The sequence below is a fragment of the Cheilinus undulatus genome, linkage group 3 (genome assembly GCF_018320785.1).
Source record: "Cheilinus undulatus linkage group 3, ASM1832078v1, whole genome shotgun sequence".
NCBI classification, from domain to species: Eukaryota; Metazoa; Chordata; class Actinopteri; order Labriformes; family Labridae; genus Cheilinus; species Cheilinus undulatus.
The window spans coordinates 23,833,815-23,977,993 of record NC_054867.1 but is presented as its reverse complement, the minus strand read 5'-3'; the positions used below and the strand labels follow the sequence as shown (position 1 = coordinate 23,977,993).

Sequence of the window (144,179 nt, the reverse complement as noted above, 5' to 3'; positions counted from 1 at the left end):
TACCTTTCAACGAAGAAAAAATGAGTCATTATGGAAATGAGGGCGACGAGGGACACCTTTCCTTCACCTGTCGTCTTCAAGACACCAACAACTTCTTCAATGGCTCACAAAATAAACGTCCGCCCAAACTCGGGCAAATAGGCAGGAGCAAACGGGGTAATTATCGAATTAACCCCTCTTTTTGTTTGCATGCTGATGTGAATGCGCACATAGGTTACCACCTTAATTAAGGCTGCGTGCAGCCAGAGAGGCTGCACCTTTGCTCAGACATGCTCCTCTGCAGGGTCTATAATCTGCTTGCATGCATGTGTATGGGGATGTATTAGTTTCTTAAATATTCTATTCGCATTGCAACACAACTTGGATGCGCAGTGCGTGCTGCTAAATTGCCTTCTGAATGCTGCTCAACAGTGTCATCTCCTCTTTGAATGATTGAGATTTCTGTGCAGGGATATTGTCATTTTTGTGTTTGCATGATGATTTGAGTCGTTTAAAATTGCATTCATTTGAAATTGAAGGCTCCTTTGTGGTTGCACATACATGATGCACACACATTAGAGCACAGACACAACATGTACAAACATGGCACACAGGCAGACATGTAAGCACTGCATCATTAGAGGAAGGCTTGCAGAAATTCACATATGCATATTCTATAATGTGCAGCACAGACACAGGATCCCACTCATGTTTGTCTGTCTCTCTCTGCATGCTCTTACTCTCTCATGCATGCACACATCGCCTCAGCTCAGACAGCGCAGTGCTAATGGTTCTGGGCTTTCATGCCCTGCTGTCAGTCGATGGTGAATTTTCAAGACGCCACACCAAGATGAGCCCCCCCCCCATCATTAACTCTCTCTCCCCCTGTCATCCACAGTTGTGATTGAGGATGAGAATGGCGACGACGAAGCACTGAAAAATGGGACAGAGAAGACCCCAGCAGAGGCTTAAGCGCCCGGCTCTCAGACAACCCCCCAAAAGACTCTCTTGAAAAAAATTTTGTATGGCGATATTTACCAGTTTTAATCCAAAGACACTGTATATAAGCACTTTCTCTCATGTGGCAGCAAGCAGCACTTCCACGCCCTCCTCTCCAAGTCAGTCATGGCCATCCGGGTGTCACACACTGGCAGGGGGTGGGAGATGGCAGCAAAAAGGAGACCCCCAAGGTGGACCCCCCTGACACACTCAGATACACACAGACACACTCACACAAACAAACTCTGATTCCAGGGTTTTTCGCCATAAATCCAAACGCAGGAGACGACGACAAAAAAAAGGGGGGGGGCGATGCTGTCGAAATGCAGAAATCAGGGACAGGAAACAGAGATAAATCTGATTTAAAACTAAAGCACACACTTCTCTCTCTTCTATATCTTATCAATCAAACCTTCGGTACCATTCTTTCTGCTCTTTACTTTGATCGAGGGCAAATGAATAACAGAGTTTGTAAATATGGAAAGCGTAGCCCATATTTTCTTGCACAAAGTGGGAGGCTGTAAACTGGTTGTTCTCTGTGTTGATGACTTTATTTATTGATCCTTTTGGAACATGTTTTTGCCGTGACTAAAGGCCCGAGGGAGTGTTTTTTTGTATGTCAAGAAAACTGGAGTGAATGACAGTGACATTATTTTTTCACTTAATGATTCTCGATGTTGCCTGAGTGTTTTTTGTTACCATACTTTGCAGCTAATGAGTCATTTATATACTGTGTACCTTCCACCTGTTTGTAAGCTTCCCAGGCTTTCCACCTGGATTGGTTGATACTGTAACTTGACTGTACACACCCTATTGATAAACTATTTATATTGCATTGTGCATTATCGTGTGTGCCAAATCTCATGAGGGGGATATACTGTAACCGGACTACTTGTTCTTTTTATTTTTGTGCTTTCTACATTTCCTCATACGATTCAGTTGTTTCGTTGGGTTGCCATTTTTTAGGGCTCTTTCTTAAAAACACTGAAATACCAACTCATGCATGGCGAAACTATTGAAATCATGCATGCACGGCAGAAGTTCTGAAACTCTTGTGTATTCTTGAAGCACCTCGTATACAGCTTTGAATGACGAACCTCGAGAAACAGTCTTAACTCTGCATTGTACTGTACGATTCACTGATTTGTACAGTGGCCTAATATCTTGTAATAAAGATTATGACAAAGTACTATTTACTGTTTAGTATTGATTGTGGTTTACAGTAAGGAATGCTGTACTTGATGTTGCTTTTTTTGTTCTGAAATTGTTTTAAAAACTGTAGCAAAAACTCAAAAGTATAGTTTTGTATGAGATAGATGAAGAAAACGGCATAAAGCAGGCTGACTTTTGGATATGTTCCTTGTACATTTTTTTCCTCTTGTTATTGGATTAACTATCTGGCTGCCCAAGGAAGGTCAAGTCAGCATTTTCCACTGTGAGAAAAGTAGCATCCCATTCCTTGGAAATGGAAGGAGATAGAAATGAAGAGAATCCTTTCAAGAATTTGAAACCCATATTTTGTCCCGTGCTCGGACAAGCTGCACAACAGACTGGTGAAGTGCTTCAGTATTGCAAATGATTCTGTGGGGGGAAAATGTACACCACTGCTTCCCAATGCAATAAATGTCTGTTTGCATCTAAAAAGAATCTCAGCTCCTCTCTTTAATCAAGTCCTCTTTTTTATTCCCAGAGATGTAAACGTTGCAGGGCCATCCAGGCATGAGGAACACTGATGAGACCTGACATTTCCAACTCTGCTGTGGTGACTAAATGATTCATGTCGTGTGACGAGCCTCTGTCAGCGTACAGCGTCTTAAACTCCCGGACTGCTGGGAACACATACATGCAGCAAATGCACATGCAAAGAGGCGCACACGTCCGTTTGAGCTCCAACTGCAGGCGAGACTAACATATTGCTCGTCTCTCTACCTCCCCTAGTCTTGACAGACATGAAAGGAGGCTGCCTAGGCTGGGTACCATGGTAACAGATGCACCTTGCACTGGATGGGTGCTGCGGTGTGTTCTTTTTATTTCTGTGCAGAATAGTCTTCCCCAAGCTTTAACTTGATAGCATCGCTATCTTTAATGGAATGTTCTCCATTCTCTTATCTGTGCCTTCTTCTCTCAAGACCCTCTATTCACTCAGCGTGTGACCGCATTATCCCAACAAATAGTCCCTTCTTCCAAGACGGCAGTCAACCATGACGATGGGCCCGCTGCAGTAACAGTGTTTCCCCTCACACAGAGAGAGGATTTTACATTTAGGGAGTAATGGCCTATGATCTTCTGCAGGGAGGATGCCTTCATACAAAATGCTGCACTGAAATTCCACCCATCATTTGTCTGACCAAAACATGATCAAATAATATTTCCATACAGTCAGACATCCAAACTCAACAAGTGACTAACTGAAGAAATCAGAAAGGATGGACAAAGTCACAGAAACAGTAAACTGGCAGAAATATCCCATTTAAAATTATAATTAGTGTTGTACTTTGGAGGTGTTATGCTTGGTGTTATGTCCCCATCATTGTTTAGACTTTTCTCCTCACTACGTTACATAATTTGGCTGTCATAGTAAATCACAACTACTCCACAACTGCAACTACAAATGTGACTCATACTAAGTGGAATATCAATTACAGGTATGTGTCACCTTTTGCAGAGCTTTGAAAGGAAGAGTGGGTTTTATTTCCAATGCAGGACAAGTAACAGGTTAAATGCTTGGTCTAAATGGCTAAATTACAGGAGCATCAGTAACAAACTGTGACTATAAAGTACACTTAGTCTCAATAATCATAAGTGCCAAACACAAAAACACTGTAAAAGCAAAGAGGAAAAGGTGTCACATTTGCCAAGAACCCACTGTGTGGAGTAATTTTTCTTAACAGTGACACAAAAAGCAACTAGGTACAACACAAATGTTGATTGCTATTAATGCCAACAGACAGGAGAATAGCATGATGTCATCAGACACCACAACATTTTATCCATGGCAGATTGGTAAGATAATATCAAACTGACAGCAACTGTCAGTCAATGCAATTCACCCAAGAGTAGCAGTTTAAACACACACAAACAGAAAGACCTAAGGAGCCCTAAAATACATTCATTTCAATGCCACAGTTTGATTAGGATGCCAATTAGTGTCCAAGATGTTACTGATGATGCCTGCACATCACTACCATCATCAGATGATAAAGAGGTGACAGCAAACAAAAGCCCACTTTCACATGGATTGTTTGCTAACTCCACACAGGCTTTCATGTGTTTTGCACTGAGGAGAGGCTTCTGTCTAGCCACTCTGCCATAGAGCCCAGATTGGTGGAGGGCTGCAGTGATGGTTGTCCTTCTGTAACTTTGTCCCATCTCCACACAGGATCTCTGGTGCTCAGAGTGACCACCAGGTTCTTGGTCGCCTCTCTTACTAAGGCTGGTTTTGCTGAAAATCCTTACTTTTGAGAACAGTGGAGGTCTCTATGCTCTTGGAAAACATTTTGTAGCCTTCCCCAGATCTGTGCCTGGTCTGTCTCTGAGCTCTGCAGGCAGTTCCTTTGACCTCATGGCTTGGTTTTAGCTGAAATGCATTGTCAGCTGTGAGGCTTTCTATAGAGAGGTGTGTGCCTTTCCCAATCATGTCATATCAATTAAAATTACCACAGGTGGACTCCAATCAAGGTGTAAAAACATCACAGCAAACACTGGGAGAAATGGGAGGCACCTGCAAATATGCCAATATTTCCGTTTTTCATTTTTAATAAATTTGCAACAAATTCTAAAATTCTGTTTTCACTTTGTCATTATAGGGTACTGAGTGTAGATTGATGAGAGTAACCTGACTGTAGCATCAGGCTACAACATAAGACAACTGAAAAAAAGTTGAGGAGGTCTGAATACTTTCTTAATGTACAGTACATTGGATAAAGCATTGAGGTGAAATGATGGCTCTAAGAGAAAACACTTGTCACTATATAATAGAGTTTGAATGATTTGACTAATTCCAAAATAATTGGCCTTGGAGAAGAAAGCACTGACCATCCTTTATCACATTGATCTCAGGTGTGTGTGTGAAGCTTTTTCTACTATGTAGCACCAGCTCGACTCGTCTCAACTCAATCCTGTATTTGTGGTTTTCCATTAGGGGTTTTCACTGCTATTTGATACTTTTCTTTGTGTAACCTCTGGCTGAGTTCCAAGCTGATAATAAAATCTGACGTCAGGACACTGCAAACCTCTGAGTATCATCACTAGGAACGTCACAAGGATTTCCAGAACGGGAATGAAAACCCTCATGTCGTCACTTTCACACTGCAGTATAATCTCCCAAACTCTCCTGTGCCATTCAGCTGTATTTTATGTCGTTCAGTTTGCAACAGCCCCAGCAAAAACGGCCTCCTTGCTGTGAGAAAAAACAGCAGAGTGAGAACAAGGTACACTTGTCCTCCAATGTCCTCCACTGTTTTCATGTATTGCAGTTTTGTGCAGTCACACTATAACAACCCCACATTTGTTGAGGAGGTGCGTTCAAATTACTGAAATGAAAAAAGAAGTGGCTGGTACCAAAATCCAATAAGAGGTGAGCTGAGTCAGGCTGATACCACATAAGAAAGGAACCATCTGTCTGCTCTGAGGTTGTCAAAATTACATTTGAAGTAAAATTAAGAGAACATACTTTAAGGACAGGTGATACAAAAAGTCTTATGGTAGGAACAAGTATGTATAGGCCTATTCTGTTGGGACTTGGGCAACAAAAACAATTCAAACTGATGTTTAGTTTATCACTTTTCTGTGTTGGTTTAAGGTGGCCAAGGAAACAAGCTTGGGGACTTCTAATTTATTTAATTGCATATACACAAAACTCTGAAAACATCCCAACATTTTAAGGGTGAACAGAATTTGTGAATGCAAACACCTTGACTTCACACGCTCATCTTTTCTGCCAGCCTCTTATTAAAATCCAGCTTGAAGTTAGGGTGTGAAGGCAGCGGGAAATATTAAGGGGTAAAGTTCCTGTGAGTGGGTAAGCGCTATTATGTAAGCAGCTTCATGCTCTTTACTGTTCACTGTGTTGTTCTTCACCTCTTATTCCTTTATATTGCTAATACATCCAATTACATAAGGAATAAAGGCAACAAAAATTGACTGCGTTGGATGTGTTGATTCGTCCGCCTTCTCCACACTATTCTTTTTGCTTTATTCTGCCTTCCAAGACCCCCCACTCCTGTCCATCAGTGAAAGTCTCCCACCACCCACTGTGAGTTGCATGTGTGAACAACTGACTCAGGAAGATTTCAGGGGCATTCTGCCTGAATCTCTCTCAACATTCTCAAGAGTGCATTTGAGAGAATGGCTATCGACTCAGCCTCATTTTATGGGTTACTAGACAACTCCCCAAGCTCCTGAGCTGCTCAAAAATATTTTTTCATAAAAAATTAACTTATAAAAAGAGAAAGAGTAAGAAAGTTCTGAGCATTTGTATGATCATCTGCCATTGAATCATAGGTTGTTGAGAAGAACTGGGGCTTAAGTTAAGGTTTTACATGAATAAGAGGCCATGATTTAGGTTCCAAGGTCACCTCACAGGCAGCCTTAAGACCAGTTCTCGACTAAGCCACAGTCTCCTATTTCCTGTATGATTACCATTCAGGTTTACTAAGTGCATTTGTGTATTCATATGACAATGAGAAAGCTGGAATCAAAATATTTACTCAACTTCAGGGAGATTTTTTTCTTACAAGCTCCTTACTAACACCGTTTTTAATTTTTAGTATGATATGCATAATTGCAAACTCTGCAAGCTAGCTACATAGCGTGCCTATAGATAGCATTCACCCCCTTTGGTGTTTTAACTTTTATTGATTTTATCAAACATAGTCAATATAATTTGGCTCCTTGAAAAAAACTTTTAAATTTTTAAAGTGAAAACAGATTGTGACAAAGTCATGCCAATTAAATAATAACATGTAATGAATAAAAGTGATTGCATAAATACTCACCACCTTCAGGTTGGTATTTAGTAGATGCACCTTTGGCTCTGTGTGGATTAGTCTCCATCAGGCTTGCACATCTGGACACTGCAATTTTACTCTACTCTTCTTTGCAAAACTGCTCAAGCTCTGTCAGGTTGCACAAGGATCGAATAAGAACAGCCCTTTTCAAGTCAGCCACAAATTCTCTATTGGACGGAGATCTGTGCTTTGACCCAGCCAGAACATTCACCTTGTTGTCTTTAAACCATTTCTGTTTGTTTTTCACAGTATGCTTTAGGTCATTGTCTTACTGGAAAATTAGTCTCCTCCCTAGCCGTAGTTCTCTTGTGGAATGATTAAGATTGTCCTCCAGGATTTTTCCTCTGTTTTGTGGTATTCATTTACCCTCTACCTCTACAAGCCTTCCAGGGCTGGCTGTTGAGAAGCATCCCCGCAGCATGATGCTGCCACCTCTGTGCCTCACATGGGGGATGGTGTGTTTGTAGCGATGTGGTCTCATCAGACAAAATAACTTTCTTCTACTTGACCATGGAGTCTCCCACATGCCTTTTGGTGAACTCTAGTCAAGATTTATAATAAGTTTATTACCAGTGGCTTTTTCTTTGCCACGCTCCCATAAAGCTTTGACTTGTGAAGAACCCGGGCAACAGCTGTTGCATGCAAAGTCTCTCCTCAGCTGCTGAAGCTTGTAACTCCTTCAGAGCAGGTGAAAGTCATAGGTGTAAGTCATAGGTGTCTCAGTGGCCTCTCTCACTAGTCTTCTTGCATGGTCACTTAGTTTGTGAGGACAGCCTGATCTAGGCAGATTTACACGTGACATGATGCTTCCATTTCTTGTTGATAGATTTAACTGGGATGTTCAGTGCCTTTGACATTTTTTGTATCCATCCCCTGACTTAAACTTTTCAATAACCTTTTCTCTAAGTTGCTCTGAGTGTTCTTTTGTCTTCATGGTGTAATGGCAGTCAGGAATACTGGTTAACCAGAGACTGGACCTTCCAGACACAGGTGTCTTTATATTGCAGTCACGTGAGACTCATTTACTCTTTCACTGCACTTAGGTGATCCCAATTTCAGTAATTGTGAGACTATTAGCACCAGCTGGCTAGACCTCTGTTGAGTTAGGTCAGTCACTTTAAACAGGCTGAATATTTAGGCAGCAACTTATTTTACCATATATATTTTTGTTTAACTGATGTTACTTTGTAGAATCTGTTTTCACTTTGACATTAAAGAGGTTTTTGTAATTTTTGAGGTCAAAAAAGTCAAATTATATTGACCATGATTGATTTATAAAATCAGTTAAAGGGTAAAACATCTAAGGGTTGAATACTTTTGATAGACACTGCACATGGAGTAGATGTTATACTACAAAGATGCAGTGGATGTATCTCACCTCAGGCTAAATGGATAAGTTCAAGTCCAGCACTGGATGACCATTGCTGCTTAAAGAGGCGTAAAATGGCACTTGACAGTGAAGCAGGCCTCTAGTATTGACATTAATACAACGAGAAGCTCTTTCACATGTAATAGGATGATACTGCTGCAAATAGGTATTATGGTAAGGACTGGTATGAGGCTAATCAGTAGAGCTGTGAAAGGAGCATACAAGATTAAGTTGTGAATTTTTAAATCCTCTGAGAAGTGCAGAAAAGAGAGAAAAGGAGAAGTTAAAAAAAAACCTGTAAAGTACCATGGATTGGATACTGCCATAAGGAGTAAAACACACCTTGCAAGCTGGCTAGTAGCTGCACATAAGCTAACACAAATACTAAGGCCTGTCTGACTCTCACCCCGCATTAGCTTCCTCTTCGGAGGACTCCTGAATCTGACCTTTGTGTCATCTCAGGGAAATACCCGCAATGACCTCACACGCTGAGTCGCTCAGTGGGAAAATCTCCTCCTTTCTGCCTTGGCATGAATCAATGGGCTTTATATGATGCAGTCATAGCATGTGTACTGAATGCAAATGGCCGAGGAGACATTTGCATGTCATTCCCCTGAATGAGTGCATGTCTATGAGGGCATGTGCAGATGTTGGCTTATTTATTCGTATTTTTGCTTTGTCTGTGCTTGCATAGATGTATACCCATGAGTGTGTGAGGTGTGTGGAAGGCTGGCTCAATTGGCATTAGGATCAGGTATTCTCTTGCTGATTGAGACTCAGCTGGGAATTCACAAGGACAAACAGTGATAAGAGGGAAAAGGGGAAAGCAGTCCTTGTTGGGGTCCTGAATGCAAAAAGGAATAAGTATCTATTTCAATATCTCACCAAACATTCTTTCCCCTCGTGAATGGGGTTTAAGATCAAGTATTTTTAAGGGGTAGAGCTTATTCACCGTGTTTAACCAGAAATAAAGAAACTGTGTCCATGATGTGATTGTTAAACCCACTTTGGTTGCAGCTAAATCGTGATTTCAGATGACGTCAATCTTTCAAGCAAGTTCCCCCTCAGATATTGGTCCACCTTTACCTCCTGTCCAGAAAATGTGAAAGGCATGTATTGTTCTTGTCTGTAAAAAAGGCTGAGGGTCCAGATTTAACAGATGGGACTCTCACAGCAGAACGATAAAAATGGAAATAACAGCAAACAAAGACACAAAATTAACATTAAACACTCGCTGTTTTCCAAGGAAAGTGAAGAGAGCTGAGAGGAAGGGAGGGAGGGAAGAGGGGTGGCAGGCGAGCAGATCGGAAGAGAGAGTGGGAGAGAGAGCGAACGGCACGAGAGGGAGATGAGGAGATAAGAGAGGTGGAGAGTCAGGAGAGAAGGAGGAGGAAAAGAGAGGGATAAACAAAAGTGAGAGCAGAGAGGAGAAGAGAGGGAGAGAGAGACGGAGGCTCGATATGATGAAACGAAAGCCAGGGAGAAACTGTTCAGACCTACCAGATGGTTACTATAGCAACCACATCCCCAGTCTCACTCCCTCCTCTCTCTCTCTCTCTCCTTCTCTCTCGCTCTGCTTAGTTGCTTTGTTGCTGCTTTAAGTCTGTGGAGGGAAACCAACGGCACAGAGAGAAAGAGAGAGAGAGAGAGAGAGAGAGTTTTTTGCATTTTGGTGCAGTAGCATCGTAAAATCCTCATGACCAACTTTACATACTTGTGTGCACACTTGTTTAGATTCAGCATTTGGCACATTTGATTGCCTCCTGGTTGTGTGTTCGACTGCGGATTTCTGTCACAGAAAACCAGCAACCTGATGCCGCCCAAACAGGAAAAACTCCCAGCAACACAGTATGTTTGAGTTCATGCATTACAGCACAGAGCACAGGTGCAGGGTCACGAAGAGTTCAGAGAGAAGGCATCAGGAGGAGTCTCCTGTGACCTCAATGAATGTCGTGTCGAGTTTTACCTTTGACACACAGGCGCCCGCTGCATGTGCAGGACTTGAATAGTAAAGCATGCATTTCTATGAGCATTTTCAGCTACATTGCACAATAGTGTGATTTGAATGCAACATGTAAAACTATCCATTAGACACACATAAGTTTTATACATGCACACTCACCCTGCACACGCTTACACACCATGCAGGGAAATATCCAAACTGGGATACACAACAAAGGGAAGAGCTTGCAGGCCCCCCAGCTAATCTCATGCATGGAGATCATTTTCAAAACAGAACAAAATGGTGGGCCATCTCGCGGTGGCAGAGTGGGTCTCGGCAGGGCCCCCGGGGCGGGATGGCATGTAACTGTGTACGCGTGCCTGCTGAATAAAAGATGCTGACCCAGATGGAAATCCGCCATTGGTCACTTAATTTGTCCTACATGCGTGATTGGCCTGTGCCCAGAAACACAACATAGCTGTTCAATGGACAGGGAGCAGAGATGGTGCATGTGTGCAAAATGTTGCAAAATACTCTCCACAGGTTTGAACAGAATTATTGTCTTAAAGATAGCAGCTACTCAAGTGGGTTAAAGATTTAAGAATGCATTTTTTTTAATGTACAAGGCTTGATGTCCTTACTCATCAGTGTATCTGCAGCATGTATGTTCTCATCTCCAGAGCCTCCCGATAAAAACTCCCTCTGTGACTCCGTTCTGCATACATTTTCAAACACAGACTCATAAAAGCAAACATGAGAAGCATTTTCTGTTGCTCCCTCATCAACTAACATTACACAGCTCAATGATGCAGATTGAATTCATGCAGTGTGCCAGCGCTGGACCACGTGGGACTAAACATAGCACGTACTGTATGTCTGCAGGTCTGTGAGCATGAATGAGCCCGACTGAAAGGGTGTTTTGTATCAACATTGTACTGAGCCCTTCTACATTATTGATATGCAATTTGACTGCCCGCCATTAATAAATTATTAAGGAATTGAAAATTGTTGAGCTGGGGCTTGACAGCCTCAGAGCTCTTTGGCCCCAGTGGATGAATGTTCACGGCCGCATGATCGTCAGTGACTGTTGAACTTCAAACTGAACGAGCACATGAAAAGTCTTTTTTATGCTTTTTTTCAGGTTTTTCATAGGACTTAAGGCTATTCAGCCCCCACCTCACGTTATGTAATATTCCAGCTGTTTATTGGGTGAAATGGTTGGATTTAGTGAGTGCAGGGTTTCCCCTGGAGAAAGAAGGCAGTCTGGGTCCAGCTGCTTGTGGTTGTCTGGTCAGTCAGGGGACTGAAGCTGTGCTTAGTCCTGGAGGCTAAGGCTGTTGTCTGTCTGAATCCCAACAAACAGTTCTTACCTGGTACCTCTCTAACAGCCAGGTGGTTAATATAACCAAACTGTAAAAATACACAAATAAATACATCTAATCAAATGTCTTAAAGCTGGTCAAAATATCTATACACCATTATTTTAAGGTATATTCACCTGAAAAATCCAGACAACATCTTATTTCAGGATTTAAAGAATAGCACTCTGTCATCTTACCACACCTGTGTTATGCTAAAATAACTTTATGGTATATAAAGTTTATTGTGTTAGAAATAATTAGATTTGGACATTTATGACCAAACAATGTCTTTGTTTTGTATCATTTTGACATTGCATAAACTTTGCACTATATCAGAAAAATCAGCCCTGGTCCAAAGAAATCTTAACCTGACACACCAGATGGAAAGCTTCAATAGGAAACGTTTGAAAAAAGGCAGAGGCTTTGAAAAAAACTTGGAGTGTGATTGGATGAACGTTCTGTCTGTCACATCTCTACGGGCCAATAAGAGCAACAAAACACATGACGTAGCAGCTATCGAGCTGCACGTGCGCAGCTACGGGGAATAACGCGAAACATGGCGACTAGAGACATGTAAGTACTCGACTTTTGTCATTTTTGAAAAGAAAACAACTCACTGCTGTTCTACGTTCTTCTTTTAACAAAGAATTGTTGTCAAGTTCTGATAAAACGTACACTTTAGCAGCATCCACGCTAAGCTCTTCCGCCATATTTGCACCTGCCTCTTGCTGCTGCTTGTTTACGTCACGACTCTGCCGTGCCTTAAAGTACTGCCCCACGTCGCTGATTGGTCCTGTCACTTTCTAACCAGGTCCAAACGGTTCAGATGTGCGGTTAAGATGGATTCGCCAATGAAAAACAAGGAAATGGGTGTATCCATCTGCTTTGCAAGGTTAGAGAAATCTCACATGGAACAGAAACCCTGTTTAGAAGCAGGTATGTAACCAACCAGAAAGTCAATTATCCATAGTTGAAGACTTTAGGAAAATCCAAAATGACACAGAAACAGTTTTAAATGCAAAATAGAGTAATTTTAGAATATGGCAAGATTTATCCAATTGAAATTTTTAGCCTTTCGTCAGCTCTAATTTTTAGTTTCTCCCACTTATTTAGGATAAGTGGAACATGATATGCATAAAACAGAAGCTCTGTCTTTGAACAGGAAGCAGTTTTACTGCATTTGAGGACAACAGGACTATCTTACCCTACAACACACAACATTATCTTTTAAAATACATTTTGAGTGTGTTTTGGTCAGTTAATAGGGGGCCGTTCAGTCAGTAAGGCCAGGAATTTCCACATAAAGTTTTGGAGGTCCTAGAAAATCTCCTTTAAAATTATCAGAGATTTCCAACACATAAAAAATCTCCATAAATTTTCCAAGACGTTAGCAAAAATGTCTGTTGCATTCCAAAAATTCCTTTAAAAAACAACCCTAAAATGTCCTCAAATATTCCCCAAATGTTTCAGTAAACTTTTGTGAAAAAAAACCTAGAGATAAACATAAAGTTTATACCAAATATTTTATGAGAGATCCTGAAAAAATGTCAGGCCTATTTCCCAAAATGTCCGAACAGTTTCCCTGTAACATCCCAATAAAGTCTCTAAATATTCCATGAAAGCTTAAGAAAATTTGGAAGGAAATTCCCCAACCAAATTTCAAATCAAATTCCCAAATCTTTAAAATAAATTAACCAAATTCCAATGAATGTACCAGAAAAAAAAAATCAAATCACACTGCTCCTCCTTCCTAAATAAAAAGACAAACAAAAAGGAAATGAAATTCTGCACTGTTATCTCATGTGTCGTTGGGAAACCAAAATGTAACAGTGTCCTCATGAACATGCAGGGTCTCAGGAGGATATAACACAAACTGGTAATAAATTAACACTTCATGCCCACCAAATTTGTGTATTAAATCATTTGCAGAATTTTGACCTCCCAAAAGAGGCAATGTAGTTTTGCAAACAATCATAAAATTCCTTTCTTTTTTTTCTTTCAGATTTGAACACTAAAATTATTTTATTGAGGCTATATGATGTTGACATGGTGAAATAAAAAAATCAGAGATCCAGCATATGAAAAAAAAGCGTGTGTGTGTGTGTGTGTGTTGTACATCAGAGAAAAATCTGTAAAATTCTGTATCTTTGTGAGTAATGTGTGATTCAAATGGAATATGAAATAATTACAAAGTTCCCTTATGATTTAAAACTGAGATATTTACATTACAGAAGCCATTTAAGTTCACAATAAAGGATTATACATGTTTTTCTATCTGCCCAGCTGTCTTATATAACACAAACAGAAAGTTTAACTGCTAAATGAATATTAATCAAATAAATGTAACTCTCAGATGTACATTGCTTTTGATCATAGCCTCTGACGAATGAGATTGTAACTCTGTTCATATTTATCAAAAATAATGAATTTGCAGTGTAATACAAAGCAGATATTGGTGATATGTAACTCTACATTAGTCTAGGCCAATATAATAAAAAAAAAACATCTGAATCTATGCATCAGTTTTTATCATGACCATAATTCACGTCTGAACTGCTTGACTTAATTGAATTAGAAGTGTTTTGTAAAATCCTCTGCCCTGTAATAGAAAGGCTGGACTCTGACAACAGCAGGCTGTTCTATCCACATTGAAATTCCTTGGTGATGTCCACTCTGCACCATCAGCCTCTCTGGCTAAGCCTCAGGAATACCAACCAGCTGTCAGACCTGTACTCTCCCTCTCTTTCTTTTCTCCTTATTTCCATCTCTAACCCTATCTTCCACTCCTTGCCTTTGTGTGCTCTCTGTTGTTGACGGAAAACAAGTGCTGCATCACAGTTTTAATTCTGGTGAGGGCATGCAGGGTTGTTTTTTGCCTGCTCGAGATGCATGGAGGGGAAGAAGAAGCAGGTACATTGTGAAGGATCCGGAGTTTGAATCTTAATGACTTCTTGCAAAGCAAAGAAGGGAGATGGGGTTTGGGCAGAGTCTGCCCTTAATCTCTCCCTCTCCCCTACGGCTTGTCTGTCTCTCACCTAAAGACCTGTGCATACAGCTGTCTGTGTTTACAGGATTTGTCTCCCTTTGTTTTAGATCAATAAGGGTAAGGTGGACAACCAAGGACCTGAACACTCAACATGTTAAAGACAGAAGGAAGAGAATGACAGGGACAGACTGCTGCTAATAATAACATGGTGATGTTGGGGCTCCACAGCTGTATCACTGTCTAAAAAGATGACAGAACCGTGTCGGTAGCCATTCTGAGTAGGATAGCTGTATTAGGTGGGAGGTAACATTTGTATAACCTTTTAGAAACACTATTCAGTCAATGAACAGCATTAGACTGTATGCTATTTGACCATACAATGTTATTTTTTGATGGTATTGTGATTCAAACCTGGCATCAGCCCTGTGAGGGTCCTACCTTGTTTCAAAGTAGAACTTTACTGGTCTGCACAGATCCCTGAAAGCATCTGAGCTGAGGACCACCTCTTGTCAGCCTCCATCAATAATGTTATTGCTGTTGATCTGAAAGAGTCCACAGTCTTGCAGTCAGCCTTCAAAATGTGGAAGAAAATCTTAAGGGTATTTTTTAAGCCTTTCAGAGGTGGCCTTCTTGGTGTGTTTTCAATTATTGTCCTGCTGCATAAGTCCACATCTTATGCACATATTCTGTGGACTGCATCATCAGTCCAATATTTTCCCAAAAGTCTTGGGGATCATCAAGGTGTTTCTTGGGAAATGTGAGACGAGCCTTTGTGTTCTTTTTTTGTCAGTAGTGGTTTTCACCTTGGAGCTCTTCCATGGATGCCATTGTTGCCCAGTCTCTTTCTTGTTGTTGAATCATAAACACTGACCTTAACTGAGTCAAGTGAGGCATGCAGGTCTTTAGATATTGTTCTGGTTTCTTTTGTGACCTCCTGAATCAGTCATTTAAATGCTCTAGGAGACATTTTGTTACATCACCCACTCCTGGGAATGTTCACCAATGCTTCAAGTTTTCTGCATTTGTGGATAATGGCTCTCATCGTGGTTTGCTGGAGTCCCAAAGCCTTAGAAATGGCTTTGTAACCCTTTCCAGACAGATAGATGTTAATAACTTTGTTTCTTATCTGTTCTTAAATTGCATTAGATGGCACCATAATGTGTTGCTTTTTAAAATCTTTAAGCCTACTTCACTCTATCAGACAAGTTCTATTTAAGTGATTTCGTCATTCAGCAGGTCTGGCAGTAATCAGGCCTGAGTGCGGCTAGTGAAATTGAACTCAGCTTTCCAAAGATGTAGTTGATTACAGTCCTGGAAAGTTGCCACAAGTCAGGGTGGATATGCAAACAATTCATAGATGGCTCAAAGCATTCAGTTGATGCAGGACTGTATTATTTGCCAAGAGAGCTGGCTTGAGAAAGACGAACAGGGAATTGGCCAAGTCCAGATAAGAAGGAAGCTGGCTCCCAAACCAGAGTCTAACCAACTTAAGAGCTGTCCTTGCATACAGGCGGTCCTTGCAGACTGGAAGATAGTATGCTACTTAGTACCAAGACAGTACCCCCTTTCTTAACATATTGAGGGTATTCCTCCAGAAATGTGGAATACAAGCTTGGTTCAAATCAGATTGTAAACTTCATCAAAAGATTGATGCACTGGGTCTAGGACATGGGCTCAAGTCAGAAACTACTATCCAGGAATAAACAGGGAAGCAGCAAGACCGGGCTTATGGAAAACAAGTCAATGTAAAAATGAGAAGACAAAGACCAGGAAAAAACACTACTAGGGTGGCTTGACCAGCTGATACAGGGGACCAGGTTGAACTGATACAAAAACCTATATACCAGGTAATGGAGACAGATGAAACTTATCAGGGGCAGCATAGACAGCCACTGTGTGACGACAATCATACTCTCCACAAAACACACAATAGGAACCAAGGCTAAAAAAATAAAGGGTAGATTTTCTAAAAATAAAACAGGAAGCAACGTCTACTTCAAAATGAGCCTTTATCAGACAATACACCATCCCACCTGTCCCAGCCACCAGGACAACTAAAACTCACTTTCTGAAAGATTTTCTGCTGCTGTGTTGACTAAGCCCACCAGCTTTTGTTCAGTTCTGCCTGTCTGTGCTTGTCATGCCACTGTCTGCTATCTGTGTGGTTGTCTGTAATAAAAATGTAAGGGATTTTCTTCCCTTCATCGACTGCAAGCACGCCAAGCAACGTAGAAAAATTGCCTTTGCCACATCTTACCTTTGTCTACAGTCATCATTAAGGCAATGTGTAGTCATTAGGTGGGCAGATTGTTATACAGTAGCTAAAAATTTTTTTTTTAATACAAAAAAACCCATCTTTACTGGCAAAGTAAAAACAGATCTACTACAGACTACAAAGTAATGCTAGTTAAACAAAAATGCGTAAAATATGATGCGTAAAGTTAAACTAACGTTAACTTCTGGAGCTTAGCTTCCTTAACTTATCTGTAATAGCTGAGATAACAAGGTTGGCAAACGTTATGACACTCTTGGTAAAGATGGTAAAAAGGCCGTTATATTTTTTCATATTCTGAGCAAAAAACCTTAACTTCAGTGGCACTTTGATTCTGATCCTCTATCTTGTGGTCTGAGATTGTGATGGCAATGAGATGCGGGTTATCATGTTTGCACTGGGACCTGTAAATTTTGGCTTGTAACTGAAGCTTTTCATCGACCTTCTCGACAATAAAATGATTAATATATCCCTCCAATGCGTAGTTTAGACCCTGTTGGTGACTTCTAGATGATATGTGATCTTTCTGTCTCCAAAAATCATCAATGGCCTCCTGTGAAATGTCTCCTACTGTGAAAACTGCAATAGCATCTGCCACTGAATGTTCATTGTTTGTCCGAGTGAGTGGAGGGGGCATGGCTTAGCCATAGGTCAATTGGTGCTAGTAGTCTGACAGTTTGTGAAACAGGGATCACAGTGCAGTGAGTGTGCCTCAAGTGACTGTATTATAAAGACACCTGTGTCTGGCAAGTCCAGTTACTGGTTAATTAGTATTCCTGGCTACCATTACACCATGAAGACAAAAGAACACTCCAAGCAACTCAGAGAAAAGGTTATTGAAAAGTATAAGCCAAGGCACTTAACATCCCTGGAGTTCAGTTAAATCCATCATCACTAAATGGAAGCATTATAGCACATGTGTAAACCTACCTATCAGGCTGTCCTCGCAAACTGACTGACCACGCAAGAGGGAGACTAGTCAGAGAAGCCACCAAGACACCTACAGTATGACTACTCTGAGGGAGTTGCAAGCTTCAGCAGCTGAGATGGGAGAGATTCTGCAAACAACAACTGTTGCCCGGGTTCTTCACATGTCAAAGTTTTATGGGAGTGTTGCAAAGAGAAATTCACTGTTGAAACTCAGTAAATCATGACAGAAATTCACCAATCAGCATGTGGAAGACTCCACGGTCAGGTGGAAGAAAGTTCTTTGGTCTGATGAGACCAAAATGGTGCTTTCTGGCCATCTCACAAGATGCTTTGTTTGGCGAACACCAAACACTACACATCACAACAAACACACCATCCCCACTGTGAAGCACAGAGGTGGTAGTATCATGCTGTGGGGATGCTTCTCAGCAGCAGGTCCCTGAAGGCTTATAGAGGTAGAGGGTAAAATTAATGATGCAAAATATATGAAAATCCTGGAGGACAATCTTATTCAGTCTGCAAGAGAAGTACTGCTTGGGAGACGATTTATTTTCCAGCAAGACAATGACCCGAAGCAAGCAGCAAAATCTATAGTTTAAAGACAACAAGGTGAATGTTTTGAAGTGGCTGTGTCAAATCCCAGACCTCAATCCAATAGAGATTTTGTAAATTAAAATAGCAATCAGCTATTAACTAACTCACATAATTAAATAGTTTTACATTTGCCTCCAAGCTCATACACCTGACCTGTGTGTTCACCCTTTCACAGTTCCAACCCGCCTTGGGGCAACATATGAAATATTGAATGAAAGACTGAATTAATTTTTAATTTTTGTGTTGTACCATTGAAATGGACCATCCCACATGAGATTACATGACACACTGTCATACCACATTCACACACAGATTTCCATATGACGTTCATGTTCCAAACAAATGATGAAGAATATCTTCATATTACTACTACATAAAAACTTGTAGCAGATTTCTTTTTAAAGAAACAAAAGAAAGTAAATGCCTTACCAGGTAAGAAAACAAGAACATACAGTATGACTGCCACCCATTAAACACATTTTTTTCACTGTTTATACATTCAAACTTGACAATCAGAGTCTGTTTATTATATTGTATTGCCATGATAACACTAAAATGTACATAATATCTGGTTTTTGCATGAAGTGATACATATCAAAACACCATCATTTTTTGATGCAAAATGTCAAACATTTTCTTAGTCTAAGTTAGAACTTAGGACCTAAGTCTATATTTTATTTAATAAACCCACAAAGATAAAGCATTCAACTCCGACTTGCCTCTTATTCCATCTACACTCTGATCCAACTCTATTACTTTTCTATTCATATCTTTTCATTTCCAACCTGATGTACCAGTAGATCATCTTCTAACTGGAGGACATTGGTTCAGACTCCTATGTTAAGAAAAAATGATAAAGAGTATAAGAGACTATTATAGACTGCCTACTTAAACTGTTACATCCTGTATATTTATAAGCTTGAAGTAGTGTTTGAGTGATCTGACATTATGCATACGTAGGTCGAGTGTTTACCTTTTCTCACACAGAAAACCAATTTTCCCTGCCCTCCACACTACTTTGATATCCTTTCTGTCATGTTCAGCGTTTGAAATGAGTCCTTATGTGGCAATACAAAGTCCTCCTCTCTGTCTCTTCCAAATTCTCCTGAGACCTCAAGCCTTACTTTTACTCTTTCAGTTGCCATGGATACCTCCAGCAAGGCAGCTGATTGGAGGAAACAATAAACTTTGCTCGTTCAAGCCTTTGACAAATTTCTCTCCAAAACTGACGATCTTGTAGACTCTCTCACATGCTGACACACACCCACTGGCGTATGTACATACTTATAAGTGGATAAACTTGGACTGACGCACACATGCGCAGCAGCGATGACCATTGGATGACAGCGGAACAGAGATCAATGTAATCTCTTATAACACAATTCAAAGCCACTGTCATCATCTATCTATCTATCCCAGTGGAGCATGGGGGAAATGTGTGAAATCAATTTTACATTCATTTGAGGAGCAGCCAGCCACAGCGTCCCAGCTCCAGGAGTGACCCCGAGTAATCCTGCATGGCCCTTCATGGAAGAGGCCAGGTCTGGTTAATGGTCAGGTTCTCACTGAGATAATTATGACTAGTCCTAACAATGCCAAGAGAGTTGTAGTGGAAACAAGGCCTACGTCTGCTAGAAACTCTTGCCTGTGGTTAATATCTGCAGCTTTGAGAATTCCTGCAGGATTTCTAAAAAGAGGGAAGGATCCCCCCCGTGTCTACCAACCACCAATTCTGTGTCTTAATAGTCTACTTAGTTTAAATGTTTAGATGGTCAGCTATGTGCATGTTCATTTTTAACTCTGTGGCAGTTTAATTGATGTTATATTATTCTAGAATTTTAAAACCATTTACACTAATACTGCGTGCTCTTGTTGAATTACTAATTTGATGAAGAGTGTTGATCCCAAGGGGGGAAAACTCAGATGAAGACCCCTCCCTCTTTCATTTTAAGACAGTGGGTATCAGAACTCACAGTCAGAGTTGTTTAGTCTTCTTCGGTTTTCATCTTCTTCTTCAAGTTCTTTGCCTTTTCTTCATCTTTCTTCTTAAGTTATCGAAGAAATTTTTTTAGACTTCTCCGTGAAACACGTTTCCTTTCTTTGTTTCTTACAAGTCAGAGTCAGGTTCAATAATTTAATTGAACCTCAAAATTTATTTTGATCCAGCACAAACTCTTTAATCTTTTATAGCCTTTGCGCTAATTTTTGCAGCAGACTGAGTTTTTTTTTCTTTTCCTTGCACGTCCAGACTTCATCACTGTGATCCAATAATCAAAGTGATGTCAACCGTCCTGAGACATTAATTTTGATATCAATTGGACAAATTAAGAACTGTTTTTTTTTGTAACGAGACAAACCCATCAGAGTCAGTGAAAAGGACCCATCTTGGCATGTTCATCAGACTGTCTTCTTTGAGAGACCCACCTTGACGCTGTTGCAGAACCCACTAGCTCAACCGATCAAAGGGGCTGACCCAGCTGGTACCAATGGTAGCTCCAGGCTCTTAACACCTCATCTAGACAGTTCATCTCCTCATCCTTCTTCTACAGCAAACAGCAGGATTCTGACCCAACCCATCAGGGTTGATGGTGTCTGGAACAGTTCCATTAAAATAATGAATTAATCCAGATCTATTTTTCAAAATTTGTATCCCAAATTCTACGCCGATAATTATCTTTTTCTTTATTTTCAAATCATCCACTCTCTATCAAACTAGATTAGCATCATTCCTTTATTATCACATTGAGTCATTCCAATCACCCATCCCATCACGTCAAAAGAATTACAAGACAAACTCAAAGCCATTAAAAAAATGGTAAGGCTTGTGGTATAGACAGTATAAGCTCGGAAATGTTAAAACACAGTAATGCCAAGCTTCAGTTTGCTTTGCTGAAGCTCTTTACAAGGTGCTTGCTAGTGGACATTTCCCTGTGACTTGGAATGAAGGTCTTGTTTGTCCTATTTATAAAAATGGGGACAAACACGACCCCAATAATTACAGAGGAATCTGTGTTAACAGTAACCTCAGCAAACTATTCTGTGTAGCATTTTGAACTCCAGGATACTGTCATACCTTATTGAGCATAATGTCCTGTCTAAAAGCCAAATTGGCTTCTTACCCAAACCATCAGACCTCTGACCATATCTATACCTTACACACCCTCATCCAAAATTACATCCATAAACAAAAAAGGGAAAATATTTGCCTGTTTTGTAGATCTCAAAAAGGCATTTGGCACAATTTGGCGCAATGGTCTGTTCTATCAACTTATTCAGTGTGGGATTGGAGGCAAAGTATGTGATCTAATCAAATCTAAATACTCCAACAACAAATGCTGTGTAAAACTGGGAAATAAACATACATTCACAGGCACATCCCCCATTAGGGACACAAGCTTGATGGTATAACAGTAATGTTTTGTATCAGGTGTTTCATACAGCCCAATCAGTGAGCAGATTTCATTTGGCCTGCAAGTTGTTGTTATTATATTTTCTTGAATTCAACAAACTGAGCACAGTTGGACTAACATACCAGTACAAATATTCACATCATATATCATGACATTGCCAAATCTGACAGTTTGAATGAATATAACTGGTGCCCTAATAAAGAGCCGTTTGTGAGCCAAAACAGCCGTCTCATTTTGCTGAGCCAAACCAAACGATCCAGATAACTGAGACCCGAAATTACGATCACTAATCCTAAAATCAAAATAATGTTAAAAAGTCTGTAAATGATTATTCCTAAATTTGCACAGCTGTGCGCAACAGAGGGTCATGGCCTGAAAAGTTTGAGAACCCTGTCTTAGCAGATTTTGTCCTGTACATTCCTCAGTAGTGTTTTCTGACAAATAAATCTCACACTGCTTTAAAAAGGTCAGTGTTAACGCTTATTGGGGTATTTTTTATATAAAATGAGAAAAGAAACCCTATTTTCAAAGCAAGCTGAGAGTACTGTCTCTGCTGACATCTATTTGTGACAATGGTTTCGCATCATTATACAATATAAGAACAGTCAATCTTTAAGCTGAGGTCCTTATTTTCTTGTAGAGATAATAAAAAAGCACCACTGATTTCATCCTGGTTCATAAGCAACTGAAATAAATGCTTAAATGCTTTAAGAATGAAGAATACGACACTCAATTTTGTTTTTGTCAAAACTGCTAAAACATTTTTGATTATACCTAACTTGAAATAAATGACTGGAAAATCACTCTGCACTGACGGCCATCAGCAGCAGCTAACTCATTAGTTAGCAAAGTCCAGAGGTTGGTAAGCCAATGAATGGGTGGAGGTAGTAGGCTTAAATCGACTAGACAAGACATTCTTGTGGAAGTAACCCTTAAATGAGGAATTTTGTAAATATGAGCTGTCTGTTACCACCTGTTTAAAAAAGATGAATGTCCCAGTGATGAACAACGTACTTGTTAAAATACAAATATTCACAGCGACGACGCTTTTATCCTGACAACGCACACTTGCCTCTTAGATGAGAGGAGGATGCAACTGACACAATAATGTTGGGCATGATTTCTGACAATAAAGAAAAGTACTTGGAGGTGAACACCTAATAATGATATGATCGGGTTATTTACAAAGGTAATACTACTTATAACCACACTACACAGAGCTGAAGTGAAAACAGCTCCTCGGGGAAAGGTACACTTGCTAATACTGGCTCTTGTGATCTTTTTGTTGTTAATGTTGCGTAAAACTAACCTTGCACAGCAGATGGAGACGCCCGTTTCATTGTTTCCCACATTTACAACCATCCAAATTTCTCCAAACTAAAGGAGGGAACACTTAGTGTCTTAATTATCTGGACCTCTCAAATGAGTGTGCCATACCTATCCTATGTGTTAGACAGGTTGAGCGCCTGGCCCTTTATCAGGATGAGGCTACAGTTGTCAGCTTTTTTCTGTCCTTTAATGTGTGTGTGTGTTTGTGTTTGTGTGTGAGTTAAGAGCTGTCGGCAGGTTGAATTTATGAAGAAAGTATTGACGCCACCTACAGGCATGGTATGGTAGTGTTTTATGAGAATTGGGAAACTTGCATGTGAGGGGAGAGACCAAAAGGGGCCAAAACAGTAAAAAACAAACAAACAAACCAAAAAACATCCTACAGTTTTAAAAACACTGGTTATTCTTCAATTTTCATTTATCTATTCAAAATTGATATTTATATACATCTCAAAATCTAAAATTAACCATTGTGATAAGTCTTCTTCAATCAAATAAGGCCATTTTATACTCCCACAGCCTGGGTGTACGTTTCAGTGAGCAGGATGCTAGCAAAGCCACGGGTATTTGGTCCCTTAATTTGTTTTATTACATAATAGTTAGTTTAATAAAAACACAATTAACTTTAAATCGGATTTCGTTTCTTTGAAGCGTATGTTTTTAAATTTACTATCAGTTATTTAGTTCGTTTTTGTTAACTATAATGTCCTTTGTATGTATGCAGATGCAATTTTTTTGCTCTAAGGGCAAACATCTACGCACATTCAATATGCTAGGAACTATTAATGCTGGTACTTGTGTTCTTTCCGGGCATCTATACGGGTTGCACAGGTGCCCAGAATCTGTTTCGGCACGCCATTGTGGAAAATAGCCTCACTCACAGTTACTGTTCTTGACTGCTCACTCTTGGCTTACAGTTTAAGTTTAGTTTTTAATCTTTTAAATAACAAAAGTTAAACTGTCCCATAATGGCGACGGACTCCTGGGCCCAGGCAGTGGACGAGCAAGAAGCCGCGGCGGAATCGGTAAACCTCAACTTACGCAACACGGGCTAGCGTGTTGTTAGCTTGTTTATTGGTTGCTTTGGCCTTTTTGGATTCAATACAAAGAATAATAATGACTGCGCCGCACGTTTTAATTGTTGAAATTGTCTATTTGTGGCATCACCGGCGGCCACGGTGGCTCCGTTGACATTATGTCATGGTGTCGTTTGCATTTTGTAGAAAACGAAACTAGCCGGTGGCTTCAGATAAGTCGTGAAAGCTAAGTTAAGTAGCCTGAGTTAAGGTGCTGCGTGCTCAATGAATTACTAGCTTTAGCAGCTAGCTGGCTTAAAATGGAAGGGTGGAAGAAGTCTTAACAGAGCTTCAGATATATATATATATATATATATATATATATATATATATAAAGTAATCGCAATTAAGACCCAGTTCTAACCAGTACTTTTAAATTGTCAGCTACTTACATCGAATATCAAGTAGCTACAGGCAGACGGGTTATCAAAGTCAATTACTGTATATTGTTTTGAAAAATACGTTTACACTCTCCATATTTCTATACAGGTTTAACTGTAATGCGAGGTGTACTTACATACTTAACAATGGCCACTTTATCAGGTTTCACTCTGGTCAACTTTTTTTACATCATATAAACAGCTTAATCAAACACTTTAAACTTTGAGTTTCGTTTCACAGATTGGCAATCTTCAAATAAAAGAGAAACCAGAAGAAAATGGTAAGTTTGCTCAGCATTACTTCGAAATCACCCAGAAAAAATGAACTGCAGACGGAAATATATGATCAAATGAATATAATTTTACAGGTACGACCTCGAACGCGACAGACTCTGGGACTGCAGCGGCAAAATCAGAAGGCGAGGGAGACAAGCCTGCAGATGACGATGATAAAGGTTGATAATTTAAATGCATTTAATAAAATGAGGATTTTTACTGTCTGTAATCCATGGTTGTCCTTTATAATATTTTTGCACATCTTCTGGATTTTTTTTAAGCTTTTGCCATTTCTTGTTTTCGTTTTTCAGAGGACAAAGCGGCTCAGTCGTTGTTGAACAAGCTCATTCGAAATAATCTTGTCAATAACTCTAATCAAGTTGAAGTTCTTCAAAAGGATCCTAATTCCCCGCTGTACTCTGTCAAGTCCTTTGAGGAGTTGCGACTGTAAGTGAGGCATTTGTCATCTCTTTCCATTATAATGCATCTGATATAATTCAGCTAACTTAACACCTACACTCATTATATGTACAGAAATTATGTTTTAGGAGCCAAAATGTTTACAGTTAACATGTGATTTTTCTGTAGTGCAAAAAAAGTGAAGGAATGCTTCACAGACACTTGACCAAAGACAACATTTTATCATTTGTGCAGCAAACCACAGCTACTTCAGGGTGTTTATGGCATGGGTTTCAACCGGCCATCCAAAATCCAGGAGACTGCCTTACCTATGATGCTGGCTGGACCGTGAGTAGACATTGCACTAAACACGAAATGTAGAGAATCCTCTCCCTTAGAGTGCATTTTATTTTCTTGCTCTACATTGTTACTATGGAAATGAACTTACTTGCACCTTTTGAAATACTGTATCATACTAAAGAATATGATTATAACCATACTAGTACCTTTGACTTTAAATTAATTCCTTGTTGCTTCTAGTCCACAGAATCTGATTGCTCAGTCACAGTCAGGAACAGGGAAAACGGCTGCCTTTGTTCTGGCCATGCTCAGTCATGTAGATCCTGAAAAGAAATATCCCCAGGTACGTTTCTGGAAGATCTGGTGTGAAATCTTAAAAAAAAAAAAAAAAAAAAAAGTTTGAACCTTGTGGCATGCTGTTTGATGTACCTCTGAAAAAAATGAAATTGTTTTCTCTGTTTAAAAGTAATAAGAATGTCAATATATTAATATTAATGTATCTTCCCTAAATCTGATTTCTTTTCATCAGTGCCTCTGTGTGTCACCTACCTATGAACTGGCACTCCAGACTGGCAAGGTTATTGAGCAGATGGGCAAGCACTATTCCGAAGTCAGTCTGGTCTACGCAATCAGAGGGAATAAATGTAAGGCTTCTCTTCACATCCTGTGCTACATTTGAGCTGTATTTGAAACATTTTGTTGATATAAGACCCCCTCGTGCTCTGATTGTGAAGGATATGTTGGTTTAGCATGTTAATACATTTTTTTTGTGAATTCTCTAGTGCCCAAGAACACAAAGCTGCAGGAACAGATAGTTATCGGCACTCCTGGTACTATGCTGGACTGGTGTGGTAAATTCAGGTTCATAGACCCCAAGAAGATCAAGGTGTTTGTACTGGACGAGGCTGACGTCATGATCGCAACACAGGGTCACCAGGACCAAAGCATCCGCATTCAGAGGTCAGAATAAACATCTAGACGGAGAACTCGAAACTAGATTGAATCGCCACTCTCAGGTTTTGACATTTTCCTTTTCTCCTTTGTCCCTGCCTTACAGGATGCTGCCTCAAACCTGCCAGATGTTGCTATTTTCAGCCACGTTTGAAGAGTCAGTGTGGAACTTTGCCCAGCGCATTGTGCCTTCTCCAAACATCATCAAATTGAAGAGAGAGGAGGAGACTCTGGATACCATTAAACAGTATTATGTACTGTGCAACAGTAAAGAGGAGAAGTTTCAGGCCCTTTGCAACATCTATGGAGCCATCACTATCGCTCAGGCCATGATCTTCTGCCATGTGAGTTCTCACAGTTTGTACATGTCTGATCTTTATGAAAGATGAACTAATATGATCTGTAATTTTAGAAATTAGCACATTTGATACAGCAGTATGTTGCGGTCCAAACCAAGGTTATAATTGTTTGAGAATTTGTTTTTTGTTTGTTTTTTTTGTTTGTTTTTTTTTAGTATTAGGCTACTTTTTGTTTTAAAATTCAGATTAGTTTTAACTGCTGTGTTGTTAGTTTAGCTTAATTTTTATTTTTTTGAAATGCTTTATTTTTGTTTAGTTTTTACTGTTTTAGTTCTTTTTCTATTAAGGGATACTTGTTATGGGTGAGACTCATAAGGGCCAGAAAATGTAAGCATCATACTTTTTTTAATACTTCAGGCAGACTAACTCTTCACCTAATATATTATTTAATCAACTTTGACATTTTAATACAACTCATGATCTCAAATTAACCACTGTGAAGTCTGTGAAGTTAAGTTGGACAGAGTGGAAAAGAAATTAAAGGATGGCGCATGTTATTATGGTATCTTACACAAGATTGAGTGAATAAATACAGAAATCTTACACTTTATGGAGAATTTTATGACATAAATGTTTTCCAATACTGTATACAATTAGTACTGAATCACTGTATCATTTTGTAATGTAGGCCATGTACATTGCTGGAGTTACTATTCAACTCCAACCTCCAACAGGAATGTGGAGTAAAGAAAAAAATCACTTATGTGCATCTTTTGTCACCTTGTCAGAAAGTGAAGCAAACCTGCTGCCCTCCAAACTTTTCTTCCTAAATGTCTGTATGTGTTGTCCTGTCATAATAATTATTCTGCTTTGTATGCACTGACGCTATCAGCGACCTGAGTTGGTGAAGGCGTAACAGTTCTCTCTCTCTCTTATCAGACCAGGAAGACAGCTGGCTGGCTTGCAGGGGAACTGTCCAGAGAAGGCCACCAGGTGGCGCTGCTTAGTGGAGAGATGCAAGTGGAGCAGAGGGCTGCTGTCATCGAACGCTTCAGAGACGGCAAGGAGAAGGTTCTGGTCACCACAAATGTTTGTGCTCGAGGTGAGTATGCAGTAATGTCACAGCAGGGGGGGTTATATTTCATAAAATCCAGAAGTAAAAGAATTACAGTCATGTTTGAATCTGAAAAACACAATTTACTATTAGTTCATTGACTTAACAGAAAAAAACAATTTGTATTTAATAATTCAATGGTGCAGTGTGTAAAATTGGGAATATCAGCAACATTAAACAGTCAGATTCTAGATTGGGATGGTTGCTTCTGGTGATAACAGTGGCAAACATCCACGATGGCATAGTCTGTCATGTATATCTAGGGGGTTAGACACTAATTTAGATAGGTCTTCTCTTCTATGTTTAATTTTTGCCAAGTTTGTTCCACTTAATGTGGCTAGGCTAAATATTACGTACTGGTTCTTTAAGTGCTGAAGGATGACAAGAGATATCATCACCTACACTTAAAGTACATTGAGATGTGAACTAAATTCATTAGAATTTACAAAATAAATTATGACCTTATGTGTAAAATTGTAGAATTAGCACCATACACATTTTTATTTTGTTTAATCTCAAGTCATTTGGCATACAAATGAGTTGTGATTATAGTGCCTGCATAACAACCATATAAAAATAATTCTGTACTGCCCTTGTACACTGTTTTCTCTCTCCTCACAGGTATTGATGTTGAGCAGGTTTCTGTGGTGATCAACTTTGACCTGCCCGTAGACAAGGATGGTAACCCAGACAATGAGACATACCTGCACAGGATTGGCCGCACAGGTCGATTTGGCAAAAGGGGACTGGCCATCAACATGGTGGACAGCAAGATGAGCATGAACATCCTCAATAGGATCCAGGAGCATTTCAGTAAGTCTGCCAATGCTTGTCTAAGGCCTTCAAACCTTTTCCCTGGACTGCTAAAAAAATCCTAAAGTTGTCTGGGTGGACTGCACGTAAAAATGCAACAGCCACATTTTATCACCCCGAATTTATCGCAGATTTCCTGTCAGTTTAGTAAAAAAGGAAAAAATCAGCAATAAGTCTGGCTGAGCAAACATGTAAGGAAAAATAGCTGTGAAGGAGTGGATTGGTAGATGATGTTTATATTTTTTGTGAATGTCACCCAGAGTCAGTCTGTTGTTTGCAAACGTTACAATGTCACTTATGTAACATTCTTTTATGTGATGCTCTGCTTCCCAATACCCCCTGTCTGACTAGAAAAATCTTTCTATGAGCATAAATATCAGTCTTTATTTGTAAAGCACGAATTCACAATTAATTTAATGACACCTTACAAAAATACTTCAAATAAAATATGTAGGGCAAAATCTAGTTGTGATGGTGTTTGACAGAATAAGATATCTTGGATACTCTGTCTCCTTAAACCTGGCCTAGACCAAGGGAAGGGGGCAAATCATTTCAAATCATAATTGCATTAAGTAGACAGGTCCAAGGCAAAAAACACTTAGTAAACAGTAAAAAATCAAGAATTTTTGGCTTGAGACAGAATTACATTAGCATTGGGTAAACAATACAAAGTTTAAAAAAGCACCTTCTTTAATCTTTCTATTAATTGTTAGGTATGCATGTGTGAAAAGAGTTTAATTTAAAACTGCTTTATTTAATCACACCTATACTTGTTCACATGAAGTGCTCAGTTATGGAGAAAATTACTTTCAGGGATAGCTGTATGTCAACACATCAAATAAACTTAACCATGTTTCTCCCTCTACAGGCAAGAAGATCGAAAGACTAGACACAGATGATCTGGATGAAATTGAGAAAATCGCCAGCTAAAGAGAGCGCCGTTTATCGCATGAAGGACGCCGGCCTGACTTCCCTCCTCCCTCTTCGCTCCACAAGGACTGTACGCTCCTACAGTGTTTTATGCTTTTATTTTTTTTAGCTGTCGGAGAAAAGAGCAAAACCACAAACACAGTATATGTTTACACGTGGATATGTCTCCTCTCAGACAAGTGTTTTTGTAAGTCTCGGGAACATACCCCATTCACTCTTCGTACCTCTTTGAATAAAGTGTCTGAGTTTATCGCTGTGTATCGTGATGCTGTCCAAGCAGCCATAGTGGACTCTGTTCACAGAACTGGATTTAACACTTTTTGGTGTTGGATGTAGTGGTGGCATGGTACTAGCTATTCTACTGAGAGATTCACACCAAAAAACCTATAGAAAACTATTTTATGTGCCACAAAGTTTAGAATTTTTAAAGAAACATAATTGAATGTAACTATCATGCTGATCAAAACAGCATTTATTTTACTCTTGACAAAGTACAAAGGGTGAATTTGGGTATGGTGCTCTGAGCTGTAGTTTAATCATAAAGATTATGTTGTTGAGATGGTGATGGTTGGGTTTTCAAGGGTCTATGCAAACTTATCAACCTGTGATAGCTATTCTCAAATACTATCAACCTGTATACACATTACATAAATTAATCCTGAATTAACCTCAGCTTTAGCGTCAGGGCGTGGAGTCAAATGCCAAAAAAAGGCTGCCTAGGGTGATACACTACTATCTCTGTCGTGGACATAGAAATATTTGTATAATCAGACAGCGATCATCAGCCACCCACACATCTCATGTTTTATATTTTTTCATTCAAAAGAATTATGGCCATTATCAAGACAAGCTCCTCGCCTCTGTTGACCTTTCATCAATAGTCTTTTTCCTTTGTCTGTCTCATAAAACCATATTTTTACTTAAAAATGTGGCCATTGTGGCCTGATGTGATCATTTCCCCTTTGTGTTTCACTGTCCCCACACACTTTTCAATCAGGGTCTCCAGTTCAACTTCAGCTCAGCCACATTCTTCACTCAGACTGTGCTGTTATTAAGGATTGTGAGTTTAAAAAACAAAACAATGCCTTCCTCAAGTGCATTATATATATTCATATGATTTTGTTACTGATATTCTAAGACATCGGGCTTAATATTCTGGCTAACACTTGAAATTTTGAGTATATATTGAATTATGGACGTCTTGTGTGAATTATCTTGTTGAAACCAAATGCTGAATTGACAAGAGGACCTATGCCAATCAGATTCACTGTGTTGCTCCAACATGGTCGCATGGACAGAAAACATGTACTTGTGTACATATTTAAAATTTTAGGTTTAAAAAATAGTGTGAATGAATTATTAATAACTAGTCACTTCTAAGAAGTGCAAAAAACATTCCTCATGAGGTTCAATTCTGACAGATGCAGCACTTGGAACGCGGTGAGTATAAATCAGTAAACCTTTCCATCAGTGGGTCGTCTGTACAAAATAACGGAAACATTAAAGGCAGTGATCCGTCGGTCTGAACCTTGACAAACCTCATCTGGCCCCAGCTGGCACTAAGAAGACTGCCGGGGGTCAGCCTGTTTTCATAGACTGTTTATGGACAACTTGATGAAAATCTCTCAACTCGACGAGCAGCCAAATAAGCAAGTGAGCGTGTGCTGAAAATCCATGAAAACAGTCTGTTAAGACTTTTGGGTAAAGAAGCAGTGTATGCAGTTTTATTTGGACATTTGGATGTATACATTATCATTGAGAGTGTGTGCACTTTGTAAATCCATAATGTAATACCACTGTATGAGATCCATGAACACACAAAGCAGTTTTGGTTATAGAAGTTAACACTCCACATGTTGTAAACCGTGTTTGATAAATGTCAGAACCTACCAGAACCTGTTTCATACATGTATACTTAGGAGTAATGCTACCTTACAAGGCCTGAAGCAAGTCGTCTGTTGTAACCTGAAGGTCATGTAGACAATACTCGGTTCAAGATGTGTGGTATTCTGTAGCTGAGCTGCGTACATGGACAGTTATGTATTTGTAATATGTTGATTAAAGAACATGTAGATGTTCATCTGTATGAAGTAAGGCTCATTGAACAAGTGTGTGAAAACATTTCTTTAACACCAGACAAACTACACAGTGACAGTGATGCTGTCATGAGCTTTATTACAGTTCTTTTCAAAGAAGTTGGAATACAGCTTATAAACAGTTGAATGTTGAAATAATCCTGAGTTTCCACTGGAGATAATTTATCCCTCTGATGTTTGTTGGTGAAAATGAATATCTGAGGAGGCAAAGAAGATGTGATGAAACCAGATCTTTGTTGTTTGAATAACATGTTAATCTAAGTCTAATGATGTAAGAAAGCTGTTTCAATAGACAATTATTCTTATCTTAGCAAACAGGCTAAATTAATTTGATAGGCTAAATTAAGTATTTTTCAAACAGAATACCAGATGGGTAAATTTTACATATCAGATTATATCTACAAGCAACTGTTGTGGGGGAAAAGAAGTAATTCTAAGGAAACGTCGTCCAACTGACCATCTTTCAGACTCATCCTGAAACTTCTTGATGGCTTTACATACATTTCAGTTGGAAAAAGGTGTCACAAGGGTAGACAACCACAGGGTAACTCATGATTCAAATGCACATGCTGTACAATATTTAATATGATACTACATGATTCATGATACATGGCCCTTGGTAACAATAACAACTATATAGGAGATATGGAAAAAAACAGGATATTTTCATGGCCAGATCACAATCTCTATCAGAATGTTATCCTTTAAATTTTATGAGAAATTTAAAGTGACCAGAAAGAAACAGGTAATCCCCACATAGTTTCTTAAATGCACAAATACTGTGTTCTAAAGTCAAGCTTTTTTTTTTTCTTTTTTTTCTTGCTGGCAAAAACCTGTTGATTAATGCATGATAATGTGGCTTTTTTATAGTTGGCCCCATCAGGTAAGGGGATTCTGGAGAATATTTAAGCAACAGACATTTATCTCCCTGCACTCTGATCTATTTTATGGAACCAATTTCTTCATTTTCTGCACCGCTTCAAAATTATGATTTGTGTCCTCTTTAGTAATTTTAAATCTCTTTAGGTGTTTTTCAGGCATACTTTAACACAGTAGTTTTCATTTGAAAGCATGTAGATTATAAACAGAATTCCCTACAGCTGTAGTTTTGCTGATCATATGCAAGTTTGTATCACAATTACTTCAGCCTTGTTATAGACTGCCAAAACAAGCAAATATAAACACAACCCAGAATACGACAGCTCCATGTAGGTTAGTTAGAAAACTTCTTACATACTAAAACTTAAGATTCAGTTTCATTTGCAGCCATGAATAACTGCTGCGTCTAGAAGCAGAGGGGGGGAAGCAAGAAGTAATAGAGCCAATTTTAGGATAAAACAGCTTTAACAGACCGCCGATGCATTCTATTTCCTCACTGCGGTTGTCCCTTCATGCAACCCTACAACTGTAATTCATTCCTTGATGGCATGACTATCATATCTGATATTAAGAGCAAAAATTCCCCTTCAAAAGGTAAAGGGCAGGAAGAATGAACAATGATTGTGTCACACAAGTCATGTCGCAATCAAAATTTGTCCCATCCCTCAGGCCCACTTGGTTTACAAAAATAATCAAAGACTTTTGTCATTTGAACTTCTCTTCTTCCTCAAACACACTTCAACCATTTGAGTTGCTTACTATCAAAATTGCTTCAGCCATTTATTTGAAATGCTAGTTTGACATATTTACAAGAAAAAAGAAAAAAAAGTTAAACCTCCTCACCTGTTGCTTTGTAGTTGACCCTGGTGAGAAAGAGGCCATGGGCTGGAGCAACAAGTCCTTGTGGGTAAGCTAGAGTGTCCCGGGCCTCCAGTATTTCCTTCAGCTGGGACAGTGAGAGTCGTCTCTGACCTACCGCCACCAGGGCTCCTGCCATCCTTCGCACCTGGATGACCAAGCCAAAGCAACTTTAAGACCTGATATATCCCAAAAACTCTCCTATAATGCAGACTGTTAATCATCATCCATGTTCTTTTAGTTTCTACCAGCAGATGGCCCCAATTACAAACCCAGAACAATGCACACTCATATAGATATTAAAAGTGAAATTTAAGAGATCAAACCTGCTTGTAGAGAAAAGATCTGCTTGTAAAAGTAAGCTCCCAGAATTCTATTTCCCTGAAGGAAAAAAATGTATAAAAATGTTACATTAGCAGTTTTATTAAGACATCAATATACAGTCTCCAAATGTCAGCCTTTTTTATCTACAGATTTGGTAAAAGTGACCTTGAGGCACATTCCAAACATTTCTCATGAAATATTACAATAACTTTAGTCCTGAAGACTTAAATGTGCCATACTAAAAAAAAGGTTAAATATCCCTACAGGGTCTGAAGTGTCACATCTGAAGCAAAATAATACCTCAGAAAGCAGTCCGATGAAACACTGCCATACTCTTCACATAAGGATTACTACATAGGAAGAATGTAAATCTGAAAACCTACAAAAAATCCCTCCATGTTTGGAGAGTTATTTAGTAATATCGCCTAATAAAGTCCCTATTTAATATTTATTATACTCAGACACATTTGTCTTTTATCTTTTTCTTGTTGGGTGTTTTTATGCTTCCCCTGCTGTGCGCAGAGTTTGGGGCTGATGTGACATTCATGCGTGTGCCAGACATCAGATAACGACTGGGACTCTCCTCATGCACAGATTTGTTTAAATGTCACATGCTGAATAGGCAACTGCAGCTTGGGCCCAACAGGATTATGGGGAATGCCATAAAAATATGAATCTGTTTCTTTTGCTAGCTGACATTCAATTTTTACTCTCTCTGATGTTTTTTGTTTCCACATTTAAGTCACAGCAGCTTTTTTCTCTCTTTAAATCTGACTGTATATTTTGGGGAAGAAAGAATGAAAAGAGCAAACAGGCACATGGGAAGAATTGGGTCAAATGCAAATTTGACTCAGCGCTTGATGTCTGATTACATTTGACGTGTAAGGAGCGTGGAGGCAGATTTAGACAGCGGGGCTGTTAGCTCATAGACTCTGGTGAGGGATGGTATCTTTACATGAAGAGACCAAGGCTGTGTCTCATGTTGCCAAGTCACACATGTGCATCTGCTGTGTGCTATAATAGCGGAGAAGATGAGGACCAAAGCCAGCTCAAAGGTGACAGGTTTGTATCTCAGTTTCTCCTGTCTAGATGCACAAAACTATTTTAGGGAGCTGACAGACTGACTGAACAAAGCTAAAAGGGTTCAAAGATTCATCATTTGGTTTGTGAATAAATAAAAGCTCTAAGTATGTCCAAGTCTTCTTCAGAGCTAGAATGCTACGAAACTAGAGCCAAGCTAAACTCTATTTTTAAGTACATGTGGGCCAAAATGCTAACATGCTAATGTGATCGGTAACAATTTTAATAAGTCAATCGATTCATAATTACAGAAGAGTATAAGGGCACTGAAAAAAAAACTGAGATTAATTTTTTTTGTCACTAGTGAGAAAAAGTCAGAATTCTGAGTTTAAAGTCAGAATTCTGAATTTTTCCTAACAAAAAAAAACTTCTCAAAATGTTTTTTTCAGTTGCCCTAATACTCTTCCGTACATAATTAATTATATTATCTATGAGAAAAACCTATGCTAAAAGCAAACATAAGACTGCTAGCATCCTGATTGGGCTGTTATTGATTTTTTTATAAGCTATCTGGCAATGCAATTCTCTTCCTGACAAATTTCCCCTTTGACTAATATGATAAATATTCTTGTTACTGACAACAGTGGTGTGATATCTCAGCCAATTCTACTAACAATGTCAAAGCTTAAATGCTAACACCATCACAAAGAGTTACTGAAAGAACCATTAACATAGTTTAGGACAGTAATGCCCAAAGTGGGACCCCATGCAATAACAAAGGGGCCTCTGCATGAATAAATAAGAACATGTGCCAATCACATGGCTACCAAAGCACAGCAAATTTTGTGTGATGTGTTCTAGGACCAGAAGCTTACACCTGTTTCAAGGTATAAGGACTATGAGCATGTAGAGTCGAGACAGCCTGGCCCTGGGTATGAGAAATTTGAAAAAACAAGAAACCAAGTCCTGGAGACTGGAAGAAGAGGGACAAAGTTTAAGGTTTGTAAACAAAGGCTGGACCACAGCAACTAATGATCTGGCAGAAGGTCATCCCTGTTGGACAGAAGGGCCAGTGGAGAGCCAGAAACTGAGCATATACAGTGATGTGAAAAAGTATTTGCCCCTTCACTGATTTCTTACTTTTTGCAGAGTTGTCACACTTGCATGATTCAGACTATCAAACAATTTTTGATATCAGACAAATATAACCTAAGTAAATACAAAATGCAGTTTAAAAAGTTTCTTTCATTTCATAGCCCTCCGTGAAAAAGTAATTACCCCCTTAACCTAATAATTGGTTTTATAACCCATGGCAGCAATAACTGCAACCAAGCATTTTGTATCAGCTCTGGTTATCTTTGTCTCATGTTAAAATTTGTTTGACTATCAAAACATTTAAGTGTGACAAATATGCAAAAACATAAGAAATCAGTAAGGTGGGAAATACTTCCTCACAGATCTGTTAAAGGGCTTTGTGCTAAATGCTAAAACACTGCAGCTTCTATGCATGGGGCATTTGTGGCATCTGGTCTACCAAATGCGCTAATCTGGTGCTCAAACCATGGACTTCAAATGCCAAATGTAGCCTTCGTTACAGATCTCTAACCCTGATGATTACAGCTATTTTATGCACCATGTACACAGTGGTGAATGCAACATTGACTCTGACTAATGTTATCAGTCTGTCTGTATTCATATTGTGCACCATATTTTCAAGGTGAACAACTAATGCCAATTACAGAACCATTTGGCACACTGAGTGACCCCTGTGGGCCCATGCCTCAGCTTAAAATATATAATGTGCTCTGTGAATATTAACAGCAGAATTCAATTGATCCACAATAACAGGCTACTCTTTAGGGAATCAGAACTTTAATGATTGAAAAGCCTCTTTTACAAGGATGTTTAGCACTGGAATAATTATTTGAGGGGCAGAGTTTCTCAGATGGACACAATTCTCAAGAAACAAAGGATGAACATATTTACAGGTAATTTGAATACAGTTATATCTGGGTTCAGATCTTGGTCTGTTTGAGTTTTGGTCATTAAATATCTCCCTAATCACATCACTGAGTCTGTCTGACTGGAGCTTGGTAGTACGGGCAGAGTTTGCTGACTGAATGTAAATGATCCAAACTTTCAACATCTTCTTGAGCATCAGTTGATGCAAGACTAAGAAACACAGCTTTATCGTTACAGCCTGCGTACTTTGTTTATTCCCTCTGCTTTCAAATAATCTGCTCTCCTGTCATTTCTGTGTTACTGCCAACTCCTCTGTTGGCCTGCGGGGAAAGAAAACAATAATGCAACAGCCTGTCACTCTTGTCACCAACTTGTCAGATCTGTGTTTCACTCTGTGCATGTTTGTGTGTGTTCACGTTCAAGGGCAATGAGTTCAGAGGATCATGCTTGACTGAGCACTGAGGTCTTACAAAATTTGCACACTCATGAACAGTGGGATGAAAAAATGGAAAACCCAATTGTACCTGCAGATTCATTTAATAAAAATAATTTAATAAAAAGCAACAGCGGGCAGTGAGCTTATCGTGGGACAAAGAAATGTATTAGATCAGAGATTTTTTTATACATGCGCTTTAAAGTTTTGGTAGGTATATTTAATTAGAGCCGGAAATATCCAAGCTATTCATGCTGTTCCTCACTGTTTTCAGTGTAACTGGTTGGCCAAGCCAGCAGTTTCAGCTAAGGAGACATAAGTATTTATTTTCTATCATGGAACTGTTGGCAAAAATAAAATTAATTTCCCAAAATTTAAAACACTGAGGGACTAATGCACAACATTCTGGATATAAATGAAACAAAAATTAAGTATATCTTATGTAAACATATTCCACATTAATGACTTCCTAAACACAGAGGTTGGGTCTGACACCACATATGCAAGAAATCCTCAGATGTATACTAGATTACCCAGGATTTTTAAATTGGAAACGGCAATGCATTGATTTCAGAAGATCACCGTATTGCAGCTTTCATCCGAGCTCACCAGCCAGTAAACAAGCAGGGTAACCATACTGAGACAAACTGTGAATGCTATATGATTTTGGAATAACTATGTAGCCATTAAAAAAAATAATGTTTATTTTTGTTGAATTCTATTATAATGCAATATTCATGCTAGCTTGTTGCTAGCAAATTGGCAAATTGTTATGTCAAGTGATGCGGAGATGATGGGCTTTTAACTGTAGTGGTGCCTACTTACTGTTAGCATAGTGTGCAGTTATAAGTTAATGTATACTGTATGTTTGAGTATGTAATGGTAATCGTGTGCAGTTTCTGACACAGCAAGAGTGAAGTCAAATGTTATCTAGGGCTTACTGTTCTCAGCTCTGTGTTCACACTGACCTGATGATGCTTCCTTCAGCTTATTTATGCATCACTCAGAGAACTAAAAAAAAATTTCAGATGAATTAATCATTTTAGAGTCTTTGAATCACTGGTTTGTTTGATACCATTTACACCATCACATTTTTTGCCAACTCTTCCACTCTTAAGTGCATTATTCCCAGATGAGGCGTGCAGTTTGAAGTCACGAGGCAAAGTTATTGTCCTCCTAACTAACTAAAGTTAGCACAAAAGGTACGTTAATTTGTGTTTGGTAGATAATTTCTTTGTTGTAACAATGCTTCTTGGCAATAAACGTAACACCAGGTATACACTTTAGGTATATACTTTTGTTTTGAAGATTATATATATATACACATACAGACTGCCGGTCATATGATTGGTCCATCTGAGAACCTACCTGTGGTAGTGTGCTTGAGCGAAGGAGCCTCCTGGCTGAATGCTGACCACATCCAGTGTCTTCACAGGGTTTTTATAGGGCAGATCAGAGTTAACTGCTCTGAAGCTGCTGAAGTCATGAACCCCAACCAGCAGGGCTGCAGCTTCTCTAATAGCTCCAACATCCAGTTCCCTGATAAGAGACATTCTACTTTAATAAAGATAATCATCAACAATTTACTCTCTTTTAGCTCTGAGTATAAACAGATATCTTGATCTGAAGGCTTATTTTGATACTGTGACATGAACTTAAAGTGACCTCCCTCTCCAACAAGGTCAAACAGCTTGGATGTGGTGCACACATTAGCAGGAGATTTCAGGCATCCGTGTTCCCACTTTCAAAGTAGAATAATTTATTGGCTGCCTTATAATGTGAAATTATCTGATGCACAACGCCACGTGAGGGAGCAGAGCATGTCGCCGACCGGCTCATTTGAGGGAGAGAGTCTGAGTGTGAGTCTCATGCCTCTGTCACTGCTCAAATACGATCTGACAGAGAGCGCAGGAGAGGCAGGGATACAGCGAGCTGAGGACCTGAGGAGTGTGCTGCTTGACTCACTAAATTAAATGTTGAACATGAGAGACCTGAATGAAGATGTGGTAGAGCGCTGAAGGAATCTTAAAAGCTAATTCACTCTTGAGTTAACGTTTGTCATGTGTAAATTTTCATGCAAAACTGTCTCTTTATTAATGGAGACCGTTCCTGCTATCATTCTTTTATGGTTTTTGATGGGCATAGGTACCTAGAACATTCATTATCTTGGACATCCTCTCTGCCTTCACAAAACCTTTTTGTGTCTCGAACTCATGTGCACATGACATGCAGTGCTCTACATACACCTCGTTTAATGTACAAAACGATTCAGCTGCTGTTTTGTTCAATTTTAAAGTTAATGTGTTGCAGAACTTTTGAGTTAATCATTTTCCATCACCATAGCAAAAACTGTGCATTTCGGTCAGTAACTAGCAGAGAACTAAAGACGTCACTTACTGGAAACTTACAGCAGTTGTGCATTAATACCCAATCTTTCATATATAACATTCAGTGTGACTGTGAACCACATGGTTTTATCCTCATAAGCACAGTCTCATTATTCAACAGCCATACCTCGCAGCTCAGAGTAGCACTAATACATCATCACTAAGCTAAAAGTCAGTGAATTAATTCACCAGGGTCTATCTTAAAGTTGTGTTTTTTACTTATAATCATCGAAACTTCATCTCTTGATTAGGCATTGCTTAACAGAAAAACTCCTCTCAAACATCCATCCATCTTCTATACCACGTATCCTGATAGGGGTCATAGGGAGCTGGAGCCTATCCCAGCTGTCATTGGACGACAGGCAGGGTACACCCTGGACTGGTCACCAGTCAATCGCAGGGCTGACATATAGAGACAAACAAGCAGGAACACTCACACTCACAACTATGGGCAATTAAAAGTGATCATTTAACCTAATGAGCATGTCTTTGGAGGTGGGAGGAAGCTGGAGTACCTGGAGAGCATGCATGGGGAGAACACGCAAACTCTGCACAGAAAGGCCCTGACCAGGAAGCGAGCCAGGGATCATCTTGCTGTGAGGCAGCAGCGCTAACCACTGCACCGCCATGCAAAGCGTTCTTTTTCCTGTTGAAGCACCTCTAAACATCTTAAGGACTTTCCTTGAGTAAGAATTCATTCTTTTTTGTAAGATACTTTTATGGGTGTTTTACCTTTAGTTTGATAGGACAGATGAAGAGAAAAATGGTAGAGAGACTGGGGTAAGACTTGCACCAAACAATGAAAGAATCAGGATTCAACCCTAAAACCAATGCACTGAATACTCTAGCCTCTGTGTACAGGCTCACCCTCTACCAGCTCAGCTGAACTGGTTAAAAGGTTAACCAACAGCAACACCAGTGTATATTTTCAGCATTATAATGCTCTAAAGTTGTCAGGATACATGAATTCAAACTTTTATATGATACTAGTAACAATTAAACAATAATGATACTTTTTAATTCAGTGGTAACAATAGTAAAAGCCCAAGGCATCCAGAATTATTATCAGAAATTATTCCAACCTTATAATGCTCAAAGAAATATTTCATTCTATATTTTTTAAAAAGTGTGGTAACCTGAGATCAAATGTGTTTTGAGATCTTTCAATAATTTCTAAAACTCCTCTGTGAAACGATCAACATATTTCAAAACTTTCTTAAATATATCAGGCAGGGAGATTACCTTGCATAAATGCAAACTTGAGTTCAATATTAAAACGAACAGTCGCTGAGGTTCATATTTTTTGCAGTGGGAGAGACTGGGGGAGGGTGTGTGATGACGAGGGAGAGGCAGATCAAAGAGAGAGAGAGGCTGCTGAGGCAGAGACGCTCAGGGTTGGAGGGACGATATGGAGACTGGAAATGAGAGAGGGATAACCAAGCAGCAACATCAGATGGATACTAAAGAGAAGGAAGGAGAAATAGAAAGACGTGGAAAGAGGAGAGAAGTGTGGGAGTGGGAAAGAGAAGGAGATGGAGGAAAATAAATAAACACAGTCAGGTTAATGTGCGTGGGTGTTGTTCTGCTTGTGTATAAGCCCGCAGCTTATCTTGCCCTACTTTCTCCCAAAAAAAAACTAAAGCGCAGATGAATGCTCATATGAACACTCCCTGAAATGTGCTTCTTCACACTTCCTCCTTCCAATCACAGCAAAAGGCTAATCGCCATTTCATCAGTCTCTTCGTGTCCTCTCTCTCCCCTTTCTTTGTTTGTTGTTGGGATGTCAGCTCAAATAAAACACTTTTTGTCTGACTGGCCCTAATTTGCAGTTCCGGCATGGCACGTGTGGATTATTCATGTGTTTAACGTACCATTGTTTCTGCCAGGCTTGACGTGAGCTAACTGAGGGTGTGTCTGCATGTGTGTGCCTACTTGTTAGACTGAGCTCAGGTTTCATTCATCATGCACAAAACAAGATAGATATGGAGGATGAGGACAGATGGGTGAATGAAGGGTGTTTGAGATAGGAGCTCTCACAGGTTGTGCAGGTTCCAGCAGAGACTACGGTCTGTGAGGGGTAGCAGGGACTTGTGGGGGGCTCCAAGCGCTATCCGATAGACGTAGGTCCGAGACTGGGCATGGTAACGGGCGTGGAAATCACCAGGCACACGGTAGGCAAGGGTGACCCTGGCAAAGAGAGACAGATTAGATTATTTGTACTTTATTATCTCTAAGGAGAAATGGGCCTCAGATTTTTAAACTCAAATACTACTAGTACAAATTAAAAGATATTGATACCTTTTCCTATACCACAGCAACAAAAACACAAGTGCTACAAATATTGGGTAATTTCATGATTTTAATTTACAGAAATCCCAAGCCGCTAGAGTTTTACTAACATTTAGACATTTCTCTCTCTGTCACTCTCGTGGTGGCTTTTTGCAAAAAGTATAACAGTTTTTTTTTTTTTTTTAAGTTTTGTTAATTTTTCAATTAAGGATGTGCGAGGTTAAATCTGTTCATCAAAATAGCTGGCGCAAGCTTCGGTTAAACTATAACTACTCAACAGAACTGAAAAGAAGCCACGTATCAAAGCACGATATTAATCTGCAAAGAGGAACGAAGGCTGGCGGAGCTAGCTGCTGATGTTAGCCACACTGCACAGAGTAGATCAGGCTAATATGAAATCCGCTGGCACAATGAACGTGAGCAATTTGACAGTTTTGTAAGTATTTCTCCTCTTTAGACTTGTTGGTGAAACAAAGATTGTAAAGTTTTAAAACGTGGTGCCAAAAATTATCAAAGAATCTAAAATTCTAACAACCTTATTTGGCAATAATGCAAGACAAACAAATCTCAAACCATTTCATATAAACATAAAAACACAATGCAAAGGACTGACAACCATGAATACAATCAAGGAGAGCCCAGCACAAGTAGTTATAGAGCATATCAGAAAGAATACTTGTAGCTACTCAAGTCTGAAAAGCTAGAAATTGTAGCTTCGCTGAATATTTGCCACTACAAGTGTGCATTAATTTCTTCAAATAAGATATGATGAAAGCACATGTATTGAACACTTGTACTCAGACTGAATAAGTCCTGGTGTAAATCCTCTCTCTGTTTGCTAGAAGGAAAAGCTGTGTACAAGTCATTGTCCAAATCACCAACACTGTATTTTTTTCACATCCATTGCCCTTAGAAGGCTGCCAACCCCCCTGCTGGTAGAGTTTAAGAGGCTGAACTCTGAAGTGACTCCAGGCTAACACTGGGCACTGTGAGCACACTGAGACTGAGACAGCCGGGGATAGATCATACGGTGAACCTTATGCCATCAGACACAACTTTCTTTCATGATGAAATCAATGAGTGTGGGTTGATTTTCTGAGTGTGTATCGCCTCTTAAAGTTGACTGAAGAAGAGATCAAAATCCTTCACATGTAACTGAGTTTATTTATTGCGAAGCCTCAAGCGTGCTGTTCTGGGAAGTAATAATCAAAGACACACAGAGACAAAGAAATTATTGTGCATTTAAAACCCAAAAATGCTTAAGCTTAACCTGACATGCCAGATGGATTTGTTTCACACATCCATCTGGGAAAGCTTCAATAGGAAACGTTTGAGAAAAGGCAGAGGCTTTGAAAAAAACTTGGAGTGTGACTGGATGAATGTTCTGTCTGTCACATCTCTACAGGCCAATCAGAGCAACTAAACACATGAGGTGGCCGCTATCAAGCTGCACGTGTGCAGCTACTGAGGAATAACGTGAAACACGGCAACTATAGACATGTAAGTACTCGACTTTTGTCGTTTTTGAAAAGAAAACAACTCACCAATGTTCTTTGTTTTTCTTTTAACGAAAAAATGTCATCAAGTTCTGATAAAACTGGCGCTTTAGCAGCATCCAAGCTAATCTCTTCCCCCATAACTGCAACAGCTCTTGCTGTTGCCTGTTCATGTCACGACTCTGCTGCGCCTGAAAGTACTGCCCCTCGTTGCTGATTGGTCCTGTCACTTTCTAACCGGGCCCAAATGGTTCAGATGGGAGTTTTGCAAGATGGATTCGCCAGTGAAAAACAAGGAAACTGGCGTGTCCATCTGCTTTGGAAGGCTAGCTTAATCTCCTATTATCATTAATAAGTGATAAAGTGTGAATTGTGCAGCAATTAACCTTTTTTTTAAAAAATCTGGATGTGTGAAATAATTTAATCTTAACTTTTTTGGAAATATAATCTCATACTTGTTCAAACAAAAGCAAAATTATTTAACAGAAGATTCTGAAGCCTCCAAAATCAGTGCATGTAAGTATAAAAATGCAATGGATACAGTGCCGGGTTGGGTTTATATTTCAAAATAATAACAACCACTTAACATTTAAATTCAAATATAAAAGCATACATGTAGTTAAACACTACAATTTAAAGCATCAAACATGATGAAGTACTTGTTGGTAGAGGCACAGTAGTGTTTTGTCTATTGGTAAACACAAAAGGGTCAGCTTCTAGCATGATGTGTGTTTGTGAGCAAAATATTTTATAGGCTGTGATATACGAAATTTGAAATTGCAATTAATGGCCGTTTTTATTGCATGTTTAGATTTTTATCATATTTTGCATTTCAAAATTAATTCCTTTGAGTCCATATTGAATAAGTGAAGCAAATCACAGACCCTTGTTTTTAAGCAGACCAGAGTTTGAATGAGCTTTCATACCACTCCAAAGAATCGGACAGTTGGGGGAAATGGATGGGGGGTGAAGCGGACCAAACACCTCTGGTGTAAAACCTAAGAACACAGTGTTAAATGTAAACATTGACTGGGTGACTTAATTCTAAAGTGGCAGATGATATCAGATGGCACCTGCTCAGCCAATAGAAAAAGTCAGATGTAGTAGCCTGGTTTAACCTGCAGAGGGCAGACAATGCCATTTCTTACAAAAATGTAAGATTTAAAACTTTGTACTTAAATATTGAGAGTCAGATGTGAATTGCTGTTCTTTTAATGCGTTTATTGTTTAATTTGTACCGTCTTAAGTTAAGAGTACTTCACTTCCTGTTTGGAGAAAAACCTGCTTCATTTTGAAATAAATTAAGGAACTTCTACTGGGTAGCAACATTAGATTTACCATGGAAAAAAAGGAACTTCCAATGGATATCCAAAAAAAAAACATTTCAAGAAAATAGTACAGTTTACATCTTAGGGGTCAAAATAACATGCAAAAGGTGTTATAAATTTTTAATGCATTTATGCCCTAAATGTGTACAAATTTAAATTAGTAGAGGTATAAAGGTAAAATATGAGATTGCTGGTGAAGAGGGGAGACTATAAGGTTGCTGGTGCAGCATTTTCGTCCAAACTACAGTACATCTAAAAATCATCACACTTCACTTGGATCTTTAATTGGTTGGTTTCAAAATCATTCTTTACAAATTAAGAATTAATACATAGAGTAGAAATCAAGTCCATATGAACGCAAAAACAGATAAATCTGTTTAAAGCAATCTCTCATGCTAACGTCTGAGATGAGAGAACAAAGAGCTGCAGCCAACTGTGCCAGAGTGATTGTGATTGTGACCACAATAAACCATGAAAACACCTATTATATACACCCTATGCCTTCACTGGTTATTTATGTGTACATTATTAAAGCAGGATGAAGTGTGGTAGGGCGATAACAATAAAAACAAAAATGATAATTAAATCCAACATTGCTTTTATGTGCACCCTTCTTTCTTACACAGCTGTGCATGAACAGTCTATCCGTGTTTATGTGTGTGTCAGTGCACAGTCAGAGAAACTAGGTTATGTTTCCAGGGGAGGAGATTGGGTGTGACACGTGGCAGAGGAAACCCTTGCGTCTGCCTTCAGCGCCTGCTACAATGTGAAGTGACAGTCTTTGCTTGGCTCCCAAAACACACACACACACACACACACACACACACACACACACACACATAAAATTTTCATAAGCAGAGTACAAAGCTTGGCCTCACACATTTGGGAACTGGGGCATTGTTTAGCATGGCACCATTTTGCTACTCAGCACTTTCCCCTTATGGGAAAAGGTCCATTCAGTTTTAGCTAATTGAGGCCCTTGTCTATGGCAGCACTGACCCTCCAACTAAAGAGATACTCATACACTGCACAGTCTGTCTTCTTTTAGCAAAATAATTTAGGAGGCAGCAGACCAGAGAGGAGAGCCAGGATTCATCTCCTGTTTTGCCTCCACCCCCCCTTTATTTACAATTTGAAAAGATTGTCATTTCTACCAAAGTGTCCACCTAATGAACAAATGTAAAAGTATTATTTATGGTCAAATCTGACCATGGAAAGTTTGTGTGAACATTGAAATGGCTGCATATTTTGGCAGTGCAATTAAAAGGAAGGCTTTATAACTTTTAACACTGCTGAGAACAAAAATTCTGTTTATACCACCCATTTCCTGTTTGGTTTAGCATACTAATCAAGGTGGTAATTTCCATTTAGCTAGATGAATGTATCAGCCTGTGTGTGTATGTGTAGTAATGGGTGCTATAGACCTGAAAACGGAGCAAGGATAATCCTTTCTAACCTTCCCTCTGCAGGTTTGGGGATTAGCAGGATGCTGGGAGCTTCCCATTCCTCTCCCTGCTTTTTTTCTGTGCGTCTCCCTCACGGCTCGCTCTGTTTCTCACTCTCACACCTCCAGCTTCATTCAGATGGGCTATATCTGTATCGGCCTCTCTGCAACCTTTCTCATGGACTGGTTTTCCCTTGCTCTGAGTTCCCTCTGTCCTCAGTTTACTCATTCTCTGTTTAATTTGAAACAAGTAAAAATCTCAACAAATCTCATGCTAGTTGCATTTAACTGCTCATCACGTGACATTTCCTGATAGTTGCAAATGTAAACAATTAAAGCAGATGTAAGTTTAAGTTATAGCAACACAGATTGAATGTATTGCAATATTTATTAAAGCCGCCATATCCTAATACAATGCTTGCATTGTCAAAAATTCACATATGTTTTGGATTATTATTCATTTATTTTGTTTTTTTGTGTCGTGTCTAAGCCTGCTATGCACTGTGCTGTTTTGGGCTGTCCCAGATGAAAAATGACCAATATCTTTGTTCGTGGCTCTAAAAGGTAGTCCTACATCACACTGTGAAACAGGTTGAAAAACAGCAGTTGTCATGGTCTTTTGAAAAAAGAAAGCCAAGGATAAAATTCTGACAGTCAGAAATTCAGAATGACCATCTCACAATGTGACTGATGCTACGACCTGTGTCAATGAACCAACCTATTAACCTTGCAAAGCTGGATTTGCCCGTTTCCGTGTTTCTCTATGGTTTCTCACTGGCGAATCCATCTTGCAAAGCTCCCATATGAACCGTTTGGGCCATGTTAGAAAGTGACAGGACTAATCAGCGTCGAGGGGCAGTACTTTCGGGCACAGCAGAGTTGTGACGTATGCAAACAGCGAGAAGAGGCCGGTGCAATTATGGTGGAAGACATTAGCGTGGATGCTGCTAAAGCGTAAGTTTTATCAGAACTTGATAACATTTCTTTGTTAAAAGAAGAAAAAAGAAAAGCATTGAGTTGTTTTCTTTTCAAAAATGACAAAAGTCGTGAACTGACATGTCTACAGTTGCCATGGTTCCCGTTATGCAGCTCTATGGAGTTTACTCCTCAGTTTGGGGCTGCAACGTGGGGGATTTGAGCAAATTTGCTACACTTTTCTTCTCCCTCTTGTATACATTCTGAATGAAAAGCTGTTTTATTTAGCTATCAAAATGGTGTAAAATACTCTTCTTTTTTTACATTATACTAAAATAAATCTAGCGGATTGAAACATGGTTGGTAGATGAGTTCATTGTGGTTATTGTCATGATTAATAAACATAGCAAACACAGCAGACTGAACTCAAAGATGCCTCCTGGCATTGTTTTGTGTAAAGTTAGATGCCATGTGCTGCTGAGCATCAAATCTTCAGACAAATGGTTATGATTGTGCATATGAAAACTTGTTTATTATATAAACCCAGTGTAATTGCTATACCACAACAAAAAAAAAGCCAAGAGTTCACTGCTAATGTATTTTTACTTGAAATCTTATCAGAAGTTTTTAGAGATTTCACACAGACTTACTTGATGTCCTCTGACCCTAGGTGGAAATTAAGAGCCTCAACAAGAATATCTTCGGAAAATGGTGGTTTATCATTCTTGCGCTGGAGGTCGAAGTGAGCTGAGTTACAGAGAGCATGGACGCCTGTGTCAGTGCGGCTGGAGATTGTCAGAGCCACTGGGTTGAACGGGTTCAGTCTCCTTATTGCACCCTGGACACAAACACAGAGAAAACAGAAGCCCAAAGGCAATGGGTTGTAAAAAAAATTGGAAAACAACTTCTAAAGACAAATTGGCTATAACAAAACAGAAAGCAAACGGATATCAGATAGAGCTGTACGTGTGATAAATGAAGTGAGGCATTCCCTCTTTTACAGCAGAGTATGCTCTGACCCTCCCGCCGAAACAGTTCTCTCTTTAATTTAAAAGAGGAGCAAAGAGAGCCATAGCATGTGCTCACCCAAATTCAGGTTAGTTTAAAATGAGAGAGCTAAAGACAATGATAAAAAAGGCTAACAAAAAAACGTAAAACTACCTCAGTCATATCAAAACTCTTTGGTTTTAGGAGTCAGGTCAAAGATAATAAAGAATAACTAACAGAATTTGTTAACACAGTTATGGCTGCCCCTCAGGCAATTGGGCAGAGTTTTTAGATGTGTTTTATATGTGTTTAGTTGTGTGCTGGGGTTCTTTTGCTCATGTTTCTAGTGGATCGTTGTTGTATGTGGTGTGAGACACATTTTGCACCATGGGTGAGGTTATCCACTGGGTAAGAATTGCCACCTGTGGGGCACAGTTGGCCTAGTGGTTTAAGGCGCAGCCCATGTACACGGGCGGGCCATGTCCACGTCTCGTCCCTGTTTCTGACTCTATCCACTGTCCTCTTCTGTCAAATAAATGCATAAAAAGCTCAAAATAAATCTTTGAAAAAAAGAAAAAAAGAATTGCCACCCGTGACTCTAGGTGTTCGCATAATGCATCAACATGCATTGTCTTACTATGACGTTGATTCCCTACTTTGTTCTTGAAAGAGGAGACACTTTGCCACACTTTTTTTTAAGAGTCACTACAGCTGGCATACTGTAAAATATTTCACAGTTTCAAAATGTACAGCTGAACTTTATGAAGTGTGGAACAATATGGGCAGTTTTAAGTGACATGAAACACCTGGTTGAAGCTATATTCTGTTGTTGTTCTTGCCAGTAAGGAAAGATGGTATTTTACTGCACAACGCCTTGCCTACTCAGTACTTAAAATATACTTTGGATCAAATACTTTTTACTTTTACTTGATAGACCAGTATCTTTACTTCACTTAAGTACATTTTAGCCAAAATAACTGTACTTTTACTTGAGCACAATAGTCGTGTACCCTTTCCATCTCTGTTGATAACAGAAGTATACAACAATTTTAGCACTTAAAGAAACACATCAGTGACACTTACCTCTAAGTAGTCCTGGACTCCTTTTCCAAGCAGCTGATGTGGAGGTACTTTTGCAGCGCCGCTGCATAAAATAACATAAAAACAACACCTTAGTGATGCTGTCAGTAACACTTCCTCAAATGCATCAGGGTGTCTTGGAGTTTCGACTCACCAGTATTTTGTTCCAATGTACTGAAAAAAGATGAGATAACGTGCCGTGTTTTGCATGGTCCCTCTGATGGCATTTGACTCTTCGCGATCATGTTTTTGTCTATAAGAGGACAGGTTTGCAAAATAATAAACCCTCTGAATGCATCATTTTGACGCGCAAAAGGAATCCTGGGACAGTAAAGTATTCTTGATTTATAAGGACTCAAACAGAGACAGACTGGATGACACGGACCGGATTTCTAAGCACGCTCGTGACTCTTACTTGTAGTCCGGAAGTACAGAGATGCTGTTGAAGCGTGCTAGTAAATTGGTTTCGCTCGAATCGGTATTTTATTCTTAATATTAACTCCGTAGAAGAAACTACAAGGCGGCCCCGTGACAAAATACTTAATATTGTGTTAGAAGCCAGGTGACACATGGACTTCTCTTAAACATCTTCGGCAACAAGCCTTTTTAACATGCCTTCTAAATAAGTTATTTTCGTTAAACCCATGACAACAAACTACTCACATAGTAATTCATGTCTATGAGAAACGGTTTCTTTGTGAAGCTCTGAACAAGGATTTTCCGTAGGTTGTAGAAGTGTTGCTCCGTCGGTCGCTAGCTGATGATGTCATGAATCATAGGGGGGGTGTGTGTCGTCGTCCTCTGACCAGCCGCAGAGCCGCTCAGTTGAAAGTCATTGAAAACAGAGAGCATAGAGAAAGAGGAGATGGGTCAGGGACAAGGGCGTTAAAGGTGTTCAACAGTGGCAACTGACCTGCATGAGAAAGGGAAACACAAACGTTAATAGTTGTCGATAACTATCTTATTGTTTTTGCGCAGGGCTTGTTACCTCGATTAAAGAAAAAAAAACTGATTGGTGCCATACAGATTTCTCAAATGCATTTTCAAGGCTCAAAATTACAGGGTTGTATGTTTTATCATTTCAACTATTTTTTTCCAAATTGACTTTTGAGATACCAACTTTTTTTTATAGGTGGAGGGGGTAGCTCACAATTAAAATCATTTTAAGCAATCAGCTTGGATTACTTTTTTTTCAACTGTGACTGAACAATTTCATAGATAATGTGAATAATGTGGTGAAGGTTAAAGTTAAATACATTCTATGAATGGTTGGTTGTCGTTAAGAAAATAAAAAATGCATTTTAGGAGAGGAACATAGTAACTGGAACTGCACTACTTTCTTGTTAGCTTATGTGGTCAAACTTGAGTTTGGCTCTTCTGTCCTCCTGCAGTGTTACCGCAGGTTGTAACTAGTGGACGCTCTTCTCTCTTGTTACTGTCTCCACAGTGCAGCTACGCCTCTTGCCTGTGTCGGCAGCAGTGGCAGCAGCGTAGTAGTAATCCGCCTGCCGCGCACTCAGCTTGCATTTTGTGTCACGGTGCCACCGGGAGAGGGGCGACAGACTGCTGCGCGTCAGGGGATACCAGTCACCATCCACACGGTTCGAGCGACATCCCATCGCGGGCAATGACATCAACAGACTGAAGTGGGAATACACGAGAAAACGCAAAAATGACGGTGGACTTTGAAGAATGTATAAAGGATTCACCCCGATTCAGGTAAGGCTGCTCCTAACAGCGGTGCGCAAAAATGGCACACCTTCTTTTACGCATGATTTTTTTTGGACGGGGACAGAGCGTTACGCTCGTGCTTAATGAGTGGTGGCATCAACAGGGTGAATACAAGATGTCGTGCCTAATATCTCATACGTTCAGCAACAGAGGGTCTTATTTAATCATGCTTTGGTCTGTTTTTCCGGGTCGGAACAAATCTTCAATTACATTAATTGGATTTTTTTTTTCATATTTGGCTTGTTTTTAAAATCTATTCGGTTTACGATGCACGCACTGGAAGACATTTGTGTGTCAGTGTTTCACATGAAATTGTCTTATTTTTTTAAATGTGGGTTGTGACGTTAGCTTAGTGCATTTGAGAGGAGGGACACTCGTTGCCACGCACAGTGAGGATCCATTTTGCTTGAGTATAAAAATGTGGATGATGTTCAGCCTTGATGTCATGCTTTAAAACAACCACTGATGTGCATTCAGTTAAAGGGAAGCATTCCTGTTAATGTGGCACTAGGAAAGTAAAGAGCTTAAAGTGAACATGTGAGTGATAAAGGGATGCAGGATGGCAAACAGCTTGGGTGCATTCTGTTTTCACAGAGGAGGCCCTGCAGTAAGTGTGGTAGGAGGCAGGAGAGTAGATGTCCTTGCAGCAGCAGCTTTGGTTTGGTTGGCAAATAGGCAGCAGGGAGAGGAGTACGCTCACTCTCTCTGCAGGGATGGAGCTCATATCCAGGGCACAAATCCAGCTGTTCAGCCTCTTAGAGGTCGAAGCCACTTTCAGTCCACGTGCCAGTCTGGCTGAACTCCTTTGGGAAACTGTCTGAGGAGATTCACCGGCATGTAGGCCAGGGATGCCCAGTTAACTTTGCCTGACTGGATTCTGAGCAGAATGCTGGCTTTTAAGTGTTTCTGTTTCTGCAGATCAGCATCTGCTGCCTGTTTGCTCTCTGTTCTCTCTGTTTGTCATTTTGTTGCTTCCTTCTCCTTCTTCCTCTCTCTGACACAACTTCTCTTGTTTGTTAAATGCTGCGTGACTAACAGAAAGTTTGTGAGTTAAATGAACAACACCCAGGGATGAAAGACGAGGACCGAGGGAGACAGGCGCTCAGTTAGCTGATCAGTGATGGACGGTCTGGACGGAAGGTCACAGGAAAAGGCATTTTTTCTTTTCCTGCCTAGTTCACTTTCTCATGGTCTTATGGAGACTGCCATGTGGAAAATCTCAGCACTGACAAAGGGAACTGATGTTTCCTGAGGTTTACAAGCAGTGGGGAAAATATAATGTGAAATATTGTGATCATAATGAGAGCGATGGAAGAATTTCTAACATACAGATGTGATGCTGCCACAGCAATTAGACAATGAAAAGTAGTCACTAGTTTCCATTGAAGTAAACTCATGTGCACTGTTGCTTTCAAACAGAAGTCTTCTCCTGGTTTGGATTATTTATATACTGACTATTATCATCAAATGAGATACTTGAAACTTCCTGATTAATTACTTTGACTTTGCATTTCTTATCAATTACCTAGCTTCAGCTGCACAAAACAGGAAAGCTAAAGTGGTGGCAGTCACAGGAACGACAGTGACAGTCATTTAAGGTCACTGTTAACCCTCTTAAAGTGTCTATCTCATTCTGGGATGCTTCATATCAATATAAGACCTTCTGCAAACTCTAGCTCATATAATCTTATTTTCCCAAACAAGTCACTGCACACTGTTTGCTGGAGTTGTAATAACTTCTATCTTAACACATCCAGTTATCACATGTGCAAATTTTCCAGTGTGTCAGAGTGACTGGATTCCCAGTTGTCTTTATTCACCGTGTTGTGTCATACTGGAAGAAATACCTTCTCACACATGCTGCTAAAACAGGTCACACACACCCTCTCCCTGCAGGTCCAGACCTGTACCCATCCTGTGTGCCCGTACGCACCATTGTTTGAGCATGAAAGAATTCTTAAGATATGCCCGAGTATCTTTTAACCCACACCTCTGTGTTCAGTGTGCTGTATATAACCTCTTTCTTTCCTCCACTGCCCTGCCTTTGATCCAACTGCTGCAGTCATTTATTCTGTAACAAAACCTGGAACAATGCATGTGCACCTGCCTGTAGTTGTTGCTCCTGATTGGGTGTAATCTGATCCTCTGGAGTGGCTGGGTCTCTTTCAGGCTTGTCCACACTGAGGGTTCGTTGGAGTTGACATGCTTGCGGTTTCATTTTGATGGCAGAGCAGAAACAGGATTCATCAGGGTGCTTTTGAGTGATACATGATATGTTAAAATAATGGCGTATTTTCTTATGGTTATACATTTCCAAGTACCAAAAATACATGTTTTAGAAATCACTCTGTTTAACTTTGTAGAGCAGGCACACAGACAGACTGGTCACAGGTTTGAATCCTGGTCCTGGTGCTATTTAGTGCATGTCTTCACCGCTCTCTCTCTCTTCACCTGTCCTGTCTGATAGGCTGACCTTAGCACTTTATGATATTATTTATTAAATCTTAATGATTATGTATGATATTTGATGATTATTATTGTTATTATCTTTTTAAGCTAATTTTAATGTGTCTTATTTTATAAATTCTTTCCTTTACTGCTTTTTCTTTTATCCCTCTCTTTTTAATCATCTATCTTTAGAATTGTTTTAGTTAATTACTTTTTGTGTGCATTAGTCTCTAAACCTTTTTACAATTTTTTGTCAATCACTTTTTTACAGTCCTTTAAGGCACTTTGAGCTGCAGTTGAAATTGTTTGAAATGTGCTATATAAATAAAGTTTGATTGATTGATTGACTACCCCCCAAAAAAAGAAAATAAATGTATTAGTTTACAGAAAAACAAAGTGAGCCAAAAAGGACATAAAACACCATCCTTCAACAACTTTAGTACCTTGCAGCTTAATTGTTATAATGTAAGTATCAATGTGCATATGTGGGTGTGAGCTGTTGCCTAGCAACAGCTGCTGTAAGTCAGATAAATAAGCACTTGGAGAAAAGAGGACAGAGAGTTTAAGGATGAATAAAGAGAAGTGGACACAGTCATCACTGAAATTGACCAAACAGGGGAGTTTACTTTGAGATAACAAACGTCTGTTGACAAGAAAACTTAGAAGATTGCTTTTTGTTAAAGGAAGTTTTCTCTTTTCTTATATTTTATTCTGATCTTTATTTGTGGATGTTGATGTGATATCCATTTTATATCCCATAACTTAGTGAAATGTCAACTTTCCACATGTGTCCTCACTTTTTACTTTCTGTTTCAGTAAATCAGTCAATCTTTATTCATTAACAAAGTGATCTCAAGATGCTTTACAAAAAGGGCCGGTCTAGACGGTACACTTTGACATATTATTATAAAGACCCCAACATTACAGTGGCAAGGAAGGCCTTCCCTTTAATGGACAGGACCCTTCAGCAGAATCAGAAACATGTTGAACAGCCAACACAAATCTAGTTCACATATAAACAAAAAGAAAAAAATGAAGCAGGTGGTGTCTAAGATCAGTGAGGGTGCAGCGGGGAGTTTACTGGTCTGACAGACTAGCTGCACCTGTCTGCCTCCCTCCCACCCACCTATATACAGCATACAGCATCAGGCTGTGCAGACTGGTTTAGTGAGTGTCAACAGGTAATGCAGTGTTAGAAGGAGGCAGACAGTCAGAAAAGACTGAGCTGCTATTGTGTCAGTGTTTGACTTAAAGCTTTCATGAGTAGTTTTAATGGGGTATGAAATACTGAGATTTTAATTTTTAACATTTTTATTTTTAATTCCATCAGAGTAAGTGCTGCTGCAGGGAAGGTGCAAGATGAGGTGATCAACAGCATACAGCTTGAATTGCCTTTTAAAGCTATTCTACATGGCTAGGATAGCTTTACATTTGACTGTTACAAACAGCTGTCAAAAACACTTTTGGATAAAGACACTAGAACTCCAAACAATTGGTTTTATGCATCTTAGAGGTTGTCTCCAAAGTCTAATCACTTCATCCTGGAGTCAGAGTGGACAGTGTGAAAAGTTCAGAGAAAATCCCTGAAATTATTTTTGTGATATTAAATTTAGAAGAATGGCCTGGATGGGTTGACAAGTATAATCTGCCACTTGATATCACCGGTGTTTTGCCGAATTGTGCTTCCTATCAAGATGTGCTACTTTGCCTTTGTGTGATAGGGAAATGGTTAGGGTTAGGGTTAGGGATAAGCTCTGCTGTCATTTAGAGCAAACACAAAGATAGAATGTTGCTTTGTTCACAGAGGCACCAAACTCACCACAAACTTTAACATTCTTACTTTCACCTTTGTCCAAACTCAGCAGTATTTGAATGATTTGAATAATTTTTAATGGAGAGAAGCAGCACTACAAGATATTCTTATAGAGTTGCACCCGATGGCTTGATAATTAAAAAAAAAATCTATGATATTTTGAATATGATTATACTTTCTCATATATGAACAGCAGCACTCCCTGTTCAGGAGAGTTATCACTCATCTTGCATGCTTGTCTTGTTTGAGATCTGTACCTATTTTTGTCCCATTTGTCACAGATACTTACAGGAATATCATGTCAGGGGTCACATCCTGCTGTTATATCCCACTAATAGAGGTTGCCCCATCCCTGTTACCTTCATGAAGGGCATCATAGTCATGAATATCTTTTTATACTGACTGACAAAATAGGATTATATTTTCATTCCTTTTAGTGACACCTTTTCTCACCTGTAAATATGAGACACCAGTTTTTGCTTCCACTGCCACTCTTATCTCAGACTGCGTCCTAGTCATCATGAAATGTTTCTACTGAGAATCAAGAGGCTGTCTGCATTAAAATGTATTCTTAGATGAAGGAGTTACAAGAATGTCTCAAGTTTATATAACTCATAAATGAGCTAGATTTAGTCAAAGATCTGAAAATGCTTTGTTAAAAGAAGCCCTGGCCCTTCTTTCATGTGGTTTCCTACATTATTTAAAAGCATGCCTCTATTTATTGGAAGAATAAAGTGTTTTTGAGGCTTGAGATATTTGTCTGGTGCCCTGGTTTCACTTCACTCTCTGTATTTGTTCCCTAACCACGTCATCATCACCTTTAATCTCTCTTTTACACATATCATTTTGCTCATTGGAGATACTGGATTCTTATTGGTCAGCAGCCTGAGAAATATGGAAATAGGCTCCATGCTACATGCTCTACAATCACTGTCCCTCATTCTTGGTAAAGGTTGAAGAGAGAGGCTCATTTTGGGTTATTCAAGACAAAAACCACACAGCTGTTGCAATTGTTTGCCAAAAGAGTGAACAATGGATGTTTTAAATGCTACAATGTGACCTTGAAACAGCCTCTGATTTAACAGTTAAGGGGAAAAGCACTGAACTGCTGAATAAGATAACCAGTAGCCAAAGTGACATTGATGCATTGCATGTTTGCTAATGCAGCAATGCCTGGAGTATGTCCCAGACCAAGGCCAAAGAAGAATTAGTCCCACAACAAGTGTCCTTGTCTACTTGTTTTCAACTTGTTTGGGAGAAAAGCTCCTTGAGAGCCACTGTAACCCCTGGAATAACCTAGAAATGTATCCTCTCTGCAACATCAAGCCCTTGGCAAAGCATTTAGAAAGATCCCAGACCACTCACATTAAGTTACTAATGTCCAGGCACTCTTTCCCAACCACTCTCTCTAATGCAACCACACATCGCGCACTGGACATGAAAGAAAGGGAAGGATTACACTGAAAAACACTGACTTTCCCTATACACCCCCTGTATAAAGCTTCTCCATTCATGTAAAAACTTCTTTTTCTTGCTCTTCTTGAGATTTCTGTCTTTTCTACAAACTGATCTGTGCCTGGCCTCCATCCCTAATCACTTCCAAAGACCCAAACACCTTCCAGGGGTTTGGGACCAATTGGACAAAACGTCTGTAAAGGGAAGTTACTAATCAACAATCCTTGTTATATCCTGGTTCTTGCTGCACATCCGTTTATGTAGTAGCCATGTGGTAGGGTGGAAACTGCAGCATTGGTGGTGTATTTGAGATCAGAGCTCTTTTGTCATTTCATGAAAGAATAAGTATCTTCTGTTGATTTCAGATTCTTTGGTTAAGAACTGACAGTTTTTTACATTTAAGGACTGCAGCTCCTAATGAACAGAAAAAAAATCATTAGGGAGACATTGATACTCAATCACTGAGACACAATGTAGAGGAATATAAATAAACTGCTAAGGACAGACAATAATCAGTAACTGTCTTCCTCCCCAAGGAGCAACCATTCAATCCCAATTGACCTTTTAAACTCTCCTGAACTACAAGTGTCACAAAAAGAGAAAACAGAGCAAGGGGTCTCATAAAAATATCCCCCATCAGTTCACATAAATATTTCAGTTCCTTGTGGGTGCGTAAAGGTTGAGGCTTTGGTGGATCGCTCAGACTGGGAACCTGCAGGACGTCTTTTATGTCAGGAGCATGGAAAATTCTGCTCACTTCAAAGGAGCTGTGGTGTTTGTGGGCTAAGACATCAGGGTTGGTGCTACTGATGCTCCAGCATCTGCTTGTTGTCCTGTCTCATGTTATATTTTGTGATGCTTTCTCTTTCTAAACCAGAATGCACAGCTGAAAATAGGGAACTACAAAGGAAGAGGGCAGCCCCACCCTTATGCTGTCAGAGAAATTATGTCAGAGCAGTAAGTCAGAGCCATATGATGTCACATTTAGCCTAAAGAAATTCAATGAGCAAATGTAGGAGGAGTCAAGAAAACACAAGCTTGTGCAGATGTTTGTTGTTCCAGGAATCCTGGATACGATTTTAATGTTTAAGGATGTAATCAAGAGTTTTGTGCTTGAGTTTGTGTTTGCCCACACAGCATCTTGTCTGGCTGTTGGACCATTTGTTTGCCTGAAAACATAGTGAATAGTGAACAGATATATATATATATATATATATATATATATATATATATATATATATATATACATATATATATATATATATGTATATATATATATATATATCTATACACCTTACACACCCTCATCCAAAATCAAATTCACAAACAACAAAAAAGGAAAATATTTGCCTGTTTTGTAGATCTCAAAAAGGCATTTGACACAATTTGGCACAATGGTCTTTCTATCAACTTATTCAGTGTGGGATTGGAGGCAAAGTATATGACCTAATTAAATCTAAATACTCCAACAACAAATGCTGTGTAAAACTGGGAAATAAAAGAACAGAATTCTTTAAACAAGAAAGAGGAGTACATCAGGGATGTAACTTATCCCCTACCCTTTTCAACATCTATATTAACAATCTTGGTACTGCTTTAGACCAGTAATGTAGCCCTGGATTAAACCTTCAAGGCAAAGAAATCAAATTTCTCATGTACGCAGATGACCTGGTTCTGCTGTCTCCAACAGAACATGGACTACGGCAGAATCTCTCACTGTTAGAGAGGTTCTGTCAAGACTGGGCTCTTGACATCAATTTACAAAAAACTAAAATCATGATATTTTAGAAAAGGGCCAGATCCCAAAAGTCAAAACATAGTTTTACAATCAGAGGAAGCAACTTCAGCATACAATGGAGTATAATTACCTAGGCATAGTCACCAGTGCATCAGGGAGATTTGACAAAGCTATGTCTCACTGATAAGGCACAAAGAGCCTACTATGGCATTAAAACATCTCTAAATAAACTTAATCCCCCAATTAAAATTTGGCTAAAATGATTCAGTAATGTTATTACTCCTATTCTTATGTATGGAAGTGAAGTGTGGGGCCCTGTCCTAAAACAGAGGCAAACATCCTGGGACTTAACCAACAGAAAATTTCATCTCCAGTTCTGTAAAGAGACCCTAAAAGTCCACAGAAACTGTCCAAACTTGGCATGTAGAGCAGAACTGGGGGAATTCCCTCTTTATCTACACATGATCAAAAGAGCCATTAAGTTCCAGGTTCACCTAGCACAAGCTGATCCTGAATCATACAATCACCTGGCCTTTCTGAGCAACAGCCTCTGCCCAGAGACTGACCCCCTTAAAAATATTAAAGATATCAGCTGAAGAACCAAGAGCTACATCATCTCTCCAAAACACAAATTAAAATTATTGACAAAGAAAACAAATCTAAATACATTAAATACTGGTAAAATGAAATAAAATCCTACAATAAATTAGAATGTTATTGTCTACTGAGAAGAGAGTACTCTTTAGCTGAATATCTTATGCATGTGAGAAACCCCAAACAAAGGAAAATTTTAACAATGTACAGACTCAGCAGCCATAAATAAGAAATTGAAACAGGTCGTCATAAAGACTGGAAACCTAGAGACCAAAGAATTTGTAAACATTGTGAATTAGGAAAAGCTAAAGATGAAATCCACTTTCTCCTCATCTGCCCACAGTGTGAAGCTGTAAGAAAGAACTTTCTGAGCCAAGTTACAGCAGCAGGATCACATAAAGAACTAATGAGACTATGTCTGGCAGAAGAATCTCAACACTTAGCTGCACGTTTTGAATGCCACCACATTAGAGATATTAATAAGCTTTATAATAGTCAATAACCTTGTATTTTTTTAATATCCTACAGACAGGATCTGATGGCTTAATCCAGAATGATCATTCACATACCAGCACAATTCAGATGTCAGAGAAATAAAAACAGTCATCAAGTGGACAAGTCTGTTTGGATCTAGAGATTTACATTGAAGCAGGTGTGTCAGTGTGGAGCTCCTGTCGTTGATGATTGATTGAATTAGGCCTACGTCACATCAAGACAGCTTAACAGAACCTGTCCAGCCACTAACAGAATTCCACAACTGTGCTTTAAAAATCTAGGGCACTTTTGTTACCACTGTTGGCATTGATGCTTTTGTTTTTTTGGTGCACACTGTAAATTTGAAAGGTACCTGTCAGCCCTCCTCAATTTATTTTTGCTGCACTTCTAATTAGCACGTTTCAACATGCCATGCTCTGTTGATGCCTTTACAAAATGAGCAGCTTTTACATCGCTTTGTCTTCAGCTCAAACGTGTTGTATGTGGTGTACTTCCCCCTTATCTGGCCTGTATTGGTGCTACACGTGCATGCATACGCATGTGTGCCTGCTGGCTAGCATGTAGGCATGTTTTCATATTCCCGTATCTGCCGGCTCGTCAGGCGTACAGCGGTTTGACATGTTCACGAGAGAGCATCCGTCCAGCACGTGGACACTTCCACTGAATCCCCGGTGCAGCAGATTTTCTGCCGCTCTGCTGCACGTGCTGCCGGGGGACTTAGCGTGGGACCCATATATAAAATAGGATTATCAGTAACCACACTCTGATTAAATCAACTGGATAGCCTACACAACCTATTACAGCTCACATACTATCAGCCCTCACACTGAGAACTTCAATACAATTTCCCTTCCTCGTTCAGCCGTAGAGTGCAGGATAATGTAGAGCAGCAGAAATTGGTTTAACACAGTTTGTGTCTGATTGCGGTTCGAGGGACCAGTGAGCCTTCAATTTCTGAGAGTGTTTAGAGACACTAATATTTGCCAGTTTAGGCACCATTCACCACGGCCTTATGGCTGTATCCATAAAATCAATCCATCTGTCTTGGGCCATTTTAAGACCTGCACAGTACAAGTTAATGTCATGCTTCCCAGAGGTATGGTTGACACACAGTAGATACAGTATGTCATGATTTTTCAGGATTAAGAGCAATGGCTGCATGGGTATATCTCCTGGTTGAATATGGACCTGCATGTGCATGCAAGGTTGTGATTCAAACAACAGACCTGCTATAGCTGATGAAATGTGCCAGGAAATAACCAGAGACTGTTTCTAATACTGATGTAGTTTCAGTGAATTCCTCCCCCCTGGTTTCTGAGGAGGCCTTATCAAGTCCAACAGGGGTTGTCGCCACATTGGAAATGGTGTGTCAACCTAACTTGGATCAATAAAGTCAAACGCAAAATTTAGGTGGGCCTTTAGCCTCTTTGTAAACAGCTGCATTATGCACACTTGTCAATCAAATCAGCCATGCACCTTATTTGGCAAATTTGTGCATCAATACAGAGGAATTGCAACAAAAAAATAAAAAATAAAAAATGCAATGTAATAATAACAGAAATCTTCTGCTTTATATATCTTGTTGCTTTGACCAGTGTTGAATATTGAATGTTTTGTTGTCATTCCTAATTTAAATGATCATTTTAAAATGCATTACTGACTTCTAGCACAAACAGAATTGATTCATTATGTTTCAAAGGCAACCTGACAGGAAGTACTGGAAAGGGAGGTTTTTGTCTGCATATTCTATTATAAGTGGTTCTTACTTTGACTATTGAGGTTCAGAACAAAGTTGATTCACCTCGTGAGTTACAGAGAAAGTTAGGGCACAAACTGAACCTTTTCACAGCTCTTACTGCAATCATTAATCCTTACTGATATCAGGTTGGGAGTTTGCTAAAGTCCTGCCAAAGCCTGTTGAAACTCAAATCAAAACTATTAAGTTAATTGTCCGCATCTTGTTCTTGGGCTGCTTTCCTCATCTTGGCACTGCACCATATTTTCTCAGTGAGAAACATTTGTCTTTCTCTGGATGTCAACCCCACTTTAAACACGTCTTTTGTCTTCACTGAGCTGCAGATTTTTAAAGCTTTGCAGGGTTTTAGACCCTGTTTGCTAGTTTGGCATGTTATACGTAGCATCAACGACTGATAGATAAAGAAGCTGACTGACTTTGGGTTAAGAATGTCAAAAAAAAAAAAAAAAAAAAAGCCACGTCTGAACTTTGAACCAAAAAAATTTGGTGATGAGAGTTCACTCAGCAGGAAGCTGTTAAATCACAAGAAGGGGAAACAAGCCTGAGCAGCCGGTGTGTATTATGTGGAATGCAGCTGTGGTGGGCCGACTTCAGTGCTGATGGCAACCTCGTTAGACATGCATGGATAAAACCCTCTCAAGACATTAGGACATGTATGCACACATGCATAAAAGTGTTAAAGATGAAGCAGCATGTGTGTGTTTGTACAAACAGAACACACATGTTGGTATGCATGCAGCATGTGGCACTTTAGTGTATCATATTATTCTGTGGGGTGAAATTGTCAATAAGCCAGTGGTTTTCACAATACAGCATCACACAGTCCAAGAGGGGAACAAACTGTCTCTGTTCTGCCTCAAACTTTCTCAAAACAGTGAGGTTTTGTCTGCAGAAACAGAACTTTTTACTTCATGATGTTTTTCATAGTTTTGTACTGTTTTGCACATTGTTGAAAAGCTTTATACAGTAGGACTTAAAGATCAGAAGAATGTTGTGGAATTAGAGTAAACTTTTTAAATACTTTAAAGGTTGCATATTATGCAAAATACAACTTTTTCAGGCTTTTCTAACAAAAAATGTGCCCCTGGCCTATCCACAATACCCCCCAAGAATCGGAAAAAATCCACCCCTCCACCTTTCTTCACCATTCAGAAAATGTGTGCTGAAACAAGCCGTTATCAAGTTTTCCCCTCATGATGTCATGTGGGGAGTTAGCACTGCCTCCAGATTCAGTTGTCCCGCCCCACTTGAATGAATTTTCCTTGTCTCTCGTCTCCTGATCCTTATCTCAACTGGCAGCTGAGAGGAAGACAAGGAGAACCACATCCATTAAACCACATCCATTTCTTAGAGGGCCGTGGTAAGGGGTGGAGTCATAACATTTAAAGCCACAGACACAGAAACAGCTCGTTCTAATTTAGACATGGAAAAATCAAATACTAGAGTGTTTTTTCACCAACAAACTTCCCAGGCATGTTTTGGGGACCTCTGAGACCAATATAAACTTGTCTTAAAGGGGTAAAATATGTGACCTTTAAGTCCAGTTGTGTTCTAAATAATAGCAGTGTGGTTAAAAAAGTGAGTAAAACTAAAAATCTTTACAATGGCTTTTATTTCCATACATGCAAATACACTGGGACCACTGCACATTCTAAAAAATGTGTAAAAAAATGTATCAAATGTGTTATCACTTTAGAGGAAGTGCAGAAAAAAGAATATTGGGCTGTTCAAAAAATAGCAGTGTCTGCATTTTTCTTTACAAACGCAAACATTTACTGTATAAACTGAAATGCCCAAAGATTTAGCTTTCTAGTGAATCACTGAACTAATATTTTGTTGCTTAACCACTGTTTCTGAATGCTGCTTCACGTCTGTGTTGCATGGAGTCGACCAACTTCTGGCACCTGTAAACAGGCATTTCAGCCCTGGCCGTTTGGACTACGTTCCACAATTGCTCTGCATTTCTTGGTTTTGCCTCATAAACAGCGTTTTTTATGTCACCTCACAAGTTTTCTATTGGATTAAGGTCCAGGATGGGCTTGCCACTTCATAGCGTTAATCTTGTTTTCATCTCTTGGGGTCATTGTCTTGTTAAAACACTAATTTCAAGTCCATTTCCTCTTCAGCATAAGGCAAAATGACCTCTTCAAGTATTTTGATGATTTCAGCACATGTCGTTTTATCAACAATAGGACTTTGCGGGGGCTTCTTGCTGATAGCTTGGCTTGGCAAGAAGCCCCTGTGCCTTTAATCATCCTGCAACTGATCATTGGCTGAGTCTTTGCCATTTTGGCTGTTCTTCGATCCATTTGATTGATAGTTTTGCATTTTCCTCAATGTCTTTCTGGTTTTGGGTGCAATTTTAAAGCATTTGTGATCATTTTAGCTGAGCAGATCATTTTCTGCATTTCTATATATGCTTCCCCCTCTCCAATCTACTTTTTCATCAAAGTATGCTGTTCTTCTGGAACGATCCATTTTACTCTGATACTCAGAGCAAAATGCACTATAACCAGCATGTACATTTGCTGCTTTCATCCTTAGATAAGGACCACCTGTTTGACGCCTTTTTTTTTTTACAGAATAAATGACCTCTCTAATTGAACTCCACACTGCTATTATTCTGAACACACCCCTATCAATTTAAGATTCATTTACACAGAATCAGCAGCATGTATGCCATGACTCATGACTGTTGAGTCTGTTGGTTTTCAACTACTCTGCACATACAAGTAAATTATTTGCCATGTAGAAATATAATTTCAACCAAAAACAGTGACTGATCTGGTGAGTGATGTTGGACTGCTTTTACTATGAACACAGATGTATATACTATACTTTACTTTGAAATGTCCTTGCAGTATGATGTATGTAGGCCAAACTAAACGCAATCTCAAACTGAGAACTGCAGAACATAAGGCTGCCATCAGAAATGGTAACATGGATTATGCCATTGCAAGGCATTACAAGGAGAAAAATCACGGGTCAGCCTAAACCCTGCAATTTATTGGTATTAAAAGAGTGATACCCAAACCTAGAGGTGGCAGTTTGATTAACCAACTCTTAAGAAGGGAGGCTTTTTGGATCTATGAACTGAATACCATTGAACCATATGGCCTCAATGAAGCACAAGATTTGAGCTGTTTATTATGAGATGTAGACACTGATGATTTGAGATTTTCTTCCCTACAGGTGATATAGACCCATAGGGAGAGATGAAACAGGTTCCCTAACCTTCAGTAATTTCCCCACCCTAATCAGTGAGAGGGATAGCTGCTGCATTGTAATTTTAATTGTTTATTAATAAACTTCTTTCAGCAAGCCAGGTCAAGGAGGTCATTGATCCTGAGAGTTAATATAAACTAATACATATTTTTGTAACTTGGATCAGTTAGGTCTTGCATTTCTTGTTATGGATTTTCACCTTTGATATTTGTACAGCACGTATTTTGTTGTAACTCTGTTGTATATATTCCATGTTTGTTGCTGTGCTGAGTGATTTGGTTGATTATTGGTCACGTGACCATGTGTATTAAGCACACCTGTGTATGTCCGTTTGATTATGCTGGGAGAACCTGAAGAAGCTACAGGCAAAACACGTTGTTCGCTCATAATAAAGTTTAAGTAAAGTCTATCTTAGTGTGTGGCGGATTATTTCTCTTTATTTACTTCAGAACTGCTACCGACCGGCACCTGACAACCTGGGCTGTGCACATTGTTTACATCCTGTTTAGGCGACTGACATCAAAACTTAGAAATGCATCAGGATTAGCCAGTTCCTCTAGACTGTCGACACACAAACTCACATGCTCCAGTTTTGATCTGTTTATCAGAAGAGTTTATAGTCAGAGAAATTCCTGCCCCTGACTGTATGACTAACGGTGGTGTCCTGCAAAAGGAGACTCTTAGGCACAAATAGATTTGTGTCATCTGCGAAGAATGTAAGAAATATGCAAGCTGACACACTCTGCTTGTCCTCAGAAATGACCTAACTGGTTCAACCAATCGGCAAAGAAAAGATAGGTCTTTTGTCAACATCTGTCATCCCTCTTTAGTGAAGGCATTGGTATACATTTACCTTCCGCTCTTTTGCTCTTGACATCCTTCCTTTAGGTATTCTGCCCAGTTCTAATCCTTTACATTCTCTTTCTCTGCCCCGCTCCTTCCGACCATTATTCCTCATGTGTATGCCGTACAGATATAAATCAATGTCAAGGCAGCTGCAGCAGGTTGGATGCAGTTTCAGCAGATAACCTGAGTGTTTTCTAACTGTATAAAGGTTGCAAAAGCAGACATTAGTATGGCTACTGTGATGATAGATGGCTGACAGGATGGAGGAGGTGACTGATGGACAGATATTTGTAGGAGAGACTGAGCACAAAAACAGTCAGATGGATTGATTGGATGATGGACTCAGAGTAAGGAACAGGGGATCTAAGATGGATGAATGGTCGTCAGCGTTGTCCTGGTAACCTGCCATCTAGTGCACACATGAATGCGTCATAGGTGGGCTGGACACTCATCCTGACAGCAAAGCATGAATGAAATGTCGTAGTAAATTAGCACAAAAACAAAGAGCTGGGATTAGGAGAGGGGAAGTGGACAGCTGTCTTACCAAATGGAGAGCATGATTTGGATATGGTATCCCTGAGGTGACAAATGAAATAGTAATGTGGTTCATTCTGGCTCATTGCCACCTCGTGCAATCCAGGAGGAGAGATGATCCGTGTTTATGTGTTGACTTTCACTCTCTTACATCTGGGATTAGCAGCTGGTTCAGATTAGGCTGCTTGTCTGCCTTTCTCTCTAGTTTTATGTTGAATTCTATAATTAGTACAACCTTCAGCTTGTTAATTCTTCTTTCGTCTATGCTTGTGCTGTCTCCAACTCTTCCAGCTTCTCTTCCAATGCCCACGCTTCTGTCGCTCCGGGCATTGTGTGACGCTGTGTGGAGGAAGCTGATTGCGTCAAAATTTTGGACCACTTACTTTAACTTCCGGTGTCTATAGCAAACACTACCAATCATCCATTTGTGGAGCTGTTATGGCTTCTTCTCAGTTTATATTCTCAGCCGCAGCATGCTGAGACATTTATCCCCGATCTTTCCCTTGCAGGTTGTTGACACAGCCTCACTGTCATTTGGCAGCCAACCAGCCCAGATCCTCACTCAATCCAAACACCCTTTATCAGCCAAAAAGAACCACAAGTATGACTGACAAGCCAATCTCCCTTAGACACACAAGGAGAGACAGAAACACTGATTGCTCTCTTAAAAACCGATGTATCCCCTTTTCGCATTCCCGGCTCCTCCATTATTCAGCCTGCATCCTTGCCTCAGATCTCTGTGGAATTCCTCGTAACCAAATGAAAACATTCCCATCTGCCGTGTCAGCAGTCCCCGCACTTTCTTGGATCCATCATTCCCGCCCCCACAAACTCACTCACACACACATGTACTCTTTCACATGTGGAGTGCTTCCTTGCATTTGTTGGATGGATTGATGCTTTGCGTACAAGTGGAAAAATCAGAACAGCTGAACTAAAGTCATGTCAATAATGGACGGTATGTTTTCAAGCAGGACAGAAGGGTGACCATACTTGATGTACCATTACTACAGTATGCTGGTGTAGATTTATGGAAGGAGTTATAGTGTTTGCATGTATCACTAAAGAGTGGACAGATGTAGCTTTCTGAACAGGAGGGTTCTGTAGAAAGATTTTGGCCGGATGGAGGGGAGATTAAGGCTCAACTATATATGAAGCAAGCATAACCAAAGGTTTCACGGTGACTGAAAGTTGTGGTTTACTTTGGATGAGAAAGTTATAAAACAGACCAGGACATAGGCCGTTAAAGATCCATTTTCACACATTTTCCCCACCATTGTGAAATGTTTTTGCTTGACAGAGTTGAGTTATGAGAGGGAATTTAAACCTCACAATTACTCAAAAGTGGAACAAATTGTCTTTTTGAATCAAACAACATAAATCAGTGCAGGATTTTAGGGACAGATACAGGAAATGCAGGGTTACTCACATTATGAGACAAAACAGTATGATACAATAGGTTACATTACGATGTGATATGATGCCATACGACTCGATACGATATAACATCAGATAACATACATCACAATATGAGACAATACGACACATCTTGATGCCATACCATACAATATGTTACAATACGATCTGATGGTCTTAAAAACAATGATGCAACATTATATTTACAATACAACACAGTATGCTGGTCCAAAGCTACTAATCAAAATATGATACAGTGCAACAGCTTTCACGATAAATTACCAGAAATCATGAAACGATACGATACAACACAGTATATGACGATAGAACACAGACAGCTCAATATGATACAATACAATACCAGACAGCATGCAGTGATTCTGTGTGGTCTGGGAATGTCTCAGGATCCTCCAAAGGGAGTAAGAGTGTTGCTGGGGAAAGGGACGTCTGGGTGGACTTGCTTAGCCTGCTAGCCCGTGACCAGGCCTCTGATAAGTGGAAGAAGATGGATGAATGGATGGGCGATACAATACAATATGATGCAATACGATACATGATATGATATGATACATGATATAATACGATATGATACGATATGATATATGATAAAATATAATACCATACCATACCACAATATGATAGAATATGATATATGACACGATACAATACAATACAATGTGAAAAATGATAAGATACAATACGATACAATACAATACAGTATGATACAATATATGATATGATACAATACGATGCAATACAATACAAAACGATATGATACAATGTGAGAAATGATACGATACGATACGATATATGATAGGATACCATACCATACCACAAAATGATACAATAAGATGTGATTTATGGTATGATATGAGACGATACAATATATGATACCATACCATACCATACCACAATATGTTATGATACGATACGATATACGATATGATATGATACCATACAAAGATATAATACCATACGATAGATATATGACATGATATGATACGATACAATATGATACTATATGAAGAATGAATGAAGCAGAGACATGGCGAGTGAAATTGGTGAGAATATTTGTGTTAGCGTGTATTTTTATTAATTTTTGTGTTGATACTGGCCCCAGTGATCCAGTAATTGTATCACCCATGTTGGGAAGACATAGTTGATTTATCAGTGTTTTGGATTTTTATCATCCATCCTATAAGCTAAAATCAATACACATGCAGCTTATTGTTGCAACTATGTTGCTGTTTACAGAAGCTGAAAGACTGACACCATGTTTAAGAGTTGAGAGGTTCAACTTTGTACCTTTTTACAGAACAGGCTGGGTATTTTCATACCACATGTAAATATAAAAACAACAATATGTTGAAATGAATATCAAACATCAGTCAGCAACAGGCTCATAAGATAAGCAGCATGGTCAGCGGTCGTGCACTCATAAAAACAACTCATTGGACTAAATTAAATTGTGGGCAGGCTTTCTATCCAGTAAATATATGTAGCCCCAACTCAAATTAAAAACTTCTATGAAAAATAATGTAATTAAGTTAGTCTGACTTATTTTTATTGGTAAAAGCCAAAATAAAATCTTTTCATTAAATGAGTAAATTGGTTTACATTTATCTAACTCAATTAAATTAAGTCAGTCCTACAAATTTTTATTGATTATTGCTAAAATAAAATTGTTACTTGAATTTAATTTAATTTTATTAGATTAATCCAACTCAAACTGATGTAATTTATTTTGAATTAGTATCCTTCTTTCATCTGATCCCTCCCCAACTGAACTCCCAACAACTCTAAATTCAGCAAATTTTTGTCAGCTAAGGTTTTCATGGCATGCTTCACAAATTTTGCTCAATATTAACTGCATCAACAATGTTTTGCACCGCAAAAGTGAAAAAATTGTACTTACCGTAGCTGCAAAAATATGGTGTCCTCGGCTGGGTGCAGAGAAAAAGAAATCTTCTCACACATTCACATTGTGAGTGATTCTCTGAATCAACTCAATTATTTCATTTTAATAAGTCTCATAGGCAAAACTGTTCATGAATTTTAGATCAGCGCAACAGATTTTATTTTAGTTTGCCTGTATTATTGAAAAATGAATAGATTTAAGTATAGCAAACAAAATTTAATTGTTACATCAAAGAGGGGCTTGAGTCATTTTTTTAAAGTGTGTATTTGACTTGTTGTTGGGTGCAGTTTTTTAAATGCATGTAATGCCTCATAAGCTAACTTTAGCCTCCCAGTGATTTTCAAGAGGGGAACTGATATGTCATTTTGAAAGAATGTTCCTGGAAGAGCTCATGTTTTTGGACCTGATAATAGGGAAACTAGAGATAATATTCTATTCATAACAGAGGTAATAATCCCAATTATGTCTGACCTAGAATTTCTATGAGGTCGACAGTTGATCCACTGAGCTATTATACGATTATTGTCCTTATTTACCCCTTCACTGGCATTTTTGTCCTCTTCAGGAAACTGCATAGAAAAGAAAAAGAAAACACATTGAACTCCACTAAATTGATTTCATTGTTTTTATATATCTACGCCTTTTCAGGTTCCGTTCTTTTCAAGAACATTCTAACACTGTTTATCTTTCAAGCAAAACTTTATTACATAGTTCTGTGTCACATACACCCATGCATTTTAGTGTAAATTGTCAGGACATGTTCCAGACCCCGGCTCTCTTTCTTGCATGCTTTGTTTCTCTTGCTGTCTCCGTGTGCTGAAGACCACCCCTCATGTTAATGTAAACCTGTCTCCTCTTTCCCTCTCACCATCAACCCACCCCTCCATCAATCTAATTCTGCTCTTTTATGTTCATACAATCATAGAGTTGGAATGTATATTCACTGTAAGTATTATAATCCTTACAGAACAAAATTATCTTTTTTAGTATGTGAGAAGTAAAGTAACAAATAATAATGTTGGCCTCTTCTGCAACAGATGAAGACATCCAATGGTGTTTTGAAATTATATCCCTACATGACTAGACTCTAGCGTTTCAGCTTGATTTGATCTAGCCTGAAATTTAGAACAACATGACAGGGCTGTGAAGGGAGAGTGAGATGCCAACTGACTCCTTCATGTTGTCCCCATAGGACACAACATCATACAGTCAGTGCTGCTTTTTGGAGATTGGAATATCAGCCACAGTGTCATAGCGATCCAATATAGACTTTCCTTGGTTATCAAGTGTGAAACAATGGTATTTGCTACTGTGCAGGACCCAAGTTTGTATGTTATCAACTTCATATAGAGAAAAATATGGTTTATTTGTAATCTTTGAGAAAAATTACTGCACTATCAACAGTCCTAGAGCATCAGATTGATGTCTCTGATTGGTGGAGCCCACTGTTACCCACAAACTCCTGCTACTGGCTGCTACTACTGAATTTAACAGCCCTTTTTAGTATGGAGGATTTGATTGGAGAAACAGCAGAGGACAAACCAGATACCAGATATATATGGTATATTATCAACCCTGTATTATAAAAGAAAGCATGGTTGATTCATGATCTCAGGGAAGGAACTACACTACCCACAATCATAGAGAGTTACAGGGATATCAGGGTGGAGCCCGCTGTTACCTGAGAAGTTGTCATCAGGTGCTAAAACTAGGAAGAGGCTAAGGAGGTTAGTCACCATGCATATTTTTAACACAAAATCTAGAATTTAAATACTTTATGGTCTAATGTCTAGATTGGGGACCCATCCAATCAACAATATACTTAAATACTTGTGTAAATATGTTTTCAGATAAATAAAGGTGGTCTTTGGGTTTAGTTACTCTTTACATTAAAGCAAAAGATTCTTCATGATATTATCAGAGTGCTGAAGTGTTTCATGGTTTAAACCCAATAACTAAGAGTAGACCTCAAGTTACATTTTGGCCATGCTCTGACAAAATAGCATGAATGAGGTGTACCTGATGAGATGATTATTTAATGTCATCCAGACATCCAGAATGTGCTTCCTGAGTGTTTGGCTGTGATCGGCCATTATTAGATGGATAGCAGTGTAAAACCGCTGGTTGTTTCCTCTTTGGCAGATGTGACTGTGGTGTCAGCAGAAGTCTCGTTCCCCTGACGTTCAGACTCTGCTGCCAAAGATAACAGGAGCAAAGCAGACTTATTCCTTTTTTCTGGTACACGGCTGGTTCAAAACAGCATCTTCTCTCTCTCTCGTACAAACATTCACGCAGAGCCATAAATAGAAAGCCTGTACTGTATATATTTAGTTCTGCTACTGTAGGTATAAACGTGGGAAGAGGGATGTCATCAAATATTAACGTATATTGTCAGAGTAGTTCAGCTGTTTCTATACTAAGCCTTGACCTATTCACTGTGACAAACGGGAACCTTTTACTGACTGCATACAATTTGTAGAAAAAGAGTGAACAAAACTGAATCTGAATGTGAGAAATGTATTATTTTCCCATCAGTACATGAGTATGTCGACATCACCATTAGGCTTTAATCTAATTAATGGCTTTACTATCAAATTTATCAAGAAAGAAAAGATGCAGTAGACTAGAGGTTTGGCTGTTTTTATAAGGCCCAATTTGTGACATTTGCAAAATGAATGAATGTCTGATGCTTTTAAAATGATCATTTTGTTTTTGTTCAAGGCTTATATGCATAAGTGTATGTGTGAGAGTGCTGAAACAAAATGTAGGCCTTATCTGTGCCAGACATTCTTAAAGAAAGAAGTCATGCTCTGTCCTGCATTTTATAGGAATAGTGTCTCCTTGTGCTTAGTTAAGCCCAAGGAATTCAGACTCAGCTTACCTGTAAACCTGTCTGCTAATATCTGCTTTATGTTCTCTTCAGTAACGTGTCAACATTAACCAAACCAGACCGAAAAACAAGTGATGAGTCATAATCGATACTGACAGATGTATTAAGTAGTGTCAAAACTTCCTATTAGTCACACTGATGTTTTTACAGTAGCAGAGGAAGCTTCAGTCCAATTTTTTTAATATTGTTGTTGCCAGTTGTGAAAGTTAAAGGTGTAGTTTTAGTCTAACCTACCTCATGACTCCATCTTATTGTGCATTGTCTTCAAAATCCAGCTGTGATGGAGGTGAAGGGCTCCTCTCTCTGGCATTCAGCTGCAGGCATGTGAGGGTAGTGATACAAAGCTGGGTTAGTCATTGGCATCGCAGGACCATAATACCTCTTGAGTTGTAGCATTGCAGAGTTATTGCTGCGTGGTGGTAACATCTAGTGTGTCATAAACTAAGTGTTGCAAAAGGCTTTTGCAGCAGAAACATTACAACTGTACTCTTACCATGACATTTTCGCATGCTAGTGTGAGATAGCTGACAAAAAAATGGAGAGCTGATTCCTTGGACGTAAAGAAAATTAAAAGAACAATTAAAAAGTAACAACTACATTTTTACTCAAGCAAAAAATAAGGTGTAGCCAATCCTTTTCTTTTTTTTTTCTTGGCATACAAGTGTATTCAAGTGTTTATTGCCTTGACACGTTTCAACTGCTGGCATCCTGCAGTCTTCCTCAATAACAAAAAACAACATCAGGTTTATGTGGAGAAAGTATGAGCCCTTAAGGGCAGTAACGTACACACATGTACAGCTGTTTTGTTCTTTTTCTATATTCAATAGCCAATAGGAAACCACTGCATCACTATATAGCCTTGTGGCCATTTATATTTATCACACTTCCATTCTCCCCTATACTGATGAACACAATTAGTAATAGTAGCTTTGACACAAGGAGGGTCTAGGAACTATAAAGTCAACTGCTTTTTGATGTAGAGAGAAAAAATACCATATTTACACAGCTGCCATTTCCCTCAAAGTCCACAGGATGTGAAGGCCAAATGATTATGTACTAAATAATCCCATCATGAACTAAAAAGGCAAAAGAAAGTGATGACCCAGACCATATCTTGGCCAGTGTTAGGCAAGGGTAAGGGTAGCTAACAGCAATGTTTGGCAACTGTTAGGGGTATTAATCTCTCCTTCTCAAGACGATTCGATTTGAATCTCGATTCACAGGCTACGATTCAATTCACTCCTGCCGCCAGTATCTGTTTGGTCTTATATAGGCCTACACACCGCTACTCCTGTGTCATCCCTCACAATCAGCTTGCTGTTTATGGATTGCATGTAAAGAGGGCAGAAGCAAAAAGGAATAAAGTGCTAACTCACTACAGGGGGGCTTTCTCCCCTGTGCTTCTCATGCAGGCTGCATGTGTGTGCATGTCAGCGGCTGCTTAAATCCCACTGGGAGGTCAACAAGGGGTTAAAGAGGTTGGAGTTGAGGATGAGCTTGTGGTTCCACTTTCATGCTGTCCTTTGTTGCTTCCTGCTTCTTTCTGTTAATGGAGGAAGCTTTTGCATTTCTGTCAAATTGGAAATGTTTAACTTTTTTTTTTCGGCTTGAAATAGCCTACAAGGTTTGCAGATGTCTTGATGAGTGACCTCCACATTGATGTTCTTAATCAGAGTTGTATAGGCACTTTCTGTCTTTTAACTATTTATTTAGGCCCCTAATTTGAAAAGCTGAGAGACGTCACGTACATGATGTGGGTAGTGAGTTTGTTAGAGCACATTCCTTTGAGTGTGAGTGGTGCAAGATCAAACATGCCCACCAGCCTCATATGGTTCAACACCAAAACCTCCAACTCCACCCAGGCCACATCTCTCCTCCCTGGGATTATAGACTGTATCAGAAGTGGATGTAGCCACCATGAGTGTCTATATGTTTAATGTCTAGAATTTCATGTTGTGATCACCACAATGCTGTTTATAATCAACAGTGATCACAACTGGACAAAGTGGTACATATGGACTGGTCAGTGATATCCAGTCATTATCTCTGATAGCTGCGCAATAAAGCCTACCATCCTTTTTTGATGAGTTAGATCTGAACGTAACAGTTCAAAACTAAGAAAACAACATATTTTCTTACTTGATAAATGGTTCGCAACAATACTCAAGATAGTCTGGCAGCAGACTGTTTATCTTTGACGTCGTGTATCTCAGAAAGGAAATACACAGTTAAAACTTCAAAATAAAATTGGATTGAGCTTCCATTTAGAGTGAGGGTAAGGGTTAAGGTAACAGTTAGGATCCCAAAAGTTAATAGTTAAAAACCTGACCTGCAAAACATACTTACAAAATGTTTACATAAGCTACTTACCTAATGTTACATAGCTAACATAGCTAAAGTTAAGCCCGCAAAGAAGTTTAAAAAGGTATGTATCTATGCTATCTGTCGTTTCTTTACCTACATTTGCTAAAGCTCACGTTGCTTAAGCTAACAGCTATAGATAATAAGCTATGTAGCTTATGCAGGTTACGTAGCTAACGTAGCTACAGTATGCAAGCTGCGTAGATTCATTATCAACATAGCTGCTTTAGCTTTAGCAACATGTGGTAAGCCTAAGTTGCTAAAGCTAACTTAGCCATATTTGCTTATGTACTAACGCTCATTACATAGCTAGTGTAGCTACTGTACGTAAGCTAAAGATAACAAAGCTAAAGCAAGCCACCATTCATGTTACTTCTTCTAAAACGTTTCTAGACATAATTTTATCCTGGATAAGACCTCTGGTCTATTTCTCTATTCTATTATTAAACATTTTTTAGTTTGTAATATTTGCAATGTGGTTATTTCATGAATGTAAATGTCAGGCTTTGTTTATAAATAAAGTTGAATTTAAAAAATATAAAACTGGACATACATTGTACCAGCACATAACAGCACTTCCTTTATGAGATCTACAGCATCTGAGATTAACGGTTTTGGCCGCCAGCTACGTGCCATCTGTAGCCAGTCCCCTCTCACCATGCTGGCCATGATGCAGTTTTGGTCCATTTCCAGTTGCCAGGGGATCTGATACATCAGCCTTACTTATAAAATCAGAGGCTTTGCCCACCGTATATGTACAGCCTATGGCTCAGTCTTAATACAGTAGGGTGAATTGCTTTGTCTGAGACATGACAATTTGGATGTTTTATTTTGTTTCTCTTTTTATACCAATGAAAAATAACCAGCCAAAATTTAGATCACTTTCCATCCTCAAACAGAACCCTGATATTGAAGATCATGCCCCTTGCTTCAGACACTTTACCTCATAGCAGATTTAAGTGTTGCATTAACAGTGTCTGCACGTATCTTTGTTAAGATACATAGGAATTGGGCTTTATTATTTTCAAACCTTCTTTTTCTCCAGTCACTAAGCTTTAAGACTTCCTGGCAACATAAAACCCACCCTCATTTGGTGGTGATGTAACTCAAGATGCATTCCTCTCAGTCAGCAGAGCAGCTTCCTGTGGAAAACAGTCTGACTTTTCCCTGTTTTCCTTTAAGTTTTCTCTCTTATCCATTGAGGAATAAAAGTAGTATTTCCAGAGTAAAAGCAGTTCCACCTGGCTAGCACGGTTACAATACAGCAGAGAGAAATAAATCTGTCTGCTTCGCCCTCCGAGGCTCCCGGCACACTTCCTGTTGGCCTGCAGCAGGAATGTACTCTGGTATGATATGATGACGTTCAAGTATCCAGGACTGCTCAGCCAGAAATATTTATGAATGCATTGTGTTTATAGAAAGTGGTGTTGAAGACAGCTGTGGATGAGTAATGATAACAAAGACGAATCTCATATGGGCTAATGTTCTGCTTTAGTGAGGCCGCAGGCAGGTGGTCTGACAGCTGCTGGGAGGCAGGTTTACCATCTACTCCTTCAGTTGTGTGTTTATAGCAATAGTCTGTTGGTTATATGGCTACAACACTGGCAATTGTGCAGCCACTGAATACTATTATCACTCAGTTGATGTCCTATAAGTTTCACAAGAATGCAAAGCCATATTCCTTTTAAAAGCAACTTTTTAGGCATTTTTTAAAGTTTGATTTGATTTTCAATTTCTAAACATTTTATACTCAAAAGTCATCAAGTAATTAATCATATCCATTATTTGCTTGGATTTCTATTAAGCGTTATTTCCAAATCTGTTTTCTTCCCTCTGTGCAAAAACAAAACAAAACAAAAAAAGAATAAAACTTAAGACCAGAGATGGGCAACTTTGGTCACTAAGAGAGCCAGATTATTTAATTCCCTGTGACAAAGGAGAAAATTGTTTGAAATCAAAGGCCACTCCTAATTTGACAATTAAATATGTATAAATTAGCAAATATAAAGCTTTTAAGAATTTATTACCAGTATTTATAGTTTAGAACTCAAATCAAATAGTCATGCTTAATTTAATCAACTAAACTCAGAATTAAAGCCATTTTAACCTACTTTTTTAATGAATTATCTTTTCTAGGTATATTTAAAAAAAAATCTTTTAACATCAGTACAAAAAGTATTCATCCCGTCTGATATTTTACCCTTTTTATAAATTTTATAAATCAATAATAATCAATATAGCTAGGCCTTTTTGACAAAAAATGACTAAAACCTCTTTAATGTCAAAGTGAAAACAGATTCTACAGAGTAATGCCAAATAAATACAACTATATGAGGTAAAATAAATGACTGCATAAATATTTACTCCCTTTAAATTAGCATTTAGATGCACCTCTGGCTGCAATCACAGCACCAAGATTGTCCTTCAGGATTTTTGTCACATTCATTTTACCCTCTAACTTTACAAGTTTGTAGACTTTTAGGCTTTTAGGCAGGACCAACAGACCAAAGACAGAGTCCTTTTTTGTTCTCAACCTCATTCCTTAAACTTTAAAGTCTGTTTTAAGAACTGAAGTTTCAGGTCTGATTTAAAGGTAAAAGTTTAACTCTACATTATTATTCATGTCTTTGCTGTATATCAGTTTGTTCAACACAAAACTACAGATCATAGCTAGTTATTTTTACTTACTATGAAGACCAGAAACAAGGTAGAAAAGCAAACCTGAGACCTGTGAGAAAGAGCCGCCTAAATTAACGACTGTAAAAGCTCTCTAATTAGAACTTAATGTGTTAGTTGTTTAGTCTGCACACATGCCAAAAGTATTGGAGCGACACTTTGTGGTTTAAAGGAGGTTGTTATGTGAGGAGCTTTTTCTTTGTGGGGCTCTGCTTTTTTTCTAAGAGTCTCTTCTGGTCTCCTTGATAATTAGTAAAGCTGCTTTAAAGGTGTTATCAGGTGGTTTTTGCAACAAGGGGGCAGTCAGACCAGCACTTTTGTTCCTTATTTTTTAGCTATGCTAACTGACCTCTGGATTTTCATAGAGATACCTTATAGAAAAGAATATGGTATCAGTATTTTCACACAACTCTCAGAAATAAAGCAGATGGCTTATCCTCAAAAACATGATAATTCTGAGTTTCTCCTCAAAATATCTTTAAACTGAGATGGAGAGGAAACAAGTATTGTTTGTCTTCATTTATCAGCATCATGTTTGGTCTCTTTGTCTCATCAGACGTTGGTGTAGTCAAATGTTGTTTCAGGGAATGAGTGTGATGTTTGTTGTGTGTTGGTAGGGGGGGTTTAAGGGGAAGCAATGAAGGCGTCTTTGTTAGCTTCACATAAGATACCAGTGTTTGGCTTGCCTTGTTATTGGTGTGAAAAGGCAGTCTGTTTGGGCGAAAGTGTGTTTTTTGTGAGGAGATCATTTACTGGGAGCTCTTTTTAATAGAGTTTGAACACGTGCATGTATATAAAGTGAGAAGGGGGCTCAAATCAAGTCGAACTTGGACAAATGTGCTTCTGTTGCCATTAAAAGTACATTTATGAGATTATATCAGATGAATACTGCTACTGACTAATTTTACTAACTGTAAGTTTTTGTTTCACATATAAAATCTTTCTCCAGCCTGATGCCAGCAGCTAATGAAAGAACGCTGCAGACAGACAGCAGGCAGACAGAGAGACTGTCAGATGGACAGAGGGAGGCGTGCACTGATGAAACAAAGAGAAAAGGGGGGATAGATGATTTAAGGGGGGAGAAGGCTGTCATGTACAGAAATTACAGGAAAGCACAGACATGATTTGAGGCTATGATTGCAGGGGCTGTGATTTTGTAATGAAGAAACCTTTGACGTTGCAGATGTTAAAGCTGCAAGTGACCAAAATTGTTTGTTAATATAAGGTTTAATGAGTGGTGAAAGATGCAAGAACAAAGACATAAAGGATTGGCTGCATTTACTGTCCCCACCCTGAAACCACCTGCACCTGCTCATCGTCAGACAAAGCAAAATGATCCATCCATACGAGACATGTGCTTTGCAGATTTGTCTTATTAGCATTATAGACACAAATAGGTGATGCACAATATAAATATCGAGAAATTAGGGTTTGTCATGCATGTTAGAGCAGCTGAATGAGAGAAAATCTGCTCTGATCACTGAAGGGCACTTTGACCACCGCAGCCGGTGTTGCAGATGCCCACAAACTCCCCTTCAGCCACAGACTCATCCATCTAACGCACCGGCCAAGACATCAGCAGGTTGTTGTGTTTTTGAAAGAATTTCTCTCTGAATGTCCTTGGAGCACACACACGGGGAGTTGAACAGACAGGGCTGATCAGACAGAACGAGACGTGTGTAGAGATAGACACATCACACAAAGAGGAAATTGGTCAGTAAAAAAAGCGTGAGTAATGCTGATGCCTGTTGCCATGGAGATTGGGGTCAATGAGTGGTTGCCATGGAGCTCGCTACTTGGAATTCTGGGAAGTGGTTTTATTTTGATGTGTGTGTTTGTCTGTGTGAGGAGTCTGAAGATGTGATGATGAAAGTGTGTATGCATTATAAATGAGACGGAGCAGTTTGAATCAGTGTGGCTGTTTGTGTGGAGAGTTTACAGACAGATTAATAACATCAAGCCTTCACCACAAACAGACTTAGAATTACGAAAATCACAGCAGAAGTCATTAGAAAGACTAATTTACTGTTTACCAACTTATTTACTTTTTTATTTTTGCATTAGTATTATACTCTGGGGTAAAATCATTAACTAATCATAGAATAATGTTTGGTGCGTACAGTATAAGCAGACAAAAATTAGTTAATACAGTAAAAGGTGGTTAAATGTGCAAGTCTGTCTTTAATGTAAAGCCATTATGACACTGCAGAATTTGATTACTTTAAAAAAAAAAAGGAGTGATACACTGATGATGTCAACTTTGTGTAAAAGTCAATGACTGAAAGAATTTAAAATTTTATCAATACAAAGTTAGGCACAATTAAAGAAAAGTCTCAGGTAAGCTTTACCCGAAAGTGAGTCGAGTGTTTCTATACATAATTTTATCCTGGGAGACTGAGTCTAGTGTTTTTTAGAAACTGTATTTTTATATATATTAGGTCTAAATTTAGAAAGTAAAGTTAATTATTTATGTGTTTCACATTTGCTACTGAAGTGGGGTGAGAGATATGAGGTGATGTGCTCATTCTGACATCTTTCAGTGATGGGGTTTGAAAGAATGGATTTTCAGCTCATTTTATGTTTTTGATACATGATATGAATTGACTTATTTAATTTTATTATATTTAATCTTGATCCCTGGTTTTTACTCAGTTCTTTTTAAAGCCTGATATTATTTAACACTAGATAAATAATGATACAAATGTTTTTTTTAATATGTCATCATCATACACACAGAACTTGCATGATATGACAAAAATGTTAAATATGGATTTACAATGCAGTAAAGGTGAGAAGTAATGCAATAAATACGGGGAGCGGGTGGCCTGGTGGTTGGGGGCGCTCCCAGTGTGCGCGGGTGGCCTGGGTTCGGGTCCGGCCTTGGGCCCTTTGCCGCATGTCTCACCCCCGCTCTTGACCCTGTTTCTGGTTCTGTCCACTATCCTCCTCTATCTAATAAAGGCACAAAAAGCCTGAAAATAAATCTTAAAAAAAAAAAAAAAAGAAAAAAAAAAAAAAGAAATGCAATAAATACTTTAAAACTTAGATATTATCTATATCCAGTGTTTCTTGCAGGTGTAAAATCCTCTTTTTCTGTTCTCTTATTAACATCTTTGAACCTGAACTGAGGCTTCGTGCTTTAGTCCAGTTGAGATTTCCAGCTAATACCTCCCAGCGACAGTCATAAAATATATATAAATATGAGTTCAGATGGGGAATATATTTGTTTTTTTGTTGTTTTACGTAATACCAGTAGCAGCTACAGTGAGTCTGGTTCAAACACAGCTTTAGGGTAGTAATTTAATTTGGGTATTCCTGGATAGAAATTTTTCATTTTAATTTTGCTTTCAAAGTGCACAAGACTAATGTAGTTAACTTTAAAATTTGTACAGGAAATGTTTCAAACTGGAGACTCCCAAAAGGATTGAGGTTATCAGACATTTTTCTATAGTGTAGTGCTAATAAATGCCTGGAAAAAGATATTATTACAGTAAATACAATGGATTATTAAGGACAGCAGAAGCAATTTTAAAATTATATTAAACCAGTCCATGAATCTTTATGGATATTTTTTTTTTCTTGACAAAAATTTGGCAAGATTTAGATTGTGGGGACTCTTTCTGATGCAGCAGGACTGTTTTTGATGGAATATCATGATCAGGAGAGTACAGGACAGCTTGTTTTATGGTTTAGTATAGTTTGTTTGCTGTCTGACAAATGCATTAATTGTGGCTGCTGGAGTTTTATCCTGATATGGTTTACATGGTCAGAATCCTGAGAGTCAGAGCTTTTTGTTATATTTACATTTTGTGAATAACTGGATAGCTGAAAAGATATCTGCCAGCCTGCCGATCCGCCTTCAGAATTTCATGTTGCTAAGAAGCTGAATCTATAAGATGTTTTGTCTTTTTAAACAACCTTGTACTCTTGTGCTTAAACCGGTGATGCAAGCTCCAGTTTGGCCAGCTCTAATTTCCAAATGTTTCCTGGTCTGACCTCCTGATGGAGATTTTGGATGATACCAGTTTTTGTCCTTAAAGTTTTATTGACGTCATAAAGCTTTTACCCTTTCTTTAGTGGATGTTCAATTATATGTCTATAATAAAACACCCACCGGTGTCCTGCTTATGAAAAAAACTTCAAAATTGCAGCAGGTCACATGGCTATATCTGATTTTAACTAGAACTATTTTTTGCCAGAAATTGTTGTCACAGCCTTTATTTCATTTTACCTAAATTTTCCCAATTTCTGCTGGATTCGTTTTCTATGTTAGCCCAAAATGTAATAAATTATCTTTTTGAATAATATGTGGTTTAATTTCTGGATTAAGTTCACATTCTACAAGGATTAGCAGTCTGCTTATCCCTTTTTGTTTAATATTACTCTTTCATAAATAGAATCATAGGAACGGTATCTCTCCAGGTATCTTCTAAGCTGCCCCCCTCCACAACCTACAAGGCCGTCCCGGCATCAGGACCAGCCACAGCTTCTGGCACAGACCCTTTTGGTGTCATGTTTTGTAGCAGAGTGAGCTAGGGCTGCAAAAACAATTCAGTTTTAATCACATTTACAATTTTGTCCTTCAGACAATCAAGGAAACAAAATTAACAGCAATTATTTACATAAAAAATGAGCTTCAAATAATGTCTTATAAACCTTAGTATTAGGTATCATTTAATCAGATGTATTCTTAGATTAATACCGAACACTCGGGCCTGTTTTAACATTCACTTCTTGCGTATTTTTGCTTGAGCATGGATATTGTGGATCATTGCCGTGTCATGTTGACTGATTGTTAGGGGCAGATGTTAGCCAAAAATTCCTGGTTCAGATGTCCGAGCCAAGCCCTGGCAACAGATGAGTAGTCGGATATTTATATATTTAAATCAACTTTAAACAATACACACAACTGACATTGTGGTTAAAGGTTTGGCCAATATCACGCAGCCAACAGTCCAATCAGGAGAGCCTTTTTTCCTCATAATGTCAAATTCATCCATACAAAGAAAACACCGTTTAGTAGATAATGATTATGATTGCAGTTTTATTCAGAAGACTCCTTAGTTTAGGACAGCTGAGCTACAGAACCAGGCAGCACATGCATCTTGGTCTTGTGTGGTGTGTCAGCACTGTTATTGTGTGTGCACAGTGTTGCTGTGACTTACAGTGTTTAATATGCCAACGGGGGCTGGGTGCTATATGGATGCATGCATGCATATGAGACACCCTTAAGCTGTTATTCCAACAGTAAAGCATGCATGATGATCCCAGTCTAAATTAACTTTGTTTATGGTTTCTAAATGTCTTTGAAGCATGTGAGAGTTGTAGATCAATGATCAGGCTGCAGACAAGCCCTGAGACTTGTGTTTAGTTTGTTGAAATAGATTTTAATTTGGCACATTTGACCCATAATATAGTTTGGCTTTTGTCCTGGCGGAGTTTTCCTGTATTTAGTAGGTTTCTGGGTCAGTATGTTTGTGCATGTAGCCTGTCATATCCTGCTTGTGATTCATTTGTTTATTTCTGATTGTCCGTCTCTTTGTGTGCACGCTCTGTCTGTCATATCCACATCTGGTTCATTTGCTTAGTTTTGATTATGTGTGTTGGGTCTGTGTGTTTGGGTTGTGAATGGGGGTTACACATGAGACAATGGATTTGCGCTTTATCCACCTGATGTCAGTAGAAAATGAGGTCATAGCCCTGCGTTGTCTGACATGCTGAGTCAGCTCAGAAATAAATAGTAAAATAAAGGTGTAGGAGAATAAAACTACACAAATACAATACAATAAACTGATTTTCTTGTTTATTTCAATCTGCCTGTATTGTCACACAACATTTCAGCATTTTACATCAGTGGCTTGGATTAGGAAGCAACACTTCGTAAGCAGTTGTTTCCAACTTTCGGCCTCACCACTGTCTCTCTAGCCTGGTTGTTAAACAGGTTAAGTATCAAGTTTGTTTTACTACAGGCCCAGCGTGTCAAACAGACATGTATCACATCGTCTCTAGTGAGGATCTTTGCTAATGTCTCCCTACATGTGAGTATTTTAGCCACTGGGTCCACGCTCATGTGGTATCAGAGGACTTGTTGTCCCCCTGGTCACTGATGTGGCGCTGATGTGGATGTGATGTTATGTGACACATCAAGTCTGGAAGACATTGGAGGGTACCGGGTGCATCGATGAGCTGGATGCTGTGCCACGTACGTAAAGGGATGCAGGAGGACAGACATGCAAGCTTCCTGCTGGAGACAGGAATAGACTCTTTACATCAGGGGTGGTTGATGGGAATGCACATGGAGTTTGTGCACGTGAGGTTCCCCTCCCCTCCTCAGCCTCGTTTGTGATGTCAGAGCTTATACAGTATGCCACCACAAGAAGCGAGCAAGAGCCCATCCCCCCTTTGGGATACATCATCATCATCGTTGTTGCCATCAGTGGAGCCGCTTTGGGGTGTTCTTCCACACTGACACTTAACACACATATCATCTTCTCTGCAGCCTCGTGTTCTCTTCTCTTGCAGCATCACCCATAATCTAATAATCCCGTAACTCTGCAATTCAATCTGCAGGGAATGCATTAAAGCTGAGATGCTGCAAACTGTAGAGGGTACAGAAAGGGACAAATAAGGACACACTCACACTTGCATTCTTACACTCAGCAGAGCACACACAGTTTTCTCTTGGGTGCCATTTTTTTGGTGTTTAACCTTGCCAAAGCTGACTCCTGAGATTATTGATTTTTAGAGCTCTGCAGGTTCTATTCTGTGCAGCTATGTTTAAAAAAAACATTTTTAAAACAGCAGCAAAAATATGTGTTAAAATAAATGATGGAGGCACCTAGGAAGTTTAATCTGTAAAAGTTAACACATCAGTTTTATTTCACTCATAATCTCTACTTAGTGGACATTCAACCTAATTGTAAATGATTGAATATCTGGCGGATATTAAATGACTGTGATATTTGCATTGTTTCTCACAGTTTATGTATTGATTTATGTTTTATTAGATCTTACTGCCAAGAGACCACAGTTGTAAATTAGCCAAGGCTCAATGATGGTGTTGTGCATGACTCTGACTAATAAAACTCAAAACCACTGTTTTTGTTATGGCAGTCTGGCAAATAGGTTAAAGAAAAGTGCATTATCTCCGATTCTAATAAAATTGGTTGAATATATATTACAAACAGTATCACATGAACAAATGTTATCTAGAATCAGTGAGGAAGATGAGAAGTTGAAAGGGACACAGGATCACCAAACCAACTGCATTCTCTTAGTATGGAGGCCCCAACCCAGCTCAATGCTGCATGGTGTCATCTTCACTTTCTCTTTGCTGCTGCAAGGTTGAAAAATTTAGTTTGAGACAGCATTTCCTGGGCTTCAAAACTATGCTTCAGAAACCAGTGGGGGAAGTCACTGAATTTATGTCTATCAGTCTTGGCTAGGGTCAACTTTCAACCTTCACCATGCAGCATAAAAGTTTCATTTGAACCGAACCAATCAGGTGTTTGCTGCCTCTGAATCAAATGTTGTCATTATTTATGGCTGTGTGTGCTGCATGAGAGGCAACACACTCTTAATGAGCTTGTCCTCCAGATTGAACAGCTGTTTGCCGCTGGATATGTTGTGCTCACAGTGACTTAATGGAGAAGATGACGTTATTAGGAGTGCAGCTCACATGTGCAGAGTTGTATTTTTAATTGACATGTAGCAGCAACAGTAAACCAGTTCAATGGATTACAATTGGATGCCAGACATTCTGCAATCACAATTTAAGTGCATCAAATTACTACGACAGCTTAATGAAGCTCAGCTCTTCAGTCTTTAAGACAATGTAAATCAGTCTTGAGACCACACACACACACACACCCTCACATGCCTGCTGTGTGAGTGTCATGTTGTGGCAGAGAGAGAAGCGGTGTGTGTAAACAGAGTGTGTTATGGATGAGAGAAGAACAAGAAGAAGACAAGTGCAAGACAGACTTAGCTGAACATCTCCCAGCTTTGTGAAAAAGCTTAGGAGCAGAAAGGAATTCTGGGAATGTTTTTCTCCAGAGCAGGTGCTAAAGCTGCAGCCTGAAGTCGAAGCCCACCCTCCAGAGAGTCCTGACCTTTTCAGAGCAAAGTGTTTACAGGTTCTTCCTCCAGCTCTGCTCAACATCTCTGATCTGACGTAGGAGAGCTAAAACAAGGGTGGGGATGTGATGACATCATCAACTCTTGGGGCCATTGCGGGTGAGGGTTGTTATTTTCCAGCACATGCAGGGTGTAACATAGATGTTGGGCTACATCATCTGCAATAAACTCAGCTGGTCTAACCCCTATAAGAAAAGATGTTGCGTGTTCTAGTGAGAAGATATTGCGTGCTACTTTTAATGTTTTTTAAAATGTATCAGAGGTGAAAGAAGGGGGTTCTAGTGTGTGTGGCCCACATAGGAGCTGCCATAATAACTGACCCTTTATAATGTGGACATGTGTCTGCATGTGTGTTTATTGATGTGTGTGTGCTTGCAGGCTAATGGAAGAAGACCCAGAGGGGGCGGATGGTGAAGGCGCCTTCCCCTCAAAACCACCTGACACACACTCTAACACACACCCTGCTGAGGGCCATCAAGTCCCATTACCTTCATTTTGAGTGCGCATTCAGCAAAATATACAGTTGCACACAAATCTGGAGTCATCTCAGTGCACTTTCTTTCTGTTATCAGATTCAATGCTGCAGATAGCTTACACATCTTTTAACAGCTCCTTTTTAAACGTCTCTGTCTCTGCATGATGTCATTCATTGATTTTGTAGCTCAGGCCATGCTCACTAATCTTCCAGAGCAATGCTTTGTCGATCCAGTCCTCAAGATTAATGGTCATGTCTAAGACTCTGATGTCTGCAGACTGATTGCAGTTTAATTTTCAGTGGAGGTGACATACAGATACTGTAAACGCTTAGATGTCCACTATGCTTTCATGGCTCACTGTCAGCTCACTCCTTTTTACTTTCTTCTTTCCATCATCTCTCACTGCCTTTTGTTTCCTTTGTTTTTTGCTTTTTGAAGGTGTCAGGCAAAAACGTATGAAACCAGACTGTTATAAATAAAATGCTTCTGTGATTACTGTGTCATCATGACATCGTGGTTCACCACTTCCTCAAGAATCTTGTCTTGAAACTCATCCCGACTGTAATTGAATTGTTTTTATTTTAAGTGCTGGTTCCTTTATTCTGATATGACAGAGTCTGGAATTTCAAATAAAGCAGGTTTGACTAACAGCAGCTTTGTCGTTCTCTCTGCAGGGCTGGCATCGATGATGTGGAGACAGATGTGGTGGAGATTGAGGTGAAGCTGGATAAGGTATGAGTAATACTGTTATAGTAATATATTTATAAGCTAAAAATATTTATTTTATTTAACTGGCTAAAATGTGTTGCTTGGATTATGTGTCTGCACCTCTGTTGTATTAAGTCAACCATTTTAAAGGAGACATATTTTACCCATTTAAGACATGTTAATATTGGTCTCAGAGGTCCGCAAAACATGCCTGTGAAGTATGTTGGTGAAAAAACACTCCAGTATAGGATTTGCACGTCTAAAAACCCCTCTGTTTCAGCCCTGCTCAGAATGAATAGTTTCTGTGTCTGTGGCTTTAAATGCTAGTAATCTGTCTGACTCCGCCCCTGACCACAACCCTCTGAGGAAATGGATGTGGGACTGCTGATGTCACAATGTTAAAATGTCATTCAGTAGACACTTTTATCCAAAGATAAGGACCTTGCCCAAGGGCCCAAACAGAATTGGGCTTATGCTCTGACTGGGATTCAAACCATCAATCTCCCAGATCTCCCAATCTCTCCAGTTATATCCCTCCCCTCTTTCTCTTCCCACAGTTTTTTTGCTCAGTCCACTATCCTCTCCTTTATGAACAAAGGCATAAAAGCCTGAGAGTAAATCTAAAATTTAAATAAAGATATACTGATTACATTTTGCTGTTATAATTCAACTATAGATATTCTACATGACTGAAAAACCACAGAAGAAGAAGAAGAAGAAAGGTGTTAGATGTTGACAATGTCTAAAAACTCCACTTCCTCTAGACACTAAAAGTGATCAGAGCATCCTCAGAATATCTCTGTCTTTTATCTAAATGTCAAAGCGATTTAAACCAGAAAACACTGCAGACACGAGTTATTATATTTAATGGGTTCATGCACTGCTTCCTAACACACACGCTCATCCATGGTTCGCGGTAGGCACACTGACTGAACAAACACTGATTAATGTCACAGAGGCAGTTTTATACTCTGCAATTTAAGAGCATTGCACAGAGACGTCCTCTGTTAGCTGAGCATGTGACGTCTTTGTTTAAACGAGGGAATGCTGCACACAATACAACAGCCAAACAAAAACCATTATAAGACATGCAATCTCAGTTTATTTTAGCAAAATTTATTGCAATAAAAGATGTTTTTCAGGTTTTGGCTATGCTAGAGTTATGGAAAGATGTGTATTTTATTTAACTGTGTAAAATTAAGCAGTAACCTCAAGTGTTGAAAAAGTTAACCAGTGCAGAAGTGAAAAACAATACAGTTCCTCGAGTGCCCACTTGAGACAAGTGCAAAAGCCAAGGTATCCACATTAAAGATTTTTGTCTCTATAGCATAATTCTCTATTGATAAAAACCAAACGGGGTGAAATTTACCTAATCCAATTTTGTTACTGTTGTTTCATCTTTTGGAATATGCTATCAAGATTACAAGTTAGATAAGCTGTATATGGGTGTGTCTCCAAAAAGGATTTCATTTGGCCCAAGAGAACTCCAGATATTTGCCTGCTTCTTAAATAGCAGGAACTTAGTAAGAGCCAGCATTTTCAATATGGTGACTACCATTGTTTAACTTTGTAACCACTCTTCAGAAACCAGTTGGTGATGTCACTGAGACAATGTTAATTTTTTATACAGTTTATTGCAACTTTTCCTAAATTTTGGGTTTGAATTGTAGGCCAGTTTTTACTGGGTTGGTGATTAGCAAAGCCTTCCCCCTTGACCGTCAATGACATCTGAACATGCCCTCTGCCTCGGCTGCGCTGTAGGGTCAGAGCGAGCAGACTCAGGGAGAGACTTTAAAATGTGCTGTCCGTGATGTCAAAGTGAAATATGCAGATTTCATAAGCCATTATAGTGTGTTTATTTAGATGTGTTTGCACAAAGGCCTAAAAATAATCAAATTAAACAGGCATCTCAAAAGCAGAATCCACCAAATCTTGAACTGAGGATTTAAAGGTTTATTTCAGAGGGAAAAAATGCTAAAACACCATAATCACTGTGAGAGCTTAAGGGGTTACTGAGCATCAAACACTTAAGACTTCTTACCATCCCTTTTTACTGTTTACATTCACTCTGCAACTTTGTGCGAGCTCACCTTGTCCTCATAGTTAAGCTGGTGTCACAACTTTAGCTCAGTGCATTTTTCCTTTTTCCACTTATCCCCGGCCAGATTGCGGTGAGATTGACAGGTGGATTGTGCAGCATCATCAGTACTGCAGACGTTGTATCGGACCATTGTGGTGAAGAGGGAGCTAAGCTGGGAGGCAAAGCTCTTAATTTACCAGTCAGTCTTCATCCCAACCCTCACCTATGATCGTGAGCTCTGGGTGATGACCGAAAGAATGAGATCCTAAGTTCAAGTGGTCGAAATAAGATTCGTCAGGGGGTAGGCGGCTCAGCCTTGCAGACATGGTGAGGAGCTCAGACATCCTATAGGAGCTTGAAGTAGAGCCGCAGCTCATTTGTGTTGAAAGGATCCAGTTGAGGTGATTCAGGCACCTGATTGGGATGCCTCCTGGACACATCCCTGTGGAGGTTTTCCAGGTGCGCCCAGCTAGGAGGAGACCCTGGTGGTAGACCAAGGACCTTCTGGGTGGATATGGTGCGCTCCAATTCCAAGTTGACGTCATCACAAATGCACCCTGAACTCGTTATTTTGACTTGGAGAATCAGAGCAACCCCCAGTTACAAGCTTTTAGAAAATGGAACTTAATTCACATGTGCAGTCATTCCCAGCTCTGACATCCAACTTCCAAGGTAAATGGAACACAGCATTAAATATCTCATCCGGCCTGGGAACATCTCAGAATCCCACAGGAAGAGCTGGAATATTTCGCTGGAGAGAGAGATGTCTGGGTTGACTTGGGTAGCCTGCTGCAACCCAGTGACCTGGCCTTTTGCCTCTCTAAAATTAGAATAAAAGGAATTTTTTCTGTATCTTTTAAAAAATGCATTAACAGGAAGTAAAGAAACCACCTCAAGACGGTGCAAAAATACACTATAAAGGACAACAAAGAACGATTTTGGGGGGGATCCTTCAGCTTAATAGTGGTCACTTACTAATACCAGTTTTGTTTTGTTTTTTAATTTTACAGCTATCAAGTTTTCTTCAAGTCATTTTTCAAACCAGATTAATCCAGTCATTAAAAACAGCCTTAATTTTATTATTATTGTTGTATAAATTGAATAGACATGCTAATCTTGCACGCCAGATTTGTTTCGCATCCATCTGGTAAACCACTCATAGACAGTGTTTGGGAAAGGGCAGAGTCTTTGAAAAAAAACCTCAGAGGTGATTGGATGAATGCTCTGTCTGTCACATCTTTACGGGCCAGTCAGAGCAACAAAACACGTGATGTATCCGCCACTGAGCTGTACCCCGACTGAGGAGTAAACTCCATAGAGAACTGCATAACGCAAACCATGGTGACTGTCGACATGTCAGTACAAGACTTTTGTCGTTTTTGAAAAGAAAACAACTCAATGCTGTTCTTTGTTCTTCTTTTAACGAAAAACTGTCAAGTTCTGATAAAAGTGACACTTCAGCAGCATCCACGCTAATGTCTTCTGCCATAACTGCACCGGTCTCTTGTTGCTGCTTACTTACGTCACAACTCTGCCGCTCCTGAAAGTACTGCCCCTCAACGCTGATTGGTCACTTTCTAACCGGGCCTTAATGGTTCAGACAGGAGCTTTGCAAGATGGATTCGTCAGTGAGAAACACGGAAACAGGCGTATCTATCTGCTTTACAAGGTTAGAAATATGCTCCACCTGACTACAGAATTAAAATCCTGCTGTTAATTAAATCAGCTATACTAATCCAAAAGAAGAACTACAAATATTATCATAATAATGTTCTTTTTTATGTTGAAGTTGTAGCAATGGATTAAGTTTTTTTTTTTTAAGTTTGGGTCCCAGAGAGAGTCCAACCATCTCATTTGGATCTTAAACTGAAAAAGTCTGGGCCTCCCCGGTCTTTGGTGTTAGTCTACTTTTACCAGTAGAATGATGGTTAAGCAAATCAAGTATTTGGGGTAAAGATGGGCTTGTAGAGAAGTTGCTCTTCCAAACACGTGACCAAAGTTTTACTATGACTTGTGACTCCTTTCCCTCATGTTATTCCTCTCACTCCCTTGAATTCCTGCAGTATCCACTGTCCTGTCCTATCAAAATATTGGCAAAAAGACAAAAAAAAGTCCATCTAAGTCTAAATAAAAAGTGGAAATGAATACCTTTATTGTTTTATTTTATCAATGATCTTACTTCACAGAGTGGTCTGTAAGACCAGCCAAACCTGCTGTGTAACTGCCTCCAGAGAGTCTATGAGGTGAGGTAATGCCTCTTCAGATAAATGGATGGACTTGTAATAGAGACAGCTTTTAGAGGATGAGACAGTGTTAAATTTAATTAAGTCATGACCGCACCTTCTTTCTTCCATTGTCTCCTTTTGACTCAGTTTATTCTGTTGTTCCTCACATCAATAAAATGCTCAAACTTAGACTAATGTCTCTCTAAACTGTTGAGGTGGTATCCATATTTTTTCAATATTCCCTTGATGTTGTCGATCTCAGGCTTATCACTTTAGTCTGTGTTGTTAACTTTAATGTCTCAAATTAGCAAACCAGCAGGCTCCACTTTGACATGCCCCCACTCTGTCACACACAAAGACACACAAAGGCACACACATCCCCCTCCAACAGGTCAGGACCCTGGGATGAACTTTGAGCTCCATCTGAACAGCTCTGACAGATGACTGGGGCTGCAGAGAAAGAGAGAGAAAGGTTTCCATCAGGGTGATTTGTTCTGTTCAGTGAGGGTCCTCAGTGTTAGGACGCTCTGAAGCTGCCTGAGGACATTTAGCAGCATATAGACTCTGAGAGGAGGATATTTATTAGATAAATGACAGCTGAACCTGCCTGCAGGGATTTGTGAATAGAGTATTAAAAGGACAACATTACTTGCTTGTGAATCCATTTAAAAAAGACAAACTGTCAGTATTGGCATTTCGCTGTAACTGTTTCTAGTCAGTCAGCACAGCCAGGTCTGTCATTTGGTACCAGATGTGGCGTTTTGACTCTGAGTGGACCCCCGTGGTTCTTCCAGTCCATTTATCAACAAACCCTGACATATATACTGTACCTCTAATAGCCGTGCTCAGACCCTGGGGGCTCTGTACAGCACTCGATGAGATCAGATTTCCTATATCAGCCAGTTTGTTGACAGATATGTTGTTGGACTGGCCTGGGAGCAGCAGGGCAGCAATCGTGCTGCAGTGGGTTTTTGCACAGATTGATAGCAGTGTCAGTCATGTATACACGAGTGTGAACGTGTATACGACATGATGCACATCAGGTAAATCTATATCCAAACAAACTACACAATTCAAACTCACTCTAGTTTCTCCTCTCTGGCCTGTGCAAAGGCACCCAGAAAACCACACTCACACAGCAACAACCTTGGGAACTCTTACACTAAATACGATAATTAAAGGTTGGCTGCACTTTCTCTCTCTCACCAACACACACATGTTCTACACACAGCTGCATCAGTGTGCTGGTAATGACAGTGTACCGCTCTGCAGCTAATTGTGCAAACAGTTAGGTTGGAAAGTGTAGCGGCTGCCAGTTCATGTAGTGTTCAGCACAGCATTCAGCATAGCTGTCTGTGCCTGGTATTATACATGTTTACAATTAGGCTTTTACTTTGAAATTACCCAGTCTGTCATCCGCTATAGATCATACGGAGCCTGTAGATTACAGTCTGCCTAACTACTCTACTCTATTCCTTTATCAAAACATGGATTGAGTTGGAAACAGGGAGGGGAGAGTGGGAGTAGAACCTGGAGTGCTTGAAGGGCTCTATTTTTTTGTTTGTGTTGACATGCAAACTTTATGTAGGCTATTGTATCTTGTCCCTTGATGTTTATCATGCTGAGTAGTTTAAGAAAATGTATATACGATGGAAAATAATAAATATTTGGCACATGTTGCTCACCTCTGCTGCTCATTGCATGAATGCATGTTCATGTGCAAATGTGGCACCATTTAAAAGTGAAATAAACAGATAAATAAACAAACAACAATATAATATTTATTGCCAAGAAGCATCGTTACTACAAAGAAAAATCTACCAAAAACAAATGTCCTTACTTTTTGTACTAGGTATATTTTGTGTAACAGCCCATGATTTCTCACTCAGATTTTTAGCAGCAAGTTAATAATGATGAAACTGAGGTCTGAATATACTGTCTCTGTTGATTAAAGCGCTGAGATTTGAGTAAATAAAGGATAAAAGAATTGGGGCAAAGCACAAGTCAGTTAAAGGTCTGAAGTCAAATTGATGGAAGATAAAAAGGTTATAAGGCCATGTGCCCTATCATCCTATGAACTCTATTTTTATCCCAAAGCTTTATAGACACTTGCTTCATGTTGAGGCCACTGCCTGGCTTTAGTAATGTCTGCCCTGTCCTACTAACAGAGACAGACAGGAGGATTATTCTAAATTTGCTTTTCTTTGCTTGTGATGAATAATTCTTTTAAGCTTTGTTTGGTTTGCATCATCACTGAAACTATTAATATCCTGGAAGTGCAACTGTGTAAAAGATGTGACTCTTTAAATAGACAGTGTTTTTGCTGTGCTTCTAAAAGTGAGTGTTTTTATACTTCCACCTCTGTAGCTGGTGAAGCTGTGCAGCGGGATGATCGAGGCTGGCAGAGCCTACGTCAGCGCCAACAAGCTCTTTGTCAACGGCATCAAAGACCTGTCCCAGCAGTGCAAGAAAGAGGAGACGATATCGGTGAGAAGTCTGACATCTGATCTGTATACACACCGAGGAATGTGTGAGGGTCTCAACGAACAACCACTCGTATTTATCTGTCTCTGCTGGGACATTCCTGTGAGTCCCCACAGGAACAATAACAGCAGTGCAGCATAAACAGTATTGTACAGACACAGAGTCACCCAGCTGTTTTAACATGACAGATGAGGCCACATGCAGACTGGACTTGTTTATGATGATAGTTTACATGGCTGGAAGCAGAGTGATCTGAAACCTGCTTTATGGTTTTCATAAAGCAAAAACATTTGGGATAAATTTCCTGTGACTTCAGGAGTCTCTCTAGTGCCTTTAGAAATAAGATTTAGAGGCAAACATTGTTTTCTAGTCAATCACATTTATATGACGCATTGTCATCCAAAGTACAGATCTAATTCATGCTATTTACACAGAACAGACAGTTTAAAGGATTTCTTTAAGGCAGTGATTCTCGACTGGAGGATCAGGACTCAAAAGTAAGTCATGGTGCTGTTTTCAGGGTGGGAATTTGTGCTTGGGAAAAAAGCATCCTGGCAAGAGTCTATAACATACAAAAGCCCTGAGTGGACACACATGAATACTGTATGTTTTTTATTTCACTCAACATTGTCACGTTAAGGCTAACACAGTAGAAAATTTTTTATATTTTTTATATTTGAAATGAAGCTTAGAATTAGTTCATGCAGGAAACGATAGTCATATGCCCAGCCATGATCAGCTGACGGCCACCTAATCCCAATTATGGCCTCCCAGCTGCCACAGCCAATCATTGCTCTGTCTCTCAACACAGCAGCCCATTTAAATATGACATACTTCTCACTACTCCCGGCTTGCGTTAATTCTAAGGCACTATGCTGATGGAAAAGGTTAACCTCCTCCACCCCAGCCTCCTCATTTATTAAATCAAGCTTGTTAGACGCTCATATTGAATTTCATGCTACTATGTATTAATTGCTTTAGAAATAAATGTATTGTATTCAGTACGCATTGTCATTAATGTATCCATCCATATGGGGGTTTCCAGCTATGCACTCTCTCTGGAAAGTCAAAGCATGCTGCTTGACTAACCCAGGGAGCATCTTTTGAGCAGATCCTTCTCCGCCAAGTAAAGCTGTATATCCATTTTGCAATAAATTGATTAATTGTAAGACAATAGTGGCCTTGACTGAACCGATTAAAAAAATGGAACAGACCTGGCCAACAGCACACTGTACACAAACAGATTCATTCTTTCACACTTTCAAAACTCAAAATGTGTATCGTCAAACCACTTGTTTGTCCAAATTTGCGTACTTCTGTTAGTACATTTTATTACAGTAGGATATCATGTGACAAAGACAAGTATCTTGGCCAAGCAGCAACCTCCAGTCCTGAAGATAAGCCAATGCAGAAGGGCAAAAAATGCAATACAGCAAGGGGCCACTTGAGGGTGGCTGTAGGAACATCAGAAGTCATGTACACTACACATTAAAGAGACGTTTTTTATACTAAAAAAAATAGTTTTATACTAAAAAACGAAACGTGTCGCTTTAGCTAATGTCTTCATGTTCTCTCACTGACAGATAACTTGACAGGCAGACACTACCTATCTGTCAACCAGAATGCTAGCTAGCTAGCTGACAGGAAGTCAAGCTCAGTGAGTGGGCACTTGTCTGCTGTTAGGTTGATACAAAGTTCGGTTGTGACCGTGATTTCAATATAAAGGCCGCTGTGGATTGGCTTCAAAAGCCGTTTGAGTCCTCCTATTGTAAGCAGATGGCTGACATCACACAGGCTTTGTCAAATTTTTTCTACAGTCTATGATCTTGGCATGTGTGAAGAAATTGACAGGTGGATGGAAATAAAATAAGTAAAATAATAAAATAAGTTATTGTTTCTATGCAGCCTGGTACCAACTGACCCACAGACCACTATCAGTCCATGGCCTGGTGGTTGTGGACCGCTGTTTTACAGGATGTGTTGTATAAACACCCATGTTGTTGCAACAAGTTGGTCCTTTATTTCTAAGGTCCATCTAAATGTATGCTTGGTTTGTGTTTCTGCTATCATTGCCATTGCTGTGCTTGTTGTTCTTCCTTTTCTGTCAGAGATATTTTCAAGTGCTTTAACAGACAAAGCAAAGTCAGAGACTCAGAATAATAGATTTTTTTTTTTTGTTCCTTCTGACAATCCCCACTTGCATGCATGTCTGTCCCCCCACACAACAGGATTTTTGATCATAAATATTTAACATGTTAATATTTACAGTTTCAAATCTGAGCATCCCTGATCATCTTCCAGCAGACTGTTAAGGGTAAAATCTGTCATAAAACACCTTGCACCATTGGCAAGATGATACTTAAAACCTTTAGATTGTTAGGTCTTTGCTAACTTTAGTCAGAAATGGAGCACTGGTATGTTTACCTTGTATTGTGGCACCACTTTAGAAGGTAAATTTGGGCTGTTTTCTCAAACGTTCAATATATTTATCTCTTTTTCTTTGGCATAACAAAGGTGGTTTTCCCATGACAGTAAGGTAATTTTTCAAATTTATAGAAAACGACTACAGTGTACACATTATCACAGGAAAGGGAGTAAAATAAAATGCATGCATGTAAGTCATCCTAGGGCTTAAGTATGTTATCCTCCATCTAAGGTCTAAACTTCTACATTTTTCAAAAAATCATACATTTGAGTGGGTGAAAATTTTCAGACATTTGTGTTGCTATTTCTCATGAATGAGATTATGGTGGGTCCTGAGGCTTGACTAGTTAAAAATCACTGTTAATGGTTTAATATGTTAATTGTTTTGTTATTAAGAAGTTTCATTGAGAAATCACTGCGCTTTAATAATCAAAATGTGTGTCTTTGGTCACAGGAATGCCTTGAAAAGTGTGGAGAAAGCCTGCAGGAGATCGTCAACTATCACACGGTAAGACACTCAACACACGCTCTCTGGTTTTTCAGCCACAGGCGAGAGGTCGAGGTGGAGCTGCTGCTCCGACACGCCTGGTTCCTCCTGGCATGTTAACGTTTTTCAGACATTCAGTCCCTCCTGGGTCCAGTATTGCGCAATACACAAACACACCCCTACAATTTAAGTGTGACCTCACTTTGTGACGGTGAATCTGTCCACACAGGCTGCTCCACATGTGTGTGTCTGATTCAAACCACATGCTCCTCCAGATGTGTTCGTCAGATAATGATTTACCTACATTCAACACAGTCACACTCACAGATTTTATTCATAGTCGATGACACTCTCCTCTTGACTAAGCATGATTAATAAATTCCTTTTTTTCTGGGAATTAGGAACAGGTTTGTAAAGCCCCGAAGGCAACAGCCCATTTATAGGATTATTCTGACATTTAAAATTTCGGGAAGCATTTATACCCGCATGCACAAGTCTGTTTCATTAGTCTTTGTCAGAGTCATGAGGAGGCGTAAGAGTCTATTGGGGGTTTATTATGTTTGCCTGACCATGATTGTCTGTGTAAGGGGTGGGAATCAAAGGGTAACTTACAATACACGATGATGCACCATACATAGCCCACAATAATATAGCAGTCATTAATGTATTGCACTATCCTGTTGTCTTCTTTGGGTAAGTTACTTCCATTCACTTTGCTCTTATTCATGCAATGAACACCCTGAGGAGTCATGAGATTAGTCAAACTGTCTAGAGAATGTTTTACTAAAATATTAAAAACAGGAAATCAATAATGTTATTGGTTCAGGTTTGGGATATAGTGGCATATGTATTTTGTCCCATCCCTAAAAGTGGCAGAAAGAGAGGTGATATTAGGATTTGTAACAGGGAGACAAGGGAGTGAGCAGAAAAGTTAAGTGGAGAGAAGGGAGGAGGAAAAAGGGAGGGAGAAGAGTTACACCAGTCTGCAAAACAAGCAGACAGATTTTTCATGAAATAAAGTAAAAGCTTTGATTAGAAGAATTCAAATGTATGGATACATTTTACAAGGGTTGTATTAATTTCTTTAAAAATGATGTTTTTTTTTAAGGTTAAACTTTGTGTGCCACTTCTGCAGGCAGCTTTGCCTTCCATTTGAAAAGATTGCACTTATCTTCCTCTTTTCACCTCTTTATTGTACTTTGACCTTTCTGAGCTTCACATCTTCCCCTCTTTTGTGCTCCAGTCATTCTGAGCTGCCACATTATCTAAATGAGTTACTTATGTCATGCTAAGCCTCACATGTGTGCTACCATATAGGGATTTCTTCTGAAGTTTAAAGGAAAAGTACAAAGATTTAGCGAAACAAATACAGTTCCTCACTATTCGGCTTAAATAAACTGGACTGAAGAAGAAGAAGGCTGCTCATCTGCTTCTCTCATTGTTGGTTAAATAGAGCAGTAAGTCACATACACATCATTGAATGCAACAAAAACAAAAGTTGATCCTCTGATATTCCTCACTAATCCTTCTCGTTCTTTTCTCCATATTTTTTCATTTGTGGCCCCACCTCCCTGACCCACTCTGTCAAGGTCAAGCCTGTTTAACTTTAAATCCCTTTTTAAATCAAATCAAAGTGCTGCACACAGGAGACCGGATCAATCAGCTGCATGAATCCAGATCATTCATCTCCTTTATCTTCTCCTGTAATGGCTGTCTTTATCTGTCTCTTTTTTTCATCTCCAGACAATGTGGTTGTTTGGCCTCTGTCTGCAGTGTATTTTTTATGCTTATCAGTATTTGTTTATTTCTCTCTGCCAACAACCTCTCCATCAATCCATCCATCCTCCTCTTCTTATTCTGACATACCCTTCACCACAGGCGCCCCACTCCTCCGCTTTAACACCCAGGAATTACACTAATAGCTTGTCTGGCAGTCAGTATGAATGAAAGGATAGAGGCAGGGGAGGCTGAGACATAGTGGAAGAAAATCTATCTTTGTTCGACTACCCACCGCAGGCCTGTGTCTGCACCTTTCCAGCAGAAGGAGGCATCACATAGAAAAACAATCCACCAGTAAATCCCATAACAAGCAAATGTGCGTAGTTTCAAATGAGCATAAATCCCAATTCTAATCTCAACAGAGTGAGAGTGATATTATTGTGGATTTAAATAGAATTTAAATAGGTTTTTCTGCAATTTTTTCCTTAAGGATCATTCATTTTCTGACCAGTTTTCTGCGTTCTTTGTTTAGAATGGACATGGGGGTGTTGACTGATTAGACTTTTTTCAATAGCAGGAATTAAGGATCTTAGTGCTGATATGAGTACATGCTGTGGGTCCAGTTGGGTCAAACCCAGGGCACCGTAATCCAGAGCAGGTTTGGGTGGAACATTTGGATTAGTTTACATGTGGGTTTAAAATCTTTCTGATGGAACTGTTTTAGTTTTTCTTCTTCTGGGATTTAATACTTTCCTGTCAAACTGGCTTTCTACCCTGGGAAGTACCAAACCTTTTTTTGTGCACAGAACACATCACAAACAGTCCCTTGACACTACAGGCAGAGTTGTTTATATTTATAACCCAGTTCGACCATTAACTATTTGTAGACTATCGTTGATAATAGTATTTTATGCCTCAAATAAGACAAAAGTAACTGCTACTTTCAGGTATTCCTTCATGACAACCTTAATGTACATCCATTATTGATTTATATTTGTGCATAAATAAACATTAATTTTCATGTTTAACTTATCAGCTGCCAGAGAAGACTACATTTTTGGGGCGGCTGCAGCTCAGTGAGTCTGTCATCTCTCAGCCAAAAGGTCAGGGGTTTGATTCCCAGCTACTGAAGCAAAATACAGTGCCTATAAAAAGGTATTCACCCCCTTGGATCTATTACCCTCCTACTGACTTTATAAATCAATCATGGTCAGTATAACTGGGCTTTTTTGACCAACAACAAAATTGCAAAAAGAACCCTTTCCAGTATTATGCCACATTCATTTTACCCTCTACCTTAACAAGCCATCCAGGGATATTATACAGCATGATGCTGCCACCACTGCGCTTCACAGTGAGGATGGTGTGTTTTTGGTGATGTGCAGTGTTTGATGTCTGACAAAAAGCACCATTATGGTCTCATTGGACCAGGGAACTTTCTTTCACTTGACCATGGAGTCTCCCACATGCCTTTTGGTGAACTTTATTTCAGATTTGATATGAGTTTTCTTCAACAGTGGCTTTCTCTTTTCCAAAAACTTTGGCTGGTGAAGAACCTGGCAGTAGTTGTATGCAGAGTCTCTCCCATCTCAGCTTCTGAAGCTTGTAATTCCTTCAGAGTAGTCATAGGTGTCTTGGTGGCCTCTCTCACTAGTCTCCTTCTTGCATGGTCACTCAGTTTGTGCAGTTTGTGAGGATGGCTTGATATTGGTAGATTTATACATGTGCCATACTGCTTCCATTTCTTGATAATGGATTCAACTGAATTTCAGGGATGTTCACTGCCTTGTACTTTTTTGTATCCATCTGCTGACTTATACTTTTCAATAACCCTTTCTCTGAGTTACTTTGAGTGTTCTTTCGTCTTCATAGTGTAATGGTAGCCAGGAATACTGATTAACCAGTGACTGGGCCCTCCAGATGCAGGTGTCTTTGTACTACAATCACTTGAGACACATTCACTACGCTCTGGTGATCTCCATTTCACTAAGTGAAAGGAGACTAGCACCAACTGGCTGGACCTCTGTTGAATTAAGTCACTTTAAAGGGGGGGGGGGGGGTAATCATGCAGTCACTTACTTTACATTGCATATTTTTTGTTTAATTGACACTACTTTGTAGAAATCTGTTTTCACCTTTAAAGAGTTTTTTTTTTTTTTTTTTTTTTTTAAAAAAAGCCAAATTATATTGATCATTGCTGATTTATAAACTCATTAAAAGGGTAAAACATCCACTACTTTCTATAGGCATTTAATAATCTTCTAACAAAGGGATGTAAGTGGTGCAGCCATGAATAAAAGAGTTAAGAGTCTGATGTTGACTTTACTGTGTAGTATGAACCATGTCTAAAACAAAGATACCAGAGACTAGTCTGTGAAGTCAAACAGCTCTATAGGTCAAATAGATGGAGGCACAAAGTCACATAAGACACACCCACTGCCTAAGCCTGTAATCCTCAATGTGTGCATTTATTAACCACGGATTTCTATAGAAAGTTTAATCCACAGGCTGCCAGCAGTGGCAGTTGTATACAATGTTTGTGTGTGTAAACAGTCAGAGCCTAATCTCCCGAGTGTTTATGTAGTAGTGTGTCTTTTGAACTCGTGTGTCTGGAATTCATTCCAAAGCTTTACTCATTTTCCCTTCAAGAGGATGAATCAGTACAACAAATGGTGGGAAATTTTTGTACTGAAGCAGAAGATTCCCTCAACAGCAGCCATTTTTGTGAGAATTTATTAAGAATTTAGCACAAATTTAATCAAGATAGGGAAAAGCCTAAGAGAAGGAAGTGTAGGAGAGCTGAAAGAAGGGTGGGAATCTTACTCTGAACAGGAAGAGAAAACGAGGATCCTGTAAGGCTAAAAATCTGTTGAGGCAGCAGCTGAGTGATTGCACGTGTGTGTCCTCATCACTTTCCTCTATCCTCCTCTGCCGGTGGAATAAGCCTCACTGTAATGTTGTAGAAGGGCTCATGTTGCCATCTTGTGGTGAGATGCTGCAACTACAGAGATACACTGTAGTTCGTGTGGTGAAAATTAAACTCATGTCTTCCACCTCTGTTCTCTCCTGTCTGCACAGATTCTGTTCGACCAGGCCCAGAGGTCCATCAAGCAGCAGCTTCACACCTTCATTAAAGAGTGAGTGTCTCATGGCCAAGTTATAAATAGTGATTGACATATTTATTGGTTGCATTCAAGACTGTAGGATAAAAAATGCAAATGTCCACCTCATCTGTTGCATGCAATGTTTAACGATGTGTAGTTAATCTGTCTAACTTTACATAATTGCAGCACTTTGTGCCCATTAAAAACATAAATCATGGCACAGACTGCTGACATGACTGAACATTTTCTATAGGGATGTGCGTAAATTCAAGGACACTAAGAAGCAGTTTGACCGGGTGCGTGAGGACATGGAGCTGGCTCAAGTGAAGAACGCTCAGGCTCCCAGGAACAAAGTGCATGAAGCTGAAGAGGCCACGCAGGCCCTCATCCTCAGTCGCAAAGCCTTCAGACACCTGGCCCTGGACTACGTACTGCAGGTGAAACACACATACCAACTGAATGTTATTATACCAGCGTCGTCCATTAGATGGCGCTTATGCTCAACAGTTTCTGAGATAACGAGGACATTAAACCATAACTCGATGTCTTAAAGCTTGCACCTCAAAATATCCTCCTTTTTCTTCTCTGCAGATTAATGTGCTTCAAGCCAAGAAGAAGTTTGAAATCCTGGATGCAGTAAGAACCCCCAAAATGTCTCCTTTAGTTAATAATCAGACTTGATAATGTAATAGTTTCATTTTATTTATTACAACCATTGTTTTCGGTCTTCTGTAGATGCTGTCCTTTATGCGTGCTCAGTACACTCTGTTTCAACAAGGCTACAACATCCTGGATGAGATTGACCCCTACATGAAAAAGCTGGCTGCACAGGTAAGACAGATGCTGTCCTGTCTGGGCACATGCTCTCAAGCACAATGGCGATTTTGTTCTGCTACTTCTGCTTTGCATTATTCAATGAACCACACATAAATACACACCCTGAATAACCACACTGTTTTTTTCCTGTGTGTTATTGTAACCAGGTTCTAAAGTCTTGTCTTTGACTGTAGGGTATTTTTAAACCCCATTTGTCTTTTATTTAACCCTTATTTCCCCAGGAATATTCCCAATGATATTTTACAAGGGAGTACAGGCAAAGGCAGCAGCATATCAGCTTTAAATATAATAGCAAAATAGACTCATCATGAATAGGCAGGCACTGCAGTAAACAATAATATAGCAGCGTTAAAGAGTGATGCACTGGTGGAATCATCTTTAATCTTTTTTAAAACATCCAAGCCTAAAAAATGCCCCAGTTTAAGTTTATTTTTTGTTGCTTGGACCAAGATGATGGGGCAAAAACATTAACCAAAGATAGAGAAAGTTTGATGAACAACATAATAATTCAATGAGACTGAAGATTTCAGGAGTCAGTTGTAACAGAGAGTTAGACTTAACTGAATTTGTTTTCAAGGTCAGGCTGGTCCAGACTTTTTAACTGAGCCCACAAGAATAGGAGAATGACAAGGCCAATTTAGATATGCCTCACCTTTGGCATATTAAAGTAAGTAAAATCAGTCCAATTTAGGTTAACCCTGCAGTGGTTCCCAAAGTGGGGGTCGGGACCACAGGGGGATCATGAGACAGTGAAGGGGTGTCACAAGCTTAAATTTTAAAATTTTCAAGTGTTTCAATGAGTGCCCCATACAGGGTTAAAATATGCTTAGTAATCAAGGATACTTGAAGAAAGTAACAGCATACATCACAGCTTTCCATTAATAAAAATAAAATACTCTATACCAATGTTTGTTCTGTCAAAAAGTCCCATCCCTGTTTTCACATCTGACAAAAATGCCTATGAACATGGCCCATATCTTTGGCTAGCTGCATGTGCATCATTTCCTCTCTTTGCATTGCCTTTGTTGCGCTCAGTTTAGTTTATCCGTCTTACTAGCTCTGCTATTATTTTCTCTTTGCAGCTGGATCAGCTGGTGATCGACTCGGCCATGGAGAAGAGGGAGCTGGAGCACAAACACGCTCTCATCCAGCAGAGAGTGAGATAACAACACAAGCCTTCACATCCCCCATTCACTGCCCTTACATCTCTCCTACTGTCTCTCTTTTTCCACTGTCATCTACATGCAGCAAGTATAAGGAAAATTAGCCATTTACAAAATCAAGCATGCCCAGAGTTAAGATGTAACTGTCAGAATTGAATGCAGTATTTGCAGCTGTTAGCTGTGGCCGTGATAAAGTGTCACACATTAATCTGATCAACCTTTGAATACAGATAAGTTTCCTAAGAAGTGGCTGAACTAGATTTTTTCTCTTCACAGAAGTAAATCAAAGATTATTTAGTCTCACGTTGCATGACGCATCCTCCTGATTAAGGCTTCATTTAAGCTGTAACAATGACATGTTTTAGGAAAGGTAATTTATGGGTCTGTCTTTCTGGTATTTCAACTGAATAATATCTTGATAGACCATCAAGTTTGTTTGGAGAAAGGCAGCGCTGTGTTATTTTGGTGTTGTCTGTTATATATCTTCAAGCTTCTGTCTATGCCTCTTCCTTGATTCACAGAGTCCATTTGTTAGCTTAAAACTAAAAAACTTGAGAAGAAAAAGCCTTAAAACTCAGCTGAACTCAGCTTTAAATTTATTTCGGTCAGGAACAATCTCGTCATACATTATAGCTCTGCTCAAAAGATGCTCTGGGTTAGTCAAAGAGCATGCTTCGACTTTCCAGGGAGCACATAGCTAGAAACCCCCATATAGATGAATAAATTAATGCCGATGCGTACTAAATGCTATTAAGATTAGTTTAAAGTTACACAACAACAGAGAAACGAGGAAGAAGGTCATAATGTACCATAAAACTAAAATAAATGTAAGTACCCTCATTTAAAAAGAAAATTTGAATTTTAAAAAAATTAAAAGAAAAAAATGAAAATATTAAGGAACATGTTAATACACATTTTTGAGGCCTAATGTAAAAAAAAAAAAACTGTAAAAAATCAGACAAATATTATATTTTCAGTTTATTTTGAAAAACACATAGAGAATTTGACATTTTAACAACCTGAGGCAATGGGCTGCAAAGTTTTGGGGCATAAAATCAGAAAACTCTCTCACCCAGTGCTTGTGTGAATCAGAATGAATCTGATCATTGATCAGAACAAGATTATTTGCATTGTGTTGTTGTCTCATCAGAATAAAATTCTCACGCAAAGATAGTGTGATATATTTAATGGTTGGGTCACTCGACTGAACAAAAACAATTCTTTCAAACCCTCACCCTGCCCCGCAGTCGTGTTCCTGCACAGATGCACAAAACGCATCCATCTGTTACCTGCAGGGGTGCCAACAACTTATACTGCCAAACTTGGCCAATCCCTCTGATTGACTGAGTTGCACAGAGCCAGAAACCTGCTAGACACAGCTCGGGGCTTTGTGTCTGACCCTGTGGCATTACAGCCTCCAAATCTTTAATCTGAAAGCCTGACAAAGGCTTGTAAATACTTGCTGAATGTTGTTTTGTTTGCTACACAACGATATGAACACACTTGCTGCCTAAGGAGCTGCTGCTTCAAAACAAGAGGAACCCTCTAACAACATAAAGCTGTTTACTGAAATGTCTTACATTAACATATTTGGCTTTATGGTGAAATGTAATCAGCTTTAATTTGTATTTACGCTTTTTTCCCTCTCTGTCTTTTTCTTTCTCTCTTTGCCTTTGCCTGACCTCATCCAGACTCTGATGCAGGTGAGTTTATATTTTTCATTTATCTAAACATTAAAGTATCCACATCCTAAATAATACACTCAAATATTTAAAATAAACTTTGCTAGAGTTTCTAAGGCTCTTAAAGGTGATTTGTCTGCTTCATTATGTAATAACTTCACAAGACGAACAGCTCAACAAAAACAGCATTTTAAGATGTTGTTTACCTGGCCTGCACTGGCAGAAATGTCAGATTTCTTATAAGAGGATTGGGTTTTTCAGTGCTGGAGTTCTTTGAGCTCTGCTGCAAATCAGGATCACAATGTCTCAAACACAGAGCCTTTTTTTATCCTACATTTGATTAAATAAAGCACATGCTGTTCTTGCTTTTTCAGTGACAGTTGTGTGCTTGTTTTTCTTTTCCCTGCGCTTATTGGTAGATAAAATCTCTGGATTGTTACCAACCACTCATCTGAGCACACGAGTGGTCTGAAAGCTTCAGTGTTTACATCAAATACCAAGTTTGAAAATGCACATCTAAAACAATCTTGTAAATCATGAACCTGCAAGTGTATGTGTTGTAAAACAGATTGAGAGCCTGATGTGTATGGAGTCAAAACACCAGGATATAAACTTTTGACAGGGCCTATTAATATCAAAAGTTTAAACAGTTCAACCTTCTTATAGACAAGTGCTTCCCAAAGTGTGGGCTGGGGCCCAACAGTGGGCCCTAGAGGAACTGTGGGTGGGCTGAGAGAGGTCATGTACAATAACCATAAAAATAAAAAAAAATTAATGTCTGAGAAGTATCAAAACACAGCCAGAAATTTTAACGCGTCACCTTTATGTCATTAATTTTGTCTGATGTATACAACCGGTGTCACCGTTTATTTTGCGTTGGATTAACTGCTGACACACTGGTTAACGCTCTACCCCACACTCTTCTCGATGTTAAGAATTAATCAGTGCCCTGGGAGACATGAAAAGTTCTTGGGAATATTTTGCTGGGCCACAAAGTACATTTGAGTTGAAATGTGATTTTGCAGATGCCTGATTAAAACAAAATAAATTGCAGTGGCCCATTAATTCTACTATGTGAGCCACACTTTCAGAGTAATGCTGATGTTTCTGAAAGCAAAGGTTTTGCATTAAAATTCATTTTCTGAAACAAAAATATGTAAAATAAAAGGTAAATATTTGAGTCCCATGTTATGAATGTACAATAGTTTTTTGGTGGGCCATGGTCATACTGAAGATGGGGAGACTGTTATAGGCAAATATGTTCTTGTGCAATATGAACTTGCAGCTACAAGTACCTTGGTGTTGTTATTGGCAATAGGCTTTCTTTAATGAAAACACTGATGTTGTTTCCAAAAAATCCCAGCAGCAACAGAACTTCCCCCAGAAGCTCAACAAAATTTTTATCACTCCATGGTGGAATCAGCCCTAACTTTTGCCGTTGTCTCCTGGTTTCGTAGCCTCTCATTAGGAGACAAAAAGATCACATTGTTAAGGCTGGCAGTAAAATGACTGGTATTAAATTACCTTATCTGTCTTTAACTTTTTACAAGAGGGTAAAGTGTAAGGCTCAGTACATCATACAGTGTCCTGATCATTCTCTTCATTCTGAATTTGACCTCCTACCGTCTGGCAGGAGATTTAGATTACCAAAGACCAAATCCAGCAGGATGAAAAATTCTTTCATCACTCAAACCATTACAAAACTAAATTTAAAAAAGGATCAACTAAGAGGCTCTTTATTTTCCCAAACGATGTCTTTAGTGATGGTTTTGCATTCAGTTTTTATGTACTTTTGAATTTAGGTATTTTAGTGTTGTGTTTAAGTTTGAGTGATTGTGTTTCTCGTGTATCAATTTTTTGGCCTGGACAGTAAAATTGAAGCTTTATATTTTTAAAGAAGATGCTCTAGATGTTTGAAATATTTAGCCCATGATAGAGACAGCTTTTTGTTTTCGTAACAATTGATGAGTCACAGTTATTTATTAATTGCTTCTAGTAAAGCGTGCATAAATCAATCCTCGGAGGACTATTCTTTAACTTCTAGAAGAAAAGTCTATTTTCTTGATGATTAAGTTGAATTATTGTCTGTTTATTGATCATGGAAAGAGAGAGCAATTCAATGGGAAAGACTGGCGCATATCACGGTTAGATCAGAAACAGTTTAAAGACAATCAGACAGAAACATGCAGCACAAACTTATTTCTCTCCTTTTTTCAGTTGTTTTTTCGTCATGTCGTAAAGAAACATTAATCCAGTTATAAAAATCACAAGTGACTCCCAGCAGGTGCAGTGTTAGTCACTGTTTTCATGTTTTAAAGGGGAAATGTTTTAAATGGCATTCAAAGAGTTAATTTGATATAAAAGTTTAACCAAGGAAAGACTACTATCTCATAAACCTTTAGGGTGGGCCCAGGCCCTTAAGGCCCACCCATAAAGCTGCACCTGTGTGGAGCTGCTTTATGGTTGCAACATGCCAGCTTCTGCTGCAAGAATCAGTAACTGGTTTAGTCCAGGGGTGTCAAACTCAATCACAGCAGGGGCCAGATTCTGGATTTAGGACTAACCTGAGGGCCTAACAGGGTCAACATTTAACCATAACCTCATTTTCACCAGTAATAAAATATGAAAAAAACAGCACAGATGATAAATCATTTGGAAATTCAAAAAGTAAAAATAATAAGTTTAAAAGCTTAAATCTGAGATAAAAATTCCAACTTATTAGTTCAAAATATCAGAACACGATATTAAAAATTTAAAAAATAATGTTTTAAAAGAGAAAAAATATGTAGAGAAAGTTGAAATCATAAGTTTGAAAGGTCAAAATATTAGATAAAATTTGAAATCATGAGTTTAAAGGTCAACATGACTTAAAATCTTAAATTTTAAGTCTGAAAGTTCAAAATATGAGATTAAAAAGCCAAAAATTAGGAGTTACAAATGTCAAAACATGAGCTAGAATTCAAAATAGTGACTAAAACAATTAAAAATAGCATTTAAATTCCAAATTTGGAGTGCAAAAGGTCAAAATATGATATAAAAAGTAAAAATTATGAATTCAAAATGTCAAATATGAGGAAAAAATAGAAATCATGAGTTTAAAAGTCAAAATGTGATATAAAAAGAAAACATTTGGAGTGTAAAAGGGCAACATATGATATAAAAAGTAAAAATTATGAATTTAAAATATCAAAATATGAGATTAGAAAGCCAAACTATGAGTTGAAAAGGTCAAAATATGACTTAAAATTTAAAATTGGGATCTAAAAAATAAAAATGTAATATATAAAGTCCAAATCATGAGTTGAAAAGGTCAAAGTATGAAAAGAAAAGTCAAAATCATAAGTTTGAGTCTTCATCTTGAGATGCAAAATTGAAATATGAAATAAAACACAAATTAATTTTTTCCCCCAGATTCTTGACTTTTTATGAAATTGTTTTTTACTTTTCTGACTTTTTCAGATTTTTATAGCTAAACAACTTACACTAGAGGAAATCTGCAGACCTCATACTGGTGGGCCAGTTAGAACATAAATATGATGTACAGATATGGCCCCCGGGCCTCGAGTTTGACACCTGTGGTTTAGACGCTTTATGTGTCTGTGTGTAGAATGATCCTGACTACTTCTAATGTGTGTGTTGGTGTGTGCTTGTGTGTTTTTAGCATCATAAAATGCAGATAACCTTTGCTATTAGAAAATGTTGTTTCTTGCTCTAGTGCGCTTGTGTGTTACCTAGTCTGTTAATGCATGTGTGGGCGAACTCGCCCCAACTTGTACTTTGTCCTAATTTTTCTGGAGTGAGTAGCCTTGTGCGACCTCATTCAGGCTTGTGAGTTTCATGTCTTGTCAAGAATAGTGTGTATTTTGTCTCCCTGAAATGTGACGCATCAAAGCTGCTTATTTTTATCTCTGGTATGATTCTGTCTTTGTTTTATTATCCTGGAGGTTCACATTACCTATTTGTGACACTTCTTACATCCATTTTTGCCATATTATTTCCACTTTTAAACCATTTATGCCACTTTCAAATATTTTAGCCACTTTCAACCAATTTTGGCCACTTTTTAACTGCTCTTCAATATTTTTCTGCCCATCTTTTGCATTTCTTAAACTGTTTTGCCCCTTTTAACCAATTGTTGCCACTTTCAACCAATTTTTGCTACTTTTTACAATTTTTGGCCCATTTTTAATCATTTTTTTCCCATTTTAACTGCTTTTCACCATTTTCACCAATTTTTGCCTAGCTTAACCCTTTTTTACACCTTTAAAATTATTTCATTATTTTTCCTTGTACTTTTTTGTATCCTGAAGTTTGTGCGCATCATGGCTTAGTTATGAAGTCTGACATTACTGTCCACATGGTTAAGTTCAGTGTGTCCTTCCACATGGTTAAAGTTACCAATAAAAAGGTAATTCAGTTGTAAGAAAAGAGGTTAACATCATGACAAAGGCTATATTATACCATAGCATTAATAAATAAAATTCATTTTTGTTGATTTGATAAGAGTGGTGATTGTTCAGGTTAAAACTAAAATATGGTTATCATAGATTAACTTTTCAATTGACCAGGATTCCCTCCATGGGCCTCCATGGTCTGAATCCTCTTCTGTACTGTAAACTCCATTTATCTTAGAACCTGAGTTCAGTGTGTAACAAAAGATTTTGGGTGATTTGACAGTGTATGATGCCAGCTGCAGCCCCTTATCCTCCTCTGACTTCTGCCAGATCCAGCCAGAGTCAACAGATGGCATTTTGACACACACTGTTTGATTTAATGTGAGGGTAAGAGATGGAGGAAGACAAAGAGCGGGCAGATGAGCAAGGCGGAGAGCAGCTATAGGTGCCAGTCACAAAGTATAAAAGAGGATAAAACTGTAGATGAAGAGAGAGAAATATACTTTGCTTTACTGATTTAAAATGTGGATGATTGCTCTACCATGACTTGAGCAGAATTAAGCTATTTAGTGGACATTTTGTGTGATATTATTCAAGACCTATATGACCTATCTTTGCTTTATAGGTATTTTTTAAAGTTCCTGTGGGGAGTTTTAGGCTGGCTATAAAAACAGACTGAAATTAAAATAAATGCCTCTTTATGACTTGCAAACGCAAATGCAGTTATCTGCATACAGTATGTTTATTCCTGTTTCATTATTTAAATGCAGGAATTTGATTTAGTCATTTTTAAAATGAAGCAAGATGAAATTTTTTCCAGATAATTCAACTTATACATATGAAGGAAGGAATTAGCAAATAGATAAAATACTGCTTGGTCTACAGGGGGGCACCAAAATCAGCCAGAACCAAAAGTTCCTCACAGCAGCTTTAATTTGATCTCATCTTCATTTTTATACAAAGCATTCCTTAAAAAAGCCTGCAGATAGAAAAAGATGGGAAAGAGCAGCACCATCAAAAAAAAAAAAAAAAAAAAAAAAAATGCCAAGACCGGTTTTCAAAATTTCCCCCCTTTGTTTTTAAAACTGCCCCTGCTTTATGCAAATTTAGCAGTACAGGAGCAGTTATTGAATTATAGATGGTATACATGCTTTATTAATAGGCCATTAAATAACTGAAGTAGCATTTAGAAAGGAATAAGATGGGATGGTTTTTAGGCAAAGTTGAATGTCATTATACACATTTAAGAGACATCTGGGTGCATATGATAGTTGTGATTAAAACTATTTCATTTGAATTCTTTGGCTGCTATGACTGTGATTGTGGTCATTTTCATCATAAAGATATCTGCTCAGCGACGACAAACTTCTTGACTCATTCTATAACTCGTCCTTTACAATCTTTTTCTTCTTTTTTCTTTGATTTGACTGTTTTCTGTAAATCTTCCACTGCCTTACCCTCATACATTCCTTCTTTGTCTGTCTCTCCCTCCACACGCCTCATTCTCCCGCTTTTTCCTCTCTTTCACAGCACTCTTTCACTCTTTTATGTGTGCAGGACTTCATTGTGGCTCTCAGGGGGATAGTGCCCTCCTCTCTCTTCTCCTCTATTGTTACAACATTTGGCTGTACAACTCTTTTTAAGTCAAAGTGAGGTAAACAGAGCGACAAAAACAGAGAAAATTGTGATAGAAGCTTGTGTTGGGTGTGAGAACAAATATAATATTACTGTGGAGAATGTATGTAAATTTCAGCACTTTTTATTGCTTTTATTTAAAAAAATATAACCTCAGTTGCTGAATCAGTAATCTGTGCTTGTTTACTTTTGTTTACTCCATTCCTGCTTGCGGCCTGTTTTAATGCTTATAATCTTTTGAGGATTTTTTTTTTTTACAACATGGCATTAAACATCTCCAGTCTCCTGCTGAGGCCCTTTGAGTGAAATTATCTAATACTAAACATCCAACTTACCCAAAAATGCCACACACACAAAAGTAATAAAATGGTACTTAAGAGTGGGCTTTTGCAGAAGGATGCATGTTCATGTCATTTTAAGTTAAATATAGCCTTTCTTAATTAATATATATCACTTGACACATGCCGTAGATGGCGTCATGTTAAATGCACCACACTCCAGTGATGTTGATTCAGAGTTCTGGTATAAGGCAGCATTGTGACAGAGTGGTGTTATTTTACTAACGCAGGGCTATTGAACAGGTGTTCCTGTTTTGTCCACCCAAAGTACCGACTAACATGCATAGCCTACTTTAGTAATATATGCAGCATAAAAACGTTTTGTTAGTCTCGTGTTTTGATACAAACTCATGCAGTTGTTGAGCCGCCTGTGCCAAAGCTACATGTGTGCTACAGTCCTCCATGGTCCTGGCTGATTTAAGGTGGGAAGAGGGGGCTCCAAGCTGGTGTTTGGGGAGTAATAATGTCAGCTTGATTAAGCAGCAATAGTGTTCAGACAGATGGAAAGCCGACTCCTCCAAACTGTGGAAGTAACCCCGGGCCTCGGAATACCTCGAGAGGAGCCTTAAATCTCGGTGTGGGGTGGGGAGGAGGCACAGAGCCAGCGTAAAAAATGAAAACGTTTGATCTCCGGCAGCCGTGGCGGGGTCACCGGGGCACGAGGACCCTGTGACAGCTGTATGCTAATGAGGGCTCGCGCCGGGGTCCACGCGGCCGGGGCTTTGTGCAGGTGGCGTTGAGTGAAGGAACGCCACGAGCGCGCTGGTGCTAGCTTTCAGTCTACTGCGGAGCCGCGTGCGGTGCGCGTGTTTACTCCTGCTGTAGCCTCAGCTTAACATCGTGAAACTCAATGGATATTAAGTTTTTGTAATTTAGCTCTAAAAAACTATTTATCTATTACTGAGGCTTTTGAAATTAGTCTGTTGAATTAGAGATGCTGGATGTCAGTGTGGTTAAGATGAAGATATTTGGCAGACTGGACTTTACGCTGGTGAGGAATTGTATTTCATCTGCTATTTTTTGATATTTGTTTTAATAGGTTTAAAGGACATTTTTCAAATATTACTATTTCAAGTAAACATTTTAAAGTAGCTACAGTAAATTATAACGGCACAACAAATATTGACCCCAAACATGGGTTGAAAAAAAGTGATGCAAGAAGTATGCTAGGCTATAAGATAAACAGTAATAGTGTTGTTTCTTCCTATGTCAGTTTTCTGTTTTTCAGTATGTTTTCCAATGAAAAAAAAAACCTCTCCTTTTTTGAATAAATAATGAAAATGTTCTCAATACACCTATCTTCTAAATATTTCCTATGTAACAGGTAAGCTGTCTGTGTATATGTGATATATGTTTGGTGTTAATGGCATATACTAAATCTGTGTTAATGTTTTGGAGAAGTTAACATCTATGTTGCTGGTTTGGCCTTTACATCTAATAAGATTAAAGTAAAACAAATATTGCAGCAGTATGTTTGTTTATTTGAGTCATATGTTGCAGCTGTCTGAACCATAAGGCAAAAATGATTGATTTGAGTTGAGTTGTTGCGGAATAAAATGCTTAAAACAGTTGTGTTATCTGAGGATATCAATGAAAGGACCTTTATTTTTAAAAAAAGTCTGAGAGGCAATATGACAACAGTGAAGTTAAAACAGTTATTCATTTAAAGAGAAAAAACTGAATGATTTAATATCAAAAGAGAGACAATATCAGAGCAAACAGAGCATGGTTGTATGTGTTTGTGTTAATGTGTGCAGTCATATGCCATATGCCCACTATTACCTTACCCCAAATCAAAGGCCTCTCTAACAATAGTGAAACTCAACCTCAGACTGGTCTCTCTCATTTAAATCTGTTTCCTCACCTTTCTGAGCAGATGCCATCTGGCTGAGCGTGTCTTTTTAGGAAATAAAACTCAGTGGGGACAGACTGAAATGAAAAGTGAGACTTTTTTAAGCTTAAAGATTCTTAAACTGAACTTTTACAAGCAAGTGTGGGGATGAAGAGATTGACTTTATTGTGTAAAAGGTAAACAATAGTAGCATTGTATCACACAGCTACTGTGTGTGGTGATAAGGTGTTATCTATGTTTCCTCTCACTCACTTTGGTGGACTTTTATACCTGTTGCAGACTGTCACCTGACCTAATCTCACTTTAGCTCTTTCTGAACTTTGCAATAGGTTTAGAGACTAAAGATTAAGAATCACATTAGGAAATTGAGATCTTACAGTCAGTATCAAAAAAGACACATCTTCACAGCAACCAGTATACTGTGTATTTTATTGTACCTATGAGGATGATCATCAGAGTTCAAAACAGACCTCTGATAAAATGTTCCTTGAGTTAAATTGATTGGTTGCTAATGTGTTTGATTTTGTATGCAAAGCTGTGGCAAAGTTTCCAAAAGAGCAGCTTAAAACATCAACTCTCACTGGTAACTGGATGTTTATTTTCTTAAAAAATCTAAAGCAGGAACCCAGCATTTACCATGTGTCTTTGTCCTCTCCCTGCAGGACTTTTCTTACGATGACCCCAAGCTGGAATTCAATGTGGATGCCCCAAATGGTGTCGTCATGGAGGGCTACCTTTTCAAGAGGGCCAGCAATGCATTCAAGACCTGGAATAGGTAAGAGAAGAAAAAAGAGACATTTAAAACTTGAGTAAAATCCAGGAGATGCTTATCCTTGCAAAGCAGATGGACTGGCCCAATTCCAAGTTTGGATATGGGAAATGGTCTAGTTAGCGTGGGTTAGAAAAAGCTAATAGAATAACAAGGACACAGTGAAAACAAGTGACAAAGAAAGAGATGTTTTAATGACCTTTGATGGATCTTGTTTTTTTCTAACTTCATACCTTCTCTCCTCTCTGAGGCGGTGGTTTTCTATACAAAACAGTCAGCTGGTCTACCAAAAGAAACTCAAGGTACAGTTTTTATCTTCTTGATTAACTGTTTGTGTTTGTGTGCCAAGAATTTTTATTTTTCATCCCTACAACTAAATTATTTGAAGGCAATGTTTTGACAGTTTTTATTTATAGGTCTCTTTATCCGTAATATGCACATCAAAGCCATGCACTGACACGTCCTCATTTGCCAGTTATGAGCAGACAAACCTGTTTGGTGCAGCTTCCAGTCAAATAACTCAATGCAAGATGGTCGTGACACTTCTCTCTGCCAATAACAGGACTCTTTGACGGTGGTTGTGGAGGACTTGAGACTGTGCTCGGTCAAACCATGTGAAGATAACGAGAGAAGATTTTGCTTTGAGGTGGTTTCACCTACCAAGTGAGTGTGCGTTTGTGGTTTTATATCACAAAAGACTTCAATTCTTTTAGATCACAACCTTTATGACAGCATTTCTGTTTTGTTGTCCTTCAAATATGGATTAATTAGTTTCTTATAACTGATAATAATTTAATGATCAGACAAAACATGAACCTCATTAGCATGACAGTCATATGATATTATACAACTGTCATATTCCTTGCCGTAGGAGCTGTATGCTGCAGGCAGAGTCTGAGAAGTTGCGACAGGCTTGGATCCAGGCTGTCCAGGCCAGCATTGCCTCTGCTTACAAAGACATCACAGACAATTATTACATTGAGGTATGAACGCAAATTCACACAGCCAGTGACATGAGTTTCAGTCTTTTTCATAGCAATCTTGTCCCTGTTGTGCTTAATTCTGACTGCCCTGTCTGCTCATCTCCACAGCGCTTGGACCGCACCGCCTCCCCCTCTACCAGCAGCATCGACTCAGCCAGTGAGCCCAGAGAGAGGGGGGAGAGGGCTGACAGGGGAGTACGGGGAGGAGGTGGGGAAAGCCTCCTTCAGAGGGTGCAGAGCCTGCCGGGAAACGAGTTGTGCTGTGACTGCGGCCAAGTAGCTCCATGCTGGGCCTCCATCAACCTGGGAGTTCTGCTCTGCATCGAGTGCTCAGGCATCCACAGGTAACTACAAACAAATAAGAGATCAAAAGACAAGTAGCAGAGCACTGATGATATAAGTGACATGAATCATATTGTATTATTTTTGCACTGGTTTCCTTGGAGTAGCGACATATTAATTTATGCTGTTTCAAGCTGTTTCATGAAATCAGCTATCGTAAAAATAAAAAAAAGCTTATAGTTCACAATACAAAAGATGAGGATACTGGTGGTAACCACAGTAGAAACTATATGTGGTTTCAGAAAAGATTGATTGAATTAATTCTGCAGGGGTGTGAACATAAAGTTACCAGAGCGAATGTTTAACCCATAAGTCTGAAGGTTTTTTCTCCTTTTTCTAAAACTTTCTGAGAATTATAAGTGTTGAGAAACAGAAAATGTCTCCCACCTCAGGCAGTTGTGTGGGAGGGAAGATGTACTAAAATCCTGAAGAAGGATAAAAACTAGTCTTAAAGTTAACTTTCTTTACATAATCTATTTTTTCTCATTTCTTTAGGAGTTTAGGCGTCCATTGCTCCAAAGTGCGCTCACTGACGTTGGACTCATGGGAGCCAGAATTGCTTAAGGTGCGTCTCCTCTACACATTGCTTGCAGCTTTCCCTTTGCAGAAAACTTCTTCACTCACAGCTGCATTTATAATTTCTTTTATATCATCTGAAACTTTTGTACTTTTTCTGTCTTTGTCTCCTGTCCTTCTTTGTTCTCCTCTCTTCCCTTTGTTAGCTGATGTGTGAGCTGGGGAACACTGTGATCAATCAAATTTATGAGGGAGCCTGCGAGGAACTGGGAGCCAAAAAACCTGGACCATCCAGTTCAAGGTCATTTTTTTTTTATTCCAGGGAGAACACTGGCAAGAGGAAAATTGTTATGCCAAAAGGAAAAAAGCTGCTTTTCAACCTACATTCAGTTTTGAAATACTTCTGAATAGTGCCACTCTTGTGTCAGTTAGATTGAAATCACAAATTTGGATTGTATTTGTCCATAAATCCAGACTCAACGCAATTTTAATTGTAAGTCTTCTATCATATGCCCGCAGACAGGAGAAAGAAGCCTGGATCAAGTCTAAATATGTGGAGAAACGCTTCCTAAAGAAGATGAGTGGGAGTGAGGCATTGGTGGAAGGAGAGAGGAAGTCTCGGCAGTGGACAGTGAAGAAGTGTCATCGGCACAACAGCTCCATACGAGCCCCCAACAAGGCCCGGAGGAAATACCATCGCTATGAGCCAGGCAGTGCGTCACCTGCAAACCTGTCAGCAGGTTGGTTAAGAAAATTCATATCTCTGCTAAAAGCTAAAAGCTCAGGAAATAAATACCTTTGACATACATTACATAATTTACAATAAATCTCCTGAGCTCACACTGACATTTTGTGATATTTTGTCAATCATCTTAACAGCAGCTGCAGCAAAGTTTCGCCGGGACTCCCTGTTTTGTCCAGATGAGCTGGATTCACTGTTTTCCTACTTTGACACTGGCTCTGGTCCTCGCAGTAAGTCAACCAGATCACGCTGTTCATCTGATTTTCGTTTAAAGCTCCCTACTGTCAAATAACATGCATCTCTCCATATTTTCTAACATTTTAGATGGTTTTGTGCATATATGTATGTTTGAGTTGTGCATTAAGTGCTGTGTAATGATTAACGTGTCCGTGGCTTGGCGATGCTTGGCCCCGCAGGTCTTAGCAGCGACAGTGGCCTGGGAGGAAGCACTGACGGCAGCACAGACATCCTGGTGTTTGGCTCAGTGGTGGACAGTGTCACAGAAGAAGGTATTAGTCTGTTGTTGAGAATATAAGTGTAGGTAAGGGTTGGCAAATCATATAATTAGTTTGGAAAACACTTATTTGAATGTGGAAAATTGGAAACAAAGACATGGATGTGAAGTCCAATCCAGTCAATTAATCCATGAAGTAAGCAGGCATCGATTCTCTCCTCTCCACTGAGAATTCTTTGAACCATGCTCACCTTGGGGAACAATTAAAGAAAATCAAGCAATATTAGAAGAACAAGGCTTAATGGAGAGGAGTAGCCTCAACATTTACCACAAAACATTGAAACTATCCCAGTACTGAATTCATACTGATATTTAACAGAACACTTCTTCCTCTTTTTATCCATCTTTTTTTGTACCTGCAGAAGAGGAGTCAGAGGAGTCCTCCAGTGGCGAGGTGGAGATAGAACAGGAAGTTCATTCAGACCCTGAAGACCCAAGGGAGCTTCACCCTGGAGCACTCCTGCACCGATCCTCTCGTCTACACAACCTACCGCTCATGGCAGAGGCTTTAGCACACGGTGCTGACGTACACGCTGCTAGTGAGGAGGAGGAGGGGAAGACGCCTCTTATTCAAGCCGTTATTGGGGTAAGAAACTGTTTACCAAGGACTTTAGAAATGGTAGGATTTTTTATCATGTAATTAAAATAGCACATCCTGGTTGGAACTTCATGAGATATAATCTCATGCATATAATAGCATATAATCTGCCTAGGGTGTCAGAGTTTGTTATGCAAAACATGCGCAATGCTCTTTATTGAAAAACAGCACCACAGCTTCTCATGCATCAAGCTGCAAAACAAGAAAACAGGAGCTGACAAACTGAGGAAATGCTATCTTGAATTTGTAAAGGACTAAGCAAAGGTGGTGGGGTAAAAAATATTTTTTAAACTGTATTTTTTCATGAATTGTTTTATGGATACAATTTTGTTTATACTGACATAAATGTCTGATATAACTTTAAAACAAGGAGTAAAACATGTAACCAAGAAGCCACAACAACATTAAAAATGATTTTAAAAAGCACCCAAACAAAGACATACTTCAGAGATCTGGACAAGAAGATAACAGAACACACACAAACCAAAACAAAACACAGGGTCTGTTTAAGGGCATCCAAGGTGATTATGTGCTGCTATTAAAAATACTTTCAAAACAATATTTGATATGATTTTATGTTAATGAGACACATTGACTAATAATTATTAAAATAAGTTCAGAAATTGTTTATATAACTTGGAGTATAGGCAGCAAAAATGTCTATTACAGTTTTAGATTACTTTATGCTGCCATTAGTAAATATAAATGGTTTAAAAAACATAAAACCTAAAACTCTTTTTATACACTTTAACATTTAGAAGTCTGTGATCATCTATCATCAAATGCTCCTCCAGTTATAACTGGAGTCAGATTAATTCAAAATTGTTTTTTGTTTTTTTAACTTAAAATAGAAATAATCTAATGTAAAGTTCAAATACATTTTGTCAAAATAATGTAACACAGAAATTAGTGACAGTGAAATCAGACTTGTAAAATTTGACCCAGAAGGAAAACAAACTCATTGTCAAAGAAAACACTAGAATAACATGATTTGTGAATTATTGAAGTTGATTAATAATGTAACAAATGAGTAAAATATAAATATTAGAAAAGGTCAAATTCAATAAATGTCAGACCTAAAAAGATTGACCCTAAGTTTTATTTTGAAAATACTGATGTTCTGTGCTGTAATTTTTTTGATGGATATAAGAAAATTCAAAATCTTGTCCATCAAGATGTCGTCTGTACTAAGAATTTCTGGGTGCTCCCTCTTGTATTAGGGTTTAAAAGCAAACAGTTTTTTTATATCAGCTAACCGAGAAGCAATGTTTTTAATGCTAAAATAGTTATAAAAAACTTCAGAGTGAAATAAAACTAAGAAAAACATCTCCTGTTGGTCTTTTTCAGAGCTCTCTGATTGCCTGTGAGTTCTTGCTGCAGAACGGAGCCGACGTGAACCAGAGAGACATGAGGGGCAGAGGCCCTCTGCACCATGCCACCTATCTGGGACACACCGGGTAAGAAATGTCTGTAAGAGGAAGTTTCTGTGACTCTTGCATTCATGTTCCAGCCTGAAATTCCTGATATGGTGAGTCTGTGGTAGTATTATGTAAAATCAACAGCTCCAGTAGAGAATGTCACTATTTTTCTTTGACAGTTAATCATCTGAATCTTACATGGTTGCAAATGGGGTATGCAGTCGAGCAGCAAATGTCAGTCTAAAAAAAGAAAACATTTCTGAGATACTCTCACTGAAAGTTATTCATTCTTGGAGGACCTCTTCTTTCTTATCACACAAAATCTTGTTCCAAAACATCATTAGTGAAGGTTTTAAAACATGAAACATAGTCTGTGAGGTGACTGTGATTTATTCTACCATTTACAATGTTTCTCATGTTCTGTCTCTGTGTTTGCGTCTTGTTTTAACAGTCAGGTGTGTCTGTTCCTGAAGAGAGGAGCATCACAGACAGAGGTGGACGAGCAGGGACATGACCCTCTGAGTATCGCTGTCCAGGCCGCCAATGCAGACATAGTCACCCTGTAAGTAAACTAATTTCTTCATCTACAAACATTCTTTGGTGCTTCTTATGAGCAAGATCTTGAATCACAAGATATCCATAATTTTCCATGATAAATGCCACTGAAAGTATTTTATGATAGAATTGAGTATGACAGTCACAAATGTTTATCTAAATCAGCTTTAGCCAACTTAAAGCACTATCTGTTGCTTCTAGTGCAGATTTGGATAATAACTCTAGAGAGGTGATTTTTCACCTCATAATTATTCCTAATTGTCCTCTTTTCTCTTTCTTCTTCCCCACCACATCCTTATCCTTTTACTCATTTTATTTTGTTTCTTTTTTTCACATCTACATTTTGCTCTTTAAATCTTTGCCCCTTTTCTGATCTCTCCTTCCATGTGCATCCCCACTCTTCAATCCCATTTCTCTTCCTACCTCTACTTTTTTCCCTCCCCTCTCCTCCAGATTGCGTCTAGCACGGATGAACGAAGAGATGCGAGAGGCAGAGGCTCCCTTGGGTCAACCAGGTCAATACCCCAGCAGCAGCCCCACCGAGCAGCAATATAGGAAGTGCATCCAGGAATTCATCTGCCTCAACATAGACGAGTGCTAGTGGTCACTTCTGTACCCCAGAGCTCGTTCTCTTTCTCTGCATATAAATAGAGAATATATAAATATTCCTGCTGACTGGGAAGATAAAATAATCATGTAGAAGAAGTTGCCCTTAGACTCTGATCTAGAGTTACTTTCCCTGGTCATGGCTTAAGAGCAACTTCTTGTCTGCAGAGAGAGGAGCGTACCACTTTCTCATTATAGGGGTGTGTTACGTCGTAGGGAAACCCCTGATGGACCTTTTTAACTCTACCGACAATGCAGTCAACCACCTCCATTTCGCTGCATCACCACTATGTTTCTGCTTGTCGTTACACAGAACCACCCATGCTATGCTAGCTACATCACACACAGTAAAACCAACTTCTGCTTTTTGGTGTTTCACTAACAGGGTCGCACTCTAACCTATCATAATGTGGTGTAAACAGCGGTGTAAGGGTGTGGGTTTACTGTTGCCTAACAGCTCTTCCCTCTGGCTGCATTAACCCCCCCTCCCCCTACACCTCATAACTATCCAAAACATCCAACCTGTCCATCTCTGCCTAATCAGAGATGTAAATATAAGTATGTAGAAGTTATACGGATAATCTTCAAACTCTGTACTGTGGCATGAGGTGAAAATGGTATTTGTTCCATTTCTAAAAGAAAAAGAGTGCAGACAAGCTGCAATAGAGGTAGCCAAGGCTGTTTACTGTGTATAAAGAGGGGTCAGGAAGGGAAATTACATGTAAAACTGTGACAAGAATTACTGAAGGGCTCTAGGAGAAAGACCCTCATCTGCTTTGTAAGATATTGTGTGAGTGTGTGATGAGAGTGAATGAGTGCATGTGTCGGAGAATACTGAGAGACAGAGTTAAAGCATATATTATGGTACATTATGTAAAGGAAAAAAAGAAACCGTGCACTTTTCCCATTTACAGTATTATTATTTTCTTTATTTTTTTATCCAGTTGGTCTTTACATTGTTCATGTCGAGTCATGTCTATCTATTGTCTGTTTTATTTATGTTTATCTCCCTAGAGGACCAGTGCAATGCATTCTTGAGTGCAGTTTATGTCTGCACAACCGTCAATGATTGTCCTTCAAACCTGAGAAGCTTACATGGAATTTATGACAGGAAGTCTTTAGATTACATCATGTAATAGCATTCATAAATGATGCTTTTATTTCCCCTTTGGAATGGCCTTACAATGCTATGAATATGATTATTGGCATCAGAGCAGACCAGTGAAAGAGATTTTACTAGCTTATCAAAGGAAATCGTAGTTCCTTTTTAATATTAATTTTTGTCAAATAATGTTTACTCATAAGGATGAGAACTTGAGCTGTGACAAACCAGAGCAGAAAGTAAGGGAGGGAGTGAAAAAAAATGGATTTACCATCTGTACCATCAAACAGGTTTACTGCCTTTTCCAGAGAAAAAGTGTCTCGTGATGCCGTTCTTTAGTTGTAAATAGTCATCTAAGGTGATATCAAGGGGCACATTTATTCAGAGCTGTTCAAACTCTTGTGGGGTGTCTTCCCTCACTGGTCAATGCTTGCAGTTTTCTCTGCATGCCTCACCAGAGTTGTTTTCGGGTGCTTTAATATCGTTTGCATTCTGAGCATGATCAAAATATCTTTCTATGGTTTGATCACATTGTGCAGTGCAGTCCTGTGGAGTAAGCATGAACCACCATGACCCCTCTGGTGTCAGGTATAACTCTTACTTTATGCACCTCTGTGCCATTTTAAGCATCCACAGACCAAATCTGTGGAGACTTCATAATTCCTGATTATTTTTCTTCACAATACAGTGAATATTTTACTTATTTTTTCAATGTTGTGGTTTATTTTTCTCTGCCAAAGACTTTTTTAAAGGGAAAGTGTCTGACATTGTTGTATAATATCACCTTTTTTTTTTGTACTGAAACTGCTCAGAGTAGATACAGCGTAGTCTTACCATACTTTGTGAAGTGACAGAGTGGTAGAAACACTGTTGGTGTACTCACATGTTAAAAAGGTTACAGAAATGTGACAGACCGGAGAGGTTTTTGATATGGCAGGTCATAATCTGCCAATAGTTCAGTGTGTACTGCGAGTAGAACCAGTCTAGGGGGTGATGTGAAGCTACTGTGACCAAACTGTTCAGGGCCCTCGCCCCTAGCGAAGTATTCAATGTTGTGTCCATTGTGTGTATTGACATAGGAGTGGTTAAAGGTGCTGTTCAAAGCAAACATGCTGTAAATAGTACACTTGTGTATTTAACTCAATGCCAACTGCCTGCCTCTCAGCATTCAATCACGGATCCTGACTGTCTGATCTGTTTTATCTTTGTCTTTTTAATCTCTTTACAACAACAAAACAACCTGTCAGGCAGAAGTTAAACCCTGCTCTGCATTGTTCTTCTGTTCACTGACATTTGGATATCTTTGGATACTTTCTTCCTTGTCTTTAGAAGCACTGAAGGAAAAAAGAGAAGACAAAATGCATACAATAAAATGGAGAAACTCTTAATGAACTAACCCTGCTTCCTACTTTGTTGCTCTCATTTCTGTCTCCTGTCTCATCTCTTATAAACATTCTCTCAACATTGCAGTATCAATAAAAGAATTGGTTGCTTTAAAGTTACGAATAAAGCTATGTAGAAACAATTGTTGATGTTGGGAGAATGCTACTTTTTAAAAACTGGTTGGGTATATCTTCTGGTCCATAACACACCTTCAAGGTAATAAAATGGTTAATCCCAAGATAACAAAAAGGTGCACTTCTATAAACTGCCAGTTCAACATCAACATTTTAACAATCACTTTTTAAGGCTCTTATGCGTTTCCAAAACATACCTTCTAGTCTGCAGCAGTAACTGTGCCTTCAAATACTTCAGTGTCTTCAGAGTTTAAAACATTCATATTATTTCAAGATCATTGTCACATCATCACAAGCTAAAAAATATCTTATCACTCACAAACAGCACATGCAGGCTTTGTTAAACACTGACTGACGTATCATTGCTTCTGTCACCACAGGGGTTGCTGGGGGCAGCAGGAGAGTAAAACCCAAAGATGTTCGGGAAAGAGTGAGTGGTGCACCCTGGGCTGTCTTACTATAAAGTGTGATACTGTGATTCTCTCTGCTCTGGTGATTGTGGGTGATCTTAAAGGTGTCTGTTGCTCTCTCTAGGAATCTTTTTGGTAGGAAGCTTAAATGCGAGGTCAAAACTTAAATGTGTAGCATACAGTCCCAGAGGATTGGTAAGTGGAACACAAAACTTGATTAGAATATTTTAGAGATATAAATCCACCAGAAGGTGAGAGAGACCGTAAAATGATACAGGAGTGATATAGACAGGATGCTCACCACTCTTCCTGCAACTTCCTGATTTTCTGCTGTGCAAACTAAATAAGACTCAGTCACAAAGAAGCATTTAAAATGTGATAGAACTTAAATTTACATCAGCAAAAAGCATTTACATATAAAAAACAAAGATGCTTCAGAAAGACTTGCTTATGTGATCCTGAAGGATTTCATCTCTGTATCAAACAAAAGTTGAACTGAGTCTTGGGGCTACGCTTCGGGTGCTCTTCTCTCCTATGTAGAAATTTATCTGCTCTGTCTTTCTCCCTAAATGATCAAATCTGGGTTTCTGGAGGCTTCAGTGTTCCTGGCATTAAGAAACCAGCTGATTGTTTTCTGCAGTCTCTACGTTGCCCTCCAGTGGGACATTGACTTTACCATCTCCTGTTACAGATGACATCTCCTGTGCTGCTGTCTTTCGCGAGTTTTCTGTCCTTGCGTCTACCCAGCCCGAGAAGCTGAGGAGAAGGAGCTTGCAATTCAGCCGCTGCCAGATACTGCAGTGACATCCACTTCTTTTGACCTGTTTTCAGGCACTTTGGAAGACACACGGCTTTAAAAAAGACTTTGAATGACTGGGATTTGGTGCACCAGATCGTCAAAACCAACAAACATCAAAAGCTATTTTATAAACAGCTTAGCCTATATTGTTCTTAATTGTTCTCATGAGCAGGGCCAGAATAGGATCTGGCCATGTCAGAAACACATTTATGTTTGTTTCAAGGGAGGACAGTCACAATCTACTATTGCACTTGCATGAAATAAGGGAACTTTTTCAAATATATGTTCAATAGGCCCTAAAAACACTGATTACTGCTCATGCAAGTGTGTAAATAGGGTGCTAAGAAGTATATCCTTGTTGGATAGGTTTCTTTCCAACAACATAGTTGGATTCTTTGGGGCCAAGACATAACTATAACACCATCAATGATACTTTTAATCATGATAGGCTTCATGCAGAATTGACAAAACATTAAACTTGTTTATCCACATGGCCTGATTGTACTCTCTGTGATGAGTGAACTATACTTGATGTTTAATCTAATAAATGAAATGCTCCTTTATTGCTTGAATAAGGATATTTTGTAAATTGAAATCTCCTTATTAAATAAATGATTTCAGATTGTTTTGCAGCCATGGTAGACAAACAAAATAAACATTCCAGAGTGAAAACCTTTGTAGATTTTTTTATTTATAATTTCAAATACAAACTGATTTGAAAATTATGACTTAAAATGTAGCAACATTTAATCTTACTTAGCCTCGACAACCAAGAAACCATCAAGCTGGGTGTCGAGTTGGAGAAGAGGTCGACACAATAAACCAACACAGACGAGTCCGTATTGTGTTTGGCAACAAATCGGCTTCAAAAGTAAGTAAGAGCGGTATAATTTAATTTAATTTTATTCTGTGGCATTTATGTTGAGAGGAAATTATGAAACAATTAGGAAGTATATTCCCAGACATAATATTTCTGATCAGTTGAGGACAGTAAAGTGTTTTCAACGTTGTTTTACAACCGATTTCAAACACAAATGAAGAAGAAAGCGGAAGCGTCGTCTTTCCTCCTGCTGGGGATAGCTAAAGCTACGCTGGTGTCATCGTCTTATCGGTCTGGGGTTGACAACAGAAACAGCAGCCTTATTTCGTGTCCAGCCACGAATAACTATCTTCACTGGGGTCTCTGGAGAGGTATGCGTTTAATACACACCCTCTAGGCTGAAATGGGGGAGATGTGGGGGTCCGCTCCCGTCCGTCACATAATTGTTCACACTAACACTGTTAGCTAAACATAGCTGTGGCCTACGTTAGCTAGTGTTAGCCTTCGGCGGCTAACACAGTGCAAACAGACGGGAATTTTCATTAGCTGTGACGGCTAATGCTAGCTGTAGTTGGTCGTCGTGTCAGGTTAGCTATCCTGGGCCGACAGTATTGATATTTTGTGATAGTCATAAACAGTCAGCCACGTCTGATGTCAGTTAGCAGTCTGAGGTTAGGATATATGTTCACAGTCGGTGGTTGAGTTACAGTCCGATATTAAGCTAAGTTATCGCTCTGTTCAGCTAGCCAAAGATTTCACAAGAACGCGGATTACTGTAAGCTAACATAAGTTGAATTAGTGCCAGGTAGTCTGTCATTTAGAAGGACGAGAAATCGACATGAATTCATTCCGGTGAATTACATGTTCACCTTAGAAGCAGAGTACAGACAGCCTCATGACAGTAAGGCTTTGAATGTTGGTGCTGGTGGTTGACAGATTTTATCTCTGCTTATATAGGGCGAAACATCCAAGTTATGTTGCCCATGAACAACGTTAAAGCCTTAAATACTTGAACTTTGTGCATTTACATTACAGAAAATAATCTCCCAAAAGTTTGTCAATTTAGTCGGCATTCTTTTATTAACAAGTGATGGCAGATTGTTATAAAGAACACCTTTCAATGACAGATAAACTAACAGTGATTGATACTCGGTCATTAAATGAAGTCAAGATGAAACATGTAAAAATGACTTAGAAATATACATATTTTATAATACCTCAGATCATAAATAAGATAAAAAAATATTGCCTTGTTGAAAACTTGCATTGTGGCACAATTGGGATGAATAAAAGTTGACAAATTCTGTTAAGGTTAGCTGTTATGGCATGATATCTTTGCAGATTTTTTATTCTAAAGCTTAAAGTAAAGCTGAGGATTTCTGTGTAATATTATTTTTCTATTACATGGTATGTATCACTGTAAACTGACTACTTTTGGGGCTTTTCATTTTGAATACCACCCGCTAGCAGTTCTTCATTGGAATTTTGCAGGATTAAAAACATACTTTCTTTTTAATCAAATTATGAATTTGTCATAGGTTACTGTCTATTATTAGTATAAATCTTTTCTTTAAAGGGGTGTCCTGATTAAGACTTTTTCTTTTAAGCAAAGTATCTAGGTGATCTAGATAATCCATAGCTTTATTTGTCAGCATTTTCCACTTGGTAAGTAGGTCTGGGAAGTTGCAGCTTGCATCCTGAGATGAAATTGACCTTAAGTGTCTTAAATAAGTTTCACAAAGACTCTTGACAAAGCATGCATTCAATCACAGTAGGCCTGGGCAATATGATCTAAAAATCTAATCCCCAGTTTTCTTTAAAAAAAAAAATCGATTTATGATTTTAAACTATTTTTTCTTATCCTTCTTTAAAAAACCCCACAAATGACAAAAAAAAAAAAAAAAATACACTTTTGTACTGCAAGGAGAGTTTACATCAACAAAGAAAGGCTGCAGTTATTTGCAGAACCCTGTGATGGCATACAGAATTCATGTCTGAGCATAACATGAAAAAAGATTTTTTGATATTTTTTGAATCTCTGTATGTTCAATATTGTCTTCCTGCTCCTATAGTTTTAGGTTTCACTTCTGTAAAGCTGAAGTGATTCAAGCTTCAATCGGCTACATATTATGTCCTATTGGGGCCGTTTAAAATAAAAGCTCTCAACTATTAACAGCCACAGACTTTTATTGTGAAGGAATTGTCAGAAGTAGCGTTTTTATCATTGTTCAACTAAGCTCCTGCAGCGGTACGACGACTTTCTGCAAGTGCAGCGTGTACAGCTGCATCTCTTCATACTTCTCTGCCTCATTTAACGCCACAGCTCGCTTCCAGGACTGATCATGGACTTATTTAACAAGTCAGGAGTTTAAACACATTTCAGACTGTTGTTTAAGTGGAATCACTGTAGTGATGAGCTAAAAACAAACAGAGGACAGAGACCGACAGATACCCTCTGCAAAGCGAACGCGGTCCTTATTATTACAGACATTAAACTAAGAGAGGAAAACCACAGGTTTAACCTGTTAACTATACTACAGATTAAATACAGCGGCACGAGTGAGAGACGTTCAGTTAGTTAAGTAGCTGCTCTTACTGCCAGAGAGAAACTTACTAATTACTAAACTCAGAATAATCCTGTTTTCCATGATTTTGCTAGCCAGTAGCTATGTCATGCTCGTGTGGGCTCCTCAACTGAACACACCCATTTAAAAACAGGTAAAGACGGCGTTGAAGAAATACAGTATATTCCTTGGCAGAATTTTTACAGTTGACAGTATTGATCCTGGTTCACTGCCCAGTGCCAACCACTAGATTTCAGTGCTATTGACTGCTTTGTGTGTTTGATGGATGTAGTGGTCTTGTCAATTCTGTAGTGAGACACACTTTTGTCATGTCTTTGACTGAGATGTTGACACACATTTGCCGTGCTGCTTCCTTTAGTTTCCACAGCTTTTAACCTTTGTATTGTCCTCCCAATTACTACGCACCTTTTGTCCTTGCGGGTCAAATTGACCCGGTCTTGTTTGACTGCTTATAAAGCATGAGGTATAAAATGCTTACCAAATTTTTTTGTTTCATCTTTTTAGTACACTTGTTTCCAACACATTATATATTTTGCACTTGTTTTTGTTATTTATGGTATGATAGACCTCATTTATATAAAAAGATACCTAGTTTTCAAGTAAAAAAAACCAACAGAAGTTTTGAATTATTTTAACAATGGTTATAATCTGAGGCACAAAATTTGATGGAATATCAGGGATTGGTATAAGTCAAAGTTTGGTCAGAAAATTGTTTTGGAACCATTTCCAATTTTTTTAATGGCAGCAAATAGTCACAGCTGTTGTCCGCCCAGCCTAACCCTGTTTTGACTGCTTATAAAGCATGAGGTATAAAATAATTGCCAATTTTTTTGTTTCACCTTTTCAGTAAACTTGTTTCCAACATGTTAATTTCATACTTGTTTTTGTTATTTATGGTATGATAAACCTCAATTACATAAAAATATACCTAATTTTTTAGTTAAAACAGCTGAAATTCTGTATTATTTCAACAATGGTTTTGATCAGAGGCACACTAGTTGATGGAATATCACAGCCTGGTATATGTCAAAGTTTAGTCAGGATATTGTTTTGAAACCAAGCAGTTTTAGTGAAGAGGACAGTAAGGAGCTAGATACTGTGCTGTAGATTAGAGCTGTCACCACAGCAGAATTTAGAATTTCAATAAATATTAGGCAAAATCAGGCAATATCGATACCTGTTTTCAGCCCTTTTGTTTCATGTCTATGAATACAAATTTTGGCCTTCATCTGTTGTGCATCATTTTGATATCTGTGTAATATATTGGCAAATGTTATTGTTTAAAGTGAGGTTTTAGTGCTGTTCTGAATAATCAATCACCAATTTAAATTTACTTGGATTGATGCAAAATAATCAAACCTGTTTGGGAAAAATAACATATGCACATCAGTGTGCAAATACAATAAGCACAAAATAAGATATACAAAATAATACAAAATATTTTTAAATAATATTATTATATTAATATTCTACAAAATATACAAAATAATTTATTTTTGTAACATGCTGAAAATTAAAAAAAAAAAAAACAAAAAAAAAAACAGATTAGTGTTCAAAGGGAAATCTTTGAGATTTTTTTTTTTTTTAGAGAGAAGCCGAATCCAATTTATTTGCTGACTGGTGAGGTCCATTATTGAATGTAAAATAAGATATTGTATCATTAAAAGCACATGGTAAGAAAAAGTATTGAAAATTTAGACAACCTTGATGTAGACCAGTGATCCCCAAATGGCCCACGAGACATTTGGTGGAAATTTAAAAAATATATTCTTTTTTAATATTTACTTTCTAAGGTGTTAAAAATACAAATTTTCACTCATTTATCACGATAATTCTATAATTATAGCAAGGAAAGGTTGTAATACTATGCAATGAATGAATAAGATATGGTACTTTGAACTCTCTTTAGAGCAGGGAGGGGCATCATAAAAAGATGCAGGGCAGACTGCTTCATCACCTCAGCTCTGCAAACATGCTGCCCAAAAAGAGTCTGATACAGACTGCATGACTTTTAAGACTGAAGGAGAAGTATTTATTTTGTCTAATTTAATATTGATTCTTTTTTTGAAGATGAATAATTTAACCACCATGTGCAGCTGCACGGACCAGCCCTGCCCTCACCTCTGACTAGTTTTCTGCATCTCAGACCTTAATGAAATTTGGAGGTTTTTGCCTTGTAAAACTAATTTTCTACCCCTGTGGCGGATTAAAACAGCTGCTCTCATGACAGCAAACACTTTCCCTGCGTAATAGTCCGTCAGCCACAAATGCAGACATCGTATCTTGCTTTAGTGATTCCGTTCAATGTCAGCCTGATTTAATCCCTCATTATAAAGAATCTGTTATGCCAAATAATATCAACTACATTTATTTACATACAATTTAATTTTACATCAACAAGACGTGCAATTACGGTCTTGATCATTAACATTTAAATGAGACATAGTTTATAAATCCTATGCAAATTTCACTCACTCATGGTAAAAATTACTCTTATAACAATAAAACAAATTGTTTATAACTGAAAATTTAATATTAATCTGGACACAGGCTGTCCTATGACATGAGAGATTGGCATTTTTGATCTTGGTGCAGCGCTAAAAGACATAATTACGCACAGAGATGCGCTACCTAATATGCATTGAGGGATGTCAGGGGGATTCAGAGAGAACAGACATGCAGAAGAACAACTGTTATGGCTCAGACATGTGCTTAGTCAAGTTGTCACTCAGTAGGTGAGGCTTTACAGCTCTTTGAGCAGTAATAGCGCAGCAGTCAGGGAAACATCTCAGCAGGATCCTCCTCTCTTTCTGGACTCTGCACTGATCCCAGGTTGGGCAAAATAATCTCAGGGTCTGATCAGATATTGTGGACAATATGTTGCCGTTTTAAAGCCATAAACAGTCATGTTGAGTGTATATTTATAATGAATATTCCAGTCTTGTAAATTTAGCATCAGTGGGTCTAAAAAACTTTAAAAATACGAAAAAATTGCCACCTGATACAAGGACAGCATATTTATGACTGACCTGCTTAGATTAGTTGCAAGTAAATCCTCTGTCCAAAGTAGCTGACTAAGCCATACTCTCTGAGTGTGTGTGTGTGTCTATGAACATCCAAGAATTTTTAATGGTGTCAAAATAAAAAATAAAACATCCATGTCTGGCCCTCGGCTTTCTGTCCTTGAAAAATTTTGGCCTCCAGGGAAAACTAATTGGGAAACCCTGGTGTAGACTGATATGAGTTCAGTCAGTACGATGTGGGAAGAATAACCATGCAACCATTTAACATCACTATCAAGAATACATAGCACAACAATGACAGCTTACATGTGTATCTACTCATTATTATTTCCCTTTAAGTCAGATGCAAAACTGCCACAAACTGCTGAACTGGTCCAGAGTTGAAACATCTGCAGTAAACAAACATTCAACTTTGACCTACTATTGTGAGAGAATGTGCCCTGAGAGAAATACCAATGACTGTGAATCAACTGTTTGTTTGTTGATTTGTTGTCTTAATGAACAGATGAACAACAACGGGAATAAGAGAGCTCCAACCACAGCCACCCAGCGACTTAAGCAGGATTACCTCAGGATAAAGAAAGACCCCGTGCCTTACATCTGTGCAGAACCTCTCCCCTCCAACATTTTAGAATGGTAAGATCTGCACCCTGGCTGCAATCAAAGCAGCATATCATTGCTGTTATTCATATCTCATATTTGGACAGGTTTAGCTTTTAACACATTGAATGTTGAATACTTCTGTGACTCTTTTGCAAAGTTATCAGAAATGTGTGAATATTCTAAAAAACAATTCCATGTGTGTATATGAATGCTAAGATGGGTTGAATTATTGTTAAAGAAAATAGAGTACAGTTATGTAAGTAAATCATAAAAACTGGTTTATTTTTTTCTTCTCCTTTTTGTAATAAGAGGATCTTAAACTACAGTTGTTGGTATCTTAACAGCTTTAAGGTGTTTGGCATAAGCAATTCTAACAATTATATTCTTGGTTTTAAATTTTTGTCAAAACAGGTGGGATCACACAGACGTTTCAAGCATATCAAAAAAATTATAATATGTGAGCTGTTAATGAGGTTGTACTTTAACTTTTCAAGTTTAAGTTTTATTAGATGGTTACATAAGGAGATTTATCCCTGATGTGTCACCCAGATAAAGTGCTGACACAACTTACCCATAGCTGTGTTTGCAGACTATTTCCTTAGTGGAGACTTTTTTCCTCAGTAGAGACTCAAGTTCTTCTGTAGTAGGGAGTGAAGAAAACACATTCTGTATATTAACATAAAAGTGTGACTGTAAAGCACTACTGGCCTTCAGTTACTTGTTGAATGAAGACAATGTCCTTGTGCTGAATATTGTGATTTTTTTTGTTTCAGTTATATGTCAGTATAACCTGATAGAGTGTCTGGACAACTCTATTCCCATTTTCTAGACCAGCACTGTTCCCATGAGATGCTGTTGGTGCTATCAGATCACTGTTGTTTAGACTGGATTAAAGAGCATTTTGGTAGTCATGAAGAACAACTAAAGTGGCTGCTTTTTGTGGACAGATGTGGTACAGTTTAAACGGAGTTTGACTTGGATTTGAGAGGCTTAACTGTTAAAAGACATTCATTGACTCGGAATTCCGGTGCTGAATACCAGGGAATCTTACTTAACTGTTTAGCTGGCTAATCGAGCACATCTGTAGGTGCAACCCATGAACCTCTATGCTGTGAGACAGCACTAACCACTTCACCCTACATGAGATACAAACTAATGTAAAGTTAATGGAGATTGTATTTTTTAGGTGTTCAAAAATAATAATAAAAAGCTGAACTTTTGTTTGTTATTATTAAGATTCTCAATAATTTTTCCAACTACATCATGTGATAATTTTTCCAATTTTAACTCACAACTGGAACATTTTTAAAATGTGAATTCAAAAAGGGATAAGTGCTAACCAGTGGTACATATTTCTTCTCACTGTCTCTGATTCTATTTACCTCAACGATGCAACATACCTTAAATGTAAGCAGCAGTGCAGTACTTAAAGGCATTTTGGGCTAAAAATTGAGGCTGAAATATATGGTGAGGGAACCATCAGGTTGTAATTTTTTTGTTTATAATTTAGCTATGTAACAGCTAAAATTTTCGGACAACAAAGTCTTGGATCACAATACCTCAATCTGTTGTTTGTTCTCCTTTAACTTTTTTAGTTTCACTTTTACTAGACGGTTATATAAGAAAAATAAACTGACATGTTTTCCAGTTAAAGTGTTGACACAGTGTTAAGTCATTGGAATGTGGGACAAAGGTGGGGGAGTTGCTAATTCACACAGGAGGGCCCTGTCTGACCAGGGTTTAAAGTAGTGATGTCAATAATTTAATGTCTGATTAAATGCCAGTTTTAAGTGTGTTTAGTCAGCTAGTATAAAGTCAAGGAAACTCAGCTTCAGAGTAGACAGACCTGTTAATGTCCCTTGAGCTCGTTCATGATTGGACCTTTATGCTGTTCCCTGTTCCTCTGGACAGCTTTTCCTCTTAAACCTTTGCAACTCATAACGCAATTTGTTTGGAAGATGGAGAGATTTCTGTACAGTTTCCTCACACTGGTTTGCCCCAGGCTGTTAATTTTGGATGGTTCAGTGTGAACCACTGTGAAAGAAGTATCAGTCATCTTATTTTTATGTAACGATGATAATATCTGTTTGAAGGATCTCTCAGCAGTGGTTGTTAAATTTTTATCTAGTTGAGATTTTGGGCCAATCTGACTAAAACATACAGAAGTAAATATCTGTATCCTGGTTATTGTAAATCCTGTTTAAAGTCAAATGCACAAAGCTTCATCATGCTTACATTTGTCCTGTTGGGATCAGATTCCACTACAGTGTAATAAAACATACTTCAATGGCTGAGATAAGCCACAAACAGATAATGATAATTTTTAACAATTAGGAATTAGCTCATCTCCAAATGCCACATTAACAGATTTGATCATTGTAATTGTAATGGAATAATTAATTATTATAGTTTCTTTCTCCTGATATTTGATGTTTTAGTGTTTAGTACACTATTTAGTACTCCTCTATTGTTTTAACTGAACGGTTGGCAACCGGGCGCATTATTGCCCTCACGACTACAGTGTGTACTACACTTATGAGTCAGTTGTGCCGGTTTCTGAGGTGATTGTGTTCTCACTGCAAAAAAACTACAGGACTCAAATGGAAGCGAGCTGAAACCACTCTATTTTGGTGATCCTGACCCGCTTCTTTTTTACCACATCTGAGTGTGATTGCTGTGTTCACATATGTCCAAACGAACTGGACTTTGGGGGGGGGCACTCACTGTTTCGGAACAACAACTGCCCCAAATGAGCCAGGTGTGAATACACCCTTAAATTTAATGTTTGAAAATATATTAAACATCTGAAAATAAACAAAATTTAAATTGTACTGGATGACAAAAACTGAACCTTGGGCTTTTTTTTTAATGTATACACTCCTGGGAAAAAAAATGCTAAATATCAGGACAGGCGGCCCCTTGCCTTTTTACATATCCACCCCACAGTGGGAGACTTTCTGTGTTGAAAGGGGGATGGGTTCTCCAAGGAGGGACAGGAGAAAAATTGCACAGAAGTATGGACAAAGTTACATTGCCCAACACTATGATGCCAGTTTTTTTTTTTTTTTTTTTTTGGCCTTTGCATGTAACTGGACAGTTTCATGAAATCAACAGCTGAGAGGTTAAAAAGATATTTGCAAGCTGAAACTAGAACTACCACCTGGTGGTTATTCGGTGATTCTGGCAGCTACAAAGTATGCAGTTGCCTGACAGTGACATTGCAGTGATGGGTCAAGTAGCCGTTTCCACCATAGTGCAATTTGTAAAAAATCTTACAAGCCAGGGATGAATGTGAGGCCAAATAACCTTGACCTTTGACCACCATTTTAATCAGTTCATCCTTGAGTCAGTGTTGAATTTCTTTGCAAAGATTGAAGAAAGTCTCCTGGAGTGTTTAAATGATTCTGCATGGACAAACGGACAACGAGAATGCATAATGCCTCTGACTTTGGCTATTGCCAGCACAGAAGCATACAGGGTTTATAGTAGCTTCACTTTGTGGATGATGACCACATCAGCCTCATGACACAAATATCATCACCTCTGCCTGAAATACAGATTCTTTGTAGTGTTTCTGCTTTTTGTTTTGTTTTTGGTTGTGAATTAAAGCAGTCACTAATAAAGCTCTCCTTTGTTCTGTAGGCACTACGTAGTCAGAGGTCCTGAGAAAACTCCATATGAAGGTAAGAGACTTTGGCACCCCATTCAGGTAGCTCCTATTACTACTTGTAACTGTATTTCAACACGATGATGCTTGCTGAGCTCTGTTGCTGATGAATGACATACCAATTCTGGGCTAAGTCATAGCTTCATTTTGAGTTTCTCAAAGTCAGATTTTTTTCCTTAACCTTGTGATGTCATGAATTCTTTCTCAGGAGGATATTATCATGGAAAACTTATATTCCCTCGAGAATTTCCCTTTAAACCACCAAGTATCTACATGATTACACCAAATGGAAGATTCAAGTGTAATACAAGGTAAACGTAGAATTGTTTTCTTTTGTGACTCTTTGCTGTTTGGCTTCTTAAATCTAACTTTTTCTTTTTTTTCTCACAGGTTATGTTTGTCCATCACAGACTTCCATCCTGACACATGGAACCCTGCATGGTCTGTCTCCACCATCCTCACAGGTCTGCTCAGCTTCATGGTGGAGAAAGGCCCCACCCTCGGCAGCATCGAGACCTCTGACTACACAGTGAGAATAAACAAAATGCTGTTTCTTCAGCGTGTCATGATTTAACCACCTGTGATGTAAAAAATAAATGTTTTTTTAAAATTATTTTACAGAAAAGACAGCTGTCAGCTCAAAGCCTGGCCTTCAATCTCAAGGACAAAGTGTTCTGTGAGCTGTTTCCAGATGTAGTGGACGTACGTATACTGTGATTTCTAACTTTGTCACATGTTCTGTCATGTTCTTAAAATAATTTATTTTTGATGTTGCGAGTGAGGATAGGGCTGGGCGACTATGGCAAAAATCAGAATCACAATTAATTGAATATTTTTCCTCGATTACGATTAACGAACGATTATTCCACACCAGACTCAGTTTGTGCTGTAAATTGTGGAATTTAAAATTTTGTACATTTTAAAGTTTAATGCTGCAATCTCGTGTACTTCAAGAACAAAAGTAAATCTAAATCTATTAAATGTTGTTGTCTTTAAACAGTTTTGTGCCCTTTTGGTAATTAAATCAGAGGGCTCCAGTTTACTTGGCCAATTTCAAATAAATTTTCCTGGTCTGACCTCCTGAAAAAAATGTTAAAGCCTTAACATGATACAGGTATTTTTTCCTTAAAATCTGTCATTGACATCAGTTACTGACACTGGCATGAGCTACAATGAGGTCATCAACAAGGATACTATACCAATACTACCACAGACCCTTGTCTTTCAGCAAAACCAACCTTTATCTGGAAAAAAAAGTGGCAAAAATGATCATTCCTTTTAATGGTCATATTCCTTGTTGCACAATAGCAATAATATCTTTAATTTCTATCTGTGTCTATTATTAAAAAACCTGTCATCATTGAGGGTTGATTGTTTAAATCATAGCTAATACGTTGGGATTAATGCTTTCTGTTTTATTGGTGTGCTTTCCACAACATAAACTCATCTTGCCCGCCCCTCTGCACTCCTCTCCTTCCATCATAGGGTTACACAGTAGCTTATCAGTTTAGCTTCTTTCTCTCCCTCATTGTGTTTCTGCTCGAGTGTTATCATCAGTAGCCTTTCTTTTATAAAATCATCTTCAAAAAAACATCGTCATTATTTGTTTTCACCCCCAGGAGGTCATTTTGAAACAGTGGATCTGCGCTAGGAAGTTTGATGTTCATTAATTCACAAGCAGAATCAGCGTAGAAACTTTACAGAGTTTTTCATAAATTCACAAACTAAACAATGGCAGAAGATGACGTTTAACAGGAGAGGATGCATTTACAGGAGAGACCTGATGAGAGAGTTTCTGTGTAGAGAGAGAGGCAGAGTGCACAGCGCACCTTTTGATTGATCACAGAGGCACTGATTTCCAAAAATAGATATATTTAGGGTTGACTAAGGTGTCACACCCAAACAGAATTGATCTGTAGAGAGAGAGAAAGAGAGAGAGAAAGGCTCAAAGTGTCTAACCAAGTCATTCTTTAACCAAGTTGTAAACATGCTTTTTCTGCTTTAAAATGTGCTTTTTGACACGTGAGGTGAATGTGACCTCTGGGGCCAAGTGCAGCAGCCAGGCGTTAACAAAGTGAGTCTTATCTCCTCTGTCCAACTCAGCTACGCCTCTCTTCTAAGCTTCACAACAGTCATAGCTGAATCCAGCCTTATCACGTGCATTCACAAGCTGACTGTTGCCAAGTAACACTCATCCCTCCCGTTTTAATTTCTATCAGACTATCAACAGAAGATTTGCATATCACAAACCAAAAGTAAAGAAATCTAGATTTGTTTGAAGAGCCATAGAAACATCTCTTAACACCTGACATGCTGTTGTCTGATAGATGAAACGTTGGCGTGTCTCTCAGTGTTTAAAAATGCCCCTTCCCCTTGCACCTGCCCTGCTCTGCTTTCTTTAACTTAGGAATCTTTTCAATTAAATTAGCACCTCACAGGGTTTTACTGCTAAAGAATATAGCACCGTTTTCTTAAATGGGTGATTATGACACATTGAAAAGAAAAAATGTAAATGTTGTTGCAGGCTGTCAGCAAATCAGCACCTCAGCATGGGGACAGCTCCATGTTTCTGTCTGACCAATCTTGTATTGAGGAGAAATTATTTTTATTCAAACAGCACCAAAAACAACCTTACTGCCTGATTAGACCTAATATCCAAAGGCAGATGAGACTGTCTCATTTATGTGCCTTTTTGCTGATAAATTTGTTGACAAGGTGCACAGCCAATAAGTATTTCTTGTTACGTTCTTTGACTAATTTAGTGCATATTCCATCCACAATACTTGGAAAAATCCAACTTTACAAACGTAATCTCACTCCGTCCCATGCATAAAAAGAGTAGAGTTATGAGCAGTGATCAAAATGCCAGACATGTATTTATGTATCCACCGTCTTTCAGACTGCCTTTGTGAGCGCTGCGTCTCACTGGTGGAGAATCTAGAGAATAGAGGGTTCCGCTATTTTTCTACAAGCTGCTACGCTCTTGGCCAAAATAGACAGGAGAATGGCACATAGAGGTTCGCATTTGTCTTGTTTCATGTGTTTGTCCACATCTGTAGACTATGTTTGCGATTAGTTTCTTGTTGATCCATAGTAAGGCCACAAGCTAAAATGCATCTGTTTAAAAAAGTTGTTCTTTAAACTTCAATTATTAAGCCCTGTGTCCATATTTGGCTTTTTTAGCACTAGTAGTGCCTATAACCTCCTTTTTAGCGCGCTTCTCTCCAGCGCTCTTTGTTGCTATGTTACCAAAACGAATCCCCCTTTACTCAGTAGAATCTGTAGACGTTTTAAACTTGCTCTGTGTGCAGCATATTTCACAATTTCAAGGAGCTATCACATAGAGGACGTGCAGACAATGTAAAGGAATCCTGTCTTGACACAGGCAGCAGCTGCAGACATGAAAACTACCCCTCAAAAACGATGAAGAAAGAAAAGTCAAATCGTTTTCTCTTCTGCTATTTCCAGAAGTCCCACCCCTTCTTGATTTTGATTGGCAAGAGAGGGCAAAGTGACACTGAGGAGCACAGCGCTGTTCCAAAAGTTTAACCGTTTTTTTAACTGAGAGCGCTTTAAGCGCAACAACACAACAGTAGTTGATGCTGAGGGCCCAGGGTGGTGTTTGCTGGGCTCCATTGGTTTTGAATGAAACACAAGTGCTGCCAGCACTAAAAAAGTCTGGCTATGGACACTGGCACTTAGTGAAGCTTTCTGTTTCCACACTGGAAGAATATCAGACAAGATAAACATAGCAGAAGTACGCTTACAGTTTGCGCTTTTCAAAGTAAAAGCCCGGCTTAGCATTTACTTGGAGACCACACTTTAGTCTGTACAGAGTACCTTTATTCTGAAATTCCCCCAGCTCAGTTTGGCTAGGCAATGATCCAAGTCAGTTGTAGCAAAATTTATTGAGGTAAAACTAATGAAGAAAGACAGGGCTGTGACAGCAGGGAGACACAGCCAACCTGCAGCACATATGTGCCTGGTTTGAAAGCCATGATGTTGTGTACCAGAGCAAACATGCGTGGAAGCTGCATGAAGCAAAACTCCCAAGTCTGAAAGAGGCGCTAGTTCCCTGCATGGTAAAACATACAAGGAATTTGCTCTGGGGTTCTTGATGCAAAAACAAAATAAAACTAGAAAAGCACTCGGAGAGCACAGACCTCCGCCATTAGCCCTATCTCCCAATAGTACAGAATCCTTTGAAAATTCCTGAAACCAGACGGTCATCTGGATCACTCCCAAAATCTAATCAGTTCTTTCTTATGCCATTTCTGACATTTCCTGAAAATTTCATCAAAATCTATCTTTAACTTTTTGAGTTATGTTGCTAACAAACAAACAAATGAACAAACCCTCCTGATCACATAACCTCCTTGGCGGAGGTAACAAACACGTTTACTCTCAAAGTGGAAAGCTATTGAATAGCAGTAATCATTCCATTAGGAAATCTAGAGAGGATAAAATGAACACATAAAATAAAACATATAAAGCAATATAGTGTCCAACATATAAAGGAGACTGACAGAACTGTACAGTGTGGTCTTATCACTGGGCACTTCCAGAAAATGTGCCAACATGTGTCATTAATTTCAGACTCACATTCTCTTATTTCCTCCATCAGGAGATGAAGCAGAAACAGAAGGCCCAGGAGGAGTTAAGCTCCCGCACTCAGCCCCTCCCTTTACCCGACGTGGTGCCTGATGGAGACCCTCAGCATGCCCACTATGGCATCCCTGCCCTAAACGGGGGCCCTGTCCCGCACGGGGCTGCCAACCCTGCGCCCGGCCTACAGCAGGCCAACCGCAACCACGGACTTCTAGGTGGCGCTCTAGCCAACCTGTTTGTGATTGTAGGCTTTGCAGCGTTCGCCTACACAGTCAAGTACGTTCTGAGAAGCATAGCCCAGGAGTGAGGAGTGGGTGTCACAGGGTGGCGCAAGTGGACTCCACATTGGACAAACACTTTGTGGGGGAGGGATGTTCAGTCCTGGGTTTAACCCCTCCACCACCACCACCACCGCCGCAACCACCACAGCCATGGACTTTGGAAGACAGAAGCTCAAAGCCGACCCGCCCAGGAAGGAACAAGAGCAGGTGGAGGAGGGGAGGAGGTGGGGGGGTGGACGGGAGTGGCAGCAGTACCGGGGGTTTGAAGGGGCTTATTAAAAATGGTTGTGATCAACTCTGTGCTTCAGTGGTTAATGTCAGCAGCAGAAACAAACTTGGCTCATGGGTTGTTGAAGATGTGCGTTTCTAAAGGTCGTAGTTTGTTTCTTTGTCACAACAAGAAAAGCTTCCGAGGTAAAATCAAATGTACCCTTGTTCCCTCACAGTAACATCAAATAGTGATAAAAACTTGTTTTTAAAACACTGCCGTGTTTCCATAATCCCTCTGCAGTGGTTTCAGATCATAGAGGCTCTTCAGGGTGCCAGCCAGTGCTTCTAGTAGAGGGCCAAACAGCTTCAAGTCAAGGAAAAGTATGTCACACTGTCTGTATGCCCTCCCTCATAGTAGCTGTTTGCACTGGAGACATTTCCCCTCTTTAACTGTGGAGCATCAAGGAATCAGGTTACAGTTACCTCATGCCTGCAGGTGCAGCGCAAGAACCTGTTCCTCCACTTTCTGTCTTCATGTCATGGGTTACTTGCAGTTGGTTTACCTTGGAACATATAGTTGGAAAGATCTCTCATCAGGACTCTGAGGTTCCATCTGTGCCAAAAATGTGTTGACTTTTACACAAGTGGTTCTTCAATGGAAGCAGGACAAAAAAGAGGACAGGAAAGAGGGAGAGTCATGACCTTATTTTGATCCTTTAAAAGTTTCAGATAATCTGGAAAATCTACACATATATAACCCATAAAAGCAAATAAACTGAGAGGTAATCAAGAGTCATACATTTTCTTTAAAAAGAGCAAAAACAGTAGGCAGACGTGAAATTAAAAAATCCCTCACCAGTGCTTGTACAGTATGTGAAGGGGACTGTTTTCTGCACCAAAGCTTAGACCTGATCATGTTTCATCTCAGTGAGTAGAAGAGGACAGCGTTTTTCTTGAAGCACTGTACTGAAGTGTTTATTTTTGTATCACTCTTTAAACAGAGATCCGAGCATCAGAACTCAAACGTAACATGTGCTACTCTGTGGTCAGTGTGATGTGAGTTCCCATCAACCCATGAGCCAAACAGTGGACCCTGTGTCTGCACAGACATCACTAGAGACTAGTACCTCTTTAAATTGGCTAATCTGACCAGTATAGCACACTCTAAATAGATCCAAGAAAGGGGACACATGAAGAGAACCAACATTTCTTTTCTGTATATTCTTTTCTTTTTGATATATTTTTTGTGTTTTGTTTCTCTTTATTTATAGAAACAGCCTTGGTTCGTCTGTCTCGGTTTTGAGGAAATGTGTTTGCTGATCTCGTCAGTGAGAGCAAACACACAGACAGGCTGCAGCCCAGGCTCACATAATTGCTGATGATTTACTGTTGTGCATTGCATTTAGTACAGATGGTTCTACTGTGTATCTAATGTTTCAACAGAAAATGGTCTGAAAGCAGGGGACTCGACTCTCTGCTGCTCTTTTCTTGGCACCATCTTTAAAAAAAAGACAAACTGCTGATGATGGGAGTGCGTTTGTGTGATTATACAGCAAATGCCCAGATTTCCATGCTTCAGTTAATCTTGTGTGATATTGTATGTTTTCATAGTAAATGCAAATAAATCACCCTGCTTTGCGGGGCATTTTAGCAAACCTTCCTTTAAATCTGCTTCTGTGATTATTTTCATATTTTAAGAAGTTGAGTCCTTAAATCAGGACTTTCAGTTTTTCTTTGTAAAAATGCATTTGAATCAAGAGAAGATTACTCACACAGTCTGTAACATTTGTATTGGATAGCTTGTGGGTTGTGAGCTCATGTGTCGGCGTATGTGGAATTCCTCAGAACAGTTTACCTGAGGGCAGCGCTTCCTTGGAAAGGTTAAAATCTCCACGTGACAAGATCAGTCACGTCAGGAGGCAGCTTTAAGAGAACAATACTCGAGCAAACAGTCAGAGCTGTCAGCCTCAGCGGGACAAACTTTACCTTCAGCTGTAACAAAGAGGACTCTCCGAAGTCTCAAAGTGAGAATTCTTCTTGTTATCATGCCTTTATAGTGTAGTAATACTACAGCTTCTTGATTGCTTATATTATTTCTATGATAATATTTTTGCTGATTTTCTTTCTGTTTTGTGCTGCAGCTTGGCTTTCTTGCCTCTCTATCATCATGTTCCCAGATGAAGAGCTGGAGTGCGTGATTTGCTGCTATGAGTACTCCCGCATCAACCGGATCCCTCGGGTCCTTCACTGTGGCCATACCTTCTGCGCTCCCTGCCTGGAGAAACTGTCCAGGATAGACGGTTACCTCCACAGCGTCTCCTGCCCTCTGTGCCGCTGGATCACCTGTACCCAGGCTAGCCTGCCCCTGCCCGGGGCACTGTGGGTCAACACCGATATCTGGGACCAGATAGCAGAGAAGCCTCAGAGGATGGAAGATTCATCGGAGGACTTAGTAAACACCGAGACCCAATTCGTTAACAAAACACTGTGAGTGTAACAGCCTTGGATAGATGCAACACTGTACCTCACTTTTCATTGATCAAAACCTTTACCAAACACATTTCTCTCTGTCCCTCCTCAGCCCACGCTGCAGACAGTCAGGTTTCATGTCCTTATTCCAAAAAATGTTCAGCTGTGTGCCACTACATGGATGAGAGCGAGACAGCTGCTGATGGTTTACCTGCACAGAGCCTCATCTTTTTTTTTTATCTCACTGTAACTGAACGTCTGCAAGACTCCTGCGGTTTACTTGGTCACAGCTGTGTTTAACAGGCACATATCCCAGGGGGCATTCCTACAAGAAACAAAGGCCTGAAAGCCTTGTGTGAAGTTTTGTAAGTGTTTCAATATTTTTTGTGTTTTGGGCTAACAAGTGTTTCTACTGACCTGAGGGTTTCATCTGTGAATATTTTTTGTAAATTATTTTAACATACTTTAATGTTGTGCTTTGGCATCAAGAACTGTAAATGATCACTTTAGTCGATTCAAAAATTGCAACACTACACCTAAAGTTTGTTTCATCTTTCTAGTGTACTCACCTTTTTGACATGTGTTTTTTTGTGTTTTTAACATTTATGAATTTCTGAGAATATTTATTTTTCACACATCAGCTGTAAGTCATACTTTTTGTGTTGTGGTAGATTTTAGAACTAAAAGAACTGATCTAATGTATGAATCATTGTCATGAAGGACAGAGATTCTCACTTCTGTATCATTTCTATGCACAAATGTTTCAGGACTTGTTTTTATTAAACGGTTAAAACAAATAACCAAATGTTTGTGAAAATCTTCATGTTGAGTGATACAAAAAAAAATCAAGTTTCTGAAGATTGATTTTAAAACAACTTGAAATTAATAAAAGTTCATTAAATGTGATGATTTCTAGTGGTTATGTTCTTTTTATAAAGACAAAAAAGGCAGATGATGTTTAAAGAGAAATTTCAGTCACTGAGACTGCGTCATGATTGCACACCCGTACATTTATTTGAACTGATAATATCTCAAGCTACTTTTTAAAAAGCAGTGAATGACAGATTTTTTTTCTAAAATGTGCTGACAAAGTCCTAAATAGAAATTGACTTTAAAAAACATCTTAAAACTCAAACACATTATTTAAAATATCATGTAACAGGTTCATCATTATGTTGGATATTGATGATTTTAAAGGCACTGATAACAAAAACACACTAGAACTAAACTTGATGGTACTGAATAACAAACATTAAAAATGTCAATGTCGTAAATACAACAGTATTTATTCCAAGTAAAGTCTGTCTGAAATAAGAAAAAACCTAATTTAGCACATCATTATTCAACTTATTATTCACTGTTTTCTTTTGCAGTGATTTTTATACTTCTTCTCTCCTAATCGTTCAGTACTAAACAATACATTTCAAAATTGGTTACACATTTAGATATATAATTAACAAACGTATCAGTTTATACATAAAATTTTGCCAGTACCAGGACTAATTGTTTAACATTTTCTCTAATGATTTTTTTTAACACATTTATTTGATAAAAACATGATAAAAGCCTGCTTTCAAAAGCCACAGTTGTTGATGCACTTAAAAGATGATTTTTATACTCTAGGTATGTCCTACATTAGGTAAAGACTTTCACTGGAAATTAATGCCCTGGGCTTCTAGGACTATTCATGCACAACTTATGGCATAAGCGATGCATGAAGATCCCATGCTGATCACTTCATTTAAACATGAAAAATTGGGAAAATACCTGAGATTACAGGGAAAGCATAGATGATGGTGACACCAATGTACTCATTTTTTACACTTCTTTTGGTTAAGACAGGCCAATTTTTTTCTCGTGTTAGACAATGAAAACAAATCAGCTTGTCCAACAGGTAACTTTTTCTTCAGATAGATGGATGAATAGATGGATGGGTGGGTAGGTAGATAGGTAGATATAATTATTTCAATTTCTCTAAATCTTTACCTTGCCTTTATTCCCTATTATCCTCAGGCCTGCCCACATTTTACCTCCCCTCCCCTTTTATTTTTCAACCCATTTTGCCATTTTATGGCTGTTTTTTGCCTTTATTAACCAATTTATACCACTTAACGATTTTTTGCTGCTTTAAACCTATTTTGCCTGTATTAACCACTTTTTTAAAATCACTTTTTATGCCCAATTTGC

The 144,179-nt window shown here is 38.9% G+C and overlaps 6 protein-coding genes across 7 annotated transcripts in view; 5 read left to right on the top strand and 1 right to left on the bottom strand.

Annotated features, from left to right (window-relative positions):
- The window catches only part of camk2n1 (calcium/calmodulin dependent protein kinase II inhibitor 1), a 2,724-nt gene extending 559 nt beyond the window's left edge, over nucleotides 1–2,165 (top strand). The window contains exons 1-2 of the mRNA XM_041779064.1: nucleotides 1–156; nucleotides 878–2,165. The exon at nucleotides 1–156 is cut by the window's left edge and continues 559 nt beyond it. Of these exons, the coding sequence (XP_041634998.1) occupies nucleotides 1–156; nucleotides 878–951 (230 nt within the window). The 3' untranslated portion in view covers nucleotides 952–2,165. The remainder of the gene's footprint in view (nucleotides 157–877) is intronic.
- Nucleotides 2,166–24,002: 21,837 nt separating this feature from the next.
- On the top strand, nucleotides 24,003–29,967 carry ddx19b (DEAD-box helicase 19b). The gene is made up of 12 exons (XM_041783411.1): nucleotides 24,003–24,204; nucleotides 24,877–24,916; nucleotides 25,004–25,090; nucleotides 25,223–25,358; nucleotides 25,566–25,658; nucleotides 25,851–25,953; nucleotides 26,140–26,254; nucleotides 26,393–26,570; nucleotides 26,668–26,905; nucleotides 27,800–27,962; nucleotides 28,596–28,787; nucleotides 29,656–29,967. Exons 1-12 carry the CDS (start codon nucleotides 24,148–24,150, stop codon nucleotides 29,715–29,717), a joined length of 1,464 nt encoding a protein of 487 aa, XP_041639345.1. The 5' UTR covers nucleotides 24,003–24,147; the 3' UTR covers nucleotides 29,718–29,967.
- Nucleotides 29,968–31,875: 1,908 nt separating this feature from the next.
- Nucleotides 31,876–50,009, bottom strand: pusl1 (pseudouridine synthase like 1). Its single transcript, XM_041783984.1, has 9 exons — nucleotides 49,879–50,009; nucleotides 49,370–49,468; nucleotides 49,219–49,279; nucleotides 47,799–47,986; nucleotides 41,714–41,863; nucleotides 38,658–38,828; nucleotides 33,877–33,931; nucleotides 33,536–33,698; nucleotides 31,876–32,010 (listed from the first exon to the last, which is right to left on the bottom strand). Exons 2-9 carry the CDS (start codon nucleotides 49,423–49,425, stop codon nucleotides 31,976–31,978), a joined length of 879 nt encoding a protein of 292 aa, XP_041639918.1. The 5' UTR covers nucleotides 49,426–49,468; nucleotides 49,879–50,009; the 3' UTR covers nucleotides 31,876–31,975.
- Nucleotides 50,010–50,755: 746 nt separating this feature from the next.
- Nucleotides 50,756–124,358, top strand: LOC121507375 (arf-GAP with coiled-coil, ANK repeat and PH domain-containing protein 3-like). Of its 2 annotated transcripts, none has more exons than XM_041783675.1 (26): nucleotides 50,756–50,934; nucleotides 86,398–86,455; nucleotides 93,104–93,223; nucleotides 96,099–96,152; nucleotides 100,929–100,987; nucleotides 101,208–101,391; nucleotides 101,546–101,590; nucleotides 101,690–101,785; nucleotides 102,874–102,948; nucleotides 104,646–104,657; nucleotides 113,518–113,630; nucleotides 113,875–113,926; nucleotides 114,187–114,287; nucleotides 114,496–114,607; nucleotides 114,716–114,951; nucleotides 115,445–115,514; nucleotides 115,672–115,766; nucleotides 115,985–116,205; nucleotides 116,345–116,437; nucleotides 116,624–116,716; nucleotides 117,084–117,307; nucleotides 118,667–118,776; nucleotides 119,189–119,299; nucleotides 119,746–119,807; nucleotides 122,898–122,947; nucleotides 123,619–124,358. In XM_041783675.1, exons 1-26 carry the CDS (start codon nucleotides 50,888–50,890, stop codon nucleotides 123,685–123,687), a joined length of 2,562 nt encoding a protein of 853 aa, XP_041639609.1. In that variant the 5' UTR covers nucleotides 50,756–50,887; the 3' UTR covers nucleotides 123,688–124,358. The 2 variants fall into 2 exon arrangements, with proteins under 2 accessions (XP_041639609.1, XP_041639608.1); XM_041783674.1 differs by having other exon boundaries at nucleotides 116,615–116,716.
- A 414-nt stretch (nucleotides 124,359–124,772) lies between these two features.
- ube2j2 (ubiquitin-conjugating enzyme E2, J2 (UBC6 homolog, yeast)) lies at nucleotides 124,773–141,190 on the top strand. Its single transcript, XM_041783353.1, has 7 exons — nucleotides 124,773–124,917; nucleotides 130,660–130,790; nucleotides 134,400–134,440; nucleotides 134,633–134,735; nucleotides 134,815–134,953; nucleotides 135,046–135,126; nucleotides 139,049–141,190. The coding sequence occupies exons 2-7, from the start codon at nucleotides 130,660–130,662 to the stop codon at nucleotides 139,337–139,339; spliced, it is 786 nt and encodes a 261-aa protein (XP_041639287.1). The 5' UTR covers nucleotides 124,773–124,917; the 3' UTR covers nucleotides 139,340–141,190.
- Nucleotides 141,191–141,420: 230 nt separating this feature from the next.
- LOC121507501 (RING finger protein 224-like) lies at nucleotides 141,421–142,555 on the top strand. Its single transcript, XM_041783895.1, has 3 exons — nucleotides 141,421–141,547; nucleotides 141,665–142,010; nucleotides 142,105–142,555. The coding sequence occupies exons 2-3, from the start codon at nucleotides 141,691–141,693 to the stop codon at nucleotides 142,175–142,177; spliced, it is 393 nt and encodes a 130-aa protein (XP_041639829.1). The 5' UTR covers nucleotides 141,421–141,547; nucleotides 141,665–141,690; the 3' UTR covers nucleotides 142,178–142,555.
- Nucleotides 142,556–144,179: the final 1,624 nt, after the last annotated feature.

Coding starts and splice junctions, on each gene's coding strand:
- LOC121507501 (XM_041783895.1), top strand. CDS start 141,691: ATGTTCCCAGATGAAGAGCTGGAGTGCGTGATTTGCTGCTATGAGTAC. Junction 142,011..142,104: donor CAATTCGTTAACAAAACACT/GTGAGTGTAACA, acceptor GTCCCTCCTCAG/CCCACGCTGCAGACAGTCAG.
- ddx19b (XM_041783411.1), top strand. CDS start 24,148: ATGGCGACGGACTCCTGGGCCCAGGCAGTGGACGAGCAAGAAGCCGCG. Junction 25,359..25,565: donor TCCTTTGAGGAGTTGCGACT/GTAAGTGAGGCA, acceptor TCATTTGTGCAG/CAAACCACAGCTACTTCAGG. Junction 27,963..28,595: donor CACAAATGTTTGTGCTCGAG/GTGAGTATGCAG, acceptor CTCTCCTCACAG/GTATTGATGTTGAGCAGGTT.
- LOC121507375 (XM_041783674.1), top strand. CDS start 50,888: ATGACGGTGGACTTTGAAGAATGTATAAAGGATTCACCCCGATTCAG. Junction 115,515..115,671: donor GGGAGCCAGAATTGCTTAAG/GTGCGTCTCCTC, acceptor TCCCTTTGTTAG/CTGATGTGTGAGCTGGGGAA. Junction 118,777..119,188: donor ACCTATCTGGGACACACCGG/GTAAGAAATGTC, acceptor TTGTTTTAACAG/TCAGGTGTGTCTGTTCCTGA.
- ube2j2 (XM_041783353.1), top strand. CDS start 130,660: ATGAACAACAACGGGAATAAGAGAGCTCCAACCACAGCCACCCAGCGA. Junction 134,736..134,814: donor AGATTCAAGTGTAATACAAG/GTAAACGTAGAA, acceptor TTTTTCTCACAG/GTTATGTTTGTCCATCACAG. Junction 134,954..135,045: donor TCGAGACCTCTGACTACACA/GTGAGAATAAAC, acceptor ATTATTTTACAG/AAAAGACAGCTGTCAGCTCA.
- pusl1 (XM_041783984.1), bottom strand. CDS start 49,425: ATGCAAAACACGGCACGTTATCTCATCTTTTTTCAGTACATTGGAACA. Junction 47,987..49,218: donor GAGTCCAGGACTACTTAGAG/GTAAGTGTCACT, acceptor GTTTGTGTCCAG/GGTGCAATAAGGAGACTGAA. Junction 33,699..33,876: donor GATCTTTTCTCTACAAGCAG/GTTTGATCTCTT, acceptor TTGGTCATCCAG/GTGCGAAGGATGGCAGGAGC.